This window comes from Phalangium opilio, unplaced genomic scaffold, assembly GCF_054372755.1.
Source record: "Phalangium opilio isolate 3A_F unplaced genomic scaffold, DU_Popi_V2 ptg000011l_1, whole genome shotgun sequence".
Lineage (NCBI taxonomy): Eukaryota > Metazoa > Arthropoda > Arachnida > Opiliones > Phalangiidae > Phalangium > Phalangium opilio.
Window position 1 is genome coordinate 10,388,772 of NW_028324147.1, and position 143,478 is coordinate 10,532,249.

At 37.6% G+C, this 143,478-nt stretch overlaps 9 protein-coding genes and 5 long non-coding RNA genes across 52 annotated transcripts in view; 8 read left to right on the plus strand and 6 right to left on the minus strand.

Annotated features, from left to right (window-relative positions):
- Positions 1-4,411: 4,411 nt before the first annotated feature.
- On the minus strand, positions 4,412-5,407 carry LOC149712085 (uncharacterized). The gene is made up of 3 exons (XM_089860657.1): positions 5,219-5,407; positions 4,843-5,150; positions 4,412-4,782 (listed from the first exon to the last, which is right to left on the minus strand). The coding sequence occupies exons 1-3, from the start codon at positions 5,381-5,383 to the stop codon at positions 4,572-4,574; spliced, it is 684 nt and encodes a 227-aa protein (XP_089716783.1). The 5' UTR covers positions 5,384-5,407; the 3' UTR covers positions 4,412-4,571.
- LOC149712086 (uncharacterized) lies at positions 5,291-15,947 on the plus strand. Of its 2 annotated transcripts, XR_016377738.1 has the most exons (4): positions 5,291-7,570; positions 7,657-8,998; positions 15,756-15,838; positions 15,920-15,947. It is a non-coding gene; the product is annotated as an uncharacterized LOC149712086 (long non-coding RNA). The 2 variants fall into 2 exon arrangements; XR_016377737.1 differs by having other exon boundaries at positions 5,291-8,998.
- Positions 15,948-24,393: 8,446 nt separating this feature from the next.
- LOC149712087 (uncharacterized) lies at positions 24,394-25,507 on the minus strand. Of its 7 annotated transcripts, none has more exons than XR_016375713.1 (4): positions 25,345-25,507; positions 25,235-25,261; positions 24,909-25,054; positions 24,394-24,832 (listed from the first exon to the last, which is right to left on the minus strand). It is a non-coding gene; the product is annotated as an uncharacterized LOC149712087 (long non-coding RNA). The 7 variants fall into 7 exon arrangements; XR_016375711.1 differs by having other exon boundaries at positions 24,909-25,111; positions 25,206-25,261; XR_016375710.1 differs by having other exon boundaries at positions 24,909-25,111; positions 25,206-25,276.
- A 12,038-nt stretch (positions 25,508-37,545) lies between these two features.
- On the plus strand, positions 37,546-79,057 carry hoe1 (OCA2 melanosomal transmembrane protein hoepel1). Of its 2 annotated transcripts, XM_089860659.1 has the most exons (20): positions 37,547-37,701; positions 38,051-38,179; positions 43,945-44,235; positions 51,006-51,129; positions 54,833-54,905; positions 58,361-58,509; positions 60,043-60,155; positions 60,988-61,135; positions 61,985-62,056; positions 63,165-63,287; positions 63,485-63,748; positions 64,319-64,454; positions 66,474-66,618; positions 67,274-67,322; positions 67,899-68,004; positions 69,601-69,728; positions 70,347-70,511; positions 70,717-70,810; positions 72,295-72,388; positions 78,291-79,057. In XM_089860659.1, exons 1-20 carry the CDS (start codon positions 37,688-37,690, stop codon positions 78,376-78,378), a joined length of 2,505 nt encoding a protein of 834 aa, XP_089716785.1. In that variant the 5' UTR covers positions 37,547-37,687; the 3' UTR covers positions 78,379-79,057. The 2 variants fall into 2 exon arrangements, with proteins under 2 accessions (XP_089716786.1, XP_089716785.1); XM_089860660.1 differs by lacking the exon at positions 43,945-44,235 and having other exon boundaries at positions 37,546-37,701.
- On the plus strand, positions 64,461-65,935 carry LOC149712089 (uncharacterized). The gene is made up of 2 exons (XR_016377739.1): positions 64,461-65,141; positions 65,207-65,935. It is a non-coding gene; the product is annotated as an uncharacterized LOC149712089 (long non-coding RNA).
- Positions 79,058-96,621: 17,564 nt separating the features above from the next.
- Positions 96,622-97,089, plus strand: LOC149712090 (uncharacterized). Its single transcript, XM_089860661.1, has 2 exons — positions 96,622-96,881; positions 96,960-97,089. The coding sequence occupies exons 1-2, from the start codon at positions 96,622-96,624 to the stop codon at positions 97,087-97,089; spliced, it is 390 nt and encodes a 129-aa protein (XP_089716787.1).
- Positions 97,090-104,452: 7,363 nt separating this feature from the next.
- LOC149712091 (uncharacterized) lies at positions 104,453-108,281 on the plus strand. Of its 5 annotated transcripts, none has more exons than XM_089860662.1 (3): positions 104,453-104,531; positions 104,601-104,710; positions 106,130-108,281. In XM_089860662.1, the coding sequence occupies exon 3, from the start codon at positions 106,297-106,299 to the stop codon at positions 108,133-108,135; it is 1,839 nt and encodes a 612-aa protein (XP_089716788.1). In that variant the 5' UTR covers positions 104,453-104,531; positions 104,601-104,710; positions 106,130-106,296; the 3' UTR covers positions 108,136-108,281. The 5 variants fall into 5 exon arrangements, with proteins under 5 accessions (XP_089716788.1, XP_089716791.1, XP_089716789.1 ...); XM_089860665.1 differs by having other exon boundaries at positions 106,144-108,281; XM_089860664.1 differs by having other exon boundaries at positions 104,495-104,513.
- Positions 108,282-111,382: 3,101 nt separating this feature from the next.
- LOC149712092 (uncharacterized) lies at positions 111,383-114,635 on the plus strand. Of its 21 annotated transcripts, none has more exons than XR_016377756.1 (11): positions 111,383-111,667; positions 111,752-111,811; positions 111,977-112,063; positions 112,182-112,194; positions 112,299-112,352; positions 112,440-112,489; positions 112,554-112,616; positions 112,889-113,302; positions 113,489-113,649; positions 113,731-114,358; positions 114,435-114,635. It is a non-coding gene; the product is annotated as an uncharacterized LOC149712092 (long non-coding RNA). The 21 variants fall into 21 exon arrangements; XR_016377760.1 differs by adding an exon at positions 112,678-112,777 and having other exon boundaries at positions 111,387-111,667; positions 111,977-112,194; positions 112,843-113,302; XR_016377761.1 differs by adding an exon at positions 112,678-112,777 and having other exon boundaries at positions 111,387-111,667; positions 111,977-112,194; positions 112,892-113,302.
- Positions 114,636-115,110: 475 nt separating this feature from the next.
- Positions 115,111-117,154, plus strand: LOC149712093 (uncharacterized). 2 transcript variants are annotated; one of them, XM_089860678.1, is made up of 3 exons: positions 115,111-115,219; positions 115,283-115,392; positions 115,471-117,154. In XM_089860678.1, the coding sequence occupies exon 3, from the start codon at positions 115,530-115,532 to the stop codon at positions 117,006-117,008; it is 1,479 nt and encodes a 492-aa protein (XP_089716804.1). In that variant the 5' UTR covers positions 115,111-115,219; positions 115,283-115,392; positions 115,471-115,529; the 3' UTR covers positions 117,009-117,154. The 2 variants fall into 2 exon arrangements, with proteins under 2 accessions (XP_089716804.1, XP_089716803.1); XM_089860677.1 differs by having other exon boundaries at positions 115,283-117,154.
- LOC149712094 (uncharacterized) lies at positions 117,027-119,941 on the minus strand. Its single transcript, XM_089860672.1, has 5 exons — positions 119,747-119,941; positions 119,567-119,683; positions 119,213-119,502; positions 118,975-119,151; positions 117,027-118,679 (listed from the first exon to the last, which is right to left on the minus strand). The coding sequence occupies exons 3-5, from the start codon at positions 119,493-119,495 to the stop codon at positions 117,355-117,357; spliced, it is 1,785 nt and encodes a 594-aa protein (XP_089716798.1). The 5' UTR covers positions 119,496-119,502; positions 119,567-119,683; positions 119,747-119,941; the 3' UTR covers positions 117,027-117,354.
- Positions 119,942-121,996: 2,055 nt separating this feature from the next.
- Positions 121,997-131,710, plus strand: LOC149712095 (uncharacterized). The gene is made up of 3 exons (XM_089860667.1): positions 121,997-122,979; positions 126,013-126,622; positions 126,708-131,710. Exons 1-3 carry the CDS (start codon positions 122,332-122,334, stop codon positions 127,505-127,507), a joined length of 2,058 nt encoding a protein of 685 aa, XP_089716793.1. The 5' UTR covers positions 121,997-122,331; the 3' UTR covers positions 127,508-131,710.
- On the minus strand, positions 126,712-133,495 carry LOC149712096 (uncharacterized). Its single transcript, XR_016377764.1, has 3 exons — positions 132,829-133,495; positions 126,881-127,121; positions 126,712-126,752 (listed from the first exon to the last, which is right to left on the minus strand). It is a non-coding gene; the product is annotated as an uncharacterized LOC149712096 (long non-coding RNA).
- Positions 133,496-135,194: 1,699 nt separating this feature from the next.
- LOC149712097 (uncharacterized) lies at positions 135,195-142,011 on the minus strand. 4 transcript variants are annotated; one of them, XM_089860669.1, is made up of 4 exons: positions 140,783-142,011; positions 139,530-139,686; positions 136,515-138,015; positions 135,195-135,415 (listed from the first exon to the last, which is right to left on the minus strand). In XM_089860669.1, the coding sequence occupies exons 1-4, from the start codon at positions 140,809-140,811 to the stop codon at positions 135,303-135,305; spliced, it is 1,800 nt and encodes a 599-aa protein (XP_089716795.1). In that variant the 5' UTR covers positions 140,812-142,011; the 3' UTR covers positions 135,195-135,302. The 4 variants fall into 4 exon arrangements, with proteins under 4 accessions (XP_089716795.1, XP_089716796.1, XP_089716797.1 ...); XM_089860670.1 differs by having other exon boundaries at positions 140,773-142,010; XM_089860671.1 differs by lacking the exon at positions 140,783-142,011 and adding an exon at positions 140,501-140,766.
- A 411-nt stretch (positions 142,012-142,422) lies between these two features.
- LOC149712098 (uncharacterized) overlaps positions 142,423-143,478 on the minus strand; it is a 2,205-nt gene continuing 1,149 nt past the window's right edge. For 2 of the 3 annotated variants that reach the window (XM_089860675.1, XM_089860674.1), the window contains one exon: positions 142,423-143,478. This exon is cut by the window's right edge. In XM_089860675.1, coding sequence (XP_089716801.1) covers positions 142,514-143,478 — 965 coding nt within the window. In that variant the 3' untranslated portion in view covers positions 142,423-142,513. The other variant, XM_089860676.1, reaches the window with a different exon arrangement.

Consider the following 143,478-nt stretch of genomic DNA (forward strand, 5'->3'; position numbering starts at 1 on the left):
AGGAAAAATAGGAATGTTTCCGGAATCACAGGATTTTATAGAAGAATATAGGAAAATATAGGAATAAAAATTCTCATATGTACTACTATTTTGGCTTAAAAATCTCCAAAAAGTAACAAATTGGATTTTAGATATTTGGTGATAAATTTGACGCTAAACTATACGTAAACGTCGACTACGTCAAAAATATAGGGTACTAGCCGTTACCCGCGGCGTCGCTCGCGTGTAATAAGAACTTCCATCTAAAATGATATAAAGAATGTGTAGATTTTATTGAAGACTAATATTTTTGTAGCACCCTAGGAGCGAAGGCACTCGGCGTTGCCCGTCAGCCCGTCGGGATATTTTTTATTACTTTTCATGCGGACATTATTCCATAAAGAAGGGTTTTTAAGTTTTTGGCCGCCATTTAAAAAGATGGCAACAAATCGAACCCAAAATACCATTCAGCCCGTCTTAAGGCTAAAGCAAACCAGTGTATTAAATATTTGTGAAATCGGTTGAAACGCGCGTACTTAATTGCATAGAGAATATGTTTTACATTTCTGGGCGCCATTTTTTAAGATGGCGGCGGATTTAAAAAATCTTTCTTAGTACGCGCCTACTACTTATGAGTAACGTTCCTGCAAATTTTCAGCCTTCTAGGGCAAGCGGTTTCGGCTGGGCGTTGATTATCAGTCAGTCTGTCAGTCAGTCAGTCAGTCAGGACTTTGATTTATATAGATATAGATTATAGGGACTTTCATGAAAATATAGGTTATCATAAACCGCTGGGCTCTCTGTAAATGTTAAATAACATAGAAATGATTTCATTCTGCTTTTAAAACTCTCCGTTTTCAAAGCAGGTGATATGTTTTCAACTTTTTTAAGTGAATCGTGAAGTGGGTAGAGGGAATAAAATCCTCTGTACCGCAGACTTTGCTAAACGCAAGTGTTCTACGTTCAAAAAAAAAAAAATTCTAGGCTTTTCGCTTCCATCACTCCATTTTCGCAATCGTTAATTTTTGGGACGAAATATTTGGCCTTAAGATAATAGTTTTACGAGGTTACACCAGGAAGACATGCAGCTAATATGTAAATTATCTGTCTGTATTCCTGATTATATAAATATAATCTGAAAACACGCAATCGTTGATTATTTCGAAACAATAACTTTATTAACGTGATAAAATATGAAGTTATTCATTTTTATCTACGGTTCTTAAACCCACAAAAGCATCGAGCAACCACATTGAACGTGTTTTCGTCATTCGAAAATAAATGATCAAAGTTTCAAACTAAAATATCTAGACAATTCGCCGTCAGTAAGGCTTCAACTTGACAGATTTTAGAAGAAACTGAATTAGGTCTATGATTGGAAGTTATTAATTAAGATAATTAACTGTAAGATTATCACATTTAGGCTCTACAGGTTTTGACGGAAGTGTTAGTGGGAAGACCGGGCCTTTCACTATTAGGCAGCACGTCAGAGGTCCATCCTCTCAGGTTGACGAAACTAAAAGATCACATTATAAGTTACTTCCTTTCTACCTTGAATCGAAAGAAAACATTTGTGACGAACCGCCATGCAGTTAATATGAATGTTAAGTTTAATGGTTAAAATACAGATGCTCTTGAAAACATTGACCATCCTTGGTTAACTCACGGAAAAGTGGCTAAGTGCTTTTCAGCCGCAGATATTCAGTTTTTGCCACAAAATATTGAGATTCCCTGACTACTTTTATATTATTTTCGCATACTATTTATTATCGAGACGATCTTCTTCGTAGGTCTGAATAAAGAAAGCACAGTCTTCAGGCATTAAAATCCTAGGTATCGAAACTACATTTCTGTCCTTCATATTTGTTGTAGGTAAGGTTATAAAATACCTCTTTGATAAAATGCAGATCAAAAATAAATGACTTCATTCATCCCCGTAATTAGAGTCAAATCCTATAATGAATTGGACCCTTTTAATTATCACGTAACTAAGAAGAAAAGCGTGTCAAGGCTGTACAAAATACAGGATGCTTTTAAGGAGATGTACTACAGTGTTACGCATGCGCGTGTCAAGATCATTGTGTGAAGCATTAGCCTTACTAACATAATAACCGTGGCGGCAAGATTAAAAGTATATGCCGAGGCCTATTCCAATGCGGAACAGGAAAATATGGTCGCGCTGAATTGGTCTCGCTGATTTGGTCGCGGGACTAATTGGTCTCACTGATTTGGTCGCGGGACTAATTGGTCTCACTGATTTGGTCTTGCGACCATTTGGTCTAGTGATTTTTGCTCTCGGGACTTTTGGTCTTGGTACTATTTGGTCTCGTGATTTTTTGGTCTCGGGACTATTTGGTATCGTGATTATTTGGTCTCGTGATTATTTGGTTACCTAATTATTTGCAACCTTTTCCAAAACAATGGTCCCAATAATTCGTTGCCACCTTTTCCAAAACAATGGTTCCAATAATTCGTTGCCACCTTTTCCAAAACAAATGTTCCAATAATTCGTTGCCACCTTTTTCAAAACAAATGTTCCAATAATTCGTTGCCACCTTTTCCAAAATATTCTCCTATTAATTAGCTGCCACCTTTTTCAAAATATTCTCCTATTAATTAGCTGTCACCTTTCCAAAATATTCTCCTATTAATTAGCTGTCACCTTTCCAAAATATTCTCCTATTAATTTGCTGAAACCTTTATTTCTATTATTGCTAATAAATTGTTCGTGCTAAGAGTAGGGCGCTTTTAATACTCATATAAATAATCTTCTTACCTCCAAACAAGGTTGGGTTGGGTTAGGTTCGGTTCGGTTAAATTTGACTGGTTAAAATGGGGCGATATTTTTTTAAAAGAAGACTTTCGTGTCCAGAGACCAATTTGTCCTGAGACCCAATTGTTCCGGGACCAATTTGTCCCGAGACCCATTTGCCCCAAGACCCAATTGTCTCGAGACTCAATTGTCCTGAGACCAATTTGTCCCGGGACCCAGATGTCCCAAGACCAAATCGGCGAGACCATAACGGCGAGACCAAATTGTTGAGTACCGAATAGATTACTTACTTCCCCCCTTACCGGCGCCTACCTTTAAACATTGATCACTTTGGAAATATTTAATTTCGAAATCATGACCTTGATATACCTCTAGAAACAGTATAGGTCTTAAGTTACGTACCCACAGTGGCCTTAACTTTAAACATTTTATTATTAATTTATATACCCCATGCAGTGAGTTAACTGAAATTAAATAGTCTGCTACTGCGAACTATCTCCTAACGTCACACCCTACCATCCCTTACCTCGGTTTTGGAAACCATATTGAAAGTCGTCAGTTCAGGCCATACTATTTTGTCTGTACCAATATTGACGTCACGTCTCTGTAGCTCCTCCCCTATCCGTACCAATATATGGGGAATATAGGAACTTGGCAGTTCTACATCATACAACGTCACTCTTCTTTCCACTAGTGCTAAAAATATACCAGGAGGAGGGGCTTATATAGCATTCATTTTGTTAAAAAAAATACCATAATGGCGCTGGGGGCGACGTTAAGCCCGAACTGCCAAGTCCCTATTTATAAGATCAGTGTTAATCGAAGTGAATTAACAACAATGTTAAGAATATACTTCATATTCTCTTCAAATTTCAAGACCACGGGGGTTCCACGAAAAATTTGCATAAGAAAAACTAATCCTGTTCAATAACCAATAATTCAAACAGACCTTAAGTGAAGTCTAAACCCTATTGTACAATAAACATCTCTAGGTGAAACAAACCTGCAGATATACCGGAGGCCTAACAGACAAGATAACAAATTTACTTCAAACAAACAAAAACAGAGATTAGTAAAATTTTTTATAGACTTAAGCCTCGGACGCATAATTTTATTTATGACTTTAAAGAAAGAACAACGATTGAGAAACATTTACATAACAACTAAAACGAATCTAGATAAGAGAGGAAAATATTTTACTTCTTACTTTTTACTTTTCTAGCTAAGTCGTTCGTCTTTCAAGTTTACCAAAAGGTTTACCAAGAGGTCGGAAACTCCGTAGAATGCTTCACTCACAAAACTAAGGTATAATTTAAAATAGAACCTTACCCAGTTGAATTGCTAGAGACCCAAAACCACGTTCGACTAAAGCTTCTTACCAAATACCAATCTGGGAAATACGCATATATTTAAACTCGTCCTTGGGACCAGTGACTCCCCCCTAGTGCCCAAAATAAAAAAACTTGTCTCAGGACTGGTCCACCCCTACCCCCTTAGTTTTCCTATATATTTGAAATTTTACACTGGTCTTGAGAACTTGAAACCCCACTTCTTGAATTAAAATCTGGTCCAAGCAATTAATAAACTGGTTTTGAACCAGAAGAAATGTGCTAGTTCCCTGACTGTTGCTTACCTTCACACTCGAGTAGAAATCTTTAATTACATTAATATCGCAAGTGCCTAATTACCTCCTATAAGCTAAGAAATGTTTTGCAATGACGTAAAATGAGGTGGTTTTTGTTCGTGTATAACGACATTTCGAAATAGACTATTTTGGTTACATTCGAGAAGTTCGATTTCGTATTTAAATATTCATCGTTTAAGCAAATTGGTTTACGAATTTTTCTGTGGTGACAACGGCTACTGTTGCTGACAACAGCGAGAGTAGAAAGTAGAAAGGAACGCTGACGCTACTCAAGTCCAAGGCAACCGTGCTTTTCAAGAGTTTCTTCCAAGTGACCCGTTCAATGGTGTAATGCAATTTGAAGTCTTGATATTTGAAAACTTGCATTTCGAATAAGGGTGCCACGCTGCGATAGAACATTTGTCAAGACTGTTAATCATTTCTTCGTTCTAAAGTTTATACTGACCTCAGTTGGACGTTTTTTTGGATTTGCGAACTTTCTCTCATCCAAGAGGTGTTGAAAATGAGATGAAGGTATTCGTGGGTAACACTGTCTATCGAAAAGTGAAGGCCTCCATTGTCCAGCAAGAATTTGTTTAATTTCGAAGAGCTCATCATTTCCGACAGCCAAGTGTCCTGCACGATAAAGGCTTTCTTTCCAGAAAGAACAGGAACGTAGGCATTAATCGACACAAAATCTAATCGACTGCCGATAAACATTTTTTTTCGATCGAGTGCGGCAAACCATTCCTTAACAACTGGATCGTGTTTTGCCTATAAATACGGGACAGTTGCTTCAGAAGAATAGGGAACTGGACTTCAAGAAAGTTATAGCTATTTACCAAATTTTCCAGGTACGCGAAATCAGTGCTACCTTTAGTCATGACAGGTGGAATTCTAGATTTGATCAAGTCCGAGAGTGAGTCGACGCGATTGTAGCTTTCAGTCGTAAATTCCGTCCGCATGAAGCAACCCAAGAAAAACAGAATGAAGGTCGCGCAGATCATCCACGACGCAGCGAGCAGACGACAAGTAATGTAGGGCAAAACGGAGGGAATCGCTAAGGAAGGAAATTATGCCGTTAGCTCGAATGTGCAATTAAACCGCCGACCATCTTTCGTAATGAGAGGGAGCTCAATCTCCGTACGAGATTGGCTCCCGCAAGGGTGAATTCTATCTACTTAGTCGCTTACGTTCGGTGCACAAGAGCGACGCATTGTCCCAGACATTTTCCAGCGTTTCCTGGGCCATTTTCTTGACAGCCTTCCTGGTGGGTAACGATTTGTACTTGTTGGTTACGATGGAGTGAATGAGGAGCAAAAGCGACAGAAGGACCAAGGTTGACACCGTTAAGATCTCCACCTAATTGAACAAAGAATATAGTTCAATGACTTCATCGATAGCTTTCTAATAGGTGTCGTTTACTTCGGTGTCCATATTTAAGAAGAACCAGGAAGTGGACGTGACTGACACTTGAGGTTGGGACACGATAATTGTTTTGAGAATGTCACAAGGCGGAGACGGGGTGAAATAGTCCAGTCGATCTTCGAAAAATGTGCCAAACATGTTGTACATGATAACGTGCGCTTTCTAAATCCAATGTTAGCGTTAAATGATTGAGCGTTGTACTTCGGAACTTGATTAAATTGTAAAATCGCTCACGCTAAAGAAATAAGAAGGTCCATTATACAAGTTGCTGAAAAATTTTACGTATTCAACTCGATGCTCTCTTAAATTCACCCTAGAAGTCATACAAGAAAAAAAATGTGTTCAATGAGATTTTATCATAATTTGATAGTGCGCCATCGCCAAGGCCATTATTTCTAGCTCGTTTCAATTAATAGCTGAATCGAATTCCAATAATGAAATTTACTTCATGTTGAAGATTCGTTCTAAATATTCCGCCACGAACATGATCCGTTCTCTATGTTTTTTGTATGGCCAATGTTCCTATCAAGAAATGAAAGTGTAATTGTCACCGAGAAAGGCGATTTAATTCTTGCTTCAACAACTGCACCGGCTGTTGATAAACTCACCATCAGTGTCATGACGTTTACGGGAGTTCCATTGGCATACCTAGGACAATGCATTCATTTTAGATTCGACATTAACTAAGTTACTATTTGAAAGTGCGAATTCCACCTGCATTTGGAATATTGGTCATTTCCAAGAAATTCAGTTTCGTTCAGCACCATTTTGGAGATTGTAGTTCCACGTAAATCCTAGCGTTTACTATTTGAAGCCTGGATGGACGTATTAGACCTTAGGAGAGGATGACTCAAGACATGGTCATTTTTTCTCTTTGTTCCCGAGTCATGTACTAGGCGCGCTGCCTAGTGTGGTTCGTGTCTACCACTTTACTCGTACTAAGCCCTACTACTCCCAAAACCACAAAAACTGTCACAGCGGGCAAAGCCCTGTTACAACGCTCTAGCTACCCCAAGTTCCGAGAATGTATCAGCTTCGTGTTCAACAGGTGTGAAGAGACAAGTACAATGACGACTTCTAACCCTTGTTACAGTACTATTCGCGGCCGAATTGCGCAGTATGGATTTTACTGATGGTTTCAAATTCTATATAGGGGTGGGTGGTGATATATTTTCCACTGTTCTCGAGTAATAATCGCAAAACTAGTTAATCGTGTTTGCTTTTAAACAAGAACAAATCTCTGACGTTAAACACTCAGACTTTCTAAACTCAATCATGAATAATAAACATTGTTTAGCTCTTAAATGCACTTAACGAGTCTTACCCGGTAAGTAGTCAATATTTTTGGAGTCTAAAATGTTTTTCTAAAGGTAGGATGAAAAGAAAATGCAAATGAGTGTCCATTTCACCCTACCGTTTCCTGTTTTCAACTTAATTATTCGTATTATTAAAGTTGGAACGAACTACAGGAAGGCTCGTATTGCGTGTTATTAAATGAACCAGCTCGTATTGATTTGGTTATTGCGGTAGAGGTGTACAATGGCCATGTAATAGGTCACGTTTAATTTAATGATTTTAATTTACCTGCTAAGTAGATTAGCCCCGCTCCTGGTTGCTCTGAGTACGACGTAGTAAAGCAAAAGAATCTGATCAATACTAATTATTATACAACAACAGAAGAATTGAATATGTAAATTTTTATCATGGAGAGAAAAGTTCTAGTTCTTTATGGGAATATTTTCCCCTTTCAAGATTGGATTCTAAAAGTAAGAAATCTCATTTTACAGACCATTAGCCTATACTTTCACCCTACCGTTACCTGTTTCCTACTTAATTCTTCGTATTATTAAAGTTGGAACGAACTACAGGGAGGCTCGTATTGCGTGTTATTAAATGAACCAGCTCGTATTGATTTGGCTATTGCAGTAAAGGTGTACAATGGCCATGTAATAGGTCACGTTTAATTTAATGATTTTAATTTACCTGTTAAGTAGATTAGTCCCACTCCTGGTTGCTCTGAGTACGACGTCGTAAAGCAAAAGAATCTGATCAATACCAGGAGTTCATAATAACCCCCCTTCGGGGGGCTATTATGAACTCCTGTCAATACTAATTATTATACAACAACAGAAGAATTGAATACGTAAATTTTTATCTTGGAGAGAAAAGTTCTAGTTCTTTATGGGAATATTTTCCCCTTTCAAGATTGGATTCTAAGTGTAAGAAATCTCATTTTTCAGACCATTAGCCTATACTTTTGGACGACTTTGCATTAAAAATTAGTTGCACTTAAGGCGGTTGTTCTCGTAATGGAGTTAGTGGAAAATTTATAAAGGCCGAGTTTATTTATTGCTTTTGAACCTAATAGTCTTTCTATTTTTGAAAACAAATTTAATATCCATAACTTACATGGCACGTGAACGAAATGAAGAAATGTTTTTTAACAATCGAAGCGCATTGGTTAGAGCTTCGAGTATATACGCTTTCTAAACCACCTTCGTCATTCACGAAACTAACTTCAAAACAAGTCATCATCGGAAGATTCGTACTTTTCATTATCTAAAGATAAATATTCAGACTTGCCAGAGCGTTTTCCCTTGCTAAAATCCATTTGGTTTTCTTCCTTTCTTGATCCAAACGCGGTAAAGACTTGATCCACTCGAAGTGAAGATTGATGTAGGAATGGATTTTTGGGTGTTATCCATACCAGCTTTAATACACCATTTTTTCATGCCCCATTTTCGGTATTATGAAATTTGATTTCATAAAATGGTTACCATAAATTTAAGGACAGAGATTATGCAATAGAGAGAATTACCGTCATAATTACTTGAAATACCATGTCAAGGTAAATTGCGGAATATATGTCAAGGAGAAAATTGTTGCATAAATTTATGCCATGATGAAATACCATGTCAAAGAAGTACAAAAAAAATTTCAAGAAAAAATTAATGCGTAATTCTATACCATAATAAATTTTCGTGTCTAAAATTGAGTAATTATGTTGATAAATTAAACACGACTTGTGAAAATCATTTTAAAATTATTAATTAAGAAATGCTAAGATTTTTTTAAGATAATATACAGATGAATATAAATTGAACAACGCTACACCTATTTGAGAAGGGTATATAAACGGAGGAGGAAAAATGGAAAAGTTCATCAAATTTTGAATCCCGATCAAGATAGATCTAGTAAGTTAATGCTTTGTATATCGAGTATTTCTAAGTTAGCTAGTTTTAAACAGTTTAATGGCTTTTCAAGAGCGTATTTTTCAATCAAATTTAATTAAAGTTAGCGTTGGTTTGAGAGGAGAAGATATTGTTCTTTATGCCGAGATAAAAGAATCTGGCGCTATTTTTGAATGTATGGACAATTTTGATGAGAAACGAAACGCTCATTCTCGCTCCTTATTGTTAAGAAATTACGACACTCTGAGTAAGTTAAGGATAAAGTATTTATTGTAGCTCCATGATAAGCTAAAGTCAAAAACCTATCTCGATTACTCCGTGCTCTAGTATATATATAGAATGAATATATTTTTTATGCTAGGCCTTATCTTTAAGTTAGGTCTATTATTATTTTAAAGCTAGGCCTATTATGACATCTTTCCTTTTCCCGAAGTAATTATACAAAAGTAAATTATGACTTATAGTCTTATACAAAAGTAAATTACTGAATTATAGTCTATGCATCTTTTTACATTGAAATTGGTTGCGTTTTATATCTATACAATGCTGCTAAATTAAGTTGACAGAAACTGTTTGATTTTTTTCGAGTCGATGCTGTAGTCTTCTGGATTGAATCTCTTGGGTGGAATATTAGGTCGTCCACTCCTTGTTCTGGCCTGACTTTGAGTTGTGTTCGTTTCCAGGCGTTCCTCTCGCCGACTGAATGCTGGTGGGAGATTTGAGGGTGCTATTATGCTGCCCGGTGTTGGTCGTTGCGGTGATGTTTGATGAGCTGCGCTGGCTCCGTGGTTAGGCGATGTCAGGTTTTGGCTTGGGCTGGAATTTGCGTTTTGTGGCCGATTTGGAGGACGCCCTGCTCTCGAGAAGGCTTTTGGGCTGCTGTCAGAGATTCTTGGGTTGCCGTAGGTAACTGTCGTTCGCTTTTGGATCGCAGGATTGTCCTCTTTGATGTGGTGAGGGTTTTGTCTGAAGTCTTTACGCAGGTGCACTCTTGTGCGACGGAAGCTCTGTCCCTCTCTGGTCTTTATTTGATAAGATCTTGGCTCTGGGCCTGAGCTGATAACTGTTGCGGGTATCCAGTTGCGGCGACCTGCTTGATAATATATGGCTTGTCCTGGTCGGAATGGTGCTAGTGTCTTCGATGTGGAAGTTTGTTTATTGTTGAAACGGGTGGTCATGTCTCTTTGCTGTTGAGCTATGGCCTTCCTTTCGTTGTGTACAGGATAGTTCGGTTCCAGAACTTTATTCGAAGCTGTTAGTGGTGTTCTTATTCTACGTCCCATGGCGAGTTCTGCCGGTGATGGCCGGTTGCCCTTTGGGGTAGCTCGGTATTCTAGTAATACGTGTGATAAGTCTTTCCCATTCTCTCTGGCTTTGATGATGGAGTTCTTCAGCGTTTGGATGGTCCTTTCCGTGAGCCCGTTGGACTGGGGGTAGTACGGCGAGAAGGTGACGTGCTTGATTCCCCATTCCTCAATGAAGGCTTGGAATGCGGCCGAGTTGAATGGTGGGCCATTGTCGGATATCAGACGCTGTGGTGGACCGTGTCTAGCGAAATGTGGCTTCAGAAATTCGATTACCGAATGGGCGGTGGTATTAGTTAACTCTTTAGCCTCGATGAAATGTGAGAAGTAGTCGACTAATATTATGTAGTTATGGGTGTCGATTTTGAAGAGGTCAGTTCCCGCCAACTCCCATGGAAGTAATGGTAACGGGTGTGGCTTCATCTCCATGGGTGGATTTGCTCGTTCTCGCCTAGCACAAGTTGAGCACATGCGGATAAAGTCGGTTAAGTCTCGTGTGATATTAGGCCAGAAGACGTTAACTCTAGCTTTAGCCATACAAGAGTTAATGCCCTGATGCGTTGCGTGTAGTTGCTCCATTACTTCCTTCTGCATTGCTTTCGGTACGACCAGACGTGTTCCCCGAAAGAGTAGGTTGTTCACGATGTGGAGCTCATCCTGATACTGCCAGAAGGACTTGAGCTCAGGGGAAAGTGTTCTGTATTGTCTTGGCCAGCCCTCCTGTACGAATGACATGACTGTTTGTATAGTGGGATCACTGCTTGAAGCTTGTTTATATCGGGTGTGCGTTTGCTCAGGTAGAGCAGTGATGGCATGTACTGCGGCGTTGGGACCTTCCAAGTTGTCGGTGTCTATCTTGGTTTGTTTTTGAGGGGCTCTTGAGAGCATGTCTGCAATCAGTAGCTGTTTGCCCGGTACATAGACGAGGTTTATCTGATATCGAAACAAACGCATTAGTAGTCTTTGTAGGCGTGGCGATATAATGTGCAAGGGTTTCTCTACTAGTCCGATGAGAGGGTTATGGTCCGTCTGTACTGTTATTCGGGTTCCGGCTATGTAGTGATGAAACTGCTCACAAGCGTAGACTATAGCCAACATTTCCTTCTCTATTTGCGCATATCTGCACTGAGTAGGTGTGAATGACGTAGACGCGTATTCTATAGGATGTCCTTCCTGTATGAGAACCGCTCCAACTCCATGCTGGCTTGCGTCGACAGAGAGGGTGATGTGCTTTGTGGGATTGAAGAAGGCTAGCACTGGGGCTGTCGATGCTAGTGTCTTCAGACGATCGTAATGGGTCTGATGTGTTGGTTCCCACTTGAAGACGGCGTCTTTCTTCAAAAGTTCTCTTAGGGGTGCAGTGTCTTCATTTGCGTGTGGTATGAACTTAATGATGTAGTTCACCATGCCGAGGAGGCTCTGTAGCGCGGCTTTATTTGGTGGCGGTGGAAGCGAGGTGATGGCTTGAACTTTGCGTGGATCGACCGAAACCCCATCCGGGCTTAAAATGTGACCGACGTATTCCGTTCTGGTTACCGCTAGTTGAAGCTTATTTTGACTGAAACAGAGGCCTGAAGTCCAAGCTCTCTCTCTAATATCCTGCTCAAGGCCTCCGTGTGCGAGGTCATATCTGGGGTTGCGATGAGGAAGTCGTCTGTCGATATGTGGACCTCGGGAAACTCAGCCTTCGGGAAGATTCTCCGCATGACGCTTTGACATATCTCAGACCCAGTTGAAATTCCCATCGGTAGCCTCGTGAATCTGAACTGTCCCTCCGGTGTGGCAAAGGTACATAGCCTTGAGCTGGCGTCGTCTAGTTGAATTTGCCAAAAGGCGCTTTGTACATCCAGTACTGTGAAGACGCTGGTACCACTCAATTCGGCAAAGATTTCTTGCGTTGTAGGAATGGGAAACGGATTGCGTTTGATAGCCTTGTTCAGTCGCCTCGGGTCAATACAAATTCTCACGGACTGTGGACCTTGAGAGCCTTTGTTTTTGGGTACGACCACCATAGGATGAACCCAGTCGTTGGCTTCCGTCACCGGAACAATTACCCCATATTGAAGCATCCTATCGAGTTCTGCTTTGACGGGTTGTAGTAGAGCGAATGGTATTCGGTGGGCTGTTGCGGCCGATGGTGTGGCATGCGGTTTTAGTTCTATCGAGTGTTTGCCCGGGATTGTACCGATGTTTCCAAATACGGAGTGATATTGCTGGATGACGAGCTCCGGTGTGATGGCGAACTCTGGGGCATCATCGGTACGCTGGACGGTGAGGATGGTATGAGAGCGTTGCGGCGGTGGTCCTAATTGGTTTCGATGATGCTCGATAAGCCCCAGCTGGAGGGCTGCCGCAGCCCCCAAAATTGGAGTTCGGTCCTCTATGGTGACGTAAAACGGGTGCGTCGTCTGTGCGTTACTGGACGTGCAGGGAATATCTATGATACCAGCGATCGGGACGGTATGACCAGTGTATGCGGTAATGACGTGTTCAGGATGTCGTAGTGGTTTGTCGGTTGGGAGAGCCTTGTACATCTTATTGGTGATGATATTCACCTGGGAACCCGTGTCTACTTTGAATATCACGGGCTGGTCGAAGAGGTATATTTGGTCGAGGATTTCGTCTTCTCGAGGCCGTGAGTTTTGCAGGATCGTTTCATTCAGTAGGCAAGTGGCAACGGAGCTGTCTTGTGATATTGCCTGAAGTGTGAGGCTGTAGGTGAAGTATTCTTGGTTTCGTGTTTGAAACTGTTCGTCGTAATAAGGAGCATCAGAGTCAAATTCGTGTGTGTCCCCATTAAAACGGTCGCTGTCGTCGTGATGATGGCGTGGCTCGGAGAGAGCGTTCGTGCTGCGACATTTAATTCTCCAATGTCCTCGGTTATGGCAGCCCAAGCATTTGGCGTTACGAGCAGGGCAAGGTCGTGTATCATGATAGGTGCCACAGTTACGGCACTCGTTCGGTAGTCGCTGAGTGTTGCGAGAGTATTGTTGGTTTTGCTGGGGCCGCTGCTGGGTACTATGGAACTGTGTCGTGTTCTCGTAGGGTAAGCGAGCGTGGTGGCTGCGTGAGTGTGCGAATCGTTCCTGGTCACGGCTACGTTGTTTGAGATACTTTTGTCTCTTAAGTGCGTCGATCGTTGTTACGTCCGGAGGAATGGTGGACCGGGATGCAGATGGGTCATGGCCAATGCGTGGAGGCTTGAAGTTTCTTCTGCCTGGCAAGCGGCCACGGCAACATCCAACGTTAAGTTTGCTTTACATAAAAGCTCCTTGCGTAGCGTTTCGTTTCGAATGCCAACTACAATAAGTGTGGTGATTAGAGAATCTGTTAGGGGCGAGAGCTCGCAGTCCTGGGCTTTGCTTTTCAGGTCCGTGAAGAAATCATCGAATGTTTGCGATTCTTGTTGCACGGTGGTAAGGAACAGATAGCGTAGGTAGAGTAGGTTCTTATAGGGTTTGTAATAGGTGTCAAAGGCTTTCAGTATTACCGCTACTGTCCGTGCTTCGTTGACTTCAGCGATTGGCAACGTGTTATAGATACGTCGTCCATTAGGGCCCAAGATGTGTAGGAAGGTGGCTCGTTGAGTTGCTAATTTCGTATCCTTCCTTGTACTCGCGCCACGCTACGGCCGGGTTGGCTCCTGGTACGAACGGTGCGGGGCTCTTGAAAGACGTCATAATGCTCGATGTAATGGTTGCTGCCCGAATAGGTGACGGTGGTAGTTAAGCGTGATTGAGGAGCGTGGGCTTAATCGATCCCACCTCTATCACCATGTTAAGAAATTACGACACTCTGAGTAAGTTAAGGATAAAGTATTTATTGTAGCTCCATGATAAGCTAAAGTCAAAAACCTATCTCGATTACTCCGTGCTCTAGTATATATATAGAATGAATATATTTTTTATGCTAGGCCTTATCTTTAAGTTAGGTCTATTATTATTTTAAAGCTAAGCCTATTATGACACTTATAACGAAAATAAGGAATATTCGGTTGTTTTTTTTTGCCAACTCATCCAGAATACTTTGAAAAAATGCTTGTAGATTTTAAATTGAAAATAGAAAAAGATGGAGTTCATCTTAGACATGAAGCTCTATCTATGTCTCAGAAACACGGGCTTTGGAACCATGTAAAAGACTTCTTCATTGATAGAAAATGTATGGAAGATTTGTTTGGTTTTCGAGAATTAATTAACAATCACATCGCGCTGCTTGAATCTCAAAGAGATGAAATAAAACAAGCGTACGAGATAGTGTATGAGAAATTATCAAACTTCAAAGATGGCATAAACTTTTTGGAAATTAAGTCCCTCTCCGATGCAAAACCAGCTATGAGAGAAATTTTAGAAATATTTTTCAATATCAGCGAGTATGACAATCTAGTTAACACTCTTTCGCATCTCAATCTCGTCTTCGATGTTAGAGATGTTCTAGGTTTTATTTTAACTCAGATTTAGTATTTGCATTCAAAATGTAACTGTTGAATATATTATTAAATGTTAAATAGCAAAAATTCGCATTAAATATTTATTTTATTTAAATGTTTATTTTTAATTAACTGGTTCTATATAGTACACCGTGCTTGATTTTGTAAATTACACGACTGTATTTTAAACATAAGTTGTTGAAACAAAATACAGCCGTCTTTCGTCTACAAACTGCTACCCTGATGTGGTTCATGTCGCTACAATAGATGCACATCATATAGCCGCCCATTCTGGGCACTCTGCAATGCCCAAATTGGGCGACTTGGCTCCAGTTGTAGACACTGCAAAAGATAAAAAACTTGTAAATTTTGAATCCAATGAAATTTTCTAATTGCTTTAACTTGGACTAGAAATATATCGTAAGCTAAATCTATTTAACCACTGAACTAACACGAGAGTTTAGTATTCGGAAAGTTAAAAATAGACTGTACTCAGATCTTATAGATGCTTGCTCTCCTGTATCAGCTCTCTCAGCTCTCTGAGGGTCCCTTAACTCTTCCGGCCCATTAAACCCCTCAAATCCGTCCTCGCTTAATTATCATTAGTATCGCAATCAGCTATAGATTTAATTGTAGAGATAAAACAAGCAATATACAATAGGGGGGACGCCGGAGATAAATTCTCCACAAACTCTCGAAGAATTTCGTCCCCGCAGAATGGGATGTACAATCTGCGTTCTCCGCCTAATGTAGAAAAATACGATGTTTATCATCATATAGCTGTATTATTTTAAAACTTAAAATTTCATTACTCACAAAGATATTGATTGGGTGGAAGAGCTAATAGTGAAATAAATAAATAATAATTAAATATAGGGATATTTCTTAAAATAATTAGTCATAGATAATAATAAACCCTACACCTTCAGTACATAAGTTATCTCCTTACAAGATTTAGTAAATAATTGTTAGAAATATTTTAAACTTACCATTCATTTGATTGAATATTGGACATTTTCATTTATTTCAGATGTGGTAAATATACTAGAGAAAGAATTTGTGATGAAATATACTGATTTTCTTTAGCTTATATACCTTTTGAAAAACCCTGAGGTATAATAAAATACTAGTTCTAACTTAAATTAACTGGAGTTATTTCGGTTATTGCGAAAGTGTAATTAAATTTTACTATAGTAAAAAGGAATCCACCCCTTGACACAAGCAGAGTAGGGCAAAATTAACCGCAAAACTAATAGATAAATTATTTACTAATAATATTACTATAAATTTTCAAGATTTTGATAAAACTAACCCATTCATATCCATAACATTTTTAGTTTTTAATCAATGATAACGTATTACTTTTTTATTTTGTAATTCTCGTATACTGTCATTCATCGTTCTTTACTGAAATTTAGGCCTTTATTTCTAATATCCGTTGAATTAACTTATTTGGCTTGGGAATATCATGTTTTATCCTTTATTTCATCGTTAATTTTATAAACATTTCGAAATATTAAAAGGCTATTATTATTATTATTACTGACGTACGATATTAACTTTTATTCTTTATTCAATGACAATATTGTTAAGAAGGCAACAGTGAAGAGTTCTCTTGATATAAATAACAAAAATACTTGTCTAGGGTGAAATATAGAACACGGTTATAGTAAGGCCAATACTATACATGTATATCCAAAATATCTAATGTGCGTTACGTAGAATTACAGATAGTCGAGGTATTGATCATATTTGATTTTAAAATAACCTTCATCTCGAACATTTTATCAGAAAGTTGCCTACTTTTTGGCAAGTTGGTCATTGTTGCATAGGAAAATAATCTTTCCACGGGCGCTGATGAAGGCAAGGGAGTATTGTAGAAGAGAAAAATGTCCTTTATTATCGAATAGTCATTAAGCATTGATAGGTCTGATCGAGAATCCTTAAAAAACTGAAGTAAGTAAAGTTCAGCTGAAGATGAAAAGTTCTCTGGTGTCCGAGGTATTGGATCAAATTCAAAGAAACCATCATTTTCAAACATTGTCGGTTCTGGTTCCCTCGTGGTGGAAGCGTTTAGTTTGTCGTTAATTAAACCTTTCATCTGATTGAGCACTTTCTCTCGTGCATGCGGCTCAAGGCAAGTTAGCCACCTATCTTTAAAACGCGGGTATGAAAGAGCCGCTAAAGCTGCAAATATAGCCTTCTCTGTACTGAAGTCCCAAAACTCTTGAAATCTGAAAAAAACCGTGTATAGTAATAGTATCAATTAATGCACCCAAAGCAAAGGTAAATATAACAAATTAGATAGCCGGTACGACTCAATTCTCAACCCCTGGGGTTTTATAATGATTTACTCTGTTGTCGTGGTGTTTCCCGTTTGATCGCAAACAGGGTCTACTTTGAGCGTCGTACGAATCATGACCAGATAAGCTTAATAAATAACAAGACCTCTCAATACAAAGATACATCCGGTTTTACACGAAAACAACGTTTTGTCTATCAAGGTAGTCTTTGAGTAAGTTTCCCCTGTTATAACTAAACCAACTAAACAAATCAAGGATGATTCGAGAGGATGTGAAATATGAGTGAAATAGAAGTACTAACTGTGGAACAGTTCAGGTCCAGTGGGACGCTAGAAAATGCGGGAGGAATAGTCGTGGAAAATGGTCGACGGTCTACTTATTCGTCTGAAGTAGCCCGCCCGCCATTGTTCCCAGTATTCCTCCCCATTTCTATTGTCCCACCGGACCTGAAATGATCCACAGTTAGCACGCCTATTATACTCATATTTCGCATCCTCTCCAATCATCCTTGAACAGATAAAGACGTATACAGGGTGTTTCTGATAAGCATGTCATAAATTAAAGGGTGTGTTCTTTGGGTCAAACTGAGTGTTAAAGAGCATGGGGTCTACATCGCTTAGTTTCGGAGGTACGGGCCCCCAAACACTGACCCCCAAAACGAGAAAAATGTCACAAATGTGGAGTAAGACATATAAGCTTGCTCATCTTGTTTAGGCAATTCCAATACCCTCCCATCTTAGAATTCTAATGAGCCCTAGCAGAAGCGTATTATTAAAGGTAGAAGTGTGCAAAAACTGGTCAATAAAAGTTGGTTCAAAGTGACAAACAAAGAATAGTTCCCAGTTAACGTATCATTTATTCGTACATGTACAAAGTTAGCAGCAGTTTTAGAGGTATTGTTCAAAATGCCCACCATTAGCATTAATGCAAACATGTGCCCGTCTAACGAACGATTCTTGGACATGTTGAAAGATGCCTGGTGTGTTTCGGATTGTTTCACACCCTTCGAGTATTCGTTGTCGCAAATCGTCCACATCACGGACTTCACTCTTGTACACCAAGTCCTTGAGATGACCCCAAAGGTAGAAATCACACGGATTTAAATCGGGAGATCTCGCCGGCCACGCAACTGGTCCTCCTCGTCCAATCCACCTCAAAAGAAATGTAGCGTCGAGATGTTCTCGAACCATACGGCTGAAGTGTGGTGGTGCCCCGTCGTGCATAAACCACATGTCACGTAGCAATGCTAACGGTATGTCCTCAAGTAGTTGCGGTAAAGTCTCTCTTAAAAACTCGAGATATGCCTCGCCATTAAGTGTGGGTAATAAATGTGAGCCGAAAATTCCGCACCACACATTTAAACTAAATTGAACTTGGTGACTCCGAAACAGTTGTTGCATGTGGGTTTATCTGACGCCATTCATGGTCGTTGTGATAGTTCAAAATACCATCACGGGTGAAAGATGCTTCATCGGTAACTAAACGAGCGCGTGGGAATAGATGATCTTCAACTCTAGCCCCAAACCACCGGCAAAAGTCTAGGCGTCTAGGATAATCTGCAGGGTTAAGAGCTTGCACCTGAATGTGATACGGGTGAAACTGATGCCCTTTTAGAATTCTCCATACTAAGACGTGATTGACGCCTAACTGTCGTCCAACTCGTCTGGTACTAGTTGATGGGTCATCCTCGAACATGGTCTTGTTCGATGTCCTCGGTGCCTTCTTGAAGATCTCGTTCCCGATCATTTCGTGGTTGTAGTTGACCCTTGTCTCTCAAGCACCGGTCAACAGCCTCGAATGTTCGTCTATCCGGTACGCGACGTTGCGGAAATTGTTCGTGATATTGTCTCCGTGCCTCCATAGAATTACCCCGCGCAAGTCCATAAATAAGATGCATATCCGCATGTTCTGCATTAGTGTACGCCATTATGTCACTACCGGAGGTTGAAGCGACTCTGTGACTTTGTGAACAACAGCATCGTACTTTATACCAACCGACCCCAATTTTTACGATCTAAGTAAAATCTTTTTGTTTCTGGTTGTTTTACGTTCACGTAAAAATGTTATCTGGCCTATGCTACATTTTCGTGGAGGTGGTTTGCACAAGCAGGAATATTCAGAAAGTGCAAACTCTTAACCATGCAGATTATCTTAGACGCCTATTGTTTGGGGCTAGAATTCACAATGACCTTGAATGGCGTCAGATAAACCCACATGTAACAACTTTTAGGAGTCACCAAGTTCAATTTAGTTTAAATGTGTGGTGCGGAATTGTCGGCTCACATTTATTAGGGCCTCATTTTCTACCACCCAGACTAAATGGCGAGGCATATCTCGAGTTTTTAAGAGAGACTTTACCGCAACTAGTTGAGGACATACCGTTAGCATTGCTACGTGACATGTGGTTTATGCACGACGGGGCACCACCACACTTCAGCCGTATGGTTCGAGAACATCTCGACGCTACATTTCCTTTGAGGTGGATTGGACGAGGAGGACCATTTGCGTGGCCGGCGAGATCTCCCGATTTAAATCTGTATGATTTCTACCTTTGGGGTCATCTCAAGGGCTTGGTGTACAAGAGTGAAGTCCGTGATGTGGACGATTTGCGACAACGAATACTTGAAGGGTGTGAAACAATCCGAAACACACCAGGCATCTTTCAACTAACTGTCCAAGAATCGTTCGTTAGACGGGCACATGTTTGCATTAATACTAATGATGGGCATTTTGAGCAATACCTCTAAAACTGCTGCTAACTTTGTACATGTACGAATAAATGATACATTAATTGGAAACTCTTCTTTGTTTGTCACTTTGAACCAACTTTTATTGACCAGTCCTTGCACACTTGTACCTTTAATAATACGCTTCTGCTAGGGCTCATTAGAATTCTAAGATGGGAGGGTATTGGAATTGTCTAAACAAGATGAGCAAGCTGACATGTCTTACTCCACATTTGTGACATTTTTCACGTTTTGGGGTCAATGTTTGGGGGCCCGTACTTCCGAAACTAAGCGTTGTAGACCCCATGTTCTTTGACACTTTCCACTCAGTTTGACCCAAAGAACACACCCTTTAATTTATGACATGCTTATCAGAAACACCATGTATAGCTAGGTGTAAGAGGCAAGACCTTGAAATTCTTGCCAGACTTATAACAAATTAATTTCCTTGTATGTTCTTACCTTTCCATGATGCTTTTTAATAGCGACTCGACCAATGGTTGACAGCGTTGAGGGTGTAAGTTTTCTAATTTGCGGCGTAAGGATACCAGGCAAGGAAACAATATACCGTAATAAGTATTTTTGTCCCCTTGGAGAATGTCCAACGCATCAGCTAAAGGTGCAACAGATGTCAAATAGTCTTCAATATACGTGAACTCAACGTCATTCAAAATAGCGGCCTTCAATCCCAAAGCTTTACAGAGGTCGGCGTGCTTTAGTTTTATGCAAAGTATTTGCTTAAATGAATCATACAAAGAATTCCACCTTGTCGGTACCGGTCTTATCAATGCGTGACCTAAATTTGCTTGTATAATTTCGGCTGATTTAGGACGACCAGAGGCGTTCCACAATAGTGAACACTTCTTTGTTACTTGTTTGTTTAAAGCTAACAATTCCTCTGAACCCGAAATGGTTCTGTTCAAGTCGGTAGTGGTACAAAGGTTTAAGGTATGAGAGCAACACCGCAGATGCTTAGGTAGGGAATTTATCGTCTCTTCTGAGCAATTAGCAAAATTCTCAAGTGAAATTGAAACGCAGTCATCGTCGTCAGACACTTCTCCTTCGATCTTCTCGCAATCATCGATGGTAACACCAAACACTTTAAAAGCTTTGACGAAATTGCTGGCGTTGTCTGTAACCGTTGCTATTATTTTGGTAGGATCCAGTCCAAAGTCACTGTGAATATCGCTTAAGATCTCATTAATTCTCTCGTAGTTATGAACTCCTCTAAACCGTTTACATGCTAGAGCAGCTGACTTTCGTTCACATGTATTTGCATCTATCCAATGCGCAGTTACTCCAAAAAAGCTCCGTTTTGGTGACGACCAAATGTCTGCAGTGGTACAAACGTATTGTACGTTACGGAATACGCCTGTCAACTTCTCGCACTCATTTTCGAATTTGGTTTCCATATGGCGTCCAAGTGACCGTCGACTAATTACATTCGAAATCCCTACGTATTCAAATAAACGTTTGAAAAACTGATCTTCCACTATGCGTAATGGCACCATCGCGTGTATAACGAAATCGAGAACTTTTGAGTCGAAGTCTTCTTGGGAGAAAATATTTGGTCGTCTTTTAGGTGTATTGTTACTAGTTACTTGACTTGAAGCACGTTTGCGATCGCGTTCTTCAGTTAAATGGCGGAGAAAAGCTTGAAGGGACTCGTCACCATGTTTCCGTCTTACATGGGATTTGAAATTTGAGTATGATTTTATTTGACCTTTTATAGCAATGTCTTTTGGGTTGCAAAGGATACATTTGGCTACTACGGTGTTTGGACTATTTGGGTCATGCTTCAAAACTCGAAAATATTTACCATCAAATACTGAAGATCCAGATATATTGATTAAACCCTCTGCCATGAGGGAGTAGTTGTTAACGGTGGCCGAGCGAAACAAATCGGAAAAGCTACTAATCGCTCTCAACGAAACTTAACACCAGGTGGCAAGAGAATAAACCAACATTAATTTTTATCATAATTAGGCATGTTTTACTGATTAATGAAAGTAAAAACTAGCGTGTTTGTCTCATCTACCGTTGAAAATATTTTTTTATCTCCAGGGGAAATCCTAATTAAAAATAGAAACAATGTTTTTATTTTTCGTAAGCGATCGAATTAAAATATTTCTTGTGAACCATTTAAGTACGATAAAAAACTAATCACAATATCATTAAGGTTATCAGCTATTGGAAAATAATAAGTATATTAGTTGTACAGCACTGCAACAAATAAATATATAAATAAAAAATGTATTATGGGAAGTTTATTGATAGGTCATTTTAATATTATTTTTATTTTTATCGAAAGGCTAAAATTATGCCCAACTCTGTCTACGAGATATTAAAGAAAGTAACTTTGTTACCGTATTGGTTAGTCGAATCGTTATTTGTTTAAGTCACGAGTATTATAAATATGTCACCCGTATGAATTTTTACTCTGTACCGAAATCAAATAAGTAATTTTGTAAAAATAAAACATTTTTTATTGATAATTTATTATACATGGTTTCAAGAATTTTCTTTTAAACCGTTCGAAATTTCCTCCCACGCGCTCTCTCGGTCAACTTCGGAGAGAAATAGTACAGTCATTTTAGCTCAAAAACAGAGGGAACCCGCAACAAATTGAAACAAAGCTGAAAATTTCAGATCTTATAGATTTTTGGGCGCTCTTTAACGCGGTGTGGTCTCCCACACTCTCCCATTGGAGGAATTTCCGCCATATTGGAAAATGGCGGACAAAATCGAGAAAACGTTTAATAACTCCGGTTCTACTTAACCGATTAACACGTAGTTAAGCTCCAATTGTAGATCACCTTCAAACACATAATTCACCTCTTACGATATTTTGTCCTACAACTAACCGGAAGTTCACGATCTGACTCTGAAGATTAGCTTCATATAAAAATGGGAATTTAAAGCATTTTATGGTTTCTATATTCTGAATACATTTCCAAAATCGAGAAAAAGTTTAATAACTCTGGTTCTACTAACCCGATTAACAAGTTATTAGGCTTCAATAGTAGATTACTTTCAAACACATAATTTATCCTAAAGACATGTTGTCCAACAACTAACCGGAAGTTCACAATCCAGCCCGGAAGATAATTCAAATCTAATTTTCGAGTATTTTGAAACGGTTTCAAGCCAAATAAATGCAAAGAGGGTTTTAAACCTAAAATATATTATTCCCATTATATTTTTACCTCTTTAAGTGTCGATGACGTCACGGAGAGGCATTGTACTGGACGTGTGTGGGGGGGTGTCTGTCTGTCTGTGTGTCGGTCACTGCGTCCGCAGTTGGCAAATCGGAGCAAACGTGTTCGCAGTAATTTTTGGCTTCTACTCCCAACGTTAGAATCAAGAAGTGCGTGGCGATCGGCTAGGGTTACGAGAAACGTCTAGCCTCCCAATTGCAGGGCTTCCACCAAAGGTTCATGCAATTGCGGATTTCTTATCATTTATTGTGAATCAATCGCCTTATATACCCTAAATTTCGAAAAATTGTTAAAGAGGCATACGCTAGAATTCAAACGTCAACAATAGCTATGTTTAAAATTATTTTAGGAATTAAGTTTCTTAAAACGACTTTAGTAGAATTACGTTAAACTACTGACGACTAAAGTAACTGATATTAGTTATATTTTCTTAATTATTTAAGAATAACCTCTTAATTGCGTCTCGTATCCGAGAGGTTTATTTTGGTTTACCAACTTGTATATTAGTATATTTATCAATATTGGTTAAGCTTAAGTTTAATCATAGTCCTCTACTTGAGGTTGAGCCTCAAAATCTCCATGTTCATTTGAACAAGATACTCCCTTGCATTGTCTACAAATTGAAGAACAGACTGGACCAGTTTTACCGCATTCATATTTCAAGTCACAGACTTCCTTGCATTTACGAGGGATCATCTGCAGAAGCTCAGCTGGAGCAGGTTGTAGAGTGGTAACGATTGGTTTGAGTTCAGATCCTACCTGACTCCAACCCCATTCTCTAGCATTTAGGCTGCTTCCAAGCCACGTATGAACTTTGCGATAAACTCTATTTGAATACTGCTTTGCTGCCGCACTTGTTGGTGGAAGAGAAGCTAATTCAAAAGCTCAATTTCATAATCTTCATTTAAAGTATACACTTGGTTATGTCAACTTTGTTTCACACGCTTTAACCGTATTGACAAGTGTGGGTGAACAATGGTATATATTACAACAATAAGTTTTATGATAGTACAAAGGCTGTTTTACCCTCTCCCGTACTATACATTATAGCTCTTGTCAGAAAAGAAACAAAATTTGTCAGTAATAGGAATTATATGTTTAATTTTGGAAACGTATTCTGAAAATAGAAACCATAAATGCTTTAAATCCCCATTTTTAATATGAGGCTAATCTTCAGGGTCAGATTGTGAACTTCCGGTTAGTTGTAGGACAAAATATCTTAAGAGGTGAATTATGTGTTTAAAGGTGATCTACAATTGAAGCCTAATTATGTGTTAATCGGTTAAGTAGAACCGGAGTTACTAAACGTTTTCTCGATTTTGTCCGCCATTTTCCAATATGGCGGACATTCCTCCAATGGGAGAGTGTGGGAGACCAAACCACGTTACAGAGGGCCCAAAAATCTATAAGATCTGAAATTTTCAGCTTTGTTTCAATTTGTTGCGGGTTAAAACCTATTTTTCCTGTACTAAAAGCGAAAGCGGAGTCCAAACCAGTTTAGCCGCCGCGGAGGTGTAGGGCGAGCGCGCTGTATTAGAGTGAGAGAGGGAAAAAGTTGTTCAAGTGGTTTATAATATAATTCTCAATATATCAACATTACTTACTCTACCGCGCTGGAGAATGAATTCGAAAGCCACGGTGAGTGTTTTTGCATTCTGTAAACCAAACTTCTTAATTAATTTAACATTCGTCTAAGCGTTTTTTGGAACACAATAGACTAGATTAATACAATTAAGAAGTTTTGTTTACCATATACGTAGAGTTTAAATTAGATAAGAAGTTTGGTTTACCATATACGTAGAGTTTCAATATCTCCAAACAGGAATTTCAACGCGCCACGGAACTTTTATGGCGAAAGCTCTGTAAAAGAGACGAGATTTAAAAAAGTTGTTCAAGTAGTTTAAAATATAATTCTCAATATATCAACATTACTTACTCTACCGTGCTGGAAAATGAATTCGAAAGCCACAGTGAGTGTTTTTGCATTCTGTAAACCAAATTTCTTTAGGATATTTAAAGCGTCTTCTTGCGAATAACCGTAATGCGTGATTTTATTTGATTCGATATAGTCCATGGCTAAAGCTGTTAATGTTAGCGGTTGTTTAGTAAATCCATTAAAAGTATCTTTTTCGTATAAATCTGTAATCAAAAGATATTATTAAAATACTTCGCTAAACCTGTGTTAAATTATATATATTTTCAGTTTAATTGGAATATAAAATATGATAAAAACCTTTATTATAACTGCAACATTGTAATTACTTTTTATAAAATATTTTTCTTTGTCAGCTTTCAAAATCAATTCTTTAATTTATTATTCCCCATAAAATCAACCGCCTTTTCTTATGTCAAGGGTCAAATAAATTTTTTACCTTCTCAGCTTTCAAAATAAATTCTTTAATTTGGTATTCCCCATAAAATCAGCCGCCTTTTCTTATGTCAAGGATCAAATAAATTTTTTACCTTCTCAGCTTTCAAAATAAATTCTTTAATTTGGTATTCCGCATAAAACCAACCGCCCTTTCTTGTGTCCAGAGTTGGGCATAATTTTAGCCTTTCGATAAAAATAAAAATAATATTAAAATGACCTATCAATAAACTTCCCATAATACATTTTTTATTTATATATTTATTTGTTGCAGTGCTGTACAACTAATATACTTATTATTTTCCAATAGCTGATAACCTTAATGATATTGTGATTAGTTTTTTATCGTACTTAAATGGTTCACAAGAAATATTTTAATTCGATCGCTTACGAAAAATAAAAACATTGTTTCTATTTTTAATTAGGATTTCCCCTGGAGATAAAAAAATATTTTCAACGGTAGATGAGACAAACACGCTAGTTTTTACTTTCATTAATCAGTAAAACATGCCTAATTATGATAAAAATTAATGTTGGTTTATTCTCTTGCCACCTGGTGTTAAGTTTCGTTGAGAGCGATTAGTAGCTTTTCCGATTTGTTTCGCTCGGCCACCGTTAACAACTACTCCCTCATGGCAGAGGGTTTAATCAATATATCTGGATCTTCAGTATTTGATGGTAAATATTTTCGAGTTTTGAAGCATGACCCAAATAGTCCAAACACCGTAGTAGCCAAATGTATCCTTTGCAACCCAAAAGACATTGCTATAAAAGGTCAAATAAAATCATACTCAAATTTCAAATCCCATGTAAGACGGAAACATGGTGACGAGTCCCTTCAAGCTTTTCTCCGCCATTTAACTGAAGAACGCGATCGCAAACGTGCTTCAAGTCAAGTAACTAGTAACAATACACCTAAAAGACGACCAAATATTTTCTCCCAAGAAGACTTCGACTCAAAAGTTCTCGATTTCGTTATACACGCGATGGTGCCATTACGCATAGTGGAAGATCAGTTTTTCAAACGTTTATTTGAATACGTAGGGATTTCGAATGTAATTAGTCGACGGTCACTTGGACGCCATATGGAAACCAAATTCGAAAATGAGTGCGAGAAGTTGACAGGCGTATTCCGTAACGTACAATACGTTTGTACCACTGCAGACATTTGGTCGTCACCAAAACGGAGCTTTTTTGGAGTAACTGCGCATTGGATAGATGCAAATACATGTGAACGAAAGTCAGCTGCTCTAGCATGTAAACGGTTTAGAGGAGTTCATAACTACGAGAGAATTAATGAGATCTTAAGCGATATTCACAGTGACTTTGGACTGGATCCTACCAAAATAATAGCAACGGTTACAGACAACGCCAGCAATTTCGTCAAAGCTTTTAAAGTGTTTGGTGTTACCATCGATGATTGCGAGAAGATCGAAGGAGAAGTGTCTGACGACGATGACTGCGTTTCAATTTCACTTGAGAATTTTGCTAATTGCTCAGAAGAGACGATAAATTCCCTACCTAAGCATCTGCGGTGTTGCTCTCATACCTTAAACCTTTGTACCACTACCGACTTGAACAGAACCATTTCGGGTTCAGAGGAATTGTTAGCTTTAAACAAACAAGTAACAAAGAAGTGTTCACTATTGTGGAACGCCTCTGGTCGTCCTAAATCAGCCGAAATTATACAAGCAAATTTAGGTCACGCATTGATAAGACCGGTACCGACAAGGTGGAATTCTTTGTATGATTCATTTAAGCAAATACTTTGCATAAAACTAAAGCACGCCGACCTCTGTAAAGCTTTGGGATTGAAGGCCGCTATTTTGAATGACGTTGAGTTCACGTATATTGAAGACTATTTGACATCTGTTGCACCTTTAGCTGATGCGTTGGACATTCTCCAAGGGGACAAAAATACTTATTACGGTATATTGTTTCCTTGCCTGGTATCCTTACGCCGCAAATTAGAAAACTTACACCCTCAACGCTGTCAACCATTGGTCGAGTCGCTATTAAAAAGCATCATGGAAAGGTAAGAACATACAAGGAAATTAATTTGTTATAAGTCTGGCAAGAATTTCAAGGTCTTGCCTCTTACACCTAGCTATACATGGTGTTTCTGATAAGCATGTCATAAATTAAAGGGTGTGTTCTTTGGGTCAAACTGAGTGGAAAGTGTCAAAGAACATGGGGTCTACAACGCTTAGTTTCGGAAGTACGGGCCCCCAAACATTGACCCCAAAACGTGAAAAATGTCACAAATGTGGAGTAAGACATGTCAGCTTGCTCATCTTGTTTAGACAATTCCAATACCCTCCCATCTTAGAATTCTAATGAGCCCTAGCAGAAGCGTATTATTAAAGGTACAAGTGTGCAAGGACTGGTCAATAAAAGTTGGTTCAAAGTGACAAACAAAGAAGAGTTTCCAATTAATGTATCATTTATTCGTACATGTACAAAGTTAGCAGCAGTTTTAGAGGTATTGCTCAAAATGCCCATCATTAGTATTAATGCAAACATGTGCCCGTCTAACGAACGATTCTTGGACAGTTAGTTGAAAGATGCCTGGTGTGTTTCGGATTGTTTCACACCCTTCAAGTATTCGTTGTCGCAAATCGTCCACATCACGGACTTCACTCTTGTACACCAAGCCCTTGAGATGACCCCAAAGGTAGAAATCATACAGATTTAAATCGGGAGATCTCGCCGGCCACGCAAATGGTCCTCCTCGTCCAATCCACCTCAAAGGAAATGTAGCGTCGAGATGTTCTCGAACCATACGGCTGAAGTGTGGTGGTGCCCCGTCGTGCATAAACCACATGTCACGTAGCAATGCTAACGGTATGTCCTCAACTAGTTGCGGTAAAGTCTCTCTTAAAAACTCGAGATATGCCTCGCCATTTAGTCTGGGTGGTAGAAAATGAGGCCCTAATAAATGTGAGCCGACAATTCCGCACCACACATTTAAACTAAATTGAACTTGGTGACTCCTAAAAGTTGTTACATGTGGGTTTATCTGACGCCATTCAAGGTCATTGTGAATTCTAGCCCCAAACAATAGGCGTCTAAGATAATCTGCATGGTTAAGAGTTTGCACTTTCTGAATATTCCTGCTTGTGCAAACCACCTCCACGAAAATGTAGCATAGGCCAGATAACATTTTTACGTGAACGTAAAACAACCAGAAACAAAAAGATTTTACTTAGATCGTAAAAATTGGGGTCGGTTGGTATAAAGTACGATGCTGTTGTTCACAAAGTCACAGAGTCGCTTCAACCTCCGGTAGTGACATAATGGCGTACACTAATGCAGAACATGCGGATATGCATCTTATTTATGGACTTGCGCGGGGTAATTCTATGGAGGCACGGAGACAATATCACGAACAATTTCCGCAACGTCGCGTACCGGATAGACGAACATTCGAGGCTGTTGACCGGTGCTTGAGAGACAAGGGTCAACTACAACCACGAAATGATCGGGAACGAGATCTTCAAGAAGGCACCGAGGACATCGAACAAGACCATGTTCGAGGATGACCCATCAACTAGTACCAGACGAGTTGGACGACAGTTAGGCGTCAATCACGTCTTAGTATGGAGAATTCTAAAAGGGCATCAGTTTCACCCGTATCACATTCAGGTGCAAGCTCTTAACCCTGCAGATTATCCTAGACGCCTAGACTTTTGCCGGTGGTTTGGGGCTAGAGTTGAAGATCATCTATTCCCACGCGCTCGTTTAGTTACCGATGAAGCATCTTTCACCCGTGATGGTATTTTGAACTATCACAACGACCATGAATGGCGTCAGATAAACCCACATGCAACAACTGTTTCGGAGTCACCAAGTTCAATTTAGTTTAAATGTGTGGTGCGGAATTTTCGGCTCACATTTATTACCCACACTTAATGGCGAGGCATATCTCGAGTTTTTAAGAGAGACTTTACCGCAACTACTTGAGGACATACCGTTAGCATTGCTACGTGACATGTGGTTTATGCACGACGGGGCACCACCACACTTCAGCCGTATGGTTCGAGAACATCTCGACGCTACATTTCTTTTGAGGTGGATTGGACGAGGAGGACCAGTTGCGTGGCCGGCGAGATCTCCCGATTTAAATCCGTGTGATTTCTACCTTTGGGGTCATCTCAAGGACTTGGTGTACAAGAGTGAAGTCCGTGATGTGGACGATTTGCGACAACGAATACTCGAAGGGTGTGAAACAATCCGAAACACACCAGGCATCTTTCAACATGTCCAAGAATCGTTCGTTAGACGGGCACATGTTTGCATTAATGCTAATGGTGGGCATTTTGAACAATACCTCTAAAACTGCTGCTAACTTTGTACATGTACGAATAAATGATACGTTAACTGGGAACTATTCTTTGTTTGTCACTTTGAACCAACTTTTATTGACCAGTTTTTGCACACTTCTACCTTTAATAATACGCTTCTGCTAGGGCTCATTAGAATTCTAAGATGGGAGGGTATTGGAATTGCCTAAACAAGATGAGCAAGCTTATATGTCTTACTCCACATTTGTGACATTTTTCTCGTTTTGGGGGTCAGTGTTTGGGGGCCCGTACCTCCGAAACTAAGCGATGTAGACCCCATGCTCTTTAACACTCAGTTTGACCCAAAGAACACACCCTTTAATTTATGACATGCTTATCAGAAACACCCTGTATACGTCTTTATCTGTTCAAGGATGATTGGAGAGGATGCGAAATATGAGTATAATAGGCGTGCTAACTGTGGATCATTTCAGGTCCGGTGGGACAATAGAAATGGGGAGGAATACTGGGAACAATGGCGGGCGGGCTACTTCAGACGAATAAGTAGACCGTCGACCATTTTCCACGACTATTCCTCCCGCATTTTCTAGCGTCCCACTGGACCTGAACTGTTCCACAGTTAGTACTTCTATTTCACTCATATTTCACATCCTCTCGAATCATCCTTGATTTGTTTAGTTGGTTTAGTTATAACAGGGGAAACTTACTCAAAGACTACCTTGATAGACAAAACGTTGTTTTCGTGTAAAACCGGATGTATCTTTGTATTGAGAGGTCTTGTTATTTATTAAGCTTATCTGGTCATGATTCGTACGACGCTCAAAGTAGACCCTGTTTGCGATCAAACGGGAAACACCACGACAACAGAGTAAATCATTATAAAACCCCAGGGGTTGAGAATTGAGTCGTACCGGCTATCTAATTTGTTATATTTACCTTTGCTTTGGGTGCATTAATTGATACTATTACTATACACGGTTTTTTTCAGATTTCAAGAGTTTTGGGACTTCAGTACAGAGAAGGCTATATTTGCAGCTTTAGCGGCTCTTTCATACCCGCGTTTTAAAGATAGGTGGCTAACTTGCCTTGAGCCGCATGCACGAGAGAAAGTGCTCAATCAGATGAAAGGTTTAATTAACGACAAACTAAACGCTTCCACCACGAGGGAACCAGAACCGACAATGTTTGAAAATGATGGTTTCTTTGAATTTGATCCAATACCTCGGACACCAGAGAACTTTTCATCTTCAGCTGAACTTTACTTACTTCAGTTTTTTAAGGATTCTCGATCAGACCTATCAATGCTTAATGACTATTCGATAATAAAGGACATTTTTCTCTTCTACAATACTCCCTTGCCTTCATCAGCGCCCGTGGAAAGATTATTTTCCTATGCAACAATGACCAACTTGCCAAAAAGTAGGCAACTTTCTGATAAAATGTTCGAGATGAAGGTTATTTTAAAATCAAATATGATCAATACCTCGACTATCTGTAATTCTACGTAACGCACATTAGATATTTTGGATATACATGTATAGTATTGGCCTTACTATAACCGTGTTCTATATTTCACCCTAGACAAGTATTTTTGTTATTTATATCAAGAGAACTCTTCACTGTTGCCTTCTTAACAATATTGTCATTGAATAAAGAATAAAAGTTAATATCGTACGTCAGTAATAATAATAATAATAGCCTTTTAATATTTCGAAATGTTTATAAAATTAACGATGAAATAAAGGATAAAACATGATATTCCCAAGCCAAATAAGTTAATTCAACGGATATTAGAAATAAAGGCCTAAATTTCAGTAAAGAACGATGAATGACAGTATACGAGAATTACAAAATAAAAAAGTAATACGTTATCATTGATTAAAAACTAAAAATGTTATGGATATGAATGGGTTAGTTTTATCAAAATCTTGAAAATTTATAGTAATATTATTAGTAAATAATTTATCTATTAGTTTTGCGGTTAATTTTGCCCTACTCTGCTCGTAGATGATGTGACAAATAAATAATAATAGCGAAAAAAATACGAGTAGAAAATATATATCGTTTGTTAGCAAGGCTATTACGAATGATATAGGGATAGTAATCGGCATTAACAATACCAAAAACACCGCGATAGGATACTTTGACGGTGTATTTAAAAGCATAATTACTATAATACCTACGGATATTAATACATGCTCAATTGGAGCATCTGGTGAACCTTTCATCTTCTCCTGTTTTATCGATGAAATGAGGCTTTTCACCAAAATCCGTCACTTATAGTCAGGAAAAATATCTACCCCGGGGAGGTGGGCTCGCTAACACGACACTTGTTTACTTTGGGGGCGTGGTTGTTTACTTTACTCTTAAATTACAGGGTTTAACTAATTACCACCAATATCGGCCATTCCACATAGACACCCTCTCTGGCTTCGAACAATAGCACCATCTACTAGTCTGCTATCTATTTCAAATAGCCAATAACCTATAGCGTTGACTTTTACTCCATCATCGTAGTTCGGAACAGGAAAATATGGTCTCGCTGTTTTGGTCGCGGGACTAACTGGTCGCACCGATTTGGTCTCGTTATTTTTTTGGTCCCGTGATTTTTTGGTCTCGTGATTTTACGGTCCCGGTACTATTAGGTCTCGTGATTTTTTGGTCTCGGGACCATTTGGTCTCATGATTATTTGGTCTCGGGACGGTTTGGTCTCGTGATTATTTGGTTACCTAATTAGTTGCCACCTTTTCCAAAACAATGGTCCCAATTTCGTTGACACCTTATCCAAAATATTTCTATTATTGTTAATAAATTGTTCGTGGTAAGAGGCGGACTTTTCATACTCATTATATAAATTATCTGCTTACCTCCAAACAAGGTTGGGTTAGGTTAGGTTTGGTTAGGTTAGGTTAGGTTAGGTTAGGTTAGGTTAGGTTAGGTTAGGTTGGGTTAGGTTAGGTTTGGTTTTGTTGGGTTAGGCTAGGCTAGGGTTAGGTTAGGTTAGGTTAGGTTAGGTTAGGTTTGGTTTAGTTTATTTGGGTTAGGTTTGGTTGTGTTGGGTTAAATGGCAGGGTTGAGTAAATGCTGAAGGGGTGATAACGAGACCAATTTGACCCTAGACCCAATTGTTCTGGAACCAATTTGTCCCGAGACCCAATTGTCCCAGGACCAATTTGTCTCGAGACCAAAGTGTCCCGAGACCAAATTGTCCCGAGTCCAATTTGTCCCAAGACCAAATCGGCGTGACCAAAATGGCAAGACCAAATTGTCGCGGACCGTTATAGTTAGGGTAATATTTACGCGGTGATAGATTAGGAATAAGAGGAACGTTTAGCCTCCTAATGACAGGGTTCCCACCAAAGGCTCACGCAATTGTGCTGTTCTTAGATTCGAAACCCTTAAATACTACCAATATGAGGCGAAACAAAAGGCATACGCTTCACTTCAATCGACAAATTTAGTCACATCATATTTATTTAAATAGCCTAAACAAACATTCATTCATCCCACAGAAAAATACATAGGGCAGGTACTATCCTCTAATCAAATTGACTTGAAAATAAAGATTACAGCATGAAACTTGTTATTGGAATGAAATGGGTCCTGCACTGCCTGGTAAAGTCTTTTAAGTTAGTTATTTAAGTTACACATTTTAATGTGAATGTGAATAAACTAACTTAGCCAAGGCTTAACGGTTTCGCACGATCGCGAAAAGCCTACAATCTGATAGCATCAGTTCTGAACCAGAAATATGAAACACTTCATACTAGCCATAGCCCACTCGATCACGCTTGCTGCTCGAGCAGTTAGCATGATCGAGTGGACTAAGCTTTAAAGAAATTCTCGGCTTTCATTCGCTCTACCGAGATGACGTAGAGTGCAAGCTTTAAAGAAATTCTCGGCTTTCATTCGCTCTACCGAGATGACGTAGAGTGCAACATTTTCTCTTTAAGCTCCCTCTCTTTTAAACTAACTATTCTCCGTGGTTAACTGTTTTTACCTCTCCGAGTGACGTATGTCACGGAGAGGTTCTGTAACGATCGTGTGTGTCTGTCTGTGTGTGTGTCTGTCTGTCTGTCTGTGTGTGTGTCTGTCTGTCTGTGTGTCTGTTGTTACACCCACGTGACCGCGTTCGCAGTTTCCAAATCGGAGCAAACGTGTTCGCCATTTCCGAACTGCTTTCACAGTCACGGAAATGGCTACTCTACTTGAGTTCTCACACCACCATCTTCTGGTCTTTGTCCATCCCACACGGACACCAGTCTCTACTTACTGGCTTCTAACCACCACCATCTTCTGGTCATTGTCCATCCCACATGGACACCAGTCTGTACACACTGGATTCTAACACCACCATCTTCTGGTCTTTGTTTTTGTCCATCCCACATGGACACCAGTCTGTACTTACTGGCTTCTACACCACCATCTTCTGGTCTTTGTTTTTGTCCATCCCACATGGACACCAGTCTGCACACCTGGCTTCTACTCCATCGCCATCGTTGGGTTTAAGACATTCGCAGCGATCAGCTAGGGTTACGAGAAACGTCTAGCCTCCCTAGGGTGGGTTGTCCACGATAGGTTTTCGCAATTGCGGTTGTTCTTGCTTTTAGCTGTAGTTCGACACCCTTATATACTACCTATTTGATTAAGGCGAAGCAACCGGCGTATGCTTCATTTCAAACGCCAATATTAGTCAAGTCTCTCAAGAATGTTTAATTGTTCTTTTTTAAAACGATGTAACGTTCAATAAGGCGAATAACTAACGAAGAAAATATTAAATATTAATTATATTTATTTTAATATTTAAGATAATCTTGTTTCTCGATTCAAAATTAATACGGAAAGAGTTAAAAAGCAGTCTATGTTTTTGTCTGTGTGTGTCCGTCCGTTGTTACAGTAGTGCGCGGCGTTAGAAGTTCGTTTTGTTTTGATGTGTAAAGGAATCCTACAGAACCATAATATTCCCTTTATCCTTAATATAAAGTGAATATGTGGAAATATTTTTCGTAATTATGATGTATTTCGTACTTTTGTAGCTTTAAAGCTCTATTTCATTTTGATATTCCAAAGATTTTTTTTAATATTATTATTTAAAATGGATGTTTATATATTACTTAAGCTATACTACATCTGTTTATAGCATAATCCTTTCTAACGTGAATACAAGCACAGCGCTACTATGGTGGTCAAATGAACTATTATTTGTCAATAGGCCTAGTGAACCAAAAAGTAAACGCTTGGTTTTCGTTTCTGTAATGCAGAGACATTAACGGTTCAGAGTGAGCCGAAAGTTAAATACACTTTTAAATAAATAGGCTTAGATTATATAATCATGGTGTAAATCTGGGCCGCGTTCAGCAGAGCCCAGCGCTGTTAGCAGTGTCCTACATAACGGGATTTTGTTTTTGAATTTTGACGTCACGGTGCTTAGCGCTGAGCTAGCGCGGTCTTCAAAGAAAATAGTCGGCTCTTTGGATAACGTGACGTAAAACGCATAGTTCTCAGCTTGGCGAAAAAACCATGGAGGAATTAATACAAATAGCTCTATGGGACTATAGCTATTTAATTGGCGTGAAACCAGTTGATCACGCGAGAATTTTAAGAGGTATGTTAGTTTCTAATTTTAATTATAAAAGTTGTTATCTATCTCTATAAATATGTTATCATAACAATTTTTGTTAAGCCTTGGTACCTTGCACGCTTTATTGCGCTAGCGTCATTTATAAAACGCCGATGACCGGAGAAAAGCTATGACGACAGACCTCACCGGTAAACATTTCCAAAATCCGCTGTCTTTTTTGGTGAGCTCTGCTGAACGCAGCCCAGACCAGTGAAAGGTCTGATCGTAATCGGATAATAGCTTCGTGTTTTCATGCTTTTTATGGTACGCATTTACTTTCAGTGTGTGTAGCCACAAATAAGCTTTGGTGTTATGTAACGTTAACAGTCATGTTGACAAACTAAGAAAATCGTTGAGATGAAACGAGAGGATAGTGTTTACATGGCAACCCTGTTGTGAATATGGCTTTGAACATAGAGGGCATACAGTTGAGGAGTAGAAAATTGGGCCTTTACAAACACGTAAAGGTAATATCCCTCCAAAGTTTTATCTCTTCATTTCTCGTTTTTCCCCCATCGGATGATTTTAATGTGTACATGTATATCATTATTGGATGTAAAATGTCGTCTGATTTACAGTATATTTGCTCTGCTTTGTATACTGCTTTAATATTTCATAAATTTTAACTTAAGAAACATTTCCATATCTGGGTAAATAAGTTTGTAAGTAGTCGTCTTGACTCGGAGAGGTAATATTTTGGTTTTCCCAACTTGTTGAATTATAGAAAATTTTCCAAAAAAAGGTCAACGGACAGAGACTTTGAAAGTGAGTGTATAAATACATTCATTTGTTGAAACATTAAAAACCAGTAATTTTTCTTTTTTAATGCTACTATTTTTGACGAATGACATTTTTTTCAGAATTTCGTCAATTTTGACTCGAAGCTTTATTGTAAAACTTTCGGTTAATAGTATATCCCGAACCTACATCCAATAAAGAATATCGATTTACTGTTTTTTGCTTTTTCGTATATCATTTATTTTGATTTCCAACGTCTGTTATTGGAAGCCATAGACCAGGAATAAGGCAGACATTTCAGTAACCGCATGAGGCGCAAGATGTTCGGCATCGATCTTAAAAACATTTTCGCTTTTCCTCGTTCATTTGCCGAAACGGCCCAGAAACGGGAGACAGGCTCAGTGAGTCTACGACAGCTCTGAAAGCCAATTAGGTGACGACGATTGGATGTCTGACAATTTGGATGATTCAAAATTTGGAGCGCGACAATTGGGAGAATTTAAAATTGGTTGAGCGACAGTTTGGTGACAATGAAACTGTCCGTGCGTCAATATAAATTTTACCTTCTGAAAAATACAAATTTTGTAAAAAAAAAAAAAAAAAAAAAAAAAAAACTCCGTGCAATTTGGGTGAACGAGAAAACTTTATCTCACCTAACCTACCGAACTAGGAAAAGAGAAAATATTGTAAGAGGCCTTATTATTCCTGTTATTCTTGGTCTGTGCTTCATTTTGTCCACTTATCTTTTACATTTCCAAGTCTTTGTCTACTTGGTTTTTTTTTGGCTTTCAGAGTGAAGATGACGTTACGGAGAGGTATTACACTGGACGTGCCTGTGTGTGTGTGCGTGTCTGTCACCGTGTTCGCAGTTGGCATATCCAAGCAATCGTGTTCGCAGATTTGGCAGAAAGCAATTTTTGGCTTCTACAACCATCGTTAGGATTAGAAAGTACGCGGCGATCAGCTAGCGTTACGAGAAACGTCTAGCCTCCCAATGGCTGGGCTTCAATCAAAGGTTCACGCAATTGCGGTTTTTCTTATCATTTATTGTGAATAAATCGCCTTAGATACCCTAAATATCCAAATATTGTTAAAGGGGCATACGCTTGAATTCAAACGTCAACAATAGCTATGATTTAAATAAAGAATAAAGTTTCTTAAAACGATTTAACTATTATTAAGGTAAATTAATCACGATTAAAATAATTAATATCAATTATTTATATTTAATTATATAAGAAAAATCTCTTAAATGCGTCTCGACTCGGAGAGATTAGTTTTGGTTTCCTAACTTGTTTTTAAATTGCGCAGCGCTAATTCATCCCGCCTGAAACGTTTCTTAAGTACTATTCTAAAAAAAACAAAGCTACATATCTAATCTAACACATGTACAATATATACATCCTAACAATGTATTTACTCAAACAATGAATAACAGATATCGATTGACGCAAAATAGAAAATATTCATCTCCGTCAAATATCAAGAGCGTACTTTCGAGTCTGGATAAGGAACCCGCCTTATCTCTTCATTTTAGATATTCTCTTACAGGCAAGGGCCAAGAAGAGCTACATTATACAGGCATTACTCTGTTTTCTAAATTAAGTTAACTTAGGGCTTAAACCTTTTTATATAACCGTGTTTGTAATTCAGCAATTAAAAGGCGGAAACTCGGAAAATCTTAATGAACACCAATAAGTAAGTTATATTTTATCCTCTACATTCATGAAAACTAGGTACATTTAAGATTTCAGATATTTTGTTCTTTAAAATTTCGATATCTACTTTTTAAAAAGAAAAAAAAAATATTTTGTTCAATGTGTATTGGAAACGCTATAAAATTTCAATAAAAACATTCAAATCAACCTGTTTGCTCAAATCTTACAATGTTTCGATCAAAACAGTTTAAGTCTAAAAACTATACGTGCCTTCCCTACATAATTGCATTTACGGAATTCTTTATCGCAAATCCTTTTTTACTATCTATATGCCTTTTTGTAATTAAGATATTAAATTCGCAATTAATCTAAAATATTTTTCAAAATAGGGGGACTTTCGTAATACCAGATTGCGAGATTACGTTTGTGGACGATGAAGGTAAAGAATTGTCGTCGCCTCCGAATAGTACGTCCGAAATTAAAAGAAATGGGTTAAATAATCCAGAAGATAAATTACGGTATGTAGACCTAAATACATAAGATCTATCACATTTAATTCGAGATAAAATAAACGATTATTTACTACTTTTGGGTTATCCTAAACAAGGATGATGGACGAGGATGCGTAATCGGAGGAAAATCGGCATGCTAACTGTGGAAGGACTCGGGTCCAATGGGTCGCTAGAAATGGGGGAGGAATACTCGGGAAAATGGCGGGCGGTCTACGTCAGACGAGTCAGGAAGACCGTCCGCCATTTTTCCGTGTATTCCTCTACGATTTTCCAGCTTCCACCCAACCTGAGCCGTCGATTTCTCTCAGATTACGCATCCTTCCCTTATCATCCTTGTTCTAAAGACGTACACGTTTTTCACAACTTGCAAACATTCAGAACGTCTATTAAGCAACAGGTTTTAGTTCACGTTTTTTGGTCAATTTTATTAACGGTGAAAGAAAAATCTGATTTTTTATTTTATTTGACAACACTATATGTTTCCTTTGCCTATTTTTAATTGCCGACAGTCAAACGATCTATAGCGTTTTAACGTATTATGCCTCTCAAATTGTCCAAAACTAAATACATTACTTCTGCCAGGAAGCTACGCTTTCCTAGGTTACTGGAAATAACCTAAAAATATACATATTTAGAATTCGAATATACTCAATCCGGAATTTCATCAAATTCTCTATGGAGTTAACATTAAAAGCTCATAAACCTTTCGCGAATTTATACTCAAGTTTTTCCGACTAAGGTCGTACATTTTTGTCATAATACAACTTCGCAGCACTTGCAAAGGTTGAATAGGAAAGAATAGTATCTCAATTCTCGTAGTCTGAAGTTAAGTTGTGTATATTTGTGTAGGCCTAGATTAAAAAATCTTTTAATAACACGCGATAGCTCACGCGCCAGCACGCCCTACACTTCATTAAAAGTTTCAGTTCAAATCTTCTGCATATATTCGGTTCTCAAATTAAGATCTCGTGATTGTTCAAAAGCTTTTCACGTCTACTTTTTTGTCTTGCTAAGCCATAAGTTAGATTATTATAATTCTCTACTAGTTAACAGTTAGTTTCCGCGGATCCCGCGAATATCTTGCATGCGCTTTTACAAGTTTCATTGTTTTTCCTGGCATTCCAACTGATGAAGTTATGATTAAATATCATTGCGTAATACGTTATTCTCAAAAAAGGGGAAAATTTATATGAAACCTCTAGAAATAACTTATACTTTCATGAAAAGTTAAAATCAACAAAAGGACAGATATTTTACAATTAAGAGTTGCGATCGCAGTCCTAAAAAACTGCATTTATGGACATACTTTGACGAAACTATGACTCTCTTTCAAACCTACAAAGGCCAAGAAATTAGTAATTAATGTTTGTATAGCAAATTGAAATTAATTTTAATAGATATGAGAAATTTGGTTTTAATTGCGTAGTTCAAACACCCGTTATGAATTTTAGAAACAACGGATAAAAATACATTTTGGAATAAAAATGGAGCTCAAATTTTCATATATGAAATCATGTCCCCTCAAAAATGTGAAAAATTTAACGCAAGCAAATACAAAATGAGCATTTAGTATTTTAATTTTTCCGACGAAAACGTGTTTTGAGTAAAATGTTGCTTGGCTAGTCCTGAAATAAGATATCAGTCAGACAACGTCATTCTCGGTGTCATAGGTCTGACATTTATCAGACACTCAGAATAGGTGTTATTTATCTTATCTGTTACACTCTGTATGATTTTTTACCATCAATTTGAACTAGTAATCGGCTTTCAATTAAAAGTTTTGCTTTTTGTTCGGAAATGTCGCGTGTATACCCGTTCTTTGTAAAATTTCGAATTATAACAAATGTTTGAACTAAGCAATTAAAACCAAATTCCTCATATCGATTAAACTTAATTTAAAATTGTAATAACCATATTACTATTGCGTGTACCACCCCGATATTACTTTCTATTTTCTTGAATTTTGTGGGTTTGAAAGAGTCTTTGATTTGTCAAGGATTGTGTATAAATTTACTTTTTATTAGAGATGGCCGATACCAGGCTTAACCCGATACCCATCGATACCCCACGGCTTGTCTTTTTTAACTAGTATATGATGAGATGCCCTTTTATCCATATACTTCTAGTATTGTTAGTGATTTATCATTAAATTATTGAATGCAAAAAGTTAAATTTATTCAAAACTTGAAAAATATTTCCGAAAGTAACTTTCATTTTTTTTGTCATTTCAAAATATGGTGACATAAAATATTTCATTTTTATTTTTATCAACAGCTTTATAGCTATTTTCGCTTATATAGTTGTTAGATAATAACACTTTTATATAAAAGAGAAACCATCACGATTGACATTCATAGGAATGAGATATTATCACCATCAATACGTTACCGAAAGACCTAAAATTGTACCGATACCCATATGGTATCGGTACCGGCTCATCCCTATTTTTTATATATAAGACTGCAACTTGTAGCTTTAGATATTAACTCATCAAATAAAGTGGAAAGTTTCAGCTTTAAACCCTTTTTCAATCATCAATTTAGTAGCTTGCATTTACTTTGAATTACAATTAGAGTAAAAATAGCTTACTAGGGTAGGGTGCACAAGCAATATTACTACTTTAAAGAATACGTTTCCACAGTTAATAGTTGAAAAAGAAGTTACAATAAAATTCCCATAATTTAGATCACGGTTGATACCATAGCCGTTAGTGCCAAATAATCTTGGAAACTGTTTTACTAGTCACAGTTTGCTAGGTTTGTACTGAAGCACCACGTTCATACTTATTCATCACTTTCTTATCGTGATCACTTTACCTAACGAAACCGTAATACAAACTTCCAATAACAGATTCGTTTCAGGCCAAACAAGTTGTTGGCCAAAAAGGGCTTTTAGGATCTTCCTTTAATCAAGCTTTAATTCTGTTTGAGTCTAATTAGATGCAGTTGGCCGCTCTCCTTTCGATGGTCAGATTTTGGTTTATTTCAGCCAAACAAACTAACAATTCGGCCGATTTTCCAGTGTCTTTTTTTGATGGCCGTATAATTGTTGAGTTTAGTCCAACAAAGCAACTTATCGGTGAACCCTCCATTTTTATGGTCACATTTGTTGTTATCAGTGTAAGAACCCATCAAGTCGGTCAACTCTTCTTTTGATTGTAATATGTATGTGGATTTCAGTCCAATAAACCAACAAATCTGCCGACATTCTCTTTAATACTAAATGTTAAAACCTATGGAATGAGACCATTTGTGCACACTGATGTAGCACATAAGCAAAGAAACTATTATTCGTCCCTATGAACACAATTCACCATGTACAAAACTTTAATTCAACCAAAATGTTTCTAAGAAGTATACAAGCTATATAGCAATGGTAGATTTCGTATCGACTGGATGTATGTTCTAGTCCCATTAATCTGAATGCTGGTGCAAGTAGCCGAATTATGAAAATTATACGATGTTCTTACTGTTGACCATGACCTGCAACAGTCGGTCCATAAATTACCGGTAAATTACCAAAGACCGCGTAAATTACCGATTTATATCTTACCGCAGTTTTCCAATAGCAATTTACAGATAAATCACGCGGTAATAAGCTTGTGAAAATATAAAATACCATAAATTACCAGCAGAACGGTAATTTTGTCATTCCATTATTTTAATCGGTAATGTTCTGGAGATTTTTCGGTAATTTACCCGGTAAACTACCAGTTTTATTAATTACGGTTATTTCACATCTCTACCTGCATCACAACGGAGCCGGGTTGCCTAGTCGGTTGGCAGTCTTCCCGACTTTCCATCGACTGGTAAATATTGGGTCATGTGTATGGCTGATGCCGTGTGGTAATGTCCTACCTGCCCCACAGTCGGCTGTCTTCCTTTATCTTGAAAAAACAGACCATTGCCCTGTCATGTCAGCCGAAGATAATTGCAGTAGTTAACCGATTACAAAGGTTCATTCGCCGATTTTAGTTCCTTAAATCTACCGACTGTTGACCGTTCGAAGTCTAAACGTTAGAACGAATAGGTTGGTAAGAAAAACAGTTTTCAAAACGAACTGTTACGTCCAAGTGCATTTGCTGATCGTCTGTGGAAGATACTTGCGAGGAACGTATTATATTTTCACGAAAAATGGTTTCTATTAGTTTCAACGACGTCTATTCAAGATATTTTGAGATTAAACAATTGAACGATCTCAACGCGAAAACTGTAATCAACAACGTCATGAAAATCTTTGCAAGACACGGAATTCCTGCTGTCGTGAAAATTGACAATGGAACACCATATCAGACGACCATCACTTCAGACTTACGAGTTTTCTCTAAAACTTATGGATTTAAACGCGTCAAGCCCAAAATTTCCACAAAACAACGGTTTTTAGTGAGGCGGCTGTTAAGGTAAATAAATAAGCCATAAATACCACTGGAATCCGGTCAGTAGCCACCATCTTCAATAGAATCCGGTAAACACGAGCCACAACCATAAAGCCAAACGAATCCAATAATCATGAGCCACTAGCATCAACTCCAATTGCAGTCTATCCAACTCACTCCCAGGTCACTATGGTAGCAGTTCGAAAAGCCACTCCGAGGTGACCAGTTAGATATTCCGGCAGTGATAATGAAAAGTGACCGAGTAGTAAAAAATACTAAAAGGATTAATTTAAAGTTTGATAAAATCTTAACGATATGTAAATTAACTTAAGAGAATGGATTTTGTATAATTTATGAACTGAACTGATTTGACGGAATACTGATATTTGTACTGTATTTTGGATTGTGGACATATGTATAACCTGATGACCAAGGGGCTCTGGGTTCACAATATCGTGCATAGTACGTAATGACGAACTCTTTAATGTTTTAATCACCTTGATATATTCAAGAGGACAATAACACAGAATTTACGTCGCGAAACAATAATTTTAAAGCAGGCACCATACCGCCATCTATAAAGTTGACACGGACAATCCCAGAAACAACCAATGAACCATTATGTTTGTCGCGCCAAGGTTTACGTTCCTACCGACGCTGTCATTTCTTGATCTAAACTGCTATATGTATACGTCTTAGAAAAACCCCGCCCTCCCTTAAAATTTAAAATCTATATTCGTTAACGTTGAATGCTCTCTTTTAACTTTGGAGTTTGCTTAATTAATTAATTGATCATTCTATTAAAAAGACAATCGTATTATCGGATCGAATTTAAAGGACCCCCAAGGTATTTTCCATTGGATAGAGAAGCATAATTTCAATTTTCGTGTCCATATTCCTTTAAGAAAGGTTTAGTGTGATTTCGGAAATCCCAGCGACAATTACTGCGGCTCTAGTTAATCTTTACTGAACACTTCAACCGCAAAAAAACCGAGATCGTCGACTTCTTCAAATTCAAGAAGATAAGATGCCTAATTCATGTATGAACAAATGATCAATATAAAATATGGTTTTTGCTCTTCAAACATCAAACTTAGACGGACATTTACAATTTAAATCTTCAAATTGCGCTTGTTTTCGAAATCATATCAGCAAAATGTTTATCGAGGAAATAGTAAATAATTTTTAGTATGTAAGCAATGAAATGTTTACGGTTTGCCATAACACTGAACCCGCCCTCATCTCCTAAAGAAAATCGATGTATTGTAAAATGCTAGGACTGCTAATGTACACTCTGAACTAATTCATTTGTTAAACTGATATACCTCAGCATTTCGGAAAGTCTGTATTGAATATTGGTTGAAAATTTTAATTTAAAAAATGAATATTTGTTTAGGGTGAAGCGGTCGCTGTCCGTCGGAAGCGATGGGGGTGAGAGAGGCTACGAAAGCAGTGGAAATCATTCTACTCGATATTCGGATTCGTACAACGTCGGCCCAAATGGGGTAATGCTTGATGATAAGCGAGGTTTCCTTTTCCCGAGTTACGGAGCCTTACCTAAAAGTCCAACTAGCCAAGACGAAAGATCTCCGCTTCTCGACTCTGGCTCCGGATACGTCTCTACAGCCCCTTATTCGTCACTTCACTCTTCCATGGAAACTATACCAAGGCATGGTTTAAACTTTAGGTACGATCTTATTGTATTTTAAAATGAACCTAGAATTTATGCGGGTGAAAATGAGGAGAGACGCTTATTTTTGCATTGAAGTACTTCATTAAGTAAGTTCTAAGTGTGTCGTTGTTCATTTCCAAACCAAGCGTCTGTACCCTGTTTGAGAGTCACACGAGAAACTCGATTTGTAATATTTCCTATATCGGCTTGTCTGTTTTTATTTACATTTCGTGGAAAGATATGATTACTCGTCCTGTTTTAACTTCGGAGAGAATTACCAGGATTTGTAATAAGAAGGGGGAACTCGCACTATATTAATATATAGTGAATCGAATTCATAGGCAATTTCGTATAATATGAAAAACCAACCATCTCTATCCTAATTGGCAGTCTTATGAGAAACGTCGTTTGTCATATATCCTATATTCACTTCTAAAGGTGTCCAGAATTAAGATTTTTAGTTGAAAAGAGTGTATTAGTCAAAATTTTGTCCGTTTAATCGTTATCTAAAATTTTAAGATCAACAGATGTTTTAAAGTAAGGAAAAAATTCATTTTTATGTACAAAATAAATACACACATTGATTATATACGCATTAAAAATCTTCGTGGTTTGGAAAATTGTAGTCGGTATAATATATTCTTCGTCGATTATGGTATCTCGGGGATATCCGAGTGTCCGTGAGCTAACGTCGAGATAATGTCGTCCTCCAGAACGTACCGTTCATCGTCGCAACGGTTATTTTGTTCGACGGTCGAAAGACCAGTGACTGACGATACGCTTCATGGACGCTACTGTCACCCGTTTGTCAACGACACAATTCTTATGTATTCGTGGAAAATGCTTTCCTTCACCACCCGTTTTTACATTTCTTTCGCCTTAGCCGAATCCCGTCTAGCTAGTATTTTTCTCCAGAATTTTCTTATTCGGCAAAATCGTCGTAAAAATCCGGCGTCTCAATTTCATACGTTAAGTTCTCTGAAAGGTCGTGGGTCGACTTCCAGAGTTTAACCGATCTTATCGTCGTCGGGATGTTTTAATATTTCCTTGACGGTGACGGTAGTATTCCACCAAAAGTTACGCATCGGCATGGCTTCCTTCATGACTGCTGCCATATAAGTTGTTACGATATACGGAAAAAAGCGACGTTGTTCTTAATCGAATTCGATAAAACTTACCCTGATACGCGATGAAAGTCTTCAGCTTCTCCGGGTCGTAAGTGTCGGGGATGTATTTGTTGTTAGCAATAGCTAACCGACACGTGATAACCGACTCGCCACTCCGGATAGCGCATTCCAGCATGAGATGCATATCTGGATCTAACAACTACTCCAATTCCGTTCCCGTTTTGTACAAACTCTGCACCCAGGCGTAACCAACCGGGTGAGCGCTATCGAGCTTCTAATAGTTTATGTAAATGTTTCGAAATTTTTTCGAGCGAGGCAGGTAAAAATCCAAACTAGTCTCAAAAATGTAATCTTCCGAGATGGCACATTTCGCTACTGCAGGGAATACACTTTATATGACATTTTTGATCCGTCCGATATGTAGCATCATCAAATGGGCTTCGTATCGGGACAAATAGTGTAATATCACGCGGATGAAATTCGGCGGCTTTAATTTAAAATTGCAAGAATTGTGTGAGGCGCCTCGATAGACTCCGGTGTATAGTGGTCGTGGTAACGCACCTAGCAATCGCTGGCAGTGAAAAGTCTATAGCACGGATAACAGGATCGAGCCTGGTTAAAAACATTTTCCTCTCTAGGTGGTAAATCCATCAGTCGGTATCGTCGGTTCTCTTTAAGTTATCCCAGATGGAATCTTATTTCACCAGTAAATGGTCCAAGAAATGTCTTTTTTCCGGTACGTTACCGGATTCTCGTGAGCGCCTATTTTAAAAATAATTTCGTAAAAAGTTGATAAGAACCTCGAAAATCTTAATTTAACGTCCGGATCTACAAAGGCGTAACAATATTCTCACTGAATTCGTTGAAATCCGGAACTTCTGTTTTGGATTGCCAGCGGTCAACAAATTCAGCCCATAGAAAAAGCATTGTCCCTGAACAAGTTCGACAAGACCACGATATAGGAACCACATTACAGCCGTTGCACCCCTTGCAGCTGCAGCCATAGAAATGTATGCTCCAGAACCGGAATTTCAAAATTGCTGCCAACAATTAGAGATTGTTGTGTTCAGAAGCCATTAATTATAGATTGTTATGTTCAGAATCCAATAATTACAGACTATTGTGTTGAGAAGCCAATAGTTAAAAGATTGTTGTGTTTCTAAATTCGGAGCCCCCATCCCTTCCTCCGATGTTATGCTAGGTTTGTACAATGGATGGAGGGCGTTTGCTGGTCCTTTTAGAGATCCAGCGTTCATATAGAGACACAACAAACTCCTTACCTCGTAATAGTGTAGGGGCTAGCCTCGGCCGTCCAAATTAAATATTCCAAGCTAGTTTTTCGCGTCATCTATTAAGTTATTATGATAATTTTGACATGAACTTAATCACTTATAATTGTATTAATTATAACTTCAATATAAAATTCCAAAATTTTCAAAACGAATATTTAATCGAAAGTTCTTAGAAAATATTTACAAATGCCAATGGAAGGTAATGCCGTTTATATGGCTTAAATGGAGAGTTTCATACTTAGGGAGCTACATACTATTTTCGTATGGTATTATATTAGTATTATATTATACTGCAGTGTAGTATTTAGGATCCATCCATTTTTCTACCTTCGGTCTTTGCTGTGTGTCTCTGTTGTGGTGCTTGGCTGAAAAATGTTCGACGTAATAGTTCCCAGATCTCGGTTATCTTCTTTGCTAGAGGTACCAAATTTTTCGACTTTCATTTTTTCGCACCTCTTCTGTTAATATTTATTTTAAATCAATCGTTTTCCCTAACTTTACTCTGTAAATTGTTTTCGATACTTTATTGTTTATATATTAATAACTATTTAGAAAAGTTTTGCACCTGCATTTTTAATAACTTTCTAGAAGGGACAGATATAACTAAAAAGCTTATAAAGGGAGGGTGAAGTGGAAAATAAAGTAAATTTTTTATCGATTCTCCTACTTTTTATAAGACCAATCTGCATAGTGAAACATGCGAGATATAACACCGAATAATTTTAAAATTCAAATTAGGTTCAGATTTTATGGATAATTTGAAATAAGGACCTCAGACCAGTCAGGTAACGCCCTGCCTTTTTACTTTTGCACGCCAGATGGCGTTCAAAAGTTATATTTTTATAAACGGAAGACTTAAAGCCCGTCGAGCACGCTCGGGTGTCAATTGAAATATACGGGCCCACGAGAGGGAAACGATGAAAAATTCCCCAGTGGAATACCGGCGGTGGTTTGCTGACGTCATGGTGTAACCAAGAATCTGATACGCATGCGCGAGCTTTATAAAAAAATACCCCTAGAATATGGACTTGATTAACTACGCTCGTGGTATGGTGGTTAGAGCCGTTGCCTTTTGCGCGGCAGAATCATGGGTCGCAGTTCGAATCCACACGAGGAAATATATTTTTTTTTTTTTAAGTTTTATTTTAATTAAGGATATTTTGAGACGAAATTCATCTTAAAATAACGAGGAAAAAGTTTTAAAGTTTTAACAAAAGTAAATTTATTATTAATACAGGCCTAAGCGCGCTATCTCAGGGAAGGCAGTCAAGGTGTATTTGGTCACCACGCATAGTGGCTTGGATAACTAGGCTCGTGGTATGGTGGTTAGAGCAGTTGCCTTTTGCGCGGCAGAACCATGGGTCGCAGTTCGATTCCACACGACGAAATTTTTTTTTTTTTTTAAGTTTTATTTTAATTAAGGATGTTTTGAGACGAAATTCGTCTTAAATTAACGACGAAAAAGTTTTAAAGTTTTAACAAAAGTAAATTTATTATTAATACAGGCCTAAGCGCGCTATCTCAGGGAAGGCAGTCAATGTGTATTTGGGCACCACGCATAGATGTCGCTTTTCAAAACCTCAAATCTCAAAAATCCCCGCGAATTTTTAAAACCAGCAAAACTTTGAGATTGAGGAATTTTAAAAATATAAATAAAATATTGCCACATTTTAAAAATTGGAATAAAATGGAGTCATATTTTAAAAATAGGAATAAAATAGAGTCATATTTTAAAAAAAGGAATAAAATAGAGTCATATTTTAAAAAAAGGAATAAAATAGAGTCATATTTTAAAAAAAGGAATAAAATAGAGTCATACTTAAAAAAAAGGAATAAAATAGTCATATTTAAAAAAAAGGAATAAAATAGTCATATTTAAAAAAAGGAATAAAATAGAGTCATATTTAAAAAAAAGGAATAAAATAGAGTCATATTTAAAAAAAAGGAATAAAATAGAGTCATATTTAAAAAAAAGGAATAAAATAGAGTCATATTTAAAAAAAAGGAATAAAATGGAGTCATATTTAAAAAAAGGAATAAAATAGAGTCATATTTTAAAAATAGGAATAAAATAGTCATATTTAAAAAAAAGGAATAAAATAGAGTCATATTTTAAAAATAGGAATAAAATAGAGTCTTATTTTAAAAATAGGAATAAAATAGAGTCATATTTTAAAAATAGGAATAAAATAGAGTCATATTTTAAAAATAGGAATAAAATAGAGTCATATTTTAAAAATAGGAATAAAATAGAGTCATATTTTAAAAATAGGAATAAAATAGTCATATTTTAAAAATAGGAATAAAATAGAGTCCCATTTTAAAAATAGGAATAAAATAGAGTCTCAATTTAAAAATAGGAATAAAATAGAGTCCCATTTTAAAAATAGGAATAAAATAGAGTCCCATTTTAAAAATAGGAATAAAATAGAGTCCCATTTTAAAAATAGGAATAAAATTGTTCACATTTTAAAAATAGGAATATTATTGTTTTAATGTGGCACTATATTAATACTAGTTTTAAAATGTTTTAAAATAATCTGAATCAGTTTTGTTTGACTTACGTAATAAAAATTAATGTTCTGTTTTAACATTCCTGTTTTTAAAATGAGATAAAAAAAAACTTAGGCATTCGGCGAATTAAAAGGTACCGAAAAAATTCTCGGGGGAGCGCGCTCAGGCTGGGCGCGTGGTATACGTCGTTTACCAGGCAAATTCAAGGGGGGCTGCCATTGCGTCTTAGTAGTTTTTGATACCGCCATCTAGCGTCGAAGTAAAGCGTAAAATTCGGTATTTTTGTCTCTTTAAACGTCGGTGTTTAAAGCCATCTAGCGTTCAAAAGCAGGAAGTTCAAAACCATCGTCTGAAGCCATCTAGCGTTCAAAAGCAGGAAGTTCAAAACCATCGTCTGAAATCCTTTGGCTCGGTGAATCCGATGATTTGAACATATTTTTTAATTCTCATTGGTAATTAGTAAGTTTTGAAAAATAAAAATGGCAAGCTGGGGTAGAACATGTTCCGTTCTTGGCTGTAAAAGTAGTGATAGGGATTTAAGGGAGTGGAGATCGTGGGTTTGCAAACTTCATTCGGGACCTGACAAAGGGTTAACTCTGTGTCATAAAGATTGTTGTTGTCCGCGGCCATTTTTAAAATACGGAATAAAATCAAAGTACTGAATTCGCTCACTAGATGGCGATTACCAAAAACTACTCACATTTTAAAAATGGGAGGTAACCTCGTACATCGCGTATAGGTGGTATATCGGTTAGAAATATTGAGTTTTGCTCGGCAGAACCATGGGTCGCAAGTTCGATTCCACACGAGAAAATAATTTTTTTTTCACGTTTTATTTTAATTAAAGATGTTTCGGGACGAAATTCATCTTAAGATAATAAGGGAAAAGTTTGAAAATTATAACTTAAGTAAATTATTTGAATGATTGCGCTGTTAAAGAATTCGCAACGAGGGCATACTCACTCACTTCTATTACTGTGTTGCACTATTAGAATAATAATAGAAGTAAATAAATTAACGTTAGAATTACGGGTAATCGTTTTAGCATAGTTACGGCTATTCACGTAAATTTTCTATACGCCTTTTAAGTTCGGTACGCTGTTGCTAATATTACGAGTCCATCCCTGGGCCATTTTTTGATAGTAATAATAGTAATTCGACAGTTGCCGTGCAAAAGTATTCTGTGCCCAGCCGGGCACATCTTGTTATTAACAAAATTCTCGTGGCACGCTCCGTGTCGAATGAAATTTTTCGCGAGATTTGATAAAATTTGCGCTCGATGTGACAATCATGGAGCGAGTTATAGAGCGCGCCACGAAAATTTTGTTAACAAAAAGGCAGGGTGTTACACGATTGGTCGGAGGTCCTTATTTAAAATTGTCCTTAAAATTTGAACCTAACTTGAATTTTAAAATCATTTCCTGAATGTTTCACTATTCTTATAATTAGTGGAAGAATCAATAAAAATTCACTTGAATTTCCTTTTCACCCTCCCTTTAAGGTACAAATACCAATATACTTGGTTTTCAACTGCATTTCATTCATTTGTCGATTATTCCTTATAAATTTTATAAATTTTCTTCACTACCAGTCATTTGAAAAGCATTTTTGGCCACAAAAAGAGATGGTATAAATATCTCTTTTGAACTCTTGTTTTTCGTTGTCCAGCATGCGTGTTATGATTAGCGGTTGAGGAACCGTATTCGAAGCACCATCTTTCGCCTATTTAGAACTATTCAAATTTCACAGAATATAATCTTTTAAATTACATATTACTTTTAAACTATAAACCAAAATCATAATAGATTAATTTTATTCATAAAATTGATAAACAAATCATTTTCTTTTTTAGGGACGATGGAAGTCAAAATTCTGAAAATCACAAAACTAAGAAGACTTCGTTTTTCAAGAAATTTAAATTCCAACTAAACATTTTGAAAGTAGCAGTTCTCGTTGGGGTTGCTATATTTTGTGTCGTAAGTACTATTTTATATAAAAGCTTCCCTCAAATAATTGAAACATACCTAGCAACACCAAACGGACTAAATTTTCGATACAAGCGGCTTGTAACAAGCCTACAAGGAAAGTTACACTTTTACAAGCAGGACACTTTTGCTACTTTTCGAACCACCATTTTAAGAGATGGCTTTATGTTCAACAGCAGAAGCCACAAATCCCGTAATATTAGTCAAATAGGCAGAAACTTACGCGTGTTCTTCTGAAAGAAAGAATTCTTTGTACATTAAAATTCCTAAGTCAATGGTTCAAGAGCAACTAGCAGGACACTGAAAGGATATCAGCTTAGAAAACCCATGTTAACCGTTCGGATAAAATTTATTTACATTTCTGACCGCCATTGAGCAGAATGGCAGCGAATTCGAAAAATATTTCTTTCTATGTACGTACCTACTGCTTACGTCCCTGCATAGTTTCAGCCTTTAGGCATTTATTCACTCAAACCCTCAAAAGAACCGAAATTTACGTTTTAGAAAATGATAGTTTTAATGTTACACTACAAAACGTTTATTACGGTTTGAAATTGTATCAAAATATTTATAAATTCGACCAATCCGGAATTTACAATAGTTGGCGGTTGATAGTTCATTTCAATTTGTACAGACTAATTGATCCGAGTTTTCACGACTTTAGTCCTGCAATCGAACCTAAATTTATTTTATTCAAACGAGCTGTTATAGTGATATTCAAGCGGAATTGACGGGTTCCAATAGCACCAAGCATTTGAATTTATCTTTTTTAACACACAAACTAATATTCACGGAACTGGACGGAGATGATTTTTTTCTTTTTTTTCTCTCTTTTCAAATTTGAAGCTTTTTAGAACGTTTGTTGTTGGATACCTTCGAGGCTTTAGGAATGGAAAACAACCGTTATGCTTTAATTACCTTGACGTGATGAATGAGCCATTACATAAAATCCGCATGTTGCTGGGGAAAAACAGAGATTAAGGGTATTTTAGCCTACTCCGGTAGGAGTTCATAGATACGCCTATTAGCCTAGATTAGCAAAGCGGATACACTCAATACTTTTTACCTCTCCGAGTGACGATAACGTCACGGAGAGGTATTACACTGGACGTGTCTATGCGTCTGTCTGTCACTGTGGGAAAGCAGAACAAACGTATATGCAATATCCGGACCGCGTTCGCAGGTCCATTATCTTCGTTTAGGTTAAGATTTACGCGGCGATCAGCTAGGGTTACGAGAAAAGTCTAGCCTCCCAATGACAGGGATTCCACCAAAGGTACACGAAATTGCGGGTTTTCTTATCATTTACTGTGAGTCAATCACCTTATACAGTAAGGATGTTTAGGGTAGTTATATCGTCAGGAGAATTTAGTGACTTATCTAGCACCAATTTCCAAGAGCTTTACGGATTAAAAGTCAATCCTAGTAAGGTTCTACTACTTCTGATCAACTCCGGTACAAAATTTCCGATATGAAGGTAACGAGGTCTAGAGCATGGAGAAAGGGGGGAGGAGTCGAAATCTTGAGCCGAACTCTGCCCCGAACCGCGATATAATTTCCCACAAAAACGGGAGGACGGGGTGGGTTGAAATAGTGGGGGTCGCATCATCCACATCGTGGTAAACACACACGTGACCTAGTTAGCTGGCGCCGTCTGTGGCACCATGGTGGCGAGTTTAATTTAATCCCCTTCTGCTACTTCGTGGCGCGTAGATTTCAACGGAGGAACGGAGGCAAGCTTTTTGTGAATTAGGTAATATTTCACGTATTAATTATTTGAATATGGGCATATACTGCGTTTATAAAAGCCAAAGTTATTATCTAAAACGATGGAATCCTGGAACCATGCTGCCACTATATTTTGAATTTGCTAAGTCGAGACATAGTCGAGAGAGGGCGTGATAAATGTAGCCAAAGAAGCATCATGGTGGTTTTACCACAGTGTGCAAGAATCTTTCCCCATTCCATCCCCCACAGTTTTCTCCCACTTGGGGGTGAAACTTACTACGCATAGTGACCGAGAAGGGATACTCAATTCGACTCCTCCCCCCTTTCTCCATGTCTAGAGATACAGTGAATAGGGAAAAACTCCCACTTGTTCTTATTTTTATAGCCATTTATAGTTTACCAGAAACGTTTTCCGGGTAAAGCGAAGAACACGCATGCTTTTGTAAAACTCAACAGAAACGTACACGTACTAGAAGGAGTTGAACTTTTTCCGTCGTAAAGCATTTTATGCTAAGCTCCAGTCAATCACATGCTCGATTGGCTGAAATTGCGGAGAAACAAGATGGTCTAGCCCATAATTAAGCCACATCGTTTACGTACTTCGCTATCCCTACTACAATAAATATACTTTAGTGAAATATCCCCTAATATACCGGTCAGAGGGAATAATTTTTCAATGGCTGCTTGGCAAAGAGAATCAAATATCACCAACGCCCGTTACTAAATTACTAATACTACTACTACTACCACTACAACTCAGGTAAAACTATACCTTATAGCTAAGAAGAAACTAAAACATTTCCAAAGCGCGCTTCTAGAACTCTCGCCCGCTCGGACTTTCTTTTAAAATTCTTCTCGATTTGAGGAGAAATACACGTAAATTCTAATAATAAACACCATTCTATATATAACGTCGGTATTTACTTGCTTTTGCCTCTTAAAAATTCCCCTCGATTTCTTTGAATTTTGAAATCGGGGACCGGGATGATTTATTGCGTGAAACCCTTATTGTCGATGGGTGACCGGAATTTTAAAGGGAGTATTAAACCTTCCATTTAAATTAAGGCAATACTAAAATCCTCCCTCTCTCTAGCTTTAAATATATCGAGGAAACGTAAACCACAATTCACAAAGCTTAACCTTACCTGTAAATGCAATGCTTAAACATTCTATTATAATCCCCATCCTTTTAAAATACACGAACGAAAAATATCACCTCACCACAATTCTCTCACGTTCACTCTCCCTCCCTTCAATGACGAACCAAAAAATTTTAAACTGCCAAAGGCATAAAATAATAAATTTCTTTGGGTAACTCTGACCACATTCCAAATCGCGAAAAACTACTACCACGACGACCACCTTCACCACCACCACCACCACTAGCACCACCACAGGCTCGTATATATACGATGTGGCTAAAAAGCAGAGCGGAAAAGCACGCTAATTTAGAGCAATTTATAGGGAAGGCAGAAGTTTTCCATGTCTTTTAGACAAGAATGAGAAAAATTTAAAAATACACTTTTTAAACAAACTATTTGAAAAGTCATTGGGAAACCAACCGTACAATTTATCAGGTTTCTAGCAATTATTTTAACTCCAATCCTCGGTATCCTCTATGAGCATACCGAAGAGCCGCGGCTAATTCTTTTTTGCACGCCATTTTAAATTTTTTTTACCGCAAAAGACATATTATAGATGTCACGGTTTTCGAATTTTGACACCGGAAAAGAATGTTTACGTTTTCAAGTGCGCTTCAGGCCCAGAAACGTAAACTTAAACGGAATATAAAATATATTACGTTTACGAGTTTTTAGTACGATTCCGTGAAATTTTTACGCATGTGTGATCGTCGCTTGACGATATCGTATTTTGGGAAAGATATTGGTAACCCCTTAAAAAACCGTTCTTACAAATTAAAAAATTTTCATGTTTATAATTTTGGATATTTTTCTTTATTTCATAGGTAACACTGATATTTATTCAAGAAAAAGAAAGGTCATTTAAAAATATAGCGGTTAAAAAAGGCGAACCTGTATGTATCCTTTTTCTGTTTTTTCGGAATGCAATTTATGTCTGCAAGGAAAGAGGTTTGTGCTGTGAGGAAATCGTCGGTCATTATCCCCCATCATACAAAGATACAAAATCCCAACGCTCTAGAAAATATCTTACTCCACAATCCATCCGTCATAGAGAAAGTGAAAAGGGCGTCAAAAAGAAACATTTTATAACCTAAAACAATTAAGATTTAAGAGACCCGGTATTGGATAGCGGAGTTTGGTGAGTTACAGGGGTGCCGATCATTATTTTTCCCAAGGGGGCCTGGGGCCCAAGGCAACACCCTAAAAGCCCGTTGGGTGTTGCCAGCCCACTGACAACAAGGAGCCAAGCCATAAATTTAAACTCCTTATAGGAAAAATATGATTTTTTTTCGAAATTAAAGGATTTTATAGAAGAAAAAATGTATTTTTATAGGAAAATATAAGACTAAAAAGCGTCATAGATAATACTATTTTGGCTTGAACTATGAAGAAAAATCTCAAAAAAATAATAAAATGGATTTTACTTTGAAAAGAGGAACATAATACTAAGCGAGCTCCGCAATTTCGGTGTCTTGTCAAATGTAATCTCGATAAAAGAGCAAAATTTTGATAAAATTGATGCTAAACTATACAGAAATTTCAACTAAGTCAAAAATTTATAGGACATTGTAGGACCTTTCATGAAATTATAGAATAATATATTACAGGTTCAAAGATATAGGATATTATAGGAATTCAGGGGCGAAGGATTATAAGACCCGGGCTGACTTAGAATTTGGGATCTCCGAACCTCGTATTTGTAGTCATTGATTAGCGTTTCTAAGCGATCCCAAGTTTTTTTTTTCGAATTTCTAAAATAGGTATTCCTGATTCAGCCTGAAAACATTTGAGTACCACCGTTCTGAAAAAATCACGCTAGTTCCAATATTGGTAGAAAATATTAGAAATTTAGGATATATTAGCTGATGTAAATACAGACCTAATAGTAAGTAGTGAAATAGATTAAAGTAGCTCAATTATACAACAAGAAAAGGCCATTATTATTTTCCTTAGTGTCAAAAGAGGGAGTGGCGGAACGCAGTCTGGGCGACTAGTACAGTCATTTTAGCCCAAAAATAGAGGGAACCCGCAACAAATTGAAACAAAGCTGAAAATTTCAGATCTTATAGATTTTTGGGCGCTCTTTAACGTGGTGTGGTCTCCCACACTCTCCCATTGGAGGAATTTCCGCCATATTGGAAAATGGCGGACAAAATCGAGAAAACTTTAAATAACTCCGGTTCTACTTAACCGATTAACACGTAATTAGGCTTCAACTGTAGATCACCTTCAAACACATAATTCATCTCATAAGATATGTTGTTCTACAACTAACCGGAAGTTCACAATCTGACTCTGAAGATTAGCCTCATATAAAAATGGGAATTTAAAGCATTTTATGGTTTCTATATTCAGAATACATTTCCGAAATCGAGAAAAAGTTTAATAACTCTGGTTCTACTAACCCGATTAACAAGTTATTAAGCTTCAATTGTAGATTACTTTCAAACACATAATTCATAATATAAGATATGTTGTCCTAGAACTAACCGGAAGTTCACAATCCAGCCCGGAAGGTAAGGCAAATCTAATTTTTGAGTATTTTGAAACGGTTTCAAGCGAAATAAATGCAAAGCGGGTTTTAAACCTAAAATATATTATTCCCATTATATTTTTACCTCTTTAAGTGACGATGACGTCACGGAGAGATATTATACTGGACGTGAATGGGGGAGGGTGTCTGTCTGTGTGTGCTGGTCACCGCGTTCGCAGTTGGCAAATCGGAGCAAACGTGTTCGCAGTATAATTTTTGGCTTCTACTCCCAACGTTAAGATCAAGAAGTGCGAGGCGATAGGGTTACGAAAAACGTCTAGCCTCCCAATTGCAGGGCTTCAACCAAAGGTTCATGCAATTGCGGATTTCTTATCATTTATTGTGAATCAATCCCCTTATATACCCTAAATTTCCAAAAATTGTTAAAGAGGCATACGCTAGAATTCAAACGTCAACAATAGCTATGTTTAAAATTATTTTAGGAATTAAGTTTCTTAAAACGACTTCAGTAGAATAACGTTAAACTACTGACGACTAAAGTAATTAATATCAATTATATTTTCTTAATTATTTAAGAATAACCTCTTAATTGCGTCTCGACTCGGAGAGGTTTATTTTGCTTTACGAACTTGTATATTAGTATATTTAGCAATATTGGTTAAGCTTAAGTTTAATCATAGTCCTCTACCTGAAGTTGAGCCTCAAAATCTCAATGTTCATTTGAACAAGATACTCCCTTGCATTGTCTACAAATTGAAGAACAGACTGGACCAGTTTTACCGCATTCACATTTCAAGTCACAGACTTCCTTGCATTTACGAGGGATCATATGCAGAAGCTCAGCTGGAGCAGGTTGTAGAGTGGTAACGATTGGTTTGAGTTCAGATCCTACCTGTCTCCAACCCCATTCTCTAGCATTTAGGCTGCTTCCAAGCCACGTTTGAACTCGGTGATAAACTCTTATTTGAATGCTGCTTTGCTGCCGCACTTGTTGGTGGAATAGAAGCTAATTCAGAAGCTCAATTCCATAATCTTCAATCAAAGCACACACTTGGTTATGTCAACTTTGTTTCACACGCTTTAACTCAACTTTAGCCGTATTGACAAGTGTGGACGAACACTGGTATATATTAAAACATTAAGCTTTATGATGGTACAAAGGCTGTTTTACCCTCTCCCGTACTATACATTATAGCTCTTGTCAGAAAAGAAACAAAATTTGTCAGTAATAGGAACTATATGTTTAATTTTGGAAACGTATTCTGAAAATTGAAACCATAAATGCTTTAAATCCCCATTTTTTACATGAGTCTAATCTTCAGGGTCAGATTGTGAACTTCCGGTTAGTTGTAGGGCAAAATATCATAAGAGATGAATTATGTGTTTGAAGGTGATCTACAATTGAAGCCTAATTACGTGTTAATCGGTTAAATAGAACCGGAGTTATTAAACGTTTTCTCGATTTTACCCGCCATTTTCCAATATGGCGGAAATTCCTCCAATGGGAGAGTGTGGGAGACCACACCACCACGTTAAAGAGCGCCCAAAAATCTATAAGATCTGAAATTTTCAAGTTTGTTTCAATTTGTTGCGGGTTAAAACCTACTTTTCCTGTACTAATTAGGATAAGATGACTTCTCCTCTTTACCCAAAAATGGCAGCGAACTTTACAGAGAGGGTAGTGAGGAAAACGGCTAAATGACTAAGCTGGACCTGACATTTAGGAAGGGAGATTTTCGCTGCTTTTCCCACCCCCTATTGTTTATAATTAAGAGATTTTAGTCTAATAAGGTTTAAAGGTGAAAGGCCGTCGTCCAATTTTTAAATGTACACCTTTTTCTTGACACTGTTCAATTAGATGTAGAATTATCGTCTAAGTTAACAACATCTCTTCCGGTCCTCAAAATTGAAGCATTAGGAGCATTCCTCCCTGAGAAGTACTTAAACATAAGTCCTTATCACGTGTGGTTCACCGTGGTAGATGTTGGGAATAACGGCACTATAAAGGTAATGTATGATGGTGAAGAGACGCTGTTACACGTTGACAATTGATTAGTTGCTAAATCAAACTTTCAAGATTTGAAGAAACTAAAAATACTTTTTAGAATTATGTTGCTTTTTAGCTTGAATGGCTTATCCAACACAACAAGCCTGTCTATTTCATTAATTTATAATGCCAAAAATCTATTAGACCAGAACTGAATTACTCCTCTATCTAAAGATTCTATACAAAGCATTATCCCGATCAGAGACCTGCACGGGCCGAGTTTTTCAGGCCCGACCCAAGCCCGGACCGGGATTTAGCATTTTGTATAAGTCCGAAACCCGGCCCGAGTCCGAGTATATAGTTGGTTTTCCGGCCCGGCCCGGCCAGGCCCGTTACATGCATAAACCAAGCCCGGCCCGACACATCACGAATTGAACAGGCCCGGCCCGTTACACGTAGTGCAATTGTAATTTTTATTTTTTTTTACATAAAATTAGTGAATTGAATTCATGTTTGCTTTAGAGTCGTGTATTATTTATTTCTTTTGATAATTGACTTAATTGTTCGTCACATTTGTTCTTAGAAGCTTATACTCATTTAAGTTATCTTTCATTTGAATTTTGGATTAAATGAGAGTCAAGTTCGACCCAGCCCGAATTTTGAAAAATGCACAAAAGCCCGCCCCGGGTCCGGCCTTGCCCGTTAATTTCCAAAATTTTAAAAGCCCGACCCGGCCCGGCCCGATTCAATTTTCAAATGCGGAAAGCCTAGACCGTGCAGGACTCTGATTCCTGATTAGAGCAATAATATGGGAAAGAATAAAGCACAAGTTCAACTTTTTTCGTTCAACCCAGGTTAAACTGTTCCGTTTCTGAAGTTCTGCCATAGGCAAAGACGAAGGTTGTACTATGTTTATTATTACAGCTCTGACCCGTGTATATGAATTTAAGTCGGATTGAAACCTCGTAGTGATTGACACTATGGGTCAAGGTACACATAGATAATGTGATTGTATTTTTTAAGCACAGTGTTTACATAAAAATATTAGACCTGATTTTTGACTAGCAACACAAAGACCCAATCTCCTCGTGAAGTATCATTTTCATTGCATTTGTCAATACTTGGAAAAGTTACGATTTATTATTATAATCGATGCAAAAGGTAGAAACTTACATAACAAATCTTTTAAAAAAACTGAGAAATGCACCACATTGAAACAAACGGTATTATTCCCTAGTTTAACGTAACACTTACGAAGAGAATTGAATTTAAATAAAATAAAATTATTTGTCCCTCCTCTATTATTCTTCTAAGATAATCGTCTAATGGTGAAGATTGTATACTACATTTGTTTATTGTATCATTAAGATGATATTTTGCATTTGATAAAACACATGTTTATATCCAGCTATCCATGTTGTCCTGATCCAATTCAACACTTGTGTGACAAAAGTCGAATATTTATAAGATGTTTATACGGTGCCGGAGCGTGTAACAGCAAATTCGGAGATATATTTTAATGCAAATCGGTTCATGTGAATTCTTCCATTTAGGCTGTTCGAGAGGCGTGGGAAGTTCCTCACGCACCAGTAGAGCTGTCGCAGAGATTTGGCCTAATTGAGCTCGAACATACGTTCGTTCTTTCTAAGGAAGAACTCAGTCAGAGGTAAGTTTGATGTTTCATAAGATGCGATTAATGACATGCGAAGGTCAGAAGCTTCCGCTTGATTTTGGTAACATTCAGAGAAATGCCAATATTAAATTGATAGAATATTCTGAATCCCCATCTCACTTATTTATTTATATATGGAGATAAAGCTGGAAATCTGGCGAATTTATACCTTCTCTCTGAGATACTAGATATAGCTTCTTGGTAGTAAATGCTACTAAGAGAGACAGAGTCTAGTATTTTCAAAATGGTTAAACTCGGTTTTAAAACATCTATTGTTTCATAAGCTTAAATCCCAAGCAAGATGACTCAAAGAAATATATTTGTTTAATAATATGTAAAATAAAATGCACATTTGGACATACCTCAAAACAACGAAAATAATTTATGACGATGGAGGGAAAAATTGGTCATTACAAGCAGGGTTTAAAAATCCGGGTTTTTTTTTTAAAAAAACCAAGCCCTCCGGGTTTTATTGGGTACTTGGGTTTTTCATCTTTAGCAGCTGCGTGCATGGGAGAAATTGTCATTCAAAAGTAACTGCTTAATAAAAAAGTCTTAAAATTTTTCATAAAAAATTATAAATAACATTAAATGTTACCTATGAAGTCTAAACAACAAACATCTTTAAAATGAAATTATTCTAGCATTCAAGTTCATCGTAATTGAAGATCTTAGTGATGGGTTTTATTAAGTGGGTTTTTTATGATGGGTAAAACCCAATAAAACCAGCGGGTTTTTTGGGCTGGGGGTTTTTTTTAATAAGAACCCTGCATGGGATAGTTTTGTAATGCACTTGTAAATACAACTACCCTTGATTTGGTTGCAGGAATGTCTACATGCTACAAGTAACAACGGACGAAACTGATCATATACCAATAACTCTCTCCGTTTCAACGTTTGCTGAAATTCTTCAAGATGGGCTTATCATGGCAGGAGTAGTCTTACTTGGTCTATACATACTTCTTGTATTTGACGTAAGTACCAAAATGAGATATTTAATTGATACTGACGTGAAAGCCAAATCCGTTGAAAGGTAGACGATATGCAATAAAGGGTAGAAACTTAAGTCATTCAGAAATCTGAAGGAGCTTGGCTGACCATTAATTTATGAGTTACGGAGAACTAATGAGTGCAATTTAAGTTTTTTACGCAATGAATATAAAACTAGAATATTTACTATTCAAATGACTTGCATAACTTTTGTATTAAAAAACTTCAGAGCTTCATCTATCATTGAGATACATTAGTTCCTTTTACACTAAATGGGGCGCAGAGCGCGGTCTCAAAACAGTGAGCGTGCTCTGAAAGTGAGTCGGCTCAAAGTTTTGAATTGGTGTCACTCGAGCTAAAGAAACCTAAAAATTAATATGAGGGGCTCAGCTCAAGGCTTACTTTGTTTGAGACGTATTGTCAGCCCAGGCTCAAGCGCTGAAATGTTTTTCATAAACTTAGTAGGGCTCGTGAGTTTATCAATTATTTGAAGAACCTCGCTCAATTCGCGCTTGGGCTCGACAGCTTTGGTTGTACCACTTCTACAAATTGCTTTCCCTATTACGCACGTTGTAATGCTTCACGTTTATCATGTCGCAATAGAGTAATGGCAGCATTCCAGCTTTGACTGTATTAAACTCAATAGAAAAATAACATGGGCTGCCACTAGTCTATAGTAGCAGTGAAGTCCGGCGTTGCACGTCAGGATATTTTTTTCATTTACTTTTTCTGGCTATTTAAAATGATGACGGTATAAAATTACAACAGGCGATAGAATTTAATTCGGCTTTTTACAACCTTCAATATTCTAATGTACGATTCTTTATTTCCAGTTGGTTCATCGTACTCTGGCTTCCATAATAGCAGCTACCGTCGCTATTGCATTTCTGGCTTTAACACAAGATGTAAGTCAAATATAATGAGAGAGTCTATGCAATCCTCTATTTTTCGCGTCGTTTTTGTCAACATAGCAAGTTTTCAGACCAACCGAATTCAAAAATAATATAATTTGAAATGTTTTTAAAATACCAGGAATTCATAGATTTTTTTATACTTGGAATCTTGGAAGTAGTCATAGACCCCATACTAATATCTCACTAAAGGTAAGGCGAAGGGCTTAAAACATTGTTAAACCGCCTGGTGCTCCTTCCCAGGCTATTCAGCCAAGGTTTACAGAACTCGTTCACACAACTCAAAGATAACTTGCTTACATTTGGATTCGGTCCGTATAGGTCGACAGTCAAGTCAACCCAGATAATGGCTAGTTAAGTTTCCAAATAGATGAAGTCTATGTATTTCTGATAATACAATTAGAGGAATGTTAGAACTAGAGATGGCCGATACCAGGCTTTACCCAATACCGGTGCAAACATGAACCGATACCGATATTTACTCACTATTATCCAAAAACCCGATACCGATATTTTTAGTATGACAGTGCCATTTACACATGTATTGAAAATACTAGGAAATAATTTAAAGAGTAATTTCGTGAATTATACTACTAAGTACATACAATGTATAGAGGTATTTCCAAAATAATATCACGGCTATTATTTTGTAACTAGTATATTCTAGATGCCCGTTTATCCTTAAACTTCTATCAAACTTGGTTATTAGATAAACTAAATTCAGGTCTTTTTATATCAATGAGAAATCATCACGATTGACATTCATGGAAATAAGATATCACCATCAATACATTACTGAAAGACCTAAAAATGTCATGTAGCGCCTTAAAACGCCTTTAAAACGAGTATCGGTTAAGTATCATATTAAACCAACCGATTCGATACTATCTGAAAACCCCGAGTATCGGTGCCGATACCGATATGGTATCGGTACCGGTTCATCTCTAGTTAGAACGGCTTGAATTCCATATACTTAACTTTATTGCCGAAAACTAGGCACAACACGCTTGCAAAGGGTTTAGATCCCAGGCAAGAGTTAGAAATGAGGATTTTCAATTGATGGTCTAGGTTTTAACAGTTATTTATTATTTCTTCTTGCAAGCGACCGACTTTGGAAAAAGTTATTTCTTGGCTTGACGTGGAAACTTTGAGTCTCCTTTTCGGAATGATGATTCTTGTAGCGATATTATGTGAAACTGGTTTCTTCGACTATCTGGCTGTTTTGGTGAGTTTTACTAACAACACGTAAGGATATATGGTGAACAACGATGCAGCATAGGACGATCGATTGAGACTCCTATCGAATTGTCCGTTTAACCTCTAAATTGAGGGTCACTTTTCTAAGCATATACTGTTCACCATTTTAGTCAATATATATATTTAAAATTATTGCATTGCTTTAAAATGTCATGATATTTTTAGGCTTACCGTTTGGCAAAAGGTCGATTTTGGTCTCTACTTACGACACTTTGCATCTTTACCGCTTTCGTTTCGGCATTTTTGGATAATGTGACGACAATATTGCTAATGACACCTGTGACCATTCGCCTCTGTGAAGTCATGAATTTAGATCCAAGAAAAATTCTTATTGCCTTAGTAATCTTTTCAAATATTGGCGGAGCATCGACACCGGTTGGAGATCCACCGAACGTCATTATCATATCCAACAAAGATGTCATTGAGGCAGTAAGTAAAAATCTTTTCGAATGATAGTTGGAGTTTCAGAAACTAGCAAGTTAAAAAAATTACCGATTTAAAAGCAAACCATTTGCTCGCTCTACTCAGACTGCGAAAACTTGATTGTATTTGAGGCTCACCTCGAGCTCTTGCTCATTCAGTTTAGTAAGCTCAAGCTCGAGCTTGGTCTCATATTTCTGGAGAATATTTCTTCAAAGCAGTGTAGATGTTGAAATAAATAATTTAAGAGATATTTTTACGCGATAAAAGCAAAACTATAATATTTTTTACTATCCAATACTTTGTATTGTAACTTCAAAACTTAAATCATTTGCCAATGAGTTACACTAGTTGGGGCGTAGAAAGCAGTTTCAAAACACTGATTACGCTTTCAAAATGACCGCGCTCATAGTTTTCAATTGACTTCGCTCGAGCTCAACAATCCAAAAAAAATAATTTTAGAAGGCTCAGCGCAAGCTCTCGTTAATTTTAGAGTTAAACCTGGACTGAGCTCAAGGCTCGCTTTGTTTGTGATGTATCGATATTAAAGGTAAACTTAGTATTTATGATTTATTTAAGGGCATTGGATTCGCCGGTTTTACTGCACACTGTATGCCTGGTATCATTCTATGTACCATTGGCGCAATGATATATGTCAGGATTGTGTACAGAGACGTTAACTGTTTTCGATTCAAAGATCCCCCAGAAGTAGAAGGTAAGTCACTAACACGGCTTTCTTTTCCGTTATAAGCTTTGGCATGTCGTTTGAGTGATATCTCATAAAGTGAATATGAAAAGTGGATGAGGGGAAAGTATGAAAATAGCGATAGAGCCTGTGTTAAAAAGCGCGGACATCAAAGTTTCGCCAATCATTATTTAGTTCACTAGTTTCTGATGGACTTGCAAACTCGCGAATGAAAGCAGTTCAGACATATATACTCTTGCGTTTAACCTTCGGGGTTGACGCCAGTCTGGGAAATAGTACACTTCCTCTGGTCCAAAACCAGTTTATTAATTGCTTGGACTAGTTTTATCAGGCCTGTGCGAGTACTCGAATGAAGGCGAGTACTCGATCGAGTCCCGAGTCGAGTACTCGACTCGAGACTCGAAAATCAAAATTTTAGGGCTTGAAAATTATTTCGAGTCCTCAAAAATCTTCACTATTGGACTCGAGGAGGACTCGAACCCAGACTTGACGCCACATCAAGTCCAAAAGATTTACTTTGTGACCCGGAATTTTAAGTAGAGCGCCGCATCTAGTGGGGTTTAATAATATTTAAAGTTTAGAATAGACAGGTGATTGGACAAAAATTTGACTTCAGCTAAAGGAGATAAGCAAACCAGAACCAAAAGTTAAAATTATTGTTACTGCGCGTCATTTTCGCTGTGAGATTTATACTTTGTGAGTAAAATCAGGAATATTCCTGGTAAAATTTATCCTTATCTTTATTAATTGCAAATATATAGGAGAACAAAGGCTGGGACCAGTCTGGAGACCAGTTTATTATTTCGAACCTCACTGGGAGGTTAGACGTTTCTCGTAATTCTAGTCGATCGCCGCGTACATCTTAACTCTAACGATGATAATTGAGTAGAAGGCAACTGTGCTCCGATTTTCCAACTGCGAACGCGGTGACAGAAACGTCCAGTACAATACCTCTCCGTGACGATGACGACACCAAATGTTCACGCAATTGTAGGCAGGGTTGTCTGATTTAAATCAGTTTGATTTAAATCACTGATTTAAATCATGATTTAAATCAAGCGATTTTTTTAAAAAAATCATTTGATTAAAATCAAGAATATATTTTTATTTTTAAAAAATGTTTTCTAAGATTCCAAGGAGTATTTTAAGTAACTCGAGAAGAAACTTAATTAGAAAAGACCTAAAATTAAAAATAATCGTGGTTTTGGTATATTTCAATCTATGTTTTTCCCAGAACTCCAGTTTGTCTTGCTGGAAAGGCTAGGAAATGAAATAGCGGTCAAGCTAGTCTTTTTATACAAGCATTTGAATAGTAATAATATCAAATAGCTGCTTAAATGTCATGATTATTTTGCTTTTGCTTAATTTTGACTCAAAAGTTTTCATGTTGGTAATTTACTATCTATTAGTTCAATAAAAATCAAAAAAATCAAATAAATCAATTAAAATCAAAAAAATCCGATTTAAATCAAAAAAATCGATTTTTTTGATTTTTTTGAAAAAATCAAAAAAATCGCCAACCCTGATTGTAGGGTTTCTTATCATTTATTGTGAATCAATCGCTTTATATACCCTAAATTTCCAAAAATTGTTAACGCTTGAATTCACACGTCAACAATAGATATGTTTAAATGATTTTAGGGATAAAGTTTCTTAAAACGATTTAACTAGATTTAATGTAAATTAATGACGATTAAAATAATTAATATTAATTATATTTATATAATTTTTTAAGAAAAACCTCTCAATTGTGTCTCGACTCAGAGAGGCTTACTTTGGTTTCCCAACTTGTTTATAATTTAAGATATTTTAAAGGTCTGTGCTATAATTGAGCTTAATATGTGAGCTTAGACATTTCAGACGCTGATTCAATGACCAACTACGTAGAAACTCTGATGTCTCGCGACTTTTTGGCTATCTCCATACTTTCCCTTCATCCACTTTTGATAATATGTATTTAAAACATCTTCGGTTTAATCGCATTTTTTATTATTGACGAAAGTTTTCTTTGTTGTCATTTTTTTTCAGAGATGAAGCACGAGATAGAACTTTGGAAAAAAGCAAGCAACTCCTTGTCCGGTTATTCCCGAGATGAAAACACTATAAAATTGATACTGAAGAAAAAGGTCCGAACCATGAAAAAGACACTTCGAAAGAAGCTATACGATATCAAGTAAGCATTTCTGTGGTTAGTTGTGTGCAAGCTCACTTGATATAAAAGAAAATGAGAAAGAAAGTAGTGTTTGTTTAGTAGTATCAGAAGTATATAATACTTCTCTTCGAGAGAAGTGTACCGCAAAGTGGGGTAAGTGTAACGTCACTCTTCCCAACATCGGAACATTTAGAGCAAGGTTACTAAAACGAATCACATCCGCGATAAATAGTTCCCTCATCATTACTCTATTAGCGTTTAAATATTTGGCAAGACGTGCTTGTGCATTTTGTCCCACGTCAAGACGAGGTTTGTGGGATGATTGCTGGGGATTTAGTGTCAAACAGTTATAGAATTCACCTTACGGTGCGATGCCCATTTGTAGTTTGATGAGCGGGAAAGCAAACTAAAAGTGTGAGCCTGGGAAGAATGACGTTATATAACTAAAGCATTAAGAGGATACAGAGTGTCATCCTTCTTCTATTATCCCCTTCTGGTACTATCTAGATATTTTTGGGAAACCAAGGATTAGGGGGAGACATTCTGATGGTATAAGAATGGCGTCCTATGTATTGGTTCTGGCATTGGAAGATTGTTTCATTCTTCCAAAATTATTTACATCTGCGCATATCTATAAAATTGACCCTAGAGTATTAATTTGCTAAATTATTTACAGACCTTCAGAAGCCGACTACAAGGCCAATCTAGAAGAACTCAGGAGCAAAGTAAGAACTTCGAACCTTAAACCCACTGAAGGAAAGTATTGTTGAAATGAAGAATTTGTTCCTTTATTTTGAATGCTTAGGTATTGCAGAGCTAAACGCGTCAATTATCGTGTCATGAGTAGTATAAATGAGTAGTATAGTGTTCTGTTATTTAAGAAGTGCTTTTGCGGGATATTTATATTGTCTGAACAATCGCGAATTGTATCGACTGCTGGGGAAAAGGATCCTTTCTTTATAAATAAGATAATTTCATTTAAGGTAATTACAGGAAAATTAAATGAAACTGTTATTACACTCATTTCCCAGACAATAATTATTTTTCAAAAGAGAATTTTAAAAGCAAAAATTCCACCGATATTAAATAAGGAATTCCTCAGTTCATACAGTTTTCCTTAAACCACCATCATAAAAAATAGAGTTTATAAGCGTTTAGATCGGTCTAGATTCCGTTCAACAATAATAAGAAAGAATTATGATTTTGTACTGGCCGTACAAACAAATATCAATGCGAAATATTTGTCTTTAGTTTCTATAACTTACTCATTTGATACTAATAATGCTATTTTTCACTTTCAGTACAAAATTCATAATATGCCGCTGTTCATTAAGACTGCTTCCGTCTTATCTATTGTCATTATTATGTTTTTCATGCACAGTATACCGGATTTAAATCTCAGCTTAGGTAAGTGTTAACCTAGCCAAGAAGTTATATCTAGTATCTCAGAGAGAGGTATAAATTCGCCAGATTTCCAGCTTTATCTCCAGTCCAAACGTAGGTCCGGAGTCAATCCCCGTCTCTAAATTACAACCAGCATCTTATTGGTTCTTGAAAACTCACGTCGCCGCGACGACGCGAGTGACGAAAATTACAGTCATATTTTCCGACTGAGGAGAGGCGAAATAGCCAGGCGCCTCCTTTTACGTCCCCTCTTGTATTTTGAAAGGGGGACTGGGACTATGGCGCGCGAATACAATGGCATCTTATACCTTCTCTTTGAGATACTGATATAACTTCTTGCCTAGCCTAAAATTATTAAAAGAAATTGTCTATGTAGACAAAGACTAGAAAGTCTAATAAATTAGAGAACAAAATAAAATGACTGAAGTACCACATATTGAAACATGATTTTAAAATATCAATGATTTTAAAAAAATTGCTTATTTCGACTCATTTCACCAAAATTATTTTTTCCAAAAATGTTTTGTCTTTAAATTTTGCATTATTTTCCAAAGGCCACGTCCAAGGAGAGAATATTCATTTTACTTTCACTTTTGATATGTCAGGTATCAGCATAAAAATATTAATTATTACCCGCTATATTTCGTTCTGCGACTCATTTATAAATTAGTCCAAGGAGAGAATATTCATTTTACTTTCACTTTTGATATGTCAGGTATCAGCATAAAAATATTAATTATTACCCGCTATATTTCGTTCCGCGACTCATTTATAAATTAGTCCCCTGGTTTTGTCGGCAATTTAAAATGAGTTAAGTTCTAGATTGATCATTAAAATCTGGATAAAAGATATTTAAAAACTTGGGGTTTAAGTAGTTTTGGCATCATGTTAAAGAAAACGACGATGGTTAGACGTTCACTTTTTGTTTTGCGAGGTACACGCTAAAGAACAAACGTCCATTACGAAATACAGAAGTTGACAGACAAACGATGGGCTGTGTATCTATTTCATTTTTGGGCTTAGTTTAAATTAACTCTATGTGCATTTAAAACGAATAGTAAATGAAATTAAACGCTATTAGCCCTCAAATATCCTTAATTAGCTTTTCTTCCAAGAACTACAATGGACATGTTAGCATTAAACGTAAACAATGTTGCATGTGTTTGTTATATAGTAGTGCTTCGACAAGTACTGTTTTGAAAATAATGCAAAATTTCATTATAAAATATATTAGGCAAGTGGAATTTGGTTGAGAGAAAGGAGAAGGCATTTATTTTAATCTATTTTTTTTCTATTTAATTATTTGTTTATTTTTTCAAATAACCGATGTTTTATAATTATGTCTCTAAACTTAAAATTTCAATATCTTGTACTTCAGTCATTCCATTTTGTTCACTTATTCTTTACACTTTCTACTATTTTTCTACAAAAACAATTTCAATTAAAATCTCTCTCTTTAAAATGAATTTTTATTAAATTTCTTTAGAAACTATTTAATTTTTAAGATATGCACATATAATTGAACCCAAATCTTCGGAAAAAAAAACTTTTTATACCTAATTACAATAAATTTTAATAATTCCATTTATTTAATTTCAGGGTGGATTGCACTCTTGGGAGCAATCATTTTGCTAATTTTGGCCGACTTTGACGAACTGGAAAGTGTAATTTCCAGAGTTGAATGGCCGACACTTATTTTCTTTGCAGCACTCTTTGTCGTTATGGAGGTAAAACGTTTGCCTATTTTTAACATTGTACCATTTTTCGTTCGAAAGGCATAATTTTGAGCCACGTTGGCTTTGGACAGAAATTTCTTTCAAAAACGTTGAATATGAAATCCCCGTTTCAGCCACCGTTCTACAAGATTTAATAATTTAACTCTTCCTAAACCCAAGTCTCGTATTTCAAAGGATGATGAAATGAACTTCATAAACCATTACTATAATTGTGAAGAGTATATCAATTAGCAGTTAGGAATTTTAATAAAGGGTACAGTGACCAATATCCTCGTTGTTAGCTTGGCACTGAATCTACAATTTTTACATTAAGCTCAACCTTGACCACAGATAATGCTTGCTTTCGTCGCTTAAAATTTCCCAAGATCATTGACATTTCCTTATATATAATTATTTTAATTTTTTTAAACGTCGTCAGGGGTTCTTTATTAGCCCAGTTCATATTTTCATCTTTTACTTTTCATATTCGTATATTATTTAGATCTCTGTTTCTATAAGTAAAATAATCGATAGGTTTTAAATTTAATTTGCTGTCTAAATTTTTAAAAATTTAAAACAATTTAACTATAAATTTTCCACGCGAAATAATATTTAAACTTCTGTTCGTAGGCCCTTTCGGAGCTTCAGTTGCTCGCGTACATCGGAAATTTAACAGAGACCTGGATCATGAGCATTCCACCAGATAGTCGTCTCTGGGTTTCAATTCTGCTAATTCTGTGGATTTCGGCCATAGCTTCTAGTTTCATAGACAACATTCCATTCACCACAATTATGGTAAGACAACTAATTAATGGCTTTGAAAGTTTATCTTAAGTAGGTTTTTCCTGGTGGGGAAAATAATAAAAATTAAAGAAACCCACTTGGACCAAAGTTGTGGGGAATATTTTTCCGATTATTAAGGGTGATTTAGTTTCAGAAAAAGATGTTAAAAGCTCTACACTTAACTGATTTCATTACCAGTACGATTCACTTATTCTAGGTGCAAATTGTTGTAACTTTGGGTAAAAATGACGAACTTGGACTTCCATTAATTCCAATCATATACGCTTTGGCTTTTGGTGCTTGTTTGGGAGGTAAGACTTCAAAATAAATTTTAGCTTCTATCTAGCCCATCTTTCAGTAAAAATGACTATTTTCAAGAAAATTTATTTAAGTATTTAAAATTTAATTTTAAAAAACATTTTAAAAAAACTAGCTGGCCAAATAAATTCAAATAATCCGTTCCATTATTGGGGTATAGAAACCGTAACAGTTGAGAAAGACAAAGAGAAATAATTCTAAGTTGGACAAGAATCATTTCACTATTTTGAGGTTTTTGAAGAAGTCTTGTAGTACCTGTAACTTAACAAGAGCGTTTCGGCTTTGTGGTTACGTCTCAACTAGCCAAGGGTCAGCAAAATAATATCAGGAATCTGAGAGAAAAACTATGAAATAATGCGAAACTGAGTATTTCATTGGAAGGAGGAATTAGTTTTTGTATTCGGAACTATGAAAATCACACAAGAAACGGAGGGTGGTTTTTCATAAGCTACTCATTTTTTAACTACTGACGTTAGAAAACAGCGACTGAGTAGCCTTTAGACTTCAACGCCTAGAGAGTTGAAAGGTGTTCAGTGCATGAAACCACATTTATCGGTTTTGCACATGTTTCGGCACTAGAAACCTGGTAGCGTGGCTGTATGAAAGCCCTAGTTTTCAATTTTTTAATAGGGTAAAGTGGGAAAAGAGTTTTGCTATACCTGGTTTAGGCTTAAAGGTTTCATAGTATTATAAAACGTTTTTTCCTACTAGCAGTTATCAGTGAGAATTCCTTCACTAGCTGGAGTTTTCTCCTAGCGTGGTAGGAGCGGCTGTGAAAATTATTTTAGCGGCGGGTTGAAACATACACGCCTAGCCAGTAGCCATAATAAACATATGCATTCAAGCAGCCAATAACGGAACTAAAAAGCATGACGTCACCAGGCTTGAATCATGTCTGAACTGTCGAAATTGGGGCACTCTTTTGCGTTTACTTTTCCGTAAAATCAATTGACCTCTGATCAGAATTTTAAATAGTTGTACTTAATAAATAGCTTTTCTCAAAAAACCTGTTTACTAACACATAAAATGCTGATGCTTTCGACACGAAATAGTTACACATTGAGACATAACAGATTGAATACGCTTTTTTATGAGCCAAGAGCAAACTGAAAAAAAAAGCCTGTTAAGCGGAACTGAAATTCACTCCACTGTAGATGAGCAATATCGATCAACAAAGCTTTTAATTTTAGCTTTAGTCTTGACTAAATGTTTGCAACGAAACTAAAGAGTATTAACCCATCCCTGTGTGTATCAAAAGAAACGTTAAGGCACTAAAATACTCTAATCGATGAAGCCTTAGATTATTTCTTGTTGATCGCACTTAGTGTTTTTATTTAATCTTTCACACATGCTCTGTCACAAACACTCTCTGTTCTATTTGTTAAATTTACTATCCCATATTTATAGTAGATTCCTAAATTAATGCTTATCTTTAACTGTCATTTACTTTACTCTAATTTAATTATTATTCTTTAAGGAAATGGAACTCTAATTGGTGCTTCGGCAAACGTAGTGTGTGCTGGAGTAGCAGAGCAACATGGTTACAGATTCACTTTTGTAGACTTTATAAAGTAAGTATCTTTTGAGTGGGAAAGCTCCGCAATTCAATTACAATGGTTTTATTGAAATTTACTCCTAATACCTACTACAAAACTTTGAAAATATATTATTTTTCACGTTGTAGTTGTGTTGAAGAATCCGAATAGTTTCATCCGTTTTGTCAAAATTGCAACTTTGTAAAAGCCCCTCTCATTTCTTTTCTTGACCCCTTCTAATGATCTAATGATCTAAAGTTATATTCGTGACATCATAATAGCACCATCGTTACTGCCGTATCTTTTGGCGTGTTCATCTCTCACCCATTTAAGCTCAATTTTTTCCGTCAATTTTCGATTTTAAAAACTAGTTGCTTTTTATATTAAGACACTAAGATTATGGGGTTAACTTGAAATAAGTTTATTCAGTGCTCGGCGTGAGAAACATCGTTGTCGGAATACTTTGTGCAGCACAGTTTATGCTAGAAAGAGTGCAACGCTAAGATTAATTACGAACGTAGTAGTAACATCAGGCACAGAGTGTAAAAAGATATACATAGCTTTTACGGAAGACAGGTGGAAAGGTCTCATGATAATCAATTCCGGGCCTATGCGCGAAACCTATCACGACTAGACGTCTCCATTTGCGTTGTATTCCGTTCGAAAAATGAGTCGGTTTCCCGAAATGATTCGCTGCTCTGGACGTTCAACAATTTGCCACCATGTTTTGCTCTTGATTTGCGAAATGAACTCCGCAGTAACTGTGTCCTTCAAGTCCCTTACATCCAAGACATCTTTCAGAGTTACAGGATTTGACGGAACAAGTAAACCTGCTGATTCTTCCGTTTTTGCTTCATTTACTGGTCCCTCCGTTTTATTGTCAGGGATCATCTTGTAAATCTTCCTTAGTCTTCCATGGAGTCCGGTTTCGGTAAGCCTTAGATTCAAGCGAATAATCGATGACGATGCATTTCTTGCTTTTGGCTTCGAGTTTTCCCCATTGGTTTATAAATAAAACATTTGAGGCGATGGCGCCAAATAGGTTTCAAATACCGACTCAGCACTTCATTTAGATGAGGGATACCATATTTTATATTTCACTCCACCGGGAATAGGCGTCAATTAAGACAGTCACAAAATAACAAACTCAATGAAGATATTTGCATATGGTCCACATACTTCCGAATGTACTATTTCGAACAAAGCTGAAATACGATCTTCATCGGATTTTGAAAAATGCATACTCAACAATTACCCATTTATGCAAATTTCGCAAACACCAAGATTTTCGTCCTTTATGTTACACCGATAAGTCCGATATGGTAGATTTCTTCGACACATGTTTTTTTAGAGTCCTTTCATTTTGGTGACCCAAACGAAAGTGCCAGTCTTCGATGGTAGTCTTGGGCATAATTTCTACTTGCACTGCATGGCTCTTGTCATCTGGTTTGCTCAGGAAATAGAGGTCTCCGATTCTGATTGCAACGGCTCTAACTTCTCCATCGGATTTCCGGGTACTAGGGCTAATTTTCTTGAATAATATCTTCGTGGTTTCTCTCTGTTACCTTTGAGACGGACATGAGGTTTGTACGCAGATCCCGTACGTAAAGAGTTCGTTCTAGTCGCAATTCCAGTTGTTCCAGATACTTTGATATCGCTTATCCGTAATATCAGGTTCGAATTTTTACAAACTTCGTGTTAGATTTGAAACTTTTATTTCTAAAAGGACATATGAGATGTGGCTCCCCTGTCCAGACACCAGTCATCCAAGTCTCGTTCATCATTTTCGTCCTCTACCATCATGGCTACTTCTACTAGCTCGATGATCTTTTTGGACAGTTACCAACCTAATGTCCTCGTCTCCGGCACTCGTGACATTTATAATTGAAAATGATTTTACCCCCTTCTCCCGGGCATCTGGTTCTACACGTTACTTATTTCAATAGCACATCGAAATTCTCGAATACTTCTGGAAAACTATATAACACTATCGTGGCAAGTAATCCATTGGGTATTTACCAGTTGCATATCCGCCAGCTTGTCTACAGTTTTGAAAAACTCCTTTATATGTTCCTGGACATTTTCTTCAGGGGAAGCTTCTTCAGCAGAGTTGCCTTCCGAGCCGGTCCTCTTCACTGGTTTTTCCACACGTCCCGAGAGGTGACGAATTCTTCACTTGTTTTAGTTCCGAAGGATTGATAGCTAGGATCAAATCTGATTTTGCTTCCTGGTCATTCCTATACCTGTCTTTAACAAACTGAGAGTTTCCGTAAGCTCCCATTATAAGGATTGGACTAGTGATTTTCCCTTCGACGTTTTCAAATAAAAAACGGTATTGTTAAGTAGAGCTTACACTTGCATCTTCCAAGTATAGTGTTTTCTTTCGTCAACGTTTTAATCCTTACTTTGTGTTTTCCTGCCATCTTTGAAGTTGATCTTGACGCGTACTGGCTTACTCACAACTTCTAACCTGTTTTAAATGCTCAAAGGAAGCGTGCAGGGTTCATAACCTGTAGTTACTAGGTCATGTCAAATTCAAGAACCACTAATAAACTATAACTGATAAAACTTTCTCAAAATTCTGTAATCATACAATGAAACATCAATTGAAATGGTTTATATAATAAATGTGAACGTAAAAAACATGATAATAACATAAAAAATAACGCCTAATGCGGCTTTTACATGCTCAATATTTTGCACAATTTCAATGGGGGAATCTATGATATTCGTCATCTTATAGATAACTAGCCGTTACCCGCGGCGTCGCCCGCGTGTAATAAGAACTTACATCTAAAATGATAAAGAATGTGTAGATTTTACTGATGACTAATATTTTTGTAGCACCCTAGGAGCGAAGACACTCGGCGTTGCCCGTCAGCCCGTCGGGACATTTTTTATTACTATTCATAAGGATATTATCCCATAAAGAATGGTTTTTCAAGTTTTCGGCCGTCATTTAAAAGGATGGCAACAAATCGAACCCAAAATACCATTCAGCCCATCTATAGGTTAAAGGAAACCATTGTACTAAATATTTGTGAAAGCGGTTGAAACGCGCGGAATTTATTGCATAGAGAATATTTTCTTACATTTCTGGGCGCCATTTTAAAAGATGGCGAAAAATCGAACCCGAAAGACCATTCAGCCCGTCTTAAGGTTAAAGCAAACCAGTGTACTAAATATTTGTGAAATCGGTTGAAACGCGTGTACTTAATTGCATAGGGAATATTTTTTACATTTCTGGGCGCCATTTTTTAAGATGGCGGTGGATTGGAAAATCTTTCTTAGTACGCGCCTACTACTTATGAGTAACGTTCCTGCAAATTTTCAGCCTTCTAGGGCAAGCGGTTTGGGCTGGGCGTTGATTATCAGTCAGTCTGTCAGTCAGTCAGTCAGTCAGGACTTTGATTTATATAGATATAGATTTCCAAGACTTTTCACTAATTGCGTAAATCAAAATCTATCATGATGTTTTGGTTTAATGCCCAATATTGAGAAAAAAACCTTAACCATTTTTGGACAAATATATTGATTAAATTCCGCATGATTTATTCAATTATATAGAATGTATTTTTTTTAACATTAAAAAAGTTGATGTTGATTCCATAGACCGGGTACAAGTTTACTGTCCAAAAATTACATATGAAGCGTCAGATACACCGACTTCAATGTTATTCAAATGCAAAATATTGTTCAATTGATTGAACAACATTTTGAGAAATAACAAAAACTCACTAAATATATATGTCCAGTTTTTTACGCAAATATTGTCCAAAATTTACCCCAAATAAGGTTCCATTTCCTAAAAATATTGTGGCATTATTTTTGAAATTTGAACAAATGTTAGTCTGAATAAGGTTTTATTTTATACTTCGTACCTTAAACAACGGGCCCCACTATTGAGCGTGTAGGGTGTCGTGGATTTTTATTAATGAGTCCTAATCGGTCCAGCAAATGCGGCAGTTGTATGGTTTTACAGTTACGGAATTTGTTTTATGTTATTTTATCTGGCTTCTTTTGGAAGCCCACCCTATGTCTATTTAATAGATCTTTCCAATTGTCTCTTTTGGAGACCTACCCTTGTCTCATTTGGAGACTGTCTCTTTTGGAGACCTACCCTTGTCTCATTTGGAGACTGTCTCTTTTGGAGACCTACCCTTGTCTCATTTGGAGACTGTCTCTTTTGGAGACCTACCCTTGTCTCATTTGGAGACTGTCTCTTTTGGAGACCTACCCTTGTCTCATTTGGAGACTGTCTCTTTTGGAGACCTACCCTTGTCTCATTTGGAGACTGTCTCTTTTGGAGACCTACCCTTGTCTCATTTGGAGACTGTCTCTTTTGGAGACCTACCCTTGTCTCATTTGGAGACTGTCTCTTTTGGAGACCTACCCTTGTCTCATTTGGAGACTGTCTCTTTTGGAGACCTACCCTTGTCTCATTTGGAGACCTGCCCTTGCCTTCCTAAAGACCTTTAGAAAGGCTTTCAAAAAGGATACTTTCAGTAGTATTTCCAATCGAATGTGCGTCGCTATAGCCTTCGAACCAGTAGCTATACTTAAAGGGACTGTAAAGAGGTCGGCGGACCGTTGAATTTCTTTTTTAAAAAAACTCACCCGACCCATCCTCCCCTCTCTTGTGATTGGTTGTGATCCGCCCTGCTTCGGCGTTTCCCCAGTTCTGACCCGCGAGAGTCCGAGAACCCCGCTGCGTTTGCTAGAAGGAAAGACTTTTGTTTTGCTCACACCCCGGGATTGTGACGTCAATAACGACGTTTTCAAAAAATATTTCCAACGGTCCGCCGACTTCTTTAGAGTCCCTTTAAGGCTATGAATTAATTTTACAAGCATTGCAAGTTTTAAATATCTTTATTTACTACAAATTTTTAGCTAATAGTCTTTTACTGATCTGCTCTCTAGCAAAGTTCGGAGAAGAGTGATTCTTTTTGGGCATTATAGCCCATAAGGTTGTACAGTTTTTAAAATTGATTTCCCCTACTTTTTACATGGTTTGTAACAACGTGCAGATTTTAGGGTAGCTTCTCAACCTTTTAAGTTAATAGGTTACAGGCAAGCGAGAAGGTTATTATTATTTTCTTATCGTTAAAAAAGATACAGATGTGGAAATAGGAGCTTTTACTCTCTTTTATATTGAATCGTAAACGGAAGCTTAAAATCAACACATGTGCAGGGAGCTTGTTCATTTTTATAGACCAATTCGAATATTACATGCAGAGAAACAAACTTCCAGGGGCAAGCCGCCATTCTGAATAATTTCTCTCCCGCCACGAAACACCACTAGAGGGCAGCCCAAGCTCACTGCGTGTTAGAGGCTAGCAAGCCCGGTCATGCCTCTAGCGATGTCTCCTGGCGTGAGGGAAATTATTCAGAATGGCGGCTTGCCCCTGGAAGTTTTTTTCTCTGCATGTAATATTCGAATTGGTCTATTGTGTTTAAGATATAACTGAGCCTGTACGGCTACTTTCAACAGTATGCACATTTTGTGTCATTATTTCCCCTTTTGGGTTTAAAGTGCTAAACAACTTTTTATAAAAAGAGAAAAAGCTTTACCAGGGATAGATTTAATTTTAGAAGTAGGAATGGAGAACAGAGTAATGTGGGCGCGCGTCAAAGTCCCGGGCCCCCTTCTACGGGACGGAGGGGCATGAAAGAAGAGGCGGGTCATAGCGACAGAGGTAAAAAGGAATTACGTATTTTTCGCCGTCCCCGTCAGCAACGTCATCAAAACATAGTTTAAGCGAGCCAATAAGATAATTTAAAATTATCGCTACGTTTTGGAGGGAGGGACTCTATACTGGACTATGAGTCGGACTGAAGTAAATACTAACTGTTCTCCATTCCTACTTCTGAAATTAAATCTATCCCTGGCTTTACATACTGACCACTTATCCACTAAATTTATTTCATTTTCTTTTAGAATGGGGTTCCCGATAATGATATTGACGACGATAATATCGAGTGGATATTTGATTGTTTGCCACGTAGTTCTCGAGTGGAATACCTAGTTCCCTTCATATTTTGGATTCGAATATTTTACTTATTTACTGTAGTATAATTATAGAAATGTTTAAATATAATCTCCCTTTGGAAGAGCAGTGTGCAACTAAGCTCAAAATGTGCCTTTTCTTTGTAACGTCGGATCTTGAACAAAAACAGTTTATATCTTCGTTGAGACACTGTGAGCGGACAGTTAGCGCAACTCGACAAAGGACATTGATTAATTCTTTCGTGTAGTCCTGAAGTTTAGTTCTTGCTAAAAGAGTGATGAACTAAGTTTTTGAATTAATTAATACCATGAATAATTTCATACTACCCTGTCGAAGGGAGATTACAAGCTTAAGATTTCTAAAATTCATCACCAAGAACATTAAAAAAACCTGTTTGTAAAACTGATTTTTATTTTGATATCCCGTAGTTTTAACATTGTAAACTAATATTATTAATCATATTTTGTATACACTTTCAACAACAAAAAGATTTTAGAATTTGTATTGCTATCCCCACAAAAATAAGCGAGAAAAATTAAAACTGAAAATATTTATGTTTTATAAAAAATTATAAATTATAAACTTTAATTTTACGCAAAAAATTTAAAATTAAAAATAATACTTTTGGCACTAAATCCCAAGAAAAAATGGTACTTTGGCATAAAATTCTAAATAAAAAATATTATTCTTTGCGCAATTTAGACATTAAATTAATCAAATTTTGTCGTGTTAAGTATAATTAAGACGAATCATGATGCAAAATGTTATCTAAATCACTTTTATTTTTGTTCAAAAATCTTAAATGAAAATATCCTGTAAAAGCCACTTTCATTCCGGGTGTGGGCGCATAGACGGGGGACGGAGAAATATGCCTTACATCGCTGCTTCTTCCACCATACCTACCACTTTAACAAAACGAGCGACTTCATAATATTTTCGCGACGTCTAAGTTTAGAAAAGAGTTTTCAATGCCTATTTTGGTTCATTCTTTTTCGGCATACAAGAAAATACTGTGGTAATTAGTCTCATCTGGATATAAAAATTTTTCCTATTCACTTGTTTATAGGGACTTCAATAGGGGCTGAGTAGTACGTCAAATACTAAAGCGGATTCAGTTCCTATTTGGGAGAGCGGTGCTGGTTTTTTGTCAACACGAAACCGACTGAAAAATCTCGTGTTGAAATTTTGTTGATTTGGTTATTATTTTTAAAGTTTTAAGTTCAAGGATTTTCAGCTAATTCTGAGGTTACGTTTTAGTTTTAATGTCCTAGGCTAGTTCTTAGGTTACGATTTAAATTTTTCTAAGTTTTGTTTTTTATAATGAAGACTAAATTCTTCTAAGTTTTAAGGTTTTAATTTTTATTTTTTACGACCAGTTTTGGGTATAACTTCTCTCCTGAGAAATCCAAAAGCAAGTGCCTTATCGAAGGCAAATTTATTTTCGTGAAAACTCTTGTGAGGTCTCTTATAAAAAGGGGGTTTTGTATATAATGCCCATCGTCACTATTTTCGTTACAATTTTACTGAACGGGCTTTTGGGTGACGCATGGGATTTTTTCTTTAGTGACCAATGTTTATTTTAGGGATTATTTTGGGTAGGGTCGGGCGAGGCGAATCTTTTCAAAGGAAGAAACTGATTCTCCTCGCTCGACCTTTGACCTGTGTTAATCTCTCTTTTTTTCCCTTTTCAATGTAATTTTTATTTTAAGGGTTAGACAAGTTGAGCAAGCCCAACTTGCTAATTTTAAATTTATCTTTTTTTTTGATATAATTTTTCTACACTCCCCGACAAAGACGTTGTCTTTTAAATTATAAATTTACATCAATTTTTACACAATTCAAATTTTTTTTTCTTAATGGTTCATGCAATTACTAAAGTTTACAATGAATTTAACTTATTCTTAAAATAGAAAAATTATATTTGATTACATGCTTATTAAATACACTAAATTTTATGAACAATTTTTTCCTGGCAATAATAGGTTACGAAACAATTAAATTTTAATTAGGTTTATTTTTCTAAACAACAATTTTTAGGTTTTTAATGCAATTTTTAACTTAATTTTTAATCATTTACCTCTAATGAGTACAATAGTTGTACTGGTCTTCTTATATCATGACCTTTATCGTTTCTAACCACACACGATCGCATTTTACCATCTCTACTAATTATTACTTTTTTGATTTCCACTTTTTTCTTTTTCTTTTTAACATTGTCCTCGTGAGTTAAAACCTGGTTTCCTAATTTAATTGTCTTTTGATTTTCGTTTACCTTGCTAGGTTGTTCTGATTTTAATTCTAAATTTAATGTTTCTGTTAAAGATCTTTTGTTTTTTGGTTTTCGTTTAAATTGTTTTCGCGGAGATGGTAATGTTTTCGTGGATTTAAATTTTAGCGGGGGAAGACACGTGGCTCTTTTTATTACGTTTACTAAACCAATTCTCACAACACTGTTGTTTAAATTGACCGATGGGGAACTGCTAGGTCCTTGGATGACCCAACCAAAGTGAGTTTCCAAACAGACCAAATTTTTTGTAAACCTTTCTACTTTTCCGGTAACTATTTCCCAATAATAATCCCCACCAATTAAAATTTCAACATTTGTATCCCCCATTTTAGATTGACTTGGGGGGTCGCATAATTTCAATCCCTTTTGTTCCATTAATCTTTCCACCTGATCAAATTCCTTTGTGGAAGTAGCTTCGCACAAGTAAGGAAGGACCACTGCTTGAATTTCTATTGTTTTATTAGGGTCTACCTGACTTTGAAGGTTTAATTTTACTACTTTTCTAATTTCTGAATTTGGCGATTTGTTGGCGAAATTGTATAGCGTAACTGTTTGTTTTCCCACTTCTGGTAATTCCAATTTCTGGGCTAACTCCTCTCTAATAAAGCTGGCTTGAGCTCCTCCGTCTAGTAGTACTCTGACCCCCAATTGTTTTTCTAAATGTTGAGGGTTTTGAGCAGTTGTTTTTGCGGTTTGTAATAAAACGGAACCTAACTCTAACTGAGACGAATTAACTGCCGTGGATTTAACTGCAGTTTGTTCCTGATTTTGTTGTGCTTCTCTATTACCTAAATTTTGGATATTGGCTTTATTTTCACTACAAACAGCTACGTTATGACTACCACTACAGATTTTACAAGTTTTATAATTTGAGAAACAATTTCCAGCCATGTGTCCCCTTTTTATGCAAATAAAACACCTATTCTGTTCTGTTATCATTCTTTTCTTATCCTCTATACCATAATTTTGGCAGTTAGAGGATGAGTGGGTTTGATTGTCGCAAAATATACAAAAGAAAGAACCCCTGTTTTGATTTGGGTTGAAACTAAAATTTTGATTTTGATTGCCACTAAGATTTTGACCTGAATTGAAACTAAAATTTTGATTTGGATAATTTTCCTGATAATTTCCTTGGTTTTGGAAATTACCATAGTTTTGAAAATTGCCATTTGGTCTAAAGTTTTCCTGCCATTGGCAATTTTCATTGTCCCTAAATATTTCCTGTCTTTGTTGGTTTTCATTTCTAAATTTTGGTTGGCTTTGTTGTTTGCCCACGCCCGCCTGTAATACTGAAGCTGACGCAATTTTTTGTCTGTCTTCCGACGTTTTGAACTCCTTAGACTTATTTTTCTCTTTAATTTTATTTCCTAATCTTTCTGAGGTCTCTCTAGCGTCTAATTGTTTCGCTAAAAAGTCCATTAATTTCTCTATATTGAACTCGGCGTCGTATGACCCGGCTAAACTATATTGTACTCTTATTTCCTGCGGGATGCTCTCTAAAATAGCGGGACAAATTGAGTACCCGCTGAGCGACGTGTCAACCCCTAACGATGCCAAACTTCTTAAACTAATTTCGCACGTATTATAAAGACGGCGTAATCCCTTAACATTATTAATATCATGCACAGTTTCTAAATGTAAAATATTTTGCATGTGGGCATGTTTTACAGCCCCTGACTTATAATAACGGTTTTTTAAAATCCTGATCGCTTCGTCGTAACTAGCGTCAGATGCGTGTAAGCCTTTTAAAGTGTCTTTGGCCTCTCCGGCTAAATGCGACTCTAACTGAGATAACTTCTCCATAGGAGATAAATTAGCACGGCTTACCGCTAGTTCAAATCTACTAAAGAATCCATCCCATTGCATAAAGTCTCCGGTGAACTTGGATATTTCCAGCGACGGTAGTTGTGACTGGGCTCTGAAGACGAATCCTTGTGGGATGGTTCCCATATTTGATGCCTGGCTGAATGCGTTGGGTCCACCGGTGGCTCCGGCGACCATAGGTGGCATGGTGTTGCTCGCGGTGGCTCCGGCGACCATGGGTGGCACAGTGTTGTTTACCGTCGGTGGTCCAGCGACCATGGGTGGCACAGTGTTGTTTACCGTCGGTGGTCCAGTAATGACTGTGGTTCCACTGATGAAACTTGCTCTTGAACCCGATTTTAATTCACTTATTTTTCTTTCTGTTTGGCTAATTAATATTGTTATCCCGTCTTGAATTTTATCCGATTTTTCCGCGTCCGCGTCTATCGCTAAGGTATTTGATAAGGGCATTAAATCCCACACGTCTTGATCTAATTTTTGAAGTACGATTTCTTTTTGTTTAAGTATTTTTAAATTGTCTTCTAAATCCTCCGATTTTACCGACGGATCAGCTAAAAGGGTTTTAATCACATTTTCGCTTCTAGTTACCGCGGCTCTAGTTCTTGAACGAGTTCCTTTTAGTCTTAATAAGTCCGGTGGATCTCCGGTTGTTTGGTTAGTGTTACCCGTAGTTGTTTGGTTAGTATTACCCGTACTTCCGGTAGCTTCTTTATCTGCCATTTTTTTTTTCTAAGTTATTTTAACGTTATAAAAGTTTTTCCGATTTTTAAAAATTAAAGTTTTTACGCGAATAGCGATTCCTAGTTTTTCCCGGATTTCTCGCACCATATTGCGGATTCAGTTCCTATTTGGGAGAGCGGTGCTGGTTTTTTGTCAACACGAAACCGACTGAAAAATCTCGTGTTGAAATTTTGTTGATTTGGTTATTATTTTTAAAGTTTTAAGTTCAAGGATTTTCAGCTAATTCTGAGGTTACGTTTTAGTTTTAATGTCCTAAGCTAGTTCTTAGGTTACGATTTAAATTTTTCTAAGTTTTGTTTTTTATAATGAAGACTAAATTCTTCTAAGTTTTAAGGTTTTAATTTTTATTTTTTACGACCAGTTTTGGGTAGAACTTCTCTCCTGAGAAATCCAAAAACAAGTGCCTTATCGAAGGCAAATTTATTTTCGTGAAAACTCTTGTGAGGTCTCTATTAAAAAGGGGGTTTTGTATATAATGCCCATCGTCACTATTTTCGTTACAATTTTACTGAACGGGCTTTTGGGTGACGCATGGGATTTTTTCTTTAGTGACCAATGTTAATTTTAGGGATTATTTTGGGTAGGGTCGGGCGAGGCGAATCTTTTCAAAGGAAGAAACTGATTCTCCTCGCTCGACCTTTGACCTGTGTTAATCTCTCTTTTTTTCCCTTTTCAATGTAATTTTTATTTTAAGGGTTAGACAAGTTGAGCAAGCCCAACTTGCTAATTTTAAATTTATCTTTTTTTTTTGATATAATTTTTCTACAAATACTCCTTAGTCTCACTACAGTTCTGACAGCTGAAATTAATGTTTTTTCGCCACGTGGAGAGGCCATGTTGGTTCAAACTGTGATTGCGGTCCTCAAACTAGCTTAATGGAAATGGCTGAGCCGCCATTTTGGAAAGGGGGTAGACAATTTCACCCTTCAACCAAAAACGGATTTATGTAAGAAGAACGTTGAACGTAGCAAATTCACTACCCATCCTCGCATACTTTATTGAGAAACTTCGTCTCCACCCAGAAATTCTGTATATAGCAACTTCTAGAGATCGAAAATGTCATTCTTATCTCTATTTTCGTGGTTAAAAAGCAAAGTGGACAACAATGCGATATAACTGAGATTTAGTGGAGTTAAGTTTTAAAGTTAAGAATATATATAATTGAGGTTTCTTTTTTTAAGTATCTAGTTTTTCTTTCTTTGTACTAAAATTATTATTGTAGTACAATTATAAGTTACTATTATTATTATTTACTTGCCTTATGCAGTATCTACTTTCAAAGCCCAAAATATTAGAATAAGGCCGATAGATGGCGAGCGCGAGTTTTGAAATTATAAGCCACTCCCATCAAAACATACAAAGTAGTCGAGGATGGTTAATGAATTTTCTACGTTAGTACAAAGAAAGAAAAACTAGATACTTCAAAAAAGAAACTTCAATTATATATATTCTTAACTTTGAAACTTAATTCCACTAAATCGGGAGTTAAATCGCATTGTTGTCCACTTTGCTTTTTAACCACTGGCGCAATTTCGGAAAAAAATTATTTAACAACGAAAATAGAGATAAGAATGACATTTTCGATCTCTAGAAGTCGCTATATACAGAATTTGTAGGTGGAGTCAAAATATAAGCAGATGAAGTTTCTCAATAAAGTATGCGAGGATGGTACTAGAGGCTGAAGCTACGATCCGACGTTCTTAGTACATAAATCCGTATTTGCTTCAACGTAAATCTTCCCACATCAGAAGACTCCTATTGAAACTATCATAGCAAATCACTTCGTATGTGTTATTTTAATCTTGTTAAAGGGTTAAGGAAATGATAGGACAAATATTTACTTAAAGGGTTGAGAAAATAGCTGAAGAACCATTTTTTTAGTTCAAGGGATAACGATATTTTAAGGCAACTATTTTTCAATTTAAGGGATAACGAAAGGGCTGAACAACCAATTTTAAGATAAACGTTTTAACGAAATGGCTAGGCAAGTATTTAGTTAAAGGGGCTAGAAATTTACTCGACAATTATTTAGTAAATATGCCTAGACTACCATTTTTTTTTATTTAACGGATACGAAATGGCTGGGCAACCATTTTTTAAGATAAAAGGTATAAAGATATGGCTGGACAACCATTTTCTAAGATAAAAGGTATAAAGGTATGGCTGGACAACCATTTCCTAAGATAAAAGGTATAAAGGTATGGCTGGACAACCATTTTCTAAGATAAAAGGTATCAAGATATGGCTGGAGAACCATTTTCTAAGATAAAAGGTATAGATTTCACAGACCTGCGCACAAACTGATTCGGTAGATCTGTGCACAAACAGATTCCGTAGACCTGTGTGCGAAAAGATTCCGTAGACCTGTATGCGAACAGATTCCGTAGACCTGTGTGCGAACAGATTCCGTAGACCTGTGTGCGAACAGATTCCGTAGACCTGTGTGCGAACAGGTTCCGTAGACTTATGCACAAAGAGATGCAATACACTTGTGCAAAATCAGATTCCGTAGACCAGTGTACAAACAGATTCCATATACATGTGCACAAAAATATGCCATATATACTTGTGCACTATCAGATGTTACATACCTGTGCACAATTAGATTCCATACATCTGTGCAAAAACAGATTCCATAGACCTGTGCAAAAACAGATTCCATAGACCTGTGCAAAAACAGATTCCATAGAACTGTGCAAAAACATATTCCATAGACCTGTGCAAAAACAGATTCCATAGACCTGTGAAAAAACAGATTCCATAGACCTGTGCAAAAACATATTCCATAGACCTGTGCAAAAACAGATTCCATAGACCTGTGCAAAAACAGATTCCATAGACCTGTGCAAAAACAGATTCCATAGACCTGTGCAAAAACAGATTCCATAGACCTGTGCAAAAACAGATTCCATAGACCAGTGCAAAAACAGATTCCATAGACCTGTGCAAAAACAGATTCCATAGACCTGTGCAAAAACAGATTCCATAGACCAGTGCAAAAACAGATTCCATAGACCTGTGCAAAAACAGATTCCATAGACTTGCGCAAAAACAGATTCCATAGACCTGCGCAAAAACAGATTCCATAGACCTGTGCAAAAACAGATTCCATAGACCTGCGCAAAAACAGATGACGGAGACCTGTGCACAAACAGATGTCATAGATTTGTGCACAAACAGATGCCATAAACTTGTGCACAAATAGACGTCTCAAACCTGTTCACAAAAAGATTCCATAGCCCTTAACAACAAGATGGCCCTAGCCAAAGTTACAATTTTGCGCGGCTAATGGCAACTATTTTCCCGGCGAACCTTAAATGTTAATTCCATATCGAATGCTAAGAACATTTATCCGGTAAATGAGTTCATGTTCAATTTTGAGCGCGATTGAATTGATTTCCTTGCAATCTAGATGTTTGCCTTACCGGTATTATATTTGTCGTGATTGAGCTAAGATGATTTACTGAATACGTTATGATATTAGTATGGCGAAGAGTTAAGTGTTCCTGATATCAAAAACGGATTCATGGCATAAGAACGTCGGATCGTAGCTTTAGCCTCTAGTACCATCCTCGCATACTTTATTGAGAAACTTCGTCTGCTTATATTTTGACTCCACCCACAAATTCGATCTCTAGAAGTAGCTATATACAGAATTTGTGGGTGGAGTCAAAATATAAGCAGACGAAGTTTCTCAATAAAGTATGCGAGGATGGGGAGTGAATTCGCTAACTCCGACGTTCTTATCCCATAAATCCGTTTTTGCTGATATTTATATTTAGATATAGAGATTGCAATGACTTGATATGTTCCATTTATTTATCCCGACACTTCGTAAACTGTGACTCTTACGTTAAAATTTTCATTTACATTATGGTTGAGCGAAGTTTATTTACTTGAAACGTTATGATTCGCTAGCAATATGGGTGTTTGAGTTATCGAAATTGAGCTTATATGATTTACTTGATACGTTGTTATATCGGTATTTCGCTGAGTTAAGTTTCTTGATACTTCATAATGATTAAGTTCAAAATTTCACATGATTAACCAAATAAAAAATAATTTTTCACATTAACACTCACCGATACCTATAAATAGGGATTTTCTATTTATACTCAATCCGAAATCGTAATGTTAAATGCTATGGAGCTTAAAGCCCCGTTTTCATGAGAGCGAGATTCGAAGCGATTTGCGAGAGCGAGAGCGAGTTTCCAAACAGCGATATCGCTTCAAGATTTTAGCGAGACTTAGTTCAAGTTCTCGCTTGTACTTTTTCGTTTTCATGAAGATCGATTTTTGATAAGCATGTGATTTCACGCCCGATTTTTAAACATATTTAGCCGACATAAAATGGCGGTTGGACATAAATTCAAGGATCTACTTCTGAGAAAGAAGCTTTTGCTTTTACAAATTTTGTTTAGTTTAAACAGAAATTAAAAGCGTACGTATTCAAAAAGAAGATGGTGGGCTCACCCAGTGTGGCGAACCGGAAAAACCGAGGGACATTATGAAACGTTGGTTAATAGTATCTAAAGCTTCAACACAGGTGCAAATTTGACATTATAGCCATTCCCAGGTTTACATTTGTTTAATTATGTTGCTCAAAGTTTCGATAAAAGCCTTGAAATATTCCTTATTCGTAGGCATTTTTCCGACAGTTTTAGAATTGTAATCAAAAATTAAAGAAATGTCTAAATGGTTTCTGAAAACTTAAGCCTAATGTTAATAACCGTCTCTATCCTGCACGTGCTCAAAGAGAAAAAAGTTCTTTCGCGCAGTTATAAAGATTAGGCCCAATGTACGTAAATAATTTAACGAAAAGCGCGTGACAATTTTTATTCAGTTTTATTGGCTGATAGGGATGCACCGATATATCGGTTACCGATATATCGGCCTATCTTTTTGATATCGGTATCGGCCAATATCGGCTTCATGAAAACCGATATTTTCGGGAAAAACTTTTAAGGTACTCAATGAATACTAATTGAAACACATCACACAAATTTAATCCCACAATTTAACATTTCCCTTTAAAAATGCAAGGCTTTCCACTATCTCAGTTTTATGCCGTTGCGACTATATGAGTAAGTAATTTCCCTAGTTTCCCATACCTCCCACAAACAATCGAAGTCGACACTGACGCTCTCTAATGCGTTTGATGTCACTAATGTGCACTTTGAACTTTTCACTTGTGGTCCATAAGTTTGCTTATAACGCTAATTCTTGTGTAACAAAGAAAGGAGCTGCATTTTTACTAAAACCCAAGCAAGGATTTAACTTAGACTACACCATTTTTAAGGAAGGCGGTTAAGGCTAAAATATGTAGCGGTGGGTACCACATTAAACGAAAGAAATGTGACACATGTCTCTAATAAAACGAAGTAAAAACGTAAATGGTCCTAAATATTGATGATTCTACTCTTGGAAACTATATTCACGGAGAAATAATATTTTTTTATGGGCCGATAATATCGGCTAGGAATTTCCGATATATCGGCCGGCCGATATATCGGCTGTACCCATATCGGTGCAGCCCTATTGGCTGATTAACTTTAGCCAAGTTGTGACGTAGAGGAATGTTATAAAAATCGCTGAAGCGAGAGCAAAGAAATAAAAACCGGACAGACGTTTGCGATATCGCTAAAATCGATCTCGCAGGCTCTTTCTCGCTACTGTCTCAAAGTTCTCGCAAACATGAAAACAGGCGAGAAAATTTCCCGCACGGATTTTTCAGGTTTTTTCTCGCAAATCGCTCTCATGAAAACGGCGCTTAACATTACGAGGTGGATAATTTTTTGCGAGTTAGACCCAAGGTTTCGCGACCAAGGGGGTACACCTTTTTAACAACCCAACTTTACAGCATTAGCAAAGGCTGAAAATGTCTAGCATCTCTGTTCTCCTAGTGTAAAGTTAAGTTGAACTTTTTGTATAGGTTTAAAAAAAATCAATTATTTTAAACCACGCGCTAGCTCACGCGCCAGCATGCGCTACATTTTATTAAAATTTTCAATTCAAATCTCGCGCTTAAATTCAACATTTTATATTCTCAAATTAAGATCAACTACAAAAACAGGTATAAATGCGGCGTTTCTGAACAACAGCTAAAATCAAGGACGATTATGACTCGAGTTGAAGTTTAAAACTCATAGAGGGTGCATATCACATACACAAAAACACCTATTTTGAATCTATGATAAATGTCAGAAATACGACGCTGCTTTTAAAGGCAAAAATCAGAATGATGGATCGCATTTCATACCCGTTTTTGTTGTAAAATTTCGAATCATAACAAATGTTTGAACTTCATAATTAAAAACAAATTTCTCATATCGATTAAACTTAATTTCAAATTGCAATACATATAATAGCTTCTAATTTCTGGCCCTAGTTTGAAAAAGTGTCGCCAAGGATTGTGTATAAACGCAGTTTTTACCTCTCCGAGAGACGTATGTCACAGAGAGGTTCTAATTTCGACGTATCTGTCTGTGTGTCTGGGTATTGTTTTTCGTTTCTGTAATGAAGAGACATTAACGGTTCAGAGTGAGCCAAAAGTTAAATACACTTTTAAATAATCAGGTTTTGATTTTGGAATAAAGCATCATGGTGGAAATCAGATCAGTAATCAGGTTATAGCTTCGAAGTTTTTATACTTTTTATGGTGCGCATTCACTTCCAGTGCGTGTACCCACAAATAAGCATTGGTGTTATGTAATGTTAACTGTCATGTTGGCAAACTAAAAAAATCGTTGAGGTGAAACGACAGGAAAATGTTCACACCGCAAATCTGTTATGAATATGGCTTTCAACATAGAGGGTATACAGTTGAGGCTTAGACAATTGGGCCTGTACAAACAAATAAAAGTAATATCTCTCAACAGGAATACATAGATTTACTACTTGGAATCTTTAAGAGGCCATTTTATGGGCCTGGGTGCTTGACTGTAAGGGGAGGAGGTGTAGAAACCATCACCGTTGACGTCATGCATAATTTATTTCATCTTAAAAACCACGTGGCATTGACGTATTTTGCGACCTGCGCCGCGACTCCCGCGACCTATGCGTGGTGAACCCGAATGTAAACCTGATACGTCGTCTGAACGAATAGACCTAGGATTACGTTCCAAAAAAAGGCGAAAATACTTGGAGACTTGCTTTCAGTTAAGAACTCGATATTACTATTCTCACAGGGTGGAGTAACAATTTAATTCCTTCCATTCTTCACCAAAGTTATACAAAAACAAAACATCAATATCCCTATGCAAAGGCTTAGGGTTTAAGAGGAGGGGGGTCTTCTCCGGAACATCCAGCTTGTCATTCCTGCCAGTACACAGACTTTAACATGGAACTCGAGGAACTGATGGAGGAACGAACTAATCGTAGCGAAAGGCAAGTTTTTGACGCCGAAAATATTCCTGCTCGACCTTCGGGGTGGGAAATGAGCTTTCAATATAGCGAAAATACTGAAAATACTACAAAGCGACCCAGGTCCAGATTTCAAAAGTTTAAGAAAAGTCTAAGAACATGGAGCTTAACATACAAGAAGTAATCTCCTGAAATATAAAAAAAATTTAAAAATGTTTTTGTTAAAATTTAACTATTGCCCCAAAATTAATGCACAAATAAAGCCAAATTGTTTTAAATCCTTTGAAATTATTAAGCAGTGATAAATTCCAAGGCTAATAAGCATTAAAACACTAATTATTAAGTCCATTTCACACATTTATTTTTTTAAAAACCAAAAAAACCCAAAACGTTGTCAAAAAGTCCTCTAACTTACCAGGAAAATAGCGTTAGGCTTAGCGAAAGCTTTACAATAGTCTGAGTAAATTGCGCCTTATTACTTAAGAAAATTGTTAAATAGTTGCAATTTAATCGTAAATCTAATCAATAATAATAAATATTGTAACGGGGAAAAATTCCCCGGTTCAACTCATGATACATATATTTACAAGAATTCAAACATATCTGATTATTTGGAGAGACTCTATAGAGAAGGAGATTTAAAGGGATCGTGGCTTCTAGGTCAAGGCACATGTGAACTCTAATCTTAATAATGATAAAAGCACTAAAATATAAAATTATTATAGTAGTAAGAGTAGTGGATATCCACTAACTCCGTGGTTAATTACACCAATTGTAAATGCTCCAGAAAATTCACCGGAGGAAAGATTTAGTAAGCGCCAGCAATGCGCGAGATCTGTTATAGAACGGTGCAATGGTGTCCTTAAACAGCGTTTCCGCTGTCTCTTAAAAGATAGAGCATTGCATTATGCACCAGAAAAAGCCAGTCAAATTATATACGCTTGCATAATTCTACATAACATATGTCGACTAAGAGGAGTTCCGGACGATTTCAATGAACTAGAACCATTAAACTTGGGAATTAGATGAATAATAGAATTAGCACGATAATAGAGCCTGGACTAATGCTGTTCAAGGTCCAGTTGGCTCAAGAGGTGACGATTGGTTTTTAGCCGGTACAGCAACGAGGCAACAAATTATTAGGAGACGATTCACCCATGAAGATAATTAGATTAAGACCCTACTAACATTTTAAGTCATTTAATTTCATCATATTTCAATACACAAGTTGTGTAACTAAGCTTTGTTTATATTGTTTTGAGTTAAATAAAACATAAATATATATATATAAATAATTTTTTATTTCGTTTCCAACTTTGAACTAGATAAATTGTAACGAATTAAACGATTCAAACAGCTAACATAGGCCCTAAATCAATCTAAACTCAGGTAGAACATACATCATGCCTCTACTTTATATCCTCCATGGTGGAGACTATGTTTATGGTTGACTTTGTTGCGATCGCCTATGTCATCTAAATTTTCTAAATACATGTCATTAAATTTAATGAATAATTTTATTATTTATTTTATATGTATTGCATTCTCTTCCGCCAGTGCTTCCATAGGATATATATTATACTGTCCCTGTATGGGTAAGTGTTGCTCTTAATTATATCGTACGGGGACCCCGACCCCGACCCCGAAAACCGGGGATCCCCGACTTTTTCCCCCGACCCCGACTACGGTACCTAACATGTAAAATGTAGTCGGGGTTTTTTTCGGGGTTAGATTTTGGTTAGGTTATTTTTAGCAAACTATTTTTGTCCTGCGCCAAAAACAATCATCGCATTCGTCTCAAATAAGTGCTCCGCTTCTCCTTTATGATTAAACAAGACGGCCCAAGGGCTCGTAATAGTAGCCATATCGTACGAGTGAATAGCCCCTCTATACCCTACCCTAATGAGTGGATAACCCCTCTATACCTTACCCTAATGAGTGAATAGCGCTATCTTTTACAATGCTTAAATGATTTACCGTGCATAAAATCAGAGTGAATAGCCCCTCGATTCCCCACTCTAAACAGTGATTAAATTATAACCGTATAAATTTACTTATGCTGTAATTCTAATATTCCGGCGAATCGAAGAACAGATAGTTTTTAGTGATAATCCCCTCGATGAGTTTACAACATAGACTTTTGCCGATGCACACTTATCGCATCTTATAAATTTCTAACAAGGACTTATGCCCAGAAACTTTTGAAAGAGAAAGTTTAGTTATAGTGATTACGCATTTTAGTGATTATCCCCTCGAATTACCTTTAGCAATGCTAAAATGATCAAACGCATAACGCTCATTAAACACTATGTTAGCTCTATCTAAACCCACATTTGAATTAACCGCCAAAACGTTCCAGTCAAACATAACATAGATGACGATAGCTACCGAACGAGAACGAAACACATGAGGAGCGCGGTAGAAAAATCGTTATCTATTTAATTAGCACATACATAAAAAGAAAATAAATATAAAAACCCCAAACATACAAATTCATAAGTATCCGACCCCACAGATAAAAATTCAAAAGTTTCCGGCCCCACAGATTAAGAGGTACCCCACCCCATATCACCCCGACATTTTAGAGATAAAAATAAATAATAAAAAACTCGGAGTTTCTATCAGGTCTCCATGGTTTAGTGGTTAGAACGTTTGTCTACTACACCAGCGACCCGGGTTCGATTCCTGGGTCTGACCTGAAAAAATTTTAATTATAATTAAATCTCTAACCGAGCCCAGTAACCCCTATGAGTGGGTTGTGGTAATATAAAGTTCCTTTTAAGCTAAAATCTGACGATAACGAAGCGACAACCCCGGCCACTACTACTACTACTACTACTACTACTACGACGGCTCGGGTCATACTAAGAGCCTATCGTATACTACGATATGGCTAAAAAGGGCAAGGGGGTAAACTAACAACAAACAAATACAGTAAAAACAGTCACCAAAATTCCAAAGTTCACCATCCTCCCTCTCGTGGATCGGCGGCCCTCCCCCGTCTTTTGTAATGGCAGTGGTCTTTCATGGGAATCGTAGCTGCGTAGCTCGGAAAATCGGAATTTATTGGCCTTTTTTACAGTTTCTTGCCTACTAGGCTGATGTCTTACCCCGACCCCGACCCCGATTAAATTTTTACCCCGTACGAACACCAGTGAGAATGGATTACGAAAATGGAGAAGTATCCCAGTCAAGAAAGATTTGCAACCTAACATTCACTGGTGGGGAAAACAATGTGCAAGATCTACTTTGTATCCTCGTAACAGTTGGTGGGATGCCAGTTACCTAGCCAGTTACTTCACCAGAGCAACAACTGAAGCACCTTACTGGAATACTGTTAATGCTAATTGGTATATCGAATTAATGAAAAAATATAACGTAAGTACAGCTTCCAAAAATGCGGCACATGTGCTATAAAAAAATGTTTCAGTAGAAACGAGATTGTGTTGGAAACGACTAAGTTAATTTTGTGGTTTAAAGAGTTAGAGGTGGATGAGGGGGGCCATCTTCCAGCCCTTAAATGTAGCAGAGAATAAAAGTACTGATAATTTTAATTAAGTTAACAAAAGTAGTTATTTTTATCCCGAGAAACTCGCATAATTCCAACCATAACTCTAATGCCTAAAAATAGACTAGTGTCAGGGAATAATGAGAAACATTATGGGCTGAACAGTATGATCACTCCAACTGTCGCGCATTAAAACCCGTTATGATTTTTGGGCTTTTGCTGTTTTATTTTTTTCGAGTTAGGGAGAGCTGGTTTTAAACTCCTAATTTACCGACTGAAAAATAAATATGGAGCTTGGTGTCGTAACATATTTCAGTAAAGAAAACATCGATTTAAATGACTAAGTTTTATTGGTTTATTTGTTTGATTTTATAGTTTAAAGTTTTCAATTTTATTTTTTGAGCTACGTCTCAACCCGAGGTCGAAAACGCTTCTGATTTTCTCTCTAGCATAAGGTGGCCAAAGGGAAATCGTTTTAAAAAAAAAGGGGGCGAGAAGAAAGGAATCACCGCCCGAAAAAGAGGGAACGGCAGTAAAGGAGATGGACGCCAGTGCTAGCATCCATACCTATCACCCGAAATGGTAAAGAAACCCAGTGCGTCATGGAAAATATTATTTGAATAGCTTGGGTTTAACTGCCGTCCCAACTCGCTTTGAAAGGAAATTCACCTGTCCTCTTTCTTTACACATTTTTACACATTTTAAATGACGTTTTATATTTTCGTACACACATTTTAGTTTTGTCTTAATTTTAATTTTAGGGATTTGTAACTTTAATGACAATTTTATTTTGAGTTATGGCAAATAAAAGGGTGGGATTGGGGGTTTCATTTAAAAAGATTCAACACTCCCCCCTAATACTTGGAAAAGTATTAGAGAGATTCTTTTTACATACATCAATTTGAAAATTAACACTGAATTTTTTTTAAATCAGATACAAACATACAAAGATTAATTAATCGTTAATTTCTAAGTTGTATAAAAGTTGTACGGGTCGTCTTATGACGTTTCCCTTAGTGGTTCTTAGTTCGCAAGATCTGAGCATACCGTCACGCCCTTTTCTTAACTCTGTAACAATACCCAATTTCCACATATGCTTGGGCACGTTATCTTCATGAATAAGCACCACGTCATGTAATTTTAATTTACATTCATCTCTTTTGACACTATCGTGATGTGCCGATCTTAAGTTTAACAAGTAGTCATTTTTCCATTGTTTGAAAATTCGGGAACATCCAGCTTGTCATTCCTGTGAATACAGAGACTTACTCAACATCGTACTCAAGAAACTCAAGGAGGAACGAATCGATCTAGAGACGCTGTGGCCACGGGTCTATTCAAGGCCTGAATACGAGGGTGCACAATATGCCTACGGCATCGGTGCTAGAGCGCGAGCCCCCCCCCCCACTCGCTAATAATAATATATTATTTTAATACAGCTCCCCCAAGAGATCACGTGGATGTTACAAAAATACCACCACCTCGTATGTGTCTAATGTGTTTTTTTTTTAATTTTGTTTACGTGTTCATTATACAAGTTTCTTATTTTAATACAGCTCCCCCAAGAGATCACGTGGATGTTACAAAAATACCACTACCACGTATGTGTCTTTATAATATGTTTTCTTTGGACAACAAATGGAACAATAATGGTTGAAAATTAAGTTGAAATAAAATAATTAAAAAATTAATTGATTAAATATGAAATTTAAATAGAATACAAAAGACAGTCGGACTCGAATCAGCGTCTTAACAAGTGTTTAAATCAGGATGATGATAGATATCAACCTAAACCATACAATTATCCTAATTTTACTCCACCAAAAAGGAGCGGAGAGACTCATTTAGGCTATGAAGTAGGCGCCAGTCAAAGTCCTTCTGTCTCTCTTCCAGTAAAATGCATCGATTTCACCAAGGATCATTTCAGAAAATGGATTATTTTGGATCCCTCAGCAAAAAAACCCTTCTTTGTAAGTCGCCCTGTTTTCTGATAGTAGTTTCATTTAATTTGAAAGATTCTTCCTGCTGGACCTTCACGTCAAGAAACTCAACCAAAACGTAAGTAACTTTGAAGGAGCTATACTTTAGTTTTGAACTAAATTTTGGGGGGTCTTGGGCCTTGGTTCCAATAAGGATGACGTAACATTTCTGGAACATCCAGCTTGTCATTCCTGTCAGTACAGAGACTTTAACATCCAACTCAAGGAACTCATGGAGGAACGAACCAATCGTAGAGAAAGGCAAGTCTTTGACGCCGAAAATCTTCCTGCTGGACCTTCGGGGTGGGAAATGAGCTTTGAATATAGCGAAAATTCTACAAAACGACCCAAGTCCGGATTTCAAAAGTTAAAGAAAAGTCTAAGAACTTGGAGCTTTACAAACAAGAAGTAATCTCCTGAAATATAAAAAAAATTTGGCTATTTTGAAGAATAGCACCTGCACCTTGAAAGTAGTTTGTTTGTATAAATTGACCGTGAGTCCGAGAAATATTCAGGCCTGTGCGAGTACTCGATCAAAGGCGAGTACTCTACGACACAAAATGCTCCAAATTGCGACCCACACCCGAAGAAGTGGGGATGAAGGTTTTGAGACCATGTTCCGATGGATATTCGGAAACATGCCAATTAACAACCGAAGAAGAGTGTCAAGCTCTCAAAGGACACAGTTTTGCCAAAGAGAAAGAGCACTGCAGCCAAGTGACACTTCCCAAGACCCCCTTGCCTTAGGGCTGTTGCACGCACGAGACACAACGCTTGGCTGTAACGGCAACCGCCCAAGAATGCAGCCGTTTGACAAAGGGTAAGAGCTCACTTTTCTCATTATGACAACAATTCTAGAAAATACGAACTTTTAACCTTTTCTTTTTTTACTTTAAAGGCAAAGGTTGGTGGCGGCACCAAAGGTGTTCGCAACTAACGGAACCAACACTCGAAGAATTGGTTGTGGCATACGGATAAAAGTACGCATTTTCACAAATGTAACAATTTATCTCTTGGGTATGTCGTAAATTGTTGACACACCTTATCCACAACATTTCGAACAACTCCAACCTCATTTGACATTGTTTGTTTAAGATCATTGTTTTTGTAATGATGGTTGAGAAAAATGGTTTCAAATTGTTTAACATCTTTCAAAAATTGACTTGATGGTACAATTATTCCACGATACGAGAGTTGTGTAACCCACGGAAGGAACTGCATAGTCGTGCTCTAGGACAGAGCAAACTGATTTTAAATTTAAGTTTGGGTATTTATCTACGTATTTCTTCTATAAATATTCTATACCCCCTTCTTCTCGTTCATTAAAATCATAGAGGGGCTTATTTGTTTCCGGATTCTGATTTTCGTTATTATTTCTTGGTGAAAACTGATGTTTGTAGTGAAGGCTCAAAGGTACTCGTTTTTGGTGTACTTGTTTTGGATGGTAAAAGCGCTACATTCTGAATGCAATTGGTAATATTATTTAGTTTAAGTCGAATGATTGGCGTTGAATTGAATGGCGTTAGAATTGTACTATCACAGTTTGCAGCTAAGCCAACATTGGAAAGAAAGTCAATTTCATCAACATCATCAATTTCTTCTACATCTGTTGGTTCAAATACTTTTGTAACCAAGTACTCATCATTGGTCTGTGATTGCGTGTTGGAATATCTTTGTAGGATTCCGGGGTTTTTACCCAGAATAATCATTTTAATTCGGGCTCGAGCGTTTAATGGTGTCGGGTGATCATCAAGCCCACCACGTGTTCGCAGTTGGGAAAAGAAATTTTCCAAACAGTCTTGATTTAGACGGTGTGTCAAAATATAATTAATTCCATACTTATACTTCAGATCATACCAGAGAGATTGAAGTGATTTATTGGATATAATAATTCCTTTTTGAAAAAGCTGCTAACTATTTAAAGGCACACCTTTTTTGTTGAAACATCTTATCGCTTGCATCAGGTGGTTCATATTTTCTAAAGCTGTTGTCTGCTCTTTGAAATTCACACCATACCCACTTTTGGAACCATTATTTTGGCTGTAACTATTCATGACATCGAACCAACTGTTGACGGTTTCAAGGAACTCAACAGTTTTTGTTCGCGATTCTTCTTCACCTTCATCTGGTAACGAAGGCAGTCTCTTAACAGCCGTAGCTACAGTTCCTGACAACAGTTCCGCAGCTAAGCGAACGTTTTGCCGCGGTGTTTTGACACACTCAAGGTGAAGTTTGGTAAGCTTGTTGCACATCTTCAATTCAGCTCTGTCTTGCTTAAATATTGTCACAACAAAATCTTTCTTAACAGTAACTCCTTCTAAATCAAATCCAGTGTCCAAAAACCAATTTCTGACTAGTTTCAATGCATGCGGTGCGTCAGCGAAACAGTATATTTTCTCATTCGGAAGGGCTGGGTTGTCAAACCAGGTTCTATTTATATTTATACCAAGTTCACGCCAAAGTCCCATATTCCCTCCTCCCATATCATTGACGCAAGCAACAACCGTAAATCCCGCTTTTTGCATCTCCGAAATGGCGCTTGATAAAATATCCTTTGTCATTTTCTGGTCAAACTCTAAATATATGGGTTGTTTCCATTTTCCAAATAAACGCCTAGCCATTATGACTTGCAGATATTTGTGTTTGCCAATTATCTGGTCATTTTTGACGTCGTACTCATAAAACGATTTGACGTTAACTTCGTCAAATGATAGTACAGTAAGTTTCTCTGTATTGGAGAGAGTTTGACCTATTGACTTTATCAATGAAATAACATCAGCAATCAAGCCTTTTCTTAGATCTATTTGGGAAGCGTAGCGTTGTAGATTTGATATACCATGTAGTGGAATATTTTTTTGGTCTCTCAAATAGACATACGCTCGTTTACTGAGATAACGGAGTGTGAAAGCGTTCGCTATGACTTCACGGTCCCAGTTGACTTTCTTCTTCCCCAACAGTTTTTTTATTTGACTTTGTGTAAATAGTTTCTCTAAACACACCATGTATTTTCCGTGATACTTCTCACTGTCTTTAACTTTTTTCTGTAAACGCTTTACTTCTTTATTCAAACTGCGAATAGTAGCGTTTTGACGAGCAATTTCATAGTATAGAGTAATTTCTTTCCCATATACGGCAACGTCATAACCCTCTATCTCTTACCTTAGTGATATCCCCCCTCCCCTTCCCTTCCGGGGGCAAATAGTATTCTCTAGTACAAAGTTGCCCCTAACGTAGGGGATACACAGTTCACTCCCCCTCTCAACCGAAATTACTCTATTGAAGCTTATTCTTTCGCTCTTTTTTCAAAAGCCGATGTTTAGCATTGTTTAAGTGCTTGGCTAACGTTCTTTTCTCTTTTTCTGAACGTTCAAAGTTTTTCCAGAAAATGTTACTTTTTCTTAATTCTTCTATGCCATCACAATTGCAGTAACACCGAGAACACTTAAACATTATACAGGGTGTTTCTGAAAAGTCCATCACAAATTAAGGGGCGTGTTTATGGGACCAAACTGAGCGGAAAGTACCAAAGAACATGGGGTGTACAACATTTTGTTACGGAGATATGGCCTTCCAAACATTCGCCCCTAAAACAAGGAAATATCCAAAAATGAGGAGTAACACTTAAGACCGACTAACCAGCTTGTTTAAAATTACTAGACAATTTCAATAGCCTTTAATCGAACAATTGATTTCTACCTTTACTAATCAGAAGCGTATAAATGAGTAGAAGTATGCCTACGGTGGTAATGTAAAATTAATCCCAAGTGACATGATGTTTCAAGATCTTCCCAGCACCAAGTAAAATGGTTCTGATTGAAGGGACTTTTATTAGCACAGCGTAAACAACGTTATTTTCAGGAATTAGTCCAAATGTCCACGGGCGGCATTACAAAAACGAGGCAGTCTTTCGAATGATACTTGGACATGTTGGAAGATCCCTGGCTTGTTCCTGTTATCTCAAACCGTAAAAAGCTACGCAAATCTTCATCATCACGGACAACACTCTTGTACGTTAGGTATGACCTTGAGAAAACCTAAAAGGACATCTCGAATGTATTTGAAAAACCCATCTCCAATTAAGGGGCGTGTTGTTTGTTTCCAACAGAGTAAACTCGCCCAGAGAACAATTACAATGCAGAGCCACGTTTCGGCGTTAATGGCCCACAAAGGTGGTCCCAAAAACAAGAACAAACTTTAATTTGTTTCGTTCAGTAAGTGTTTCATGTGTCATAGATAAAACGCCATGATTAATGCACGAAGAAAATGAATTTATTGACAAGTTTTAACATTTAATTGCAACTAGTTACAAAAATTGTTCAAAGTGTTCACCACCCGCGTTAAGGCACACATTAGCACGTCTTACAAATGATTCCCTTACACGTTGAAAAATGCCTGGAGTTTCGCGAATTGTTTGACAGCCGTGAATTATTCGTCGACGTAGCTCTTCAACATCGGGCACTTCAGTCTGATGAACTAAGTCTTTCAGGTGGCCCCAAAGAAAGAAATCACAAGGGTTCAGATCGGGTGATCGAGCAGGCCACTCCACAGGTCCACCTCGACCTAACCACCGCAATGGGAAGGTCGCGTTAAGATAATTTCGGACCGCGATGCTGAAATGTGGTGGTGCACCATCGTGCATGAACCACATTCTGTTTACCAAACCTAAGGATACGTCTTCGAGTAGTTCCGGTAAATCGTCCCGTAAGAACTGCAAGTAAGCCACACCGTTTAACCTGGGCTCTAGGAAATTTGGCCCAATTAAATTGTCACCCACAATACCACACCACACGTTTAAACTGAATTGTACTTGGTGACTTCTAACGCAAGTTGCGTGGGGGTTTAGCTGGGACCATTGATGTTTATTATGTAAGTTAATAATACCATCCCGTGAAAAGTTAGCTTCGTCAGTAACCAACAAATCCCGTTTGAAATCGATATCGTTTACTTTAGCCAGAAACCACTGACAAAACGCCGTGCGTCGTGGGTAGTCCGCTGGATTCAAACCTTGAACTTTTTGAACATGGAAAGGATGAAACCGGTGGCTTCTGAGGATTTTCCACACGAGCGTGTGGTTTACGCCTAATCGGCGACCAACTTGGCGGGTACTTGATTCAGGCTCGTCCTCGAAAATGGTGAGAACTTCGTCTTCTACGGCCTCTGGGATGGCTCTCGCTCTAGGTTGAGGTCCAGCCGGTTGGATTCGTCCATCTTGCCTCAAACGTCTGTCCACAGCCTCGAACGTCAGTCGATTTGGTAGTCGCCTCTGCGGAAATCTTTCCTGATACAAGCGTACAGCTGCAGCGGCATTCCCCTCGGCTAGTCCATACATTAGGTGCATATCCGCATATTCGGCATTTGCGAAGAAAGGCATTGTAACAGACTTCGTTGAATTATGAGTTTAATAAAACAAACACATGTACGTGAAACCTCTTTTATTCCTTTCTTAAAAAACATAGTGCTCTGTTTTAGTGCTCTGTTTTTTAAGAATAGGCGAAGTTCTCACTATTTTCGAGGACGATCCAAAAACAAGCAGCCGCCAATTGGTTTGCTGATTAAGAAAAAACCACACGCAACTTGCGTTAGAATTCACAAAGTACAATTCAGCTTAAACGTGTGGTGTAGTATTGTGGGTGACAATTTAATTGGGCCATATTTCCTAGAGCCCAGGTTAAACGGTGTGGCTTACTTGTAGTTCTTACGGGACGATTTACCAGAACTACTCGAAGACGTACCCTTAGGTTTAATAAACAGAATGTGGTTCATGCACGATGGTGCACCACCACATTTCAGCATCGCGGTCCGAAAACTTGTCAATAACATTTTCTTTGTGCATTAATCATGGCGTTTTATCTATGACACATGAAATACTTACTGAACGAAACAAATTAAAGTTTGTTCTTTTGTTTGGGACCACCTTTGTGGGCCATTAACGCCGAAACGTGGCTCTGCATTGTAATTGTTCTCTGGGCGAGTTTACTCTGTTGGAAACAAACAACACGCCCCTTAATTGGAGATGGGTTTTTCAAATACATTCGAGATGTCCTTTTAGGTTTTCTCAAGGTCATACCTAACGTACAAGAGTGTTGTCCGTGATGATGAAGATTTGCGTAGCTTTTTACGGTTTGAGATAACAGGAACAAGCCAGGGATCTTCCAACATGTCCAAGTATCATTCGAAAGACTGCCTCGTTTTTGTAATGCCGCCCGTGGACATTTGGACTAATTCCTGAAAATAACGTTGTTTACGCTGTGCTAATAAAAGTCCCTTCAATCAGAACCATTTTACTTGGTGCTGGGAAGATCTTGAAACATCATGTCACTTGGGATTAATTTTACATTACCACCGTAGGCATACTTCTACTCATTTATACGCTTCTGATTAGTAAAGGTAGAAATCAATTGTTCGATTAAAGGCTATTGAAATTGTCTAGTAATTTTAAACAAGCTGGTTAGTCGGTCTTAAGTGTTACTCCTCATTTTTGGATATTTCCTTGTTTTAGGGGCGAATGTTTGGAAGGCCATATCTCCGTAACAAAATGTTGTACACCCCATGTTCTTTGGTACTTTCCGCTCAGTTTGGTCCCATAAACACGCCCCTTAATTTGTGATGGACTTTTCAGAAACACCCTGTATAGCGCTTTCTTTACGAACCTTGAGCGCACAGTGACTACACTGAATCCAAGTGTTAGGCTTACCACTACCCCGATTGATTGGGCAGTCCTCAGACATACATGCCTGACACTGTGACTCACCAGCCATGGGATTGCATTATCAAAAACCCTGTGAGTTCTATTGCAAAACAGTATCACCCCCACACGGTCAGGCGCATTAAGGCCTTTTGAACGGTGCGCCTCTACGAGGAGTAGGTCCGCACTTCCTGACCAATGTGAGGATGGATGAAAGTTTACAACAGTTGGACACTAATAGTACAAAAGGTTTTTCCCGCCTAAATAACTCTTGGAGACCAAGGCCCAAGCGCTCTAGCACGAAAAATCGCGACTTATAGCACTCCTAATTTATTACCCAAAACGTTTAAACTACGCGCTACTCGATTCATTGATAAATTATTTAAGTAAAATCACATCAAAAACTTCCAAAAAACTTTCTGGCTTCCATACAGCATTCAGTAGTTCAATGCCTCACAAACACAACATGGCACTGAGAGAGGGAGAGCAACTTCTCCCACCCAAATAATTTCAAACATTTCACACCGTCACTCCGTCCTGTTAAAGCAGAAATCTGCTCGCGATCAGGGTTGCCAGATCATTGAAAACCTTCAACCCGCCAAAATAAAATTGGACACAAGCCCAAAAACCGCCAAACGGTATTTCGAAAAGAAGCCCAAAAACTGCCTAAATCTAGGCTATCCAGCCCAAAAACAAGCCAAAATTTTATCGTGAAAATTTGAAATTTGATTTTCTTTTAGAAATTTCAATGCATATTCTATACTGACACCATTTTTAAAACCCAAAACAAACTGAAACCATTTTATTTAACGATGAATTGACGAATTATAAGCCGCTCAAAAGGTTTGACTGACAGACAGCACCATTTGTCAGTTTTTTGGGCATTCTTTTTGAGAAGAAGCCCAATATGGCAACCCTGCTCGCGATTCGCCCCTAGAGTTGTACTTGTCCGCAGCCAGACTTAGAAATAAGGATAATTTTTAAACTAGTCCTTGGGACCAGTGACCCTCCTAGTGTCCCAAATAATAAACTGGTCTCCGGAATGGTCCCAGCCTTTGTTCTCCTATAGATTTGCAATTAAGAAACTGGTCCCGAGGACCAGTAACCCCCACTTTTTGAATTAAAAAACTAGGGTACGTTCAGTAACGAAAATCTCAAAGAAATCGCTGTTTTCTTGATGTTTGGTTGATGGGCTCGAGACGTCACAGTGACGTAAAAGGTTGTTGAACGGAAAAGTCACATTTTGAAGTTTGCGCTGTTTTCGAAAATGGGGTTGGGGAAACGTCTTACTGGCCCTCAAAACGTTACGAAGCGCAAATGGTTCTTGTCCACTATTAACGAGCTCGCAAATAATGAAATTGTTTACGAAAATTATGCCTATTTGAATGGTAGAAGTAGTTTTGTAAAGAAAACTAATACAATTACTGTAGGAATAACATTATTGGAATTTTATTTTTAAATCCCGCGTAAACGTTTCGTTTGTCAAGTGTTCATCAGTCAAGCGCTACGTCACGCCATCAAAAAAACCATATCGATTAGATGGTTTTTCTTATGAGCAAGCGCTGAGCATCATGACGTCAAAACCGGAAACGCGAAAAAGCGTACAGTAGTGAAAATCTGGCATCGCTTAGTAAGCGCTGTCATCAAAGGGGGTTACTGAACGTACCCTAAGTCAGGCGCGTGCAGCCAAAAGCGTGATCGAGTCAGCTATGTTCTGTGTAATGAAGCTGTCTGCTATGGTTTTCGGTATATTGGCGCCCTTTGTTGGTACAGGGTAATTTTAATGTGAGACCTTTCAGCCATATAAAGTTAAGACAATTTATTAAAGTACGCAAATTAACTTTAATCAAACAGCCATTTAGTCTTCGCCTGCGGTTCGTTTACAAATAACATTCATATCGCAGTTGACTTCATCATTGAATGAACGTGAATGAAATCAAAGTTATTGCGATTTCACAAGTTCAGTAAGTAAAATCTTTTTTCATTAATAGCGATTTCCACTGACTGCACTAGAGCACTTTAAGTGCACTCTCGGCGCGTTTTCGTCCGCCACTGGGAACACGAGTGCAACACTCGCCCAGAATCGCGTTTTCCACTGACCCCAAAAACTGCCCGAGAATTGCTCTTTCGTGCTCTGAAAAATTCGACGGAGCGACGGTGCTCGAGTATGACGTAATAAAATTAAAATGGCGGACCATGGGGTATCTCATAGAAGACAGGCTCTCGCTTATGCTTATTTATTTCTGGAATCATCTTCTTAAAGTTCTGAAGATGAAGAATACGAGGTTTTATCATTACTTTAAAGATATTACGCCTCTTCCTAAAACCAATAATTATATCAGAGACGTTGTCGATCATTATTCAAAATAGATTTTTTGAAAATTAATTGAAATGTTAATTCTATTAATTGGTTTCGGCCCATTTGCGTCAAGATATACACACTTTATTGCAATTTCGTCTCCGGCGCCAATTTTGATTATTCAGAGCGCGCTCTGACCTCTCGATCGTGTTCCACTGACGAAACTATTCTCTCCAAAACTCGCTGAGGGCAGTTACGTCATCCTGACACTGAGAGCACTCTTTGGAGCAGTCAGTGGAAATCGCTATAAGACAGACAAAAAGTTCTATCATGAATCTATATAACTATGAATATACAGCTCTATCATATGCCCCTTCTATCATGTCGATTTGGTTTGGGCGTTACCCTCCTAGCCTTTGACGCGTTTTGCGTAGCTCTAATAGCCAATCACAAGACAAGAGGAAGCGACGTTTCGAATTTGTACCCGGGAGTCCGGGACTCCCCCTCCCTTCCTCTGCTCCTAGCACTAGCAGACATTTTTGGAGGGAATATCGTTAACATTTGGTTCCGTGATGTCGCGGCGAGTTACAGAATTAAAACAGTAAATAAGTTAAGAAAAGTACGATTTAAAGATGTCAGGGGATACGGGCGCCAATGATGAATTGTTAAAAGCGATTTTAACAAGCGCGTGCGAAGTTTTCAATAACCTGGAAATTAAAACAGTAAGCGAAATCGTAGGCCTTGGCTCTGAAGAGGCTGCCTCTGCTAGCCCTTGTTTCTTCAACTACAACTTCTTGAACTTAAAAATAAGGTTTTATTAATTAATTTGTAGCAAAATACTTTTACAATAAATTAAAATAAGCATAAATTCGTCAAAGAACTCGCCAACTTAAGCCACAAAGTCATATAGCCAACGTTTCCCATCCCCTAACATTATGTTTTCTATTTTCGGCACTGACTGATGTCTCCTTTCGCTAAGCCCCGCCCAAACCTTATCGAGAGGTTAGACAGCGTAACGCAGCTGTATATTCATAGTTATATAGATTCATGGTTCTATGTGTTTAAAAAGCAAGCTACTTCTTAGATGGATGAATTCAGTCTCAAGACCAACGATGAAATATATCACTATGGCCGTTCTTCAAGCCTATTGAAACCTGGATGTTGTAAGCTGTAACTCAGTATAGACTAATTTCTTGGATACCAGTTTCATAAAAATATAAGATCATAAAGTAGTTACGATCATTTATTGGAATGTTTCGTCCAATTAAATTCATTAAAACTGAGAAGCCGGACTCTGATGAGGTGGAAAATTTGGAAACACCTTCAAACGTTTTAGTGAAATGGCCAATCATCATTAAGAACGATGATGACGAGACTAGCACTTCTAAAGAAGCAGGTTCGGTTCATCCCCCAGCGGAAGAAATTACGGAGAATCAGGAACAAAGGACGTTATCCCCATTAATGAATGACAGACAATCACACAATGCTAAGAAGCCTTTTAAATGTGACGTCTGTGGCTTGTCATTTCATTATAATTCATCTTTAATGAGTCATAAGGTGAGACACTCATCTGATCGTCCGTTTCGATGTGAACTGTGTCAGAAGGCCTTCAAAGGCAAAAGTGACTTGACACTGCATAAACTCATACACTCGTCCGAACGTCCATTTAAATGTGAAGTGTGTCAGATGACCTTCAAATGGAAGAAATATTTGACAGTTCATCAACTCACGCACTCGTCCGAACGCCCATTTAGATGTGAAGTGTGTCAGATGGCCTTCAAAGGCAAAAAGGAGTTGGCACAACATAAACTCAGACACTCATCTGATCGTCCATTTAAATGTCAAGTGTGCCAGATGACCTTCAAATGGAAAAAAAATTTGACATTTCATCAACTCACGCACTCGTCCGAACGCCCATTTAGATGTGAAGTGTGTCAGATGACCTTCAAAGGCAAAAAGGACTTGGCACAACATAAACTCAGACACTCTTCCGAACGTCCATTTAAATGTGAAGTCTGTCATATGGCATTCAAACGCAATTCTGAATTGGCATCGCATAAAGTAAAACACTCGTCCGAACGCCCATTTAAATGCCAATTGTGTCATATGGCCTTCAAATGGAAATCTTCTTTGACAGGACATCAACTTACTCACATGTCCAAAGATGATTTGTGTAACTCTAGTTATAAATCACAATATGGCCTTCAGTTGAAACTCCACAAATGTTCTGAATGCGATAAAACCTTTAAAAGATTGCGGACACTAAATGCTCATATGGTTCTTCATTCTTCGGAGCGACCATTTAAATGCGAAAAGTGTGATAAATCTTTCAAAATCAGATCGAGTCTAAATTTGCACAAGAGTAGACACTTGGAGGATAAACCATTCAATTGCGAACATTGCGAGTGTTCCTTCCAAACTAAAACGTTTTTAAACACTCACAAGAGAAGGGCTCATATGACAACTAAATCATTTCAATGCGACTTATGTGACGCTAAATTTAAAAACAAAAGTATTTTAAATCTTCACAAAATTGCTGTTCACCAGAACGAAAGGTCCTTTCCTTGTGAACCGTGTGGCAAATCCTTCAAAACCCCTTACACGTTAAAGCAACACTTCAATATGGTGCATACTGATGAAAGACCGTTCAAATGTACGGAATGCGGTTCCGCCTTCAAATGTGGCTCGCATCTGAAAAGACATAAATTGTTACACTTACGTGCTAAATCTTTCAAGTGTTCTAAATGTCATCTGTGTTTCCCTTCCGAAACATCCCGTCGTGCACACGAGACATCTAATCATTTGTATGACAAATACTTCGAAACTTCTCGAAGATATGAAAACTGTTCAAGCACTGATGTGAAACCTGTCATTTACGAGTGCTACATTTGCAAAACCGCGTTTGCAAATGAATACGATTTGTTTCAACATAAAGGTATGAGATGTTCCCTCCAGAACTTCAAATTGCGAGCTTGCCATGTTGTATTGGAAAGGTTATCTCCGAAGCAACTTGCCGAATATGGTGTTTTTTCTTATCCACGATTAAGAATCCAGATCGAAGACTTCGTTATTAAAAAGGAACCTGAATAAACACAAGCTCTTTTATTATAAAACCTGAAAACATAACCATTTATGAGCTCATATAATATGATATTCAGTTTAAGAATTTAAGGGTCATGCTTTTGTAAAAGTTTATTATTGCAACAAAATAAAAATAATTTTCACGTTATGGTCGAGAGACTATAGTCTTTAAGTGGCTTGGAAGATAACGAAATTCTTGACGTAAAACTGGTTTTATTAGGGTTTTTCTAAGTTATAAACCGCCATGTTAAAAGCTGACGGCTTTGATTTTTCGAGTGAAAATCCACTATACGCGCTTTTAACGTAGGAAAATAATTCTTTGGACGGGCTTCTATAGCGTCAGCAGCGTGATCCAGGAGGCTATGCCCAGACCAAGGAACATGTTAATTTAATAATAATTTTCACTTTTAAAAGAGATGATATATTTTCTTAAAACAACCTGATCGAACAGTTTCCATTCTAAAGTGATTAGCCTCAAGAGCCCCGTTTCAGAAAAGTTTAAAAATGTAAAATTTCCATGATTTTCATATTTTATTTTTTTTTTCTACCTTAAAAAGAGGTGCCATTCTTGAATTTTCAAATTTGGCGCGAGATTGTAGAGAAATTTTTCATGCATGAAATGTCGTAATTCTAGTCCTCTACGTTAGTAGACTGAAAGGGGAGGAGGATGAAGGAAGGGGCTGACAGTGACTCCTGAGCAAGACAAACACCTACCTCTTTTCACTAATGATTCAACCTCGCTAACGCTAGACAAGATGTTAGAAATTAGAATGCAGTCAGTTGTGGAGAGTTAAGGCCTTTTAACGGGAATCAAAAGTGCCCGCGTTTGATGGTTTGTGTCAAATGAGAGTCAAAATAGATTCTAATCCAATTTTTAATATTCAACATAATATTCAATCTTGTTCTTAAATTTTCAGAAACTTTTATAGGGGTCAAAATAAGAATTTAAACGAAAATTAAATCGTATATCTAAGGGAGGTTTGTACTTTAAAACTAGGGATGAACCGGTACCGATACCATATCGGTATCGGCACCGATACTCGGGGTTTCCCGATAGTATCGGATCGGTTGGTTCGATACCGATACTAAACCGATACTCGTTTAAAATGCGTTATATGGCGCTACATGACATTTTTAGGTCTTTTAGTAACGTAATGATGGCGATAATATCTCATTTCTATGAATTTCAATCGTGACGAGTTCTCATTTATATAAAAAGTACCTGAATTCAGTTTATCTAACTACTAATAAGAGAAAATCTTTCTTAGTACGCGCCTACTACTCCAGGGATGAACCGATACCATATCGGTATCGGTTGAAGTATCGGGTTTTGGATCATAGTGAGTAATTATCGGTATCGATCGGTATCAGTTCATGTTTGTACCGGTATCGATCGGTATCGGGTTAAGCCTGGTATCGGTCATCTCTATTTAAAACCTCTATGGAATGTCTCCTTTAAGTTTGAAATTTAAATTTTAGGGGTGTTAAGGTTAAAATCGTGCAGTTATGCACTAAAATAATAATGTTCAAAAATAGAAAGATAAGATTTAAAAAAAATGAATCGATCCGTCAACCATAATCCAAGTTCTTTAACCATAGTTTCAAGTCAGTTTATCAAAATAGTTTCAAGTTTTTAATTTCTTACGACAAGTTGCTCCTCTTCCATATTCTTCTTAAGGGTTAAGGGTTCTTTTTCTTTTTTCTCGATTTAAGGTTGAATTCATAAACGTCGGACGCAACGCAATTTAGTACAGGCAAAGGCAGGGCGTCGTACGCAAAGTCCTGTCTTTTGCGCACGACGCCCTGCCTTTGCCTGTACTAAATTGCGTTGCGTCCGACGTTTATGAATTCCACCTTTAAGAGATAATTATCATTTTTTTTCTCGCGATTTAAGGGTTAATTATTTTTTTTCTTTTAATATTTCGCGCACTCGCGCTCCTTCTCTTCTTTTTAGGGGTTAAAAAAAAGTATCTCCGAGTTTCTTTTCCGAAAAATTAAGGATTCAAATTGATTAAAGGTATCAAAATGAATAAAATAAAATCTCCGATTCTCTTTCGAAAAATTAAGGATTCAAATTGATTAAAAATAAAGGTATCAAAATGAATAAAATAAAAGTTTCGATTTAAAATTTACTCCGTACGTCTTAGGATTTCTTAAGGATTTTTAAGGATGAGCCGACAGGGTTTCGTTTAGACAGTTCAGGTGTCGACTGAGGGTGGGACAGGAGAGATATAACTTTTGGTTTCTCGTAAGGATTCTCTGGGACAATGACGTTTGTTGATTGACTTCGGTTTGGCGAATAGTGGACCATATTTATGACGTAGCCGGGAGGATTCATGTTATCAACGAATAGGCAAAACTTTTAAATCTGGGACCAAATACGGATTGGTCAGTATAAGGGTTAAAAAAATGTTCTAGAAGTTTCTCTCGGGCCAGGTACCAGGATAGTGACTCAAGGTCTTGTTGCTTGGGGTCTAAATAAGCGAGACATTTCTCTGGGTTCTTGGAAAATACTTTAGTAGCTAGGTATTTCATTTTGCACTGTGGATATAGGGGTATAGGATAGTTCTAGAAAGTTCGTTGTCAATTTTGATGGGCTAGTTCCTTTTCTATTGTACGAAAGAATTTCTTTTCGGTTTATTTTAAAGGGAAATGTTAATTAAAGGTATTTCGTTATTAATGATTGATTAATTGTAATTTTAATTTGATTTTTGAGTTAAGATGGTTATAGTTTATAATAGGTTAGCATTATTGGAACACGCAGAGTGTCGTCATGACGTAAACGGTATTGATAAAAAACAAGTATTTGGAAAAATGTGTAACAATATCATTTTTGGTTTGCTTTCAATAGTTGTAGCTGATAAGTTTATAAGATTTATTCCATAAGCTTGTCACTGGTTAGTGAGAGCTTGTCTTGAAGTGACGTAGATTAAACGTCATAGATTCTCGTAAAGCGACGCCTGTGAGGCGCAAAGCTAGGTCTCTATGTAACCTAGCTTTGTACGTGCTGACAAGAAACAATAAACTTCAGGATCTTCAGGATTTAAAATATACGTGAGTTTTTTAGCTCGAGTGCACGGGCCTCAAGGCTTTAGTTTTAAATACGTGTAGTAGGCTGGCCGCTGTAGGCAATTAGCCTTATTCCTGATCAGCGCCACTAGGCTAGTGGCGAATTTTCGAACTATTAACTGACCATAGCCAATCAGAGGGCGCCAAAAACGGAAAGAAATTCTTTTTTACATTTCTGCTTGTTTTTACTAGAGTAATTATAGACCGAGTAGCGCCGATTGGTGAAATTCGACGTCACAGATCAAAGGTTTCGGCTACGGCGGTGCACGCATTTTTTTTCGCGTGTACGTGAATAGATGGCGTTATACACTCCCTCCATCAGTTCGGAACTGCAGAACTGATTTGAAACGATCTAAATCCCACAATCCATATGTCGTCTGCTTTTGTTTCATGTAATAGGAAAAAGTACGTTAACGTCTAAGCTAAGGCAAGGCAACGGGTAATATAGGCGGCAATGGTAGGTAACATGAAGGTATGTATATATTTGTAAAGGTATTTTATCCATTAACTGAGTACACCAACAATGTGTTTATGTATATACTATTTATTCGTGTAGTGAAGAATAGGTACACCTTTGAGCGTTTTGGTTACATGCTTCGCTCGTATATGAACACGGGTACGTACATATTTCACTATTGCCTTCGATCTTACATTGCAACACTCGCGAAAGATGTGTCTGTACCTGTCTGTATATTCATGAACTGACTTGGAAAATACATTAAAAGGATCGGTTACTGTATCTAGGTAATCTAAATGTTTCTCCCTCAAACATTCTTCGCAGGACGTAATAAACTTGAGGAATAACGTTGATGGCTGTTTGAGGTTTCCGAAAGCTTTGTTTCCAGCATGAATTGCATCATGATGCAGGGTATGGTTAGATTGGGGGTCGCAAATGCTATCGAAACATTGACAACACACCTTGTTTTCAAGTGAAAAGCAAATGTAGCCTGCTAGATAGTAGACTGACATACTGTCTAATGTTACAGGTATATCTATTGGGTTAGTGCTAGTAAGCCCTAGAGTGTCAACAATAAATCCCAGGCTATCAGGACCATTACACGCATACATATCATATGATCTACTTAAGTAACATTCATCCTCAGGCGATATATCACCTTCCATGACGTCTACTTGGAGGGATGCGTTATCGGGATCAGGTAATTGATGCGAGTCATCCGCCTCTTGGTATCTTTCAAAGACTTCCAGTAATTCACGCTGAGCATCTGGAATGCGTTCTGTATCAGGCATATGCAGGACAGGATGTAGTTCTTCAACGACATTGCAGGCAAACATGGTATCCGTTGCATTACAACTCACATTATTGTCAGAGGTTAGTGTGACACTATCACGTTCCAAAGGCTCATGAAGGTTGCAATGTCTACGAGACACTGGTGGTTTTACTATGGTAGTCAAAATGTCTGGTGAGATGATATTGTTTAATAAGCAATATTCGTAATCGCTGTCTAAATGCCTTTGCTGTAGGGTATCTATTTCCTCTGTCACGTATACGACCGAACAAACTCTCTAAGGCGTTTTGATTGAATCGTCCTGGCATGATATATGTAAACCCATCCTGTCTTAGGTACTCGTCTAAGTGAAGTATTGATATTGTTGACATTATTAACCCTGTCTGACACGGTTTCCAAGAACGCCCGATTTTTATGCGTTCAATGATGGACATTACTTCTTGTAGCAGACGTCTTCTCTCTATAAGGCCTTGCTCTTGCAACAACCTCGCATGATTGCAAACCAATTGCACATCAAACGGCAGAACCAAGCAGTTGTCTTCGCAGCTTGGTCAAGCCTATTTACCTGCACAAGTGTTTCCAAGGCCGCAGCTGTGGCGCTACTTAAGACGTCTTGCGCAAGTGGAACCCTCATTTTTTGGTAATGCGATGGATTTACATGTGTCGCGGTCAGTTTTGGTTGATTGCAGGTTCACAAGTTCCCTTATGTACTTCACATCAACGGTGTCACTTGGAAGGTCATATTGAGCTACAATATCGGGTGGTATTTTCATGGTGTTGTTCAAGAGCGCTGTTCTAATATTCTTGAACACATGGGGTGGATCAGCCATCACATAAATGTCTTTACTTGGTTTGCACGGGTGAGGAAATGTGTTTCGTCTCTCATGTGCATTAACCTTGATCCCCACAAGATTTAAACTTCTAAGGTTGTTGGGACCCATGTCACTCACTAGTGAAACCACTTGCAGGCCAATATTGTCAAGAGCTTTGATACAGTCCGTGATTAATTGTGTTTGATCTCGTCCATTGACACTGTGTCCTGTTAGGTGGTACGCCAAAATATATTTCCACTTTTGACTTGCGGAGCGTACCATTATCACAGCAGCATGGGTAGCCTTGTTGGCTCCTGGAAGGGTTGCGTTACCAATTACTTGTTTCAGCCCAGCATCGTATTCAACCGCTTGCCTAATCTGGATCTCGTCCACCAGTATGACCACTTTCCGTTGCATGTCTGTTAGACATATTACATGGGTTTTAAGGATATTCAGTGCATCGTCTTGAATTCCAGGAGGTGCCTGGAACACTTCAATGGACTTTTGCAATGTTCTAATTGCGGGTAATGGGAATCCACGGTGTCTAAGATACTGATAACCTTTGTTGCCAACATTATGAAGTAAAGACAAGGATTCACACTTGGTTTGAGCTGACCACTGGCAATTACGTGTGATGTCCACTACACGTTTAATCTGATCTTCAGTGACAAGCCTCTCCCAAGCTAGTTTGTACGATACAAGCACCTCATCGCTGTCATTGCGTGTGTTGTGTGTGGCATCTACGGTTTGGGTTAGCTTATGTGCCATAGAATCATCTGGGTGAAGTGTTTGTGTCGCTTGAGTTAATGTACTATTTGATGATGTTTGACACATTATAACACTTAACGTTGATTCATTCGCTTGGATTAGAGGTTGGGTAGCGTTAGTTTCAACATATTGATCCCTGATATTGATAGATACATTGGCACCTTCAGGATCATTGTCTTGATTCGTCGTGTTACACATAGGTGGCACGCTATGGATACCAATATGATATACCATTATTAGACAGTGATACCTATTTAGGCAACTAGTATTACATCGAATCGACTGTACGACTATGAGGCTGGTTGGATGTAATTGGGACATCTTGCTATGATTGCAGTAAGAGCTGCTAATTTGAGCCTATCCAATAGTGCGTCGCGACAATAATAGTAACATGTGTCTTACCGTTATACAGGAGAGTGTATTGCTGTGAGAAGTGATCACAGATGTACGTCGCTGGAATCGGGAAGCAATTGTAGGAATGGCCAACGGTAACTTCTGTCCTTTCACACCAAAGGCGGTGGTTGCAAAATGATCCTATTGTTATAAACGCCATTATAGTAATAATAATAAATTATTGTCACATGAAGGATATTTAATAAATATTTGAGAATTATTGCTGTACTTCTATTCGTACCTTACAAACACTGAGGTTAGTCAATGGTTTACCGGTTGGCCGACCAAGAAACAAAAGCCACTTCCTATTGATATCGGGGGTTCTTGGTATCCGATACATTGGTATCCCTGAATCCGTTCTGTTGCTGCAATGCAATACAGCACACTTTCGTTGCTTAACACCTACCATGGCTTTGTTTTGAACAAATGACACAATTTTATCGCAATCAAGCTTTATTATCTCCATAACAAAATACAATGATGTCACAAACGGTTTTTAACAATTTTAAATCTCGCGGCAGTTCCGGTTTACCACTTGTTGGTTCGTTTCAAATCAGTTCTGCAGTTCCGAACTGATGGAGGGAGTGTATAACGCCATCTATTCACGTACACGCGAAACAAAATGCGTGCACCGCCGTAGATGAAACCTTTGATCTGTGACGTCGAATTTCACCAATCGGCGCTACTCGGTCTATAATTACTCTAGTTTTTACGAGTTAGCGGGCAAAAATCGTCGGTAAACGAGTTTTACGCGTGATTATTTCGTCCTAGAAGAGAAAACATCTTTGAAATGTCTGCTTTAAGGTATTTTTCACGATTAAAAACGATTTCAAATGACTGAAAATAAACTTTCGCCTTTAAAAACAGGAAAAAAGCAAGTTAACACGTTAAGCCTTGGCTCAATATTGACAGTTGAGTTGTCACAGTGTAGTATATTGCCACAGTTTGCAGAAACTGCATTATATAATGTACAATTCGTAAGATTTAGTTTAAATATAGTAGTTGTAACTCAAGATTAGTCAAAATGTCCAAGATTAACAACCGTTGTATCATAGAAGCCTGTAGAAACAGTCAAAGTTACCTTTCTTACCACGCCTACCCTCGAGATAAAGTTATGAGACAGAAATGGTTAGGCGCTATAGCAGCTGGGGTAGGAACTAAACCACTAGACCTGAATAGTTCACGAATTTGCTCCAAACACTTTCTACAGACAGACTATTTTCCAACTATTGGTTCTCAATGTAAACGTCTCAAGCCATTCGCAATTCCATCAATATTTGAAAATACAAAAGTTTTGGATGCAATGCCGCATTCCCCTACTGATAGCCAAACAGTTCCTAAAGAAGCATTTGGACATATGAGTCCAGAAGATAGAACACAGTTGTTGGAAGAAATGGGAGCATTACATGTTGATCCAGAGGAACTTAATCAATTGCGTACCTATCCTAATCATCCTGAAGAACCACTACCAACTCCGGAAGTTCAACCCCAAGTTGGTGCAGCTGTTATTTCACCAGTGTCATCATCAACCGCAAGTAGTGGAATATCATTGAAATCCACTTATACACCATATACACCACGTAAACAAAAACTCCTAAGAAATGAACTGGAGTTATTGTTATTGCGTAGTAAAGAGAAGTTTACAGTAACGAAGTTTATTAATAGTGATAAATCAATAAAATACTACACGGGATTTGGTTCTTATGATGCGTTTTGGTCATTTTACCAACTTTTACTGCCAGAATGTTCTAAACTCAATTATGTTGGACAAGATGCTTCTCAAACTACTGACAACCGTGATAAAGAGTTTTTTGAATTGGTGAAACCGGGTAAAGTGAGAAAACTGAATACGATGGAAGAGTTCTTTATGACGCTAGTAAGGCTGAGGCGAGGAATAGAGGAACAGTTCCTAGCTGATTTGTACAACCTGTCTCAAGGCTATGTTTCTAGAATCATAAACACTTGGATATTGTTTCTTTTTAATCGTGTTCCACAATTACCAATATGGGCTTCTAAAGAAAGAGCGAACGAGCTAACATCAAAGAAAATTAAAAAAAAATATCCAGGCTTAAGACTCATTGTTGACTGTACAGAATTTACTCTACAAAGACCTTCGGCTTCAGAAGCGCAGAGAGAGTCGTTCAGTGCGTATAAACACAGCAACACAGCGAAAGCTCTTATTGGAATAGCTGGCGCGGGACATATTACATACTGTTCTAATCTTTACGCTGGAAGAACATCTGATAAAAAGTTAATACTTCATTGTGGTGTTCTAGACATGCTAGAAGAAGGCGATGCTATAATGGCAGACCGTGGATTTGACATTGCTAAAGAGCTAGCTGCAAAGAAAATTAAGTTAATCATTCCCGAGTTTCTTAGGCAACGGGACCAGTTCACTTCAACTGAACTGTCTGAGAGTCGTAGCGTTGCTGTGGCCAGAATTCACATTGAAAGAGCTATTGGTAGGATTAGAGAGTTCAAAATATTAAAACGAGACATTCCATTAACCTTGGCACCAATGCTTCAGAAAATTTACATTGTTTGTAGCTATTTGTCAAACTTCACAGGACATTTAGTAGCGAATGTGGACTAATAAATGAAGAAAAAAATGTCATAGCTTAAAAATTATATTTAATGTACAAAATAATGTCAAAACAGAGCTCCCATATGCTAAACCTTTTAATATGTTGACAAAGTTGATATAAACAGTCATTAAAGAAGTATTTTATAACCAGAAAAGATTTATTTTGTTCATAGGATCAATATATCAAAAATTCGCGCTTGAATATTTCAAACGGAATACAAATGCTCCTAGCTTCTCAATATCCACATTGCAACTGTAGATAGTGAATCTAACTTGACTGTCAAGAGTTTGAATTAGCTTGACGGGTTGTAATTGTCTCCGACTTAAAGATATAACAAACACATAACACCAACCATCACTTAGAGGTTGTGGAAGGCTTATTAAATAATTCTATTGCAAAATAGGGTAAGAGAGTCATAAAATATTTGCTGGTAAGTTTAGGAAATAACTCCTGGTTGATGAAGTTGTTATCTCTCTCTATGAGCAGTATTTCCATGTCCTCCGGTGGCACATAAACAACAAGAAAACACACTGGAAGGTTGCATATCAAGAGCTGGCCTTGAATCTGGTGGTAGACATCAGACGTTTTGCGCAATTCAATTTCATTCGTCTCATTGTTCACAAAAAGATAAAAATCCCCAGCAATCGCTTTGTCCCTTATGCATTCCTTATTTTTGAAGATTGCGTATGGGCACTTAATTTCGACAATGTAGAGCTGATCTTCTATGCTTACTAGACGATCTGGGCTGGCACCTAGGAAACTGAACTGTGGGTTTACAACCAAACCTACTGATGTGTTTTGTTGAGTTTGGATTTTTTCTAGAAATAATGCAAACGCTTCTGATTCATGCCTTATCCCATGATCTAATGATTTGGCCTTAACAAATGATCTCTTTTGCAAAAAGGTTTTCACCGCATCCGTAGTTTCTCTCATTTTTGCGAATGTGCCAAACATAGACGCCGTTAGTCTGTGACTTCTTTGTTTATGCCAATAAAGAGACTTGCTTTGCAAGCGAGTTTTAATCTCAATGTATTTAGCAACAGCCAAATCAACTTCTATACTCTTTAAAACCTTGACTTCGTTTTCTGTTAAGTTGCAAACACTAGCGTTCCTTTCCCTTTCACCGGTTTTCCCAATCCACTCCCACAGTTTGTCAATTATATTTCCGTTTTGATTTATTCTTGGTTGAACTGGCACGCACCCATTTGACTTAATGGTGCCAATAACCGGTAAATTTATGTTCATTTGTTCGAAAAGTTTTACAAAATTTGTTAATTTTTCTCTTGATAATGGCTTAGCGTCAGCCGGCATAACATTGAAAGTGGAAATCTGACTTCCCAAAGTACCCTTTTTTTGCTTTGTGGGATCGTGTTTCACTATTTCTAAATCATTGAACAATAGAGGTTCGTCAGTTCTTGGTTTTTTCACATGCCACATTTGAAGGCGGGTTGTACAAACACCTCGTAGAGGTAATGTTTCTTCTCCTGCCCTTACGCAGTTCAGTAACTGATAAAGTAACGCGATAGAATGTTTACAATCACCATTGGTTCCGGCTGGGCATGAGCATGATATCCATTTGAGTCTATTGGGCTCTTCATCAATAACGAAACAACTAAATAAGTTATAAGAAGTTGGTCTTCTATCAGCATCACAAGTTGCACGGAAGTAAAGCAAGTTTCCTAAATCAGAAAATCGTGTTATATACATTATTCATAATTTTGGGGCTAAATATTTTCAGGCTAGAAGGGTTCATATCATTGGCGCTAGAAGGGTTCATATCATTGGCGCTAGAAGGGTTCATATCATTGGCACAAGGTTACATGTAGAAGAAAAGTGCAGACTACTTTTTCCTCGGAGTAGCCTGGTCTCCTGTAAATGGTATGAACCCTCCTAGCCTGAAAACAATGTATATAAACAAGCATGTGTAAGTATTATTTATGGTAAATTACTTCACATTTTATTTTATATACAAACCTTGAAGATTTGATTCAATGCCTAAAATCTTGTCCTCTTTATAAAGCATGAACCCTTGCTTTTGCTCACGCTTTGTTGTAGCATGAGTTTCCGCTATACCATCAGACAAGTCGGTCAGCTCTAATTTTTTACCCCAACCATTCTTAGGCGTTACTCGGCCTTGAAGTCTAAGCAAACCTAATTAAAAAACTGCATAATCAATTGACCAATTACCTTTTAGGCGTATTTATTGCCCTACCTTCTTTTGACATATTTGGATTAACCGCCATTACATCAATACATGCTTGACATAACCATTCATCTTGCATTAAATTAAGTCGTACTTCTTCCTCTAAATTTACGCATTTTGGATGATACCATTCCAAGCACGTCCCACATTGTAACATCTTTTGCGTAACGTCCTTTGGTTGCTTACATATACAGAATAAGCGCCTCGAAGATTCTTCAGCGAAACACGTTGAAGCAACAAGTCCACTTCGCTTCTTAGGCCTCACACTCTCTTCGGCGTTTCTTTTTGACATTTCTTAACTAAATTTGAGGATTAAATTTCACCGTCTTGTTTGAATGAGAAAAAATACGAGCTTTCTTTTACTTTCTCTGCTCAACCACTTCTCGAAACCATTATAGTATTCTAATGTCCATGGTCGAAACTGTGACAACTCAACTGTCAATATTGAGCCAAGGCTTAACGTGTTAACTTGCTTTTTTCCTGTTTTTAAAGGCGAAAGTTTATTTTCAGTCATTTGAAATCGTTTTTAATCGTGAAAAATACCTTAAAGCAGACATTTCAAAGATGTTTTCTCTTCTAGGACGAAATAATCACGCGTAAAACTCGTTTACCGACGATTTTTGCCCGCTAACTCGTAAAAACAAGCAGAAATGTAAAAAAGAATTTCTTTCCGTTTTTGGCGCCCTCTGATTGGCTATGGTCAGTTAATAGTTCGAAAATTCGCCACTAGCCTAGTGGCGCTGATCAGGAATAAGGCTAATTTCACACGTATTTGAAACTAAGGCCTAGAGGTCCGTGCACTCGAGCTAAAATACTCGAGGATATTTTAAATCCTGAAGATTCTGAAGTTTTCCGTCTCTTGTCAGCGCGCACAAAGCTAGGTTACATAGAGACGTAGCTTTGCTCGTGCTGACAACCGATGTTTTAACAGAGTATATACAGAATAAGCTGTCGTTCGAGATAGGGAGTTGCCTATCCTATAGCGTGAAAACAAATTTCCTCACGCGCATTCTTTATCCATGGAGCCACGCTGTAAACGAGAGAATAGTGTGTTATTATATACTTGTATATATATTGTATACTTGTGAATATAGCTTTGGATAGTTCATTAATTTTAACTTCAGCACTTGCTTGTCAAGTAATTGACAAGCAAGTGTAGAATAGATTTTAAATTAATTTAGAAAATAAAGACTAACTACCAACTGAATTTAAAACTGAAAACTATGTATGTTACCAAAAATATATAGATATAAAAACAAAAAGTGCACTTCGATGAAACTTGGTCGCGCCGTGTAATATGATAAGCCCCGTTCCACCCAGAATAGTGTCGACCCCCCTCAGCGTATGGTTACCTTCCCGATCGTGGCACGTGGAACAAGCCATAAATAGGCATATGCTAGCTCTAGAACCAAAAGGTAACGTTTGGATCGCCAGCACCATGTACTACTTTCTATAAACCTATGACATCAAAAAGCTCTTCCCGGATTGGTTAAGGGGGGTTTTCAAAGGCGCGTGTTGAGGGTATTTTTTAGCGAGAAGGGGACCGCGCGATTTTTTTTTCTCGCTAAGAAATTTTCTTTTTCTCGCTATCGTTTGCCCTAGCGATACTTTTTTGCCAACCGTTTTCATGTGCGCGATAAACGTGCACAGAGAGATCGTTAAGCCTAATTTTTCAGTAAAAGGTGGGGTGGCGTAGCGGTTAGCGCTTTCGCCTCGCAGCAAGAGGATCCCGGGTTCGATCCCGGACTGTGGCACCGGGTGAAAAATCTGGGAAGATATCCTTCTGCGTAGAGTTTGCAAGTTCTCTCCCCGCTTGTTAAAGGAGTTTTCCTCCGCGGTCTAACCCGGTTTCTCCTTTCCATCAAAACTTGCAGAGGTTAACGGTAATAGTTAGTGTAGGGCGCTGTCGGTTAGCTGTGGCATAGGGGCTAGCCACCACCCCTCTATGCATTGTAAAGGCGTTAGATAAGGGGCAATAAGTCGCAAGATGACTTGGTCCAATTAGCTAGCTGAACATTCGTTTTCTAAATAATAAACATTTTAGCTGAAGAAAAACAGCTATATCAAAAAAAAAACGTACTATTCATCTCCATTTTCGTCGCTACATCCATCCATTTATTCTCTTTAAATCTGTGTGTCCATAAGCTCCATATAATGTCTCATTTTTCTAACTAAATCTATCAATTTTTCTTTCTTTTCATCTAAAACTCCTTTATTCTCAGCTCGAATTAGTCGTATAATTAATTGTTTACCCATTTTTATATTCACTTTTAAAACTCGGAATAATTAGGCTTAAAACGTAGACTTTTAAGTCTCGCGCTGCACTTAAAACACGCGCCAAAGTTTTCGACGCTCCTATTGGCTATGAAAAATATGACATCACAAACATTAAGCGAGAAAGAAAAACGCTTAGCGAGAATATCTAATTGAATCTGCAGAGGATATGGCGAAAAAACCTGCCCCCTCCCTTAAAACTTCATTTTAATTTTGGGTTCCTTTGAATTTCCCGCCGATAATTCAAAAATCGCGCTTTGGCTCTCGGCGCTATGGAAGTCCTCCGGTAAGTGGATTTTCGGCTTTTTCGCTCCAAAAAAATCCATGGTGCCGGTCTCTTAAGATACAGGCTCCATGATTTAACCTTGGAGTAGAAATGTTTTATTCCAAGATTTAACTGAGATACAGCTCCGTACAATAATCCGAGTCCCTTGCGTTTTCGCCGACTTAACGGGTTTCTAATTTTTATGGCGCGAGCAGCTTTCCTCAAATTCCTCTGTGTGCGCGTGATCGAGTGGGGTATGATAGCAGACAACAGATGGTCTACATGCTACAGGTGGTAGTGGCTTGGAATAGAGAACATTTCTACTCCAAGGTAGTGGCATGAGTGGCTATCTTGAAATTCTTGATCTTCCCAATGTGTTCAAAGTATGACCATAAACGATTTTAAATATAAGTGAATTTCGAAGGAAGTGTTCGTTTAAAATTAGGAAGGTTGTGTTTTATGGAGGGAAAATACATGGTCGAAGTTATGCAAAAATATTATTTGAAACATAGGCATCAGAAAATTGGCGCCAAAATGTAAATAAGTTATGGAAATTTGTTAAAAAGTAAAGAAAGAAAGGTAGGTGAAAATGAACGCGGCAAACAAACTAAAAAGTGAACTTAATGCAATTAAATCTGAGAAAAAGAAACCAAATTTGAACAAAATCAAAACCAAATCTACTAAAAACTCTGGCAAATGTAAAAAAATTGAAGCAGAACGAAAACACGCTTGTGACGTTTGTGACAAACGTTTCACGTCGAACTTCATTCTGACTGGTCACAAACGTGTCCATACGGGAGAAAAACCATTTAAATGCGATGTTTGTGACAAATCCTTTACGCAAAGAGGAACTCTTATTGTTCACAAACGAATTCACAGTGGAATAAAACCTTTCAAATGCCAAACGTGCAATAAAGAATTTGACCAAAGTAGCGCTTTTAAATGTCACTTGCTTTGTCACAATCCAGAAAAAACTGTCAAATGCCATCTTTGCGACCAACTCTTTCGAACGAAAGCGCAATTTTATAAACATAAAAAAAGCATTCACGGGGAAAAAGTGTCACTTCCCTGTGAATACTGCGATTTGGTTTTCAAAAGTCAAAAAAATTATATTAGGCACTTTAAAAGTCACTCTAGACCGTATAAGTGCGCAATGTGTAGCGCACATTTCCCGCGAACAGAAGCCTTGAAAAAACATAAAGTCTGTCATGAAATTAAACCTGGAAAAAAATATAAGGTAAAATTTGCCATTTTTTTAAATATTTCCCACGTCTTCCTTTAAGCTTGAAGGAGAAAGGGATGGAGTGGAAACCGCTATACCAGAAGTGAGATGAGACTAGAAGTGAAGGGCTCTAGCATTGATAGTAGATCCTGGCACTAGTGAACAAAATTGAGGATTTTACGCCGCTTCCATCGCGCCTACACTAGAGAGAAAAAAATTGGTCGAGTTCCAAAAACATTTCCTACCCCCTTCCCCTCAACCTAAAGCGGCGGAACACGGACGCGGGTGCTGGAATCTAGTTCGGCCGTCTACCGCCGCGAGCGTCTCACGTTTTGGAGGGAAAATTCTGAAACCGCCACTAGAGGGTCAACCGTCGGTGTGTTATCAAGAATATTCACTTTCGCCGAGTGAAGAATTTGGTTAGATCAGTACTTCTGGTCTCATCTCACTTCTTCCTATATAGTAGTGGCACTCCATGTTAACTACCCATAGAGCTTAATACAGTCAAAGGCAAGTAGGTGCCATTACTCTATACCTATAATTTTGGACCATAGTCCTCCCAGCATCCTCAGCGTTTAGATAGGGTCGTACCCTATGAAATCATAAAGAACGCCCCCCCCCCCTCTGTCTTAAAAATAGAAGCTAGTTCTCATACAAATACAATGGCGCTACGAGGCAGCACTTAACAATCGCCTAGTCAAGGCTAGGTACACACTGGGAGAGTTACTGTGCCCCAGGTCGCCCATAATCATTTTCAATCCATCTCACCTCCCTTATCCCTTCTTCTACACAGCAATTATACCTTGTCAAAAGCAGCAACCAATCAGAACTCGTCTACGAGGGCGGTGCTAAAACTAGCCTTTGCTAAGCTTAGCGGGCTAGTCAACTTCGACTAAAGTCACTAAACCACATTCAAGATTGCTTTAAGAGAAGCGAATCGAAGTAGACCATAGACGTTAGAACATGTATTAAGAACCTAGACAAACTATTGTAAGGGGGGGGGTCTCGCGACATTCTGATACGAAAATTCCATTTCCACCCCTTCGCGTGTGTGATAGGGTGAGTGGTACGTGGTGCCCCTATTGACGAGCGAAGGAGCTATTAAATTTGAACAATAAATAAATACCGTAATGTTTCATCTTGCAAATGTTTTAATTCTCTGTTTTTAAAACTCTCTGCATCCTATACAAACACTTTTCCTTCCATTAAAAAATACGGAAATTAATAAAAATTAATTAAATATAAAACGTCCCCAGCGGGATTCGAACCCGCGTTGTCTCCCTCCCAAGTACTGACCGCGTTCGACGGTGCTTAACTTCTAATCTTAACATGGGGTTAGTAGTTTAGCTCGCCGCGTGTAGATGGCGCCTCAAGCTACTCAGCCTATCACACACGTGAAGGGGTGCTTCCATACACCTAAAAATAAATTCATTCAACATTTACAACGGCCATATGAGTTTCTAAACCGGGCTTTCACGAATGAGGGGTGATCTTATTGGTTCGCTTAGAAATGCGCAGAGGCAGAATTTTAGTGTCAGAATGTTTTCAGCCAATGAAAAAATGTCACCTTTTGAGTTTGTATTTCTGTTCACTAGATGGCGCTTGCTTCATTTTCAATCTGCCCCTTAACGGGCGTATATATATGGCCAGCTTGTTTATTTTATTTTTAGGTCTATTGAGCCGGACTCGACGCTGAAAATTCAACTGTTAATCTTGTATCTCTATGGAATAGACCTATTAACACTTATGGCCGCGCATGAGCAGTTTCAATGTTTGGGGCCGCAGGTCGTTTGAATCATCATCATTTTCAATCCATCTTACTTCATTTAGCCCTGCTTTAAGTTTCTTTATTTTAACAATTTTCCTATTTGTTTTTTTTATTATTATTAATTTTTGAAGGCTAGCTGGTTATAATATAGATGGCACTCAAAAACATAAATGCACGGCCAACTAGTATGACGGCTTGGCTCGGCACCATGTTAATAAATTAATTAAATGAGTAGCAAAAGACCTCATATTTCCCGCTTAATTTCGCTGTTAGGTGCACAAACCAAAGTTGTATTAAAATACAAACGACATAGGAAGGCGCCATCTATGGCGGGCAAGGCGCAAAAGCCAGTATGCCCTATCCTCTGTACAAAGTTGTTTCAAAGGCTCACCTTTATATAGGTAGTTTTTGCTATAGGCGGCTAAAGAAAGTACCTTGCTTATATTGGCTTTAACTTCAGAGACACCCTTTGCTAGTGTGATGGGGTGCGATACTGGTGGCGCCGTCTACAGGCGGCGATGTAAACTAAATTATTTCTAACATATATCGGTTATATTTAAGTTAATCCGTGTCGAGCATTGTTCGAAGAATCCCAGGTGTCTCTCTCCCCAAGAGAACCACCTGGGATTTTGGGAACAATGGAAGGTGTTCTTATGAATATTTTCAGACAGGGTTCGTACGGAACCTGGATAACCTGGAAAACCTGGATAAGTCAGGGATATGGAAAATACGGGAAAAAGTCAGGGATAAGTCAGGGATTTAAAAACTTTTACTAAAAAGTCAGGGATATATCAGGGATTTCGTTTGGTATATCGAACCATACTTCAAGTAATGCTAAATATGAGCCAGGTGTGAAAAGCAGGCTCTGGTAAACACCTTAAAATAGTCAGGGATATTGCGAAAATTTGGTCAGGGATATCCTGGAAAAGTCAGGGATTTTGAATGTAAAAATTTCGTACGAACCCTGTAAGACTCATGAACTTCATTCTTTTGTGTAAGGGGGGGGGGGAGAAACGTGTTCGTAAGAGCTAGTTTATCTTGGGAGAGCTGAAACGTTCGCATGAAGTTAAATTCAAACTTAATGGTCTAAATTTCTGGCCTTCGCTTCACTCAAAATTGATCTGGCAGCGCTGAATCACGCGTGATGGGTCATCAGCAATATTTGCGAACTTTAGGGCATTAATTTATTCATTATTTCGCTGTAGTTCGACACACCTTGAGCACTGCGAGATTTGATACGCTTTTATTAATTTACTATAAATTTAATTGTATATTTATAGTGCCTTGATTGCAAAGCGACATTTGAACATGCCAAAACTCTTAGACGTCACAATCAAGTCCACCTTAAGAGGTACAAAGTGGTCTGCAACTTTTGCGAATGGCGATCGTGTTCCTACAGAAATGCCAACAAACATTATGGAGCGCGTCACGCCAATAAATTTAATCTAACCAAATGTGGCAATACAAAAAATCTTCTGCTAAAACGCGCCCGCTTCGAAGTCTGTTCTTATTCTCGACTTAAAATGGACATTCCTCGTCATCTTCGAAACAGAGTAGCTTGCGAGTACTGCGACATTACTTTACCCAACGCTATGGCTCTGGATGCCCACTATCAATCTCACTATCAGGCCAAGTACAAATGCCCCAACTGCAATTGGAAATTTCGCGAGCGAAAGTATTTGGAGGACCATTTGAATAAAGTCGAGATTGTCTGGTCGAAACAATCTGATGGTGAAGAAGAAATAATTGGGGATGATCAATGTGACGATAGGAATCCTGATGAGCCAACACTTTTGGTTGGACAAGTTGCAAACGGCACTCGAGATGACTCTGTTGGTCCAAATGGAAATATGATTTCAGGTGGCATTGTTTGTCCAAGCGAAACTCAGGGTGACCACATTTCCTTCATTTTCTTCTTATTTGCTCCTATTTTGCCATTGTTCGAGATTTTTGGTAATTTGTTGTTTTCTCACAGCTAGTTTTAGTATGATTGCAATGAAGAACACGAAACGACCAGGTACTAAGAAGAAACCGAAAAAGAATAAAGAAGGTTGCAAGAACCCCTCAGAACCTCCAAAGAGTGTCCAGAAGAATTTACGTAAACGTAGAATCCAAGTATCATATCTGGAAGAAGACTCTGACATTGACCCGGTCAATTCGGACCAGGATCCAGATTGGTTCAGCGATACAACTACCGATTCTTCCACGGCAAGTGTAGATTTTTACGAGAAAAACAACGGTAATGTTAGAGATGAACCAGTAACCACACTTGGGATTAATCCAATGGCTGCAACTAACAATCAACTAGTTATAACACCACGCCTAAGTGACACCGTGGTATCCACGTCTTCAGCAAGTCCAAATGAAATAGCGCCACTTTATCAAGTACCTGTAATTTCAAAACGTCCAAATGAAGTCTTTGTTCCAGTGAATCTCCGTCCAGGCGTCAGAGAACCAATGCAAGATTCATTATTACACAACGGTTTCACTCCCGAACCGTTGCAATTGTCAAACGCTGGGTGCGCATCTACTAATAATACGCAATTAAGCGATAAATATTCCAACGAGCTACGAGAAATGAATAATAATCTTCGAGTTCTATTGAGACGTGTTGAACTTAAACAGGGACCAATAACAGTTGAAGAAGAATACGAATCGAAAAGTGGATTAAAGAAATTGTTAATTAGTCAGGGAGGTGTGCCAATTAGACTTTACAAACCGCATCTCCCAATTAAACGGGAGTTTAAAGTTAAAGAGGAACCTCAAAGCGACTGATGTTGTACTTAGGGTTGTACTTAGGGTATTCCATTTACTGCTCAGGGTGCTATGAAAAATTCCTTTTGTTGATCTAGATCAAATCGTGCTCAGATTTCCTTTAAATTCCATTTGTTTAATCTAGATTAAAACACAGATCAGTACATATAATTTGACGCTAGTTCTAGAGAGACATTTTGGTTGAAAAGAAAATGTAACATTATAGCAGCTTTAAAAATTATTAGGCCTGTGCGGGTAGTGATTTTTGGGTTTCGGTTCGGGTACGGGTAGTTGAAAAAACTTCCAATCGGGTATCGGGTCGGGTACCCGGATTTCTAACGGGTACTCGAATAATTAGGTCTAGCTAAACTACCATTAGTCGGGTGCTTTTCGGGTAGCAAAAAATCATATCGGGATGAAATACTTTTATTTGTGAAAAAATAAGTGTCATGAGAGACTTGGATATCATTATGGCGAAAAGTACAAAAATAAGACGCTAAAGGTGGAATTAATAAACGTCGGACGCAACGTAATTTAGTACAGGCAAAGGCAGGGCGTCGTGCACAAACTTCCGCCTTTTCCGCACGAGGCCCTGCCTTTGCCTGTACTAAATTGCGTTGCATCCGACGTTTATGAATTCCACCTTTAAGTTATTAGCGAGGATTGAAATAATGAATAATACCAGAAGTATATAATACTTCTCTTCGAGAGAAGTGTACCAAAATGCTGGGTGAGTGTAACGTCACTCTTCCCAACATCGGAACACTTAGAGCAAGGTTACTAAACCGAATCACATACACGATAAATAGTTCCCTCATCATTACTCTATTAGCGTTTAAATATTTGGTAAGACGCGCTTGCGCATTTTGTCCCACGTCAAGACGAGGTTTGTGGGATGATTGCTGGGGATTTAGTGCCAAACAACTATTGAATTCACCTTACGGTGCGATGCCCATTTGTAGTTTGATGAGCGGGAACGCAAACAAAAAGGGGGAGCCTGGGAAGAATGACGTTACATAACTGAAGCATTAAGAGGATACAGAGTGTCATCCTTCTTCTATTATCCCCTTCTGATAATACTGAGCATTGTGGAAAAGTTTATTCAAACTTAAGTTCTTCTAAGTTCAAGAAACTTTGCCAAACCAATACCGATTGTCCTAAGCCTTGTCACGGGTAATGAGCGGGAAAATTTAAATATTCGAATAATTTCGGGTATTAAGAAATTAAACCGGTTAATTTTCGGGTACCGGGTACTCGCACAGGCCTAAAAATTATGCCTATTTTATTGTCAGACTAGCTAAGTTACCTAGTTACAGATCTAGATTAAAATACAGATCAGTACAGATAATTTGACGCGAATTCTGGAGACACATTTTGGCGGCAAAGAAAATGTAACATTATATCAGCTCTAAAAATTATGCCTATAATATTTTCAGACTATCTAAACTACCTAGCGTTGCCAGGGTGTTTTAAGGGATTGTAAAGGTTTCCTATCTATATTGACATTAAATAGTCTTTGGAACCACCCTTATCCCAGTGTTTTAAGAGAGTGGAAACCAATGAGTTACAATTCAAATCGGCTTACCGCGAAACACATTTTTTCTATCAAGGACGTTTATCAAAACATGACAGCGCCATCTGTGAGCCTCTAGCGGAACTAAATACAACTTTTACTTGCTTATTTGCAATCAGAAACATCGTTATGATTTTTATTTCATCTATTTTTTAGATTAAAAAGGACTAGAGATTTTATTATTCAACTCGCGTATTTTATTTGGGTGTACCTCGTATGAGCAGTTCCCTGTAGAGCAGTTCTCGAAATAGCATCCGCGATTCCAAAAAAACAGCGGAGTTTTTCAAAACTGCTGTTTTAGAAATAGCGCCTGCTATTTTGGGAAATAGCAGTGTTTGTCTTGAGTTTCGAGCATTTCTTAACAATACAGTTATATTCGTTGGAAATACTACCTTTTCCGTGAACATTTAATCAAGAATAAAGGAAATGAGTGGAAGCTCCCCCGCTCCACAAGCATAAACTACTTGTTGCCCCTAAATATAACTAGAGTATGAGAGAGTTTCCGGCTTGCTCGATTTTGATTGGTCTACCGTCGCACCACCTATGATAGACAATGAACGTGTTTGACGTCATAAATGGAAACTCCTCGGTACTGCGCACTGAAGATGCGCGATTAAAAAGTTGCAACTATTTTTGCCCCACTTTACACTCCCCCTCTTTACTCTCATTGGATCTTGGCGACACATGGTGTCTGTGACGTATTTCCGGTAATTGTTTACACAACCGCCGATTCCTTCTTTACAGTTCCTTTACAGGTAAAATGTTATTGTAGGAATAGTACAAGCTTTAGCAAGCTTAGCCACTGTGTAGCAGGAAATTCATCTTTAAGGGGCACCAAAGGAGCCGCGCTTTGCTTTAAAGCATAGCGCGGCTCCAGTCAAAGAAAATATACGCTCCAGGAATGGAAGGTATGTCTGGGGGTTGGGTTGACCAAGGAACTTCCGGTCTATGCAATTTCAATGTAGCCGGAAATATCTCGGTCAACCGAGCCTGCCTTTGGAGTGTACTAGGAGGGGCCAGACAAAAATTTACACTAGAGGAAGCTACACTTTCCATTCCCGGGGCGTGTATCTTCTTTGCTCCAGTGAATCCCCTACAAGTTGACTTTCCTTACGAACTCCAGTTTTGGCTTGGCGAAGGCTAGTGGCATTTGTGGGCGGGATTTATGGAGTTCAGGAGGAAAGTCCCCTTGTAGGGGATCCACTGGACCCGCGTTATGCTTTAATGGCCAAGAGATGGGTTCGTGGACCCAAGTTTGATTAACTTAACCAAATCACTTATGAAACCTTCACGTGTGTTCGCTAACCGAAGTCTGTTGAATAGAAACAAATAGAAATATTTTCTATTCATTTTTTATGTAGATTTACCTCTAAATAACAGTCTAGCCACTCACGTGACTCTCCGCGGTTAATTTTATGACTTTGTAATCTAAACAAACTATAGCGAACACTTCATAGATATATAGGTACTGTGTCCGACTTTTTGACATCGCAGGCCAAGCACATCTTGATCAATCTCAGAGCACTCAAATGGAATACAGTCCCTATAAGTTTGCTACGCAGTTCTTATAATAATGCCTTTACGGAAAATATGCAATAATTTTGAAACGTACAAAAGTCCAGATATTAAAATTTAACTATTTTATAACCGGGACTCCTAACTTACTCTAGACGAGTCGTCTCCGAATGTTAAAGTCCATATGGATTTAGGACTGAATATATATACAAAAACGCTAACGTTATTTTCTCAATGATCGAATAAAATCAAAATCTGTTAAGATTATTTTGTTGTTACGGATTTACTAGAGATGGGCCGATACCAGTTTTAACCGATATCGATATCATTCGATACTTGGGAAACCGATTCGTACCGATACCGATATTTTACCCGATCCTTAGTATAAACCGATATCAATAATAAAATAAATAAGAAAGTAGATGCTAAAATATATGTTGGAAAACAGTAACTTTATTTTGATAATAAATCACAGCTTGTAACTTATTCCTATATGAGTATTTGAATTAGACAGGATATGTGAAACAATTTTGAGAATTTCGAATACTTTTGGAAATTTTCTAAACTGTATGCGTATAATACTAATTGTATTATGTAATAATGCAGTATTTAAAAAGTGGACTTGTTCAAAAACGCCAACTTTTCGACGTGGTTTCAGGCCACTTCTCTTTGAAGTAACAGAACCCCCAGATATACGTCGTCTGCTCACTCTGCTGTAATTCTCTAGGCTTGTTATTCATTAAATATTAAGTCTTATGGCGCCATCTACTCTCAACATTACTGTTTTCTTAAAAAAATATCGGGTAGAAATATCGGTTCATTTTTAACTGATACCGATATATCGGTTAAAGCCAAATATCGGTACCGATATGGGATCAGTATCGGCCCATCTCTAGAATTTACATTATTCTACCGAACCAAACGAACATAAATTCCTAACTTGACATCTTTTTATGCCAAAGAATGTAATTTTTTGCAGTAAATTTTATGAAAAATATATATATATATATATACACATTTATTGGTTTATATTATAATGATAATATAGGCAGTCTTAATATTTTGTAACCAGTTAGCTTATAGGCTGATAGCGACTGATATTACAAATAAAGTTATCTGATCTATTTAACACTGCATTATTGCGTTTCATATTGCAACCTTTGTAACCATCCTAAAATTTTAAATTGCAATCAGTTATCAAAAATTAACTTTTCCTTTAAAGAAATACTTTTCCCTTAACTTGGGTCAAAATAACATCAAAATCGTAACTAAATTAATCTTACCAAAAAAATTATTCCGTTGATATACAGAAACCAGGGATAGATTTAATATTAGAAGTAGGAATGGAGAACAGAGTAATCTGGGCGCGCGTCATAGTCCCTGACCCCCTTCCATGGGACGGAGGGATATGAAATAAGAGGCGCGTCATAGCGACAGAGGTAAAAAAAATTACGTATTTTTCATCGTCCCCGTCAGAAACGTCATCAAAACGTAGTTTAAAGGGGCTAACCGGACCTCTCCCGAGGCAGTCTGCCTTTAGGGACGGGGGAAAACACTCAGCTTTTTGGCTATAGGGAGTGGCGCCACTGTCGCGGCGGGGGGCTAAGCATTATGCTTCGCAACAGTTTGACCCCGCAAGCCTCCGATGGCGCCCTTTAAGTGAGCCAATAAGATAATTTAAACTTCTTGTTACGTGTTGGGGGGGAGGGGCTCTATATTGGGCTGAGTCGGGACTGAAGTAATTACTAACCGTTCTCCATTCCTACTTCTAAAATTAAATTATCCCTGCAGAAACATAAGGAAACATTATATAGTTAAGTATTAATTATTTTCTTATGACAGAAATTATCAAAGTTTAAAAAGTTTACAAGCAAATACAGGCTCTTGTGGCGCTCCTAGCATGCTGCCCAATGTCCTACACACCAATTTACCTTGTCAAAGGGAGGAACGAATCACGTCCTGGAGAATGTTCAAGCCCGGGCTTCAAAGATCCCTGATGTGCTGAAAGTATTTAAGCGACAACACAGACTGAGGTGTCTAAACTATGGCAACCTCTCAAGGACCGTCGTCTTTACTTGGTTTTATTATTCAAAATACTACGCTGCCCGGACCAAGCATATTTTTCATATACAGCGTCAACAATTATTTAAACACGTGGGCCCAGCCCGAAATTACACCGTCCCCAATATGGATGTGATGCTGTGAAATACTTATTTATTTTTAAGTAGGGTAATCAATCCCTGGAATAACTTACCTGTGGATGTTGTGTCCGCCGGTTCAGTTGCGATTTTCAAGAATAAACTTTTACAATATCTCGGATCAACACCACTTAAAGGGTATGCGAATTTACAATTTGATATGGTATTTTACCACGAAAGTGGTATAATATTACACTTTCAAGTCTACTTTCAAAATATCAAGTTTTTAATATAATTGAACCAAAGTTTCTATTTTTAAAATCCATTGGAAAATCACGAAAACTCAGTTTCGATATATCAATAATTTTGTCTTGTCGAGCTTGTTCGCCCGTTTGATGACATCACTGTAACGTGGGGGGGGGAAAGCGCGGGAATCCAATACGCGTCTCGAGCTCCTCGTAAGTCTAAACTCTGGGTCTGATAGCGGAGAGAGTGGCACCATCTGACGTGAAAAATATATCTGTGACGTCAGTCTACGGGAAACGTTTTAGCCTTTCATAAAAAGTGGATTTCAAATCATTTCATATGAAGCATTTTCAAATGCATATTGCCATGAATTTATTCATTAACATGAATATATATCTGCATTGACTAGTTAAACTACATATTCAGGGATGGGAGGAGCTTAGTTTGCGTGACGTCAGAGAACTTCCGGCGGTTTGTTTTTAAAGCTAAAGCTCTTGTCACGCGGAAGGCTAATTATGCTTGTAAATTGATCAACTACCGCGTTAATTTACCTCCAACAGCAGAAAAAAACCAGCATCATCAATTTTCACGATTTCAAATGTCAGTAGTTTATTTTCAACCGTTACGTTACATTCATTTTCTTAATGTCCAAGGCTTAGCACTTTACCAACAGTTTTCAGTTTCAGGAGAAACATTGCAGGCACTTTTATAATTTACTTCAAAAGATCAATATCACTTTCGGATATCGTGTTGAGATATTTATTCACGTATCGACGATCATTTTTAATATTCAGTTGACGCAGTTTAGTAAACCTAACTGAAAATTGTATCCCCATTCCCTCATACAAGTTTTTTTAAACTGGTCGTCTGCTGTTCGAACTTCCAGGTGTCTCGATTTTGATTGGCTACCGCGATGACGTTAAACGCGTATGTAATGGAAAGATCCCTCCCATCCCTGAATAACATGATAGAAAGGCTAATGATACACATGTATATTCATGTTAATAAATAAATTCATGATATTGCCAAATAACCAGAAATCGGAGAATTAAAAGCTTGATATTTTTGAATTCACAGAAATTAATTCTATCTTCAAACGAAGCTTCTCATTCCCTATTAAACGAAATATTCTAACTTTGTCATGTTCGTGGAATGAGCCCCTTAATTGTTAACTTTCGATCGCTGCTTAATTTTAAATACACTCTTAATTTTATACTAATTTAATTCTATCTTTAGTTATATAAATCAGAGGTTTTTCAAACGAAGCTTCTCATTCCCTTTAAATTAACGAAACTGGCCTTTGCAAAGCTTAGCCGTCCAGGTAACTCCACCCTTCGACTATGGGATGATCTTGTGACATTTCTTTAAACCATGACCACAGCCAAGACTTGCTTTAAGTCTAACGCTCATAAAAGAAGCGTATTTTACTATAAAACACGCCAAAGGAAACTCAGTTCAATTGCTGACCGCGAGACCTTTTCACACTTAGAGCGAGGGTGAAAAGGGGGTAAAATTCTCGAGAGGTGAGCATGCGCAGAAAGAATATTTGTTGCCAGTCGTATTTATGTATCCATTGCTTTTACCTTACTAGTTAGGCATTCGAGTTTATTTTTATAAAACAGTGTTGCACTAATGGTTGTAAAAGTATAAATTGAACTTCCTAGGTGAAATTTTATCGAATTCAATTGATAGACGTAAAATTGGGGTAGTTTATAATATTCTACAGACCAAATTGGCCGCTAAGGCTTACGAGCGTGTTATACGCGGCGCTTTCGGGCATGGCGTCGGCGATGTCCGCCGATGAAGCGTCGATCCCATACGGTCGCCGAGGCTTAGTCAGTTTTAACCAACTATTATCATTGCACCGTTTCCATTAGAACTTAAAAACTGTTTGTTTCTTAACATGGTTTTAATTTTACTCTCTCGGTTTAAATACTAGGCATTTTATTTTAATTTTAAATCACAAAACGTTCTAAAACACGTCCATCTTAGTTTATTTTACACGTTAACTCCATAGAAGTGTAAAACTCATGGCAACAAACTTGCAACTGCTCATGCGCGGCCATAAGTGTGAAAAGGTCTATAGGGGTCGCTATAGTGCATGCGCTTCTTCACATTTTAACTCCTTTGATAAATAACCTGGGCGCACGGCCAAGCTTGCCTTGTTTTTCTATGTTAATGTGTTTTTACGTATAGTTATGATGTGTTTTTAAAGACTAATGTCCTCTCATCAGGCTATATTGTAAAATTAAATGTTATATTTCTTCTTTTTGTAATGAATACACAAATTATTGGAAACAGTGAGATCGTTACAATAACAACGAAAGTTAAAGAGCTACAACACTTAAGTGGCAAAATTATATTCAAATTCACTTTCACTGGTCAGGTCTTCTTCCTCCTTGGATTTGCTTCGAAGATCTGCTCCACCAAGTAAGAACAAATAGGCGTCGCTTTTTCCTATTTATAAATACATAAAAAGAATTATTGTGTTCACTTCTTGAGATCATTTAAATTAAATATTAAGATTCAATCAAGAAGTGATATCTAGTTTACTAGGGAGAAGGTATAAATTCGCCACATTTCTAGCTTTATCTCCAGTCCAAAAGTAGGTCCGGAGTTAATCCCAGCCTCGAAATTACAACCCGCATCTCATTGATTCTTGAAAACTCACGTCAGCGCGACGCGAATGACGAAAATTGCGTACTTTCCGACTGAGGAGAGGCGAAATAACTCGGCCTCCTTTTACTTAATTCCCCCTTGTATTTTGAAAGGGGGACTTGGACTATGGCGCGCGAATACTTAGGCATCTTATATCTTCTCCCTAATAAACTAGATATCACTTTTTGATTCAATAGTAAACATCCGCGGTACTCTTAGCTACGCCGTTAAGAGGCATAGCTAAACAATATCGCGCCAGTAGATCGTCATCCCCAAAGAGGATGTCTTCGAGGAAGTAAGTAGTTCTAGACTTAAAGCAACAGGCGGCTCTATTATCACCGGCTAACCAATCAGACCTAGTGCTTAGGTCTGATTGGTTCCTGCCTTTGGCTTAACTAGCCTTTATCAAGCTTATGTACTGTGTAGTAGAAAAGCCATCTTTAAGGGGCACCAACAGAGCCGCCCTTTACTTTGTACAGAAGGGGATAATAGAAGAAGGATGCCACTCTGTATCCTCTTCATACTTAAGTTATGTAACGTCATTCTTCCCAGGTTACCCCTTTAAGTTTGCTTTCCCGCTCATCAAACTACAAATGGGCATCGCACCGTAAGGTGAATTCTATAATTGTTTGGTACTAAATCCCCAGAAATCAACCCACAAACCTCGTCTTGGGGTGGGACAAAAATCCACAAGCGTGTCTTGCCAAATAGTTAAGCGCTAATAGAGTAATGATCAGGGAACTATTTATCGCGTATGTGATTCGGTTTAGTAACCTTGCTCCAAATACTACGATGTTGGGAAGAATGACGTTACACTTACCCCGCTTTGTGGTACACTTCTCTCGAAGAGAAGTATTATATACTTCTGCTTTGTATTATTATTTGATTTGGAAAATACCCGAGCTTGGTTTGTGGTTATAATGAAAACTGTCCTCGTCGTCATCGGAGTTTTTAGTTGAAGTTTCTATTTCGTGAATGGCTTCCTCGTGATTGGAAACGTTACTGCCGTCAATAATAGGTACGTCCTCTACCAAAGAGTCCTCTTCAACATTATCGTCTTCGGTGTCCTCAGTCTTTGAAGTTCCTCGCTCTTTAGAATCATCTTGTTCTCTCGGCTTATTGACAGCAATTGTTGGTAAAACATTGGTTTTCTGCATTACGTTGATAGACGGACGGTGACTGTGTGAATCTTGAGAAGATTCGCTTTCTCGAAATAAAGCTAAGTGGTCAGTGTTTAAAGTCCCTGGCGCTTTAGACATATCTTGGTCTACCGACTTTTCGACCTCAACTGTTGTTGTTTCCTCGTTAACATTGATAGAAGCCCGACGACTGTGTGAATCTTGAGAAGATTCGCTTTCTCGAAAGAACGCCAAGTGGTCAGTGTTTAAAGTCCCTGGTGCTTTAGACATATCTTGGTCTACCGACTTCTCGACATCAACTGTTGATGTTTCCTCTTTAACGTTGATAGAAGCCCGACGACTGTGTGAATCTTGAGAACATTCGCTTTCTCGAAAGAACGCTAAGTGGTCAGTTTTTAAAGTCCCTGGCGCTTTAGAAATATCTTGGTCTACCGACTTCTCTACATCAACTGTTGATGTTTCCTCTTTAACATTGATAGTAGCACGACGACTGTGTGAATCTTGTTTAGATTCGCTTTCTCGGACTAAAACTAAGTGATCAGTGTTCAAAGTCCCTGGCGCTTTAGACATATCTTGGTCTACCGACTTCTCGACATCAACTGTTGATGTTTCCTCTTTAACATTGATAGAAGCACGACGACTGTGTGAATCTTGTGAAGATTCGCTCTCTCGGACTAATTCTAAGTGATCAGTATCCATGGACAAATCATCCATTGTCATTTTTAATTCCATATTTTCATAACCTTCCGTTGTTTTCCGAGTTCCTTCAGCGCTAGATTTACCCGTAACTGTCATAGTTTCCGAAGTATGTAATTCAGGTACATCGTAAGTTTTCACAGATGGTGCCGTAAGAACAGTGTCATTTTTTAAACGATCATCTGTTTTCCACCCCTCTTTTGATAATATTGTAGGGTGAAGATTGGAGTTCTTGCAAAGTTGTATGTCATATGCTTCATCTTTCGTTATATTAGTTTTTCGTTCATGCGAAAGCCGTAAATCGTCCAATGAAAACACAAGACTGTCTTTTAGAACTATTTCTGCAGGCGAGGGATTCTTTGATAATTCTTTAAAGGAATATGTATCCGGTGTGCTAAATGGTCTGGAACACACGTTAGAGTTGACATGATTTTCTGAAAAAACATAGTTGCTTGAACTGTATTTTTCTACGTCAAATCGTCCGTCGTTAAAAAATGTTCCTTCGTTTTGAATTTTTTCGCTTCCATTTTTATTTATAGAAGAATATCCACTTTGACCATATTCCTGCAAACAATACAATTTGTAATATAGCAGAAAGTAGAACCGCTTTAAGGGTCTGATCGGATCTTGGGGTAAACGACGATCTAACTCATAGTGGGTGGGTATAAAGGAAAGGGGGTCGGAAAGCCCCTTTAAATCAAAGAGCGGGTCACGTGGTTCCCCTACAACTTGACTTTCCTTGCGAACTCCAGCTTTGACTGGGCAAAGACAGGAGGCATTTGTCGGTGGGATTTATAACAAAATATCGATATATATCAAAGTATCGACGTATAAACAAATATCGATATATATATTAAAATATCGATATATATTAAAATATCGATATATATTAAAATATCGATATATTATCAAAATATCGATATATATTCAAAATATCGATATATTATCAAAATATCGATATATTATCAAAATATCGATATATTATCAAAATATCGATATATTATCAAAATATCGATATATTATCAAAATATCGATATATTATCAAAATATCGATATATTATCAAAATATCGATATATTATCAAAATATCGATATATTATCAAAATATCGATATATTATCAAAATATCGATATATTATCAAAATATCGATATATTATCAAAATATCGATATATATTAAAATATCGATATATTATCAAAATATCGATATATATAATCTCGATATAATATCAAAATTTCGATATAATATTAAAATATCGATATAATATCAAAATATCGATATAATATCAAAATATTGATATAATATCAAAATATTGATATAATATCAAAATATTGATATAATATCAAAATATCGATATAATATCAAAATATCGATATAATATCAAAATATCGATATAATATCAAAATATCGATATAATATCAAAATATCGATTTAATATCAAAATATCGATTTAATATCGATAATATATCAAATATCGATATAATATCAAAATATCGATATAATATCAAAATATCGATATAATATCAAAATATCGATATAATATCAAAATATCGATACAATATCAAAATATCGATATAATATCAAAATATCGATATAAATCAAAACATCGATATAATAACAAAATATGGCAATATATTTTCCAACCCTGCTTTAAAATTTCCCTCTTGCAATTCATTTCAAAACAAACATTGTCTCGGCTGTAATTTAGTTTAAACAAATATCAATAAACGCTCCAGGTGGAGTTGACTAGTAAACAAAGCTTAACAAAGGCTAGTTTTAGCTCCGCCCTCGACAAGGTAAAATTGGTATAGAAGATTAACCAGCATGTTAGGGTCATCACACTTGAAGACATTTGCTTTAATTATAAGACTATATACTAAGTTCTGTTTTGATTCATTTTAAATTGACTACTGGTTCTATTATAAAGTCAATTTTAAAATGTTTAGGCGAATATTAGGCCTAATTATTGAATAAATTAGCAACCGAAAAATGCGAAATACAAGTAAGTAGCGCAGAATAATGCCACAGTGACATGACCAACACTCTCAACATTCTCGGGGCCTATGGAATTTAAACTTACCCTTGATTTTTGCAGGTAGTGAAATTTTGAAGACAGTTCATTCATCCGTACTTCAATATTCCTAATCTTCGCTAGAATTATTCCTTTTCTCTTCGAACGAGCCTCATTTTCTTGAATAATTCTTAACGCGTATTTTTTTAAATCATCCATGTTTTTGCTGTAATATTTTTTAATTAATATTACTCTCGGGATCATTAAAAAACTCGAGTTTTACAGTCTTAAGAAATGTACAGTGCAATGCGTGTCAAGAACTATATTTTTTGAACTATTAATCTCAGTTCCCACTTGACCGAAAACACGACCGAAACACTGCATAAGTAAAAGTTGTAATTAGTTCCGCTAGAGGCTCCCAGGTGGCGCTGTCATGTTTTGATAAACGTGCTTGATAAAAACAATGTGTTTCGCGCTAAGCCAATTTGAATTGAAACTCTATCTATCTCATTGGATTTTATTGACAGCTGGACCGAAACGCGCGCGAAAATGAACTTTTTAAATTCCTAGCGCGAGCGCGAGAATATGAACATTTCAAATTAGCCTTATTCCTAATCAGCGCCACCTACCCATAGCGGCGACTTTGAGAACTACTGTAATCGGCAAGCCAATCAGAAGTCGCTAAAATCTGGTGACGTCACTGACGGGCACTCTCGGGGTCTTACCAAAATGACGTCACCGGATTTTAGCGACATCTGGTTGGCTTGCCGATTACAGTAGTTCTCAAAGTCGCCGCTATGGGTAGGTGGCGCTGATCAGGAATAAGGCTAATTCCAAGCGCGAGAAAATGAGAATTTCAAATTCTTTAAGTCCAGCTAATAGCGCCTGAGGTGAGAGAATTTGGCAACTTAAATTGCCAAACGAAAAATAAAAATCAGCGCCACGCACAGGCCTTGATTAACATAGGCAACGCTCAGTCATATGGCATATAGAGAGCTTTCAGATTGGATAGTAGTACGTCACACCCTCCCAAGCCTTACTGCTGTTCTGGTAGCCATTTTGGGTGGTCTGAGCTTCATTCCTGCTTTAAACCCACCAATATGGCAGCGTAAATTACGTCACGAGACTAAGCTCCTCCTCCAATTAAAGCTATCTATACCACAAATAATTCTAATAATTTCTGAACAGGCTTCTGCAGTTCTGAGGCTTGAGATGTCTGAATCCGTTAGCGCAAAATTAAGTGCTCTGAGGTTAGAAGCGAAGTGCAAAATTTAATGTATCAGTTTCAATTCGATCATTAAGTACTATTTACCTTATCATACCTAGATGTAGCTTCTCCTGCTTCCTCCATTTATATAGATATATGAGGCAGAGGCACAGTTCCTATGATATTGCTCCATGGTGGATGAATGCTGGAACCTAGCAGCCTAGCTAGCAGCCGATGGAAAATGAGTCACTGACAGGGCTCGACATAAGGCACTAGTCAAGGCATTTGACTACTAAAAAAAATGCCTTGACTTCTAAAAAAATCGAAATCTGGGGGTTCACTAGTCAACTTGACTAGTAAAAAAAAATGTCCCAAATATTCGTAAACCATGCGTCTCACTAGTCAGTGACTACTACAAAAAATTGGGATAGGGGGCTCACTAGTCAGGCTGACTACTTAAAAAAATATCCTTATGTAGAGCCCTGGTCCCCACCCTTGTTCTCCTATAGATTTGCAATTAATAACCTGGTCCCAAGGACCAGTAACCCCCACTTCTTGAATTTAAAAACTAGTCCAAGCAATTAATAAACTGGTTTTGGACCAAAGGAAGTGTGCTATTTCCCAGACTGATTATGAAGCAGACGATGATCATAAAAAGGGCCCACCCGGCCGGGCCGGCCTCGCTCACGTACGCGATCGAGTTAGCTATGTGAAAAAAATCCCTCTCTCCAACAGCCATGGAAATAAGCGGTACGTTCAGTAACCCTCTTTGAGTTTGATGACAGCGCTTACTAAGCGATGTCAGATTTCCCCTACTGTACGCTTTTTCGCGTTTCCGGTTTTGACGTCATGATGCTCAGCGCTTACCCATCAAAAAAACCATCTAATCGATGTGGTTTTTTTTTGATGGCGTGACGTAGCGCTTGATTGTTGAGCACTTGGCAGACGAAAATTTGGCGCTGGATTTTAAATTTAAATTCCAATGATGCTATTCCTACATTAATTGTATTAGTTTTCTTTACACAACTACTTCCCCCATTCAAATAGACATACTTTTCTTGAAAAATAATTCATTATTTGCGAGCCTGTTAATAATTGAGACGAGCCATTTGCGCTTTGAGGGCAATTATGATCCTGCTAAAAAGTTATGCATATTACCCTGTGATCAGAGTTGGGCACTCCTCCTTAGATAGATTTTTTTCCTATCAAACTATCATAGATGGCGAAACTATCAATTCTTCTGGCTATATTTTAGAGTGGAACTCCTTCTTAGATAGATTTTTTTCCTCTCAAACCATCATAGATGGCGGAACTATCAACTCTTCTGACTATATTTTAGACTGACATTGCTGGTTAGATACAACGGGTGCTCGCTCGCCTGAGATAAATTTTCGATTTCTAGAGTCTGTTCCAACCCCCCCTTACGTGACGTCAGCCTTAGACCTCAAGCGCGCGCGGTTTTGATTCTGTACGGTAGACTATATGAGAATTGCCATGAAATTTATTTTTAAAACGCTAATTATAGGGCATAATTTTTATATATTTTTTAAATTAAATAATTAGAAAGGGTTTGGCATAGATAATTGTGCACATTTTAATAAATAGTAAGGCAGAAACCGAAACTTTATGCTTCTATCAAACTTCATAGTTCAGTACCTATTATGATTTTCTTTAAATTCAAGAGGAAAATGATTACAATTACTTAATAACGGTGATAAGTAATCAATGCATTAGACCAAAAAAATTTAAACCAAGTATAATTCCAATGAAATGAATTTTATTTCTATTGATGAGTTTTGAGATCTTAATTTGAAAACTCCAGCCAATTATAACAATTATAGGAACTTTAGTTTACAATTTTCTTAAATTTTTTACCTAATTTTCTCCCACAATCTGTCTTGCTGGGCTTGATTGAATTGTGATATTTCATTCTAATGAAAATTCTTAATTTGACAAATGAATGGATTAAATCCAAAGGATAAGTTTCATGTTCTTGGTGAATTGAATTGGATATGTTTTTAACAATATTTATTTCGTTGGCGAGGACTTTGTTTGGAAGGAAATTACGAAAAATGGTTTCAAATGAATTCATTGCTTTTAAGAAAGTAGAGCTAGGAACAATTAAACCGCCATAAGATAATATTGTAGCCCAAGATGGTAATTGATAACAATGATCACTCTGACTTGAGTCTCTTAAATCCAGATTGGCATATTTTTTATAGAATTTTTTGGCATCAGCGAAGCAATAAATAATTTGATCAGTTGCTATGGGATGTTGAAACCAATTTTTATGGATAGATACACCCATTTCTCTCCATAAACCCATGTTACCTCCCCCCATATCACAGACAGATGAGACTATTAAATACCCTGCCTCATGAACTTTGGATATTATGTCCAACAACAGTTTTTTAGTCATTTTGGTATCAAAGCCAATGTAAACAGGTTGTTTCCAAGGTGAAAATAAGCCCCTAAGCATTGCTACCTGCATTTGACTATGTTTTCCAACTACTTGATCGGCTTTCACATCATATTCATATTGCGATGAAATTTTCATTTCGTCAAACGTTATGACACATATTTTTTCTATATTTGATTTTTTAGATCCAGCTAGTTTCATAATATTTAAAACATCTTGTAAAATTCCTTGTCTTAAATTTAGTTTTGATGCATACCGCCTTAATGTTGACAAACCTGGTAATGGATATCGCAGGTCATTTTTTAAAAACATATAAGCTTTTCTGCTAAGGTATCGCAAAGTAAAAGCCCGTGCGAGATCATCGGCAGACCAGATAACCATTTTTTTCCCCA

Coding starts and splice junctions, on each gene's coding strand:
- LOC149712091 (XM_089860662.1), top strand. CDS start 106,297: ATGTTTCGTCCAATTAAATTCATTAAAACTGAGAAGCCGGACTCTGAT.
- LOC149712090 (XM_089860661.1), top strand. CDS start 96,622: ATGCTCCAAATTGCGACCCACACCCGAAGAAGTGGGGATGAAGGTTTT. Junction 96,882..96,959: donor ATGCAGCCGTTTGACAAAGG/GTAAGAGCTCAC, acceptor TTTACTTTAAAG/GCAAAGGTTGGTGGCGGCAC.
- hoe1 (XM_089860659.1), top strand. Junction 64,455..66,473: donor AGATCCCCCAGAAGTAGAAG/GTAAGTCACTAA, acceptor ATTTTTTTTCAG/AGATGAAGCACGAGATAGAA. Junction 66,619..67,273: donor AAGAAGCTATACGATATCAA/GTAAGCATTTCT, acceptor AATTATTTACAG/ACCTTCAGAAGCCGACTACA.
- LOC149712094 (XM_089860672.1), bottom strand. CDS start 119,495: ATGTCAAAAAGAAACGCCGAAGAGAGTGTGAGGCCTAAGAAGCGAAGT. Junction 119,152..119,212: donor TCCAAATATGTCAAAAGAAG/GTAGGGCAATAA, acceptor TTTTTTAATTAG/GTTTGCTTAGACTTCAAGGC. Junction 118,680..118,974: donor CATTGAATCAAATCTTCAAG/GTTTGTATATAA, acceptor TTTCTGATTTAG/GAAACTTGCTTTACTTCCGT.
- LOC149712085 (XM_089860657.1), bottom strand. CDS start 5,383: ATGATCTGCGCGACCTTCATTCTGTTTTTCTTGGGTTGCTTCATGCGG. Junction 5,151..5,218: donor TCGCGTACCTGGAAAATTTG/GTAAATAGCTAT, acceptor CCGTATTTATAG/GCAAAACACGATCCAGTTGT. Junction 4,783..4,842: donor CAAAAAAACGTCCAACTGAG/GTCAGTATAAAC, acceptor GTTCTATCGCAG/CGTGGCACCCTTATTCGAAA.
- LOC149712097 (XM_089860668.1), bottom strand. CDS start 139,724: ATGATCCCGAGAGTAATATTAATTAAAAAATATTACAGCAAAAACATG. Junction 138,016..139,529: donor ACTACCTGCAAAAATCAAGG/GTAAGTTTAAAT, acceptor TATTGTTTGCAG/GAATATGGTCAAAGTGGATA. Junction 135,416..136,514: donor TAACCACAAACCAAGCTCGG/GTATTTTCCAAA, acceptor ATTTATAAATAG/GAAAAAGCGACGCCTATTTG.
- LOC149712095 (XM_089860667.1), top strand. CDS start 122,332: ATGAACGCGGCAAACAAACTAAAAAGTGAACTTAATGCAATTAAATCT. Junction 122,980..126,012: donor AACCTGGAAAAAAATATAAG/GTAAAATTTGCC, acceptor GTATATTTATAG/TGCCTTGATTGCAAAGCGAC. Junction 126,623..126,707: donor TTGTCCAAGCGAAACTCAGG/GTGACCACATTT, acceptor GTTTTCTCACAG/CTAGTTTTAGTATGATTGCA.
- LOC149712093 (XM_089860677.1), top strand. CDS start 115,440: ATGTCCAAGATTAACAACCGTTGTATCATAGAAGCCTGTAGAAACAGT.